Raw genomic sequence first — 110934 nt, forward strand, 5'->3', positions numbered from 1 at the left:
TAATAGTTAATTAATATTAATAATTAATTTTGTAATATAATTTATACATTTATTAATTAAATACTTTTATTTTATTTTTTTATATATAAACACATATTAATTATAAATATATTCATAATCATACATTATTTTATAAAAAATAAAAAACAGTTATTTATAAAATTAAATATAAAATTAAAATTATATATAAATGTATTGTATAAGTATGAATATATCAATATGTAAAAATAAAATATACATAATGAAATGTATAAAAAATATTTTTATTTATTTATTTTAATTTATTTAAATTTGTAATAAATTCCCTCTCTCTCTCTCTCTCTCTCTCTCTCTCTCTCTTTCTCTCTTTCTCTCTCTCTCTCTATATATATATATATATACAAGTGTGTGTGTGTGTGTGTGTACATTATATTCATTATAAATATATTCATGATCATTACATAAACATTAAAAATCAATTATTTATCGAATTAAATATAAAATGAAAATTAAATATAGGTCACATACATTACATTTTTATATATATATATATATATATATATATATATATATATATATATATATATAAAATTAATTGATAACCAGTACATTTCTACAGCCATATATAAACATGTATACATTTATAACTTTACATAATTTTTGCTGAAGCATTTTTGCTAGAAATTCATAGAGAAGAGGAGTTGTGAAATTATATGTCATTTGGATTTGAGCTTGGTCATTGAGTTGCTCACAGATGCTGCAACCCCAGCACCGTGACGCTTTCTCATGCTTTATTGCCTACCTAGCATCTGTGACTGTTATAATTATAGTTGTACATTCAATCATCACTCCATATGCCTCTGCTATAATGTAACCAAAGCAGTCAAACTCCAAATAAACTATAATCAAATGCATGATGGTGTATTGCAAAACAGACATTTTATTCTGTTCACTCCCTCCTGTCAACAGGACACGCAGTGCTTACGAGTTACTGTGACAAGCCATAAAAAGTCTTCCAGTGTTTTGTTTTCCCTAACCAAGGCCTTCTGTTCTTAACACAATCAATCAAACCCAATTGGATATCATTCATCGTTGAGTTACGAGTCATTATGTTCCACTCAGATTCATTCATTAGCCGCAGTTTTCACTTTTGGACACTTTCCCCTCGGTTCTGTTATTGTTGCCCCTTTGGAGGCGAGGGAGATAGTATTTATCATTAAACGCCAAGCGAACGATTTCAGAAAAAATAGGAGGAGGAAAAGAAAAGGTTGAGGGGGCCCTTCTCAAGTTTTCATTTTTCCAGAATGTGTGTGTTTTTGTTGTCTTAAGTTTTCCTTGGTGGCGGTGAACAAAGTGTTCCTCTGTGGAGCGGGCGCTGGGGCTCGCAGACACTCTGTCTGTACTGGGAGTTCCTGTTCCCAAGTCCAAAACCCACAGACCCACAGCAAAGAGGACAAGGTCAGCTTTTGCTCTCCAACATAAGAGGCGCATTACTGCAGACGAGTTGCAGCCCTTGGCAGGCGCAGATAAGTGCGTGTGTGTTTTGATGGTGGATGGTTAAATGGTGCTTTTAACTATCCAAATACTCACGTTGCACTTGTAAGTGCCTGCAATAGACAGTTTCAATCAACCCGTTTGCACATGTGAATGTAATTTCCACCTGTCTTGTGTGTTTCCACCAGATTTTGCAAAGAAGTGCTATGCTATTATTTTTGGACATAACCATATCATGTTATTCTTTGAAGTAACTCATAGTACCGTGTAGATATAATGATAGATATAATGGTAGAATGAAAGCTATAACAAAAGATATAATGATAGAATAAAAGATATAACAATAGGATGATAAAACAAAAGACATAACAATAGAATAAACCATATAGAATAGCTATATATAAAATAAAAGATGCTGATAGAACGAAAGATATAACAATAGATATAGTAGAATGAAAGATATATGTATATATATATATATATATATAAAACGGTAGAATAAAAGATATAATGATAGATCAAAATATAACGGAAGATGTAGTGAAAAAATGAAAGATATAAAAATAGAACAAAAGATATAATGATTTATATAACGAAAGAGCGAAAGATATACCGATAGAATAAACAATATAACTACTGGATGATAAAACGAAAGATATGCCGATAGATATAATAAAAGCTATACCGATAGATATAACAATTGAACAAAAAATATGGTATAACAATAGATATAGCGATAGAATGGAAGATATACCGATAGATATAACAATTAATTGAAAAATACGGTATAACGATAGATATAGTGATAGAACAAAAGATATATTGATAGATATAACAATTGAACCAAAGATGTGGTATAATGATAGATATAGCGTTAGAACGAAAGATATATCGATAGATATAACAATTGAACGAAAAATACGGTATAATGATAGATATAGCGATAGAATGAAAGATATACCAATAGATATAACAATTGAACAAAAAATATTGTACAACGATAGATATAGCAATAGAACGAAAGATATACCGATAGATATAACAATTGAATGAAAAATACGGTATAACGATTGATAAAGCGTTAGAACGAAAGATATAGTGATAGAACAACAGATATACCGATAGATATAACAATTGAACAAAAAATATTGTATAACGATAGATATAGTGATAGAATGAAAGATATACTGATAGATATAACAATTGAACAAAAAATATTGTATAACGATAGATATAGTGATAGAACTAACAATATAGATATAACAATTGAACAAAAAATATTGTATAACGATAGATATAGTGATAGAATGAAAGATATACTGATAGATATAACAATTGAACAAAAAATATTTTATAACGATAGATATAGTGATAGAATGAAAGATATACTGATAGATATAACAATTGAACAAAAAATATTGTATAACGATAGATATAGTGATAGAATGAAAGATATACTGATAGATATAACAATTGAACAAAAAATATTGTATAACGATAGATATAGTGATAGAACTAACAATATAGATATAACAATTGAACAAAAAATATTGTATAACGATAGATATAGTGATAGAATGAAAGATATACCGATAGATATAACAATTGAACAAAAAATATTGTATAACGATAGATATAGTGATAGAACGAAAGATATACCGATAGATATAACAATTGAACAAATATTGTATAACGATAGATATAGTGATAGAATGAAAGATATACTGATAGATATAACAATTGAACAAAAAATATTGTATAACGATAGATATAGTGATAGAACTAACAATATAGATATAACAATTGAACAAAAAATATTGTATAACGATAGATATAGTGATAGAATGAAAGATATACCGATAGATATAACAATTGAACAAAAAATATTGTATAACGATAGATATAGTGATAGAACGAAAGATATACCGATAGATATAACAATTGAACAAAAAATATTGTATAACGATAGATATAGTGATAGAATGAAAGATATACTGATAGATATAACAATTGAACAAAAAATATTGTATAACGATAGATATAGTGATAGAACTAACAATATAGATATAACAATTGAACAAAAAATATTGTATAACGATAGATATAGTGATAGAATGAAAGATATACCGATAGATATAACAATTGAACAAAAAATATTGTATAACGATAGATATAGTGATAGAATGAAAGATATACCGATAGATATAACAATTGAACAAAAAATATTGTATAACGATAGATATAGTGATAGAACGAAAGATATACCGATAGATATAACAATTGAACAAAAAATATTGTATAACGATAGATATAGTGATAGAATGAAAGATATACCGATAGATATAACAATTGAACAAAAAATATTGTATAACGATAGATATAGTGATAGAATGAAAGATATACCGATAGATATAACAATTGAACAAAAAATATTGTATAACGATAGATATAGTGATAGAATGAAAGATATACCGATAGATATAACAATTGAACAAAAAATATTGTATAACGATAGATATAGTGATAGAATGAAAGATATACCGATAGATATAACAATTGAACAAAAAATATTGTATAACGATAGATATAGTGATAGAACGAAAGATATACTGATAGATATAACAATTGAACAAAAAATATTGTATAACGATAGATATAGCAATAGAACGAAAGATATACTGATAGATATAACAATTGAACGAAAAATACGGTATAACGATTGATAAAGCGTTAGAACGAAAGATATACCGATAGATATAACAATTGAACGAAAAATACGGTATAACGATTGATAAAGCGTTAGAACGAAAGATATACCGATAGATATAACAATTGAACGAAAAATACGGTATAACGATTGATAAAGCGTTAGAACGAAAGATATACCGATAGATATAACAATTGAACAAAAAATATTGTATAACGATAGATATATCGATAAAACAAAAGATATAACAATTAGAATAACAGTTGAATGCAAAATATAACAATAGATTTAACAATACAATGAAAGTTATCAACAAAAATATATAGATAGATATAATGACAGAAAGAAAGATATACTGATGGATATAATAACTGAACAAAAAATATAACAATAGGAATGAAAGTATAATGATGGAATGAAAGTTATCACAAAAAATATATCAATAAAATGTAAGATATAACGATAAAATGAAAGATATAATTAAAGGGTATAAAGACAGAACAATAGATATAACGATAGAACAAAATATATAATGATACAATAAAAGACAGATAGATATCATTTCTTTGTACTACAATTCAGTAAATTCCTCTTCCTGTCTTTCCAATTCAATTTCCTGTGGGCCATTTCAATTCCAACTCACATTTGTAAATTTAAAGAGAGACGACTTTTTAGTTCTGAGCTTTATATGTATTATGAACGTGCCCATCAAACAGTATTATTGTATACATCAAAATATTAGCATCTAAAACCCTCATTGACCTGTGGAAGAGAAATATGTCTACATATAGTTTGACTTTTACATTTTCTGAAGAAAAGAGGTTTAATATTTAAGGTAAGTGTTTGTTCAAATGATGATCGCCTTGCTAAGCTCATCTTCTGTCCATCCATGCCTGTGTTCTTTTTTCTCCACACACATTCCTAGGGTTCGGTCAGGATTACCAGGTCTGGATTCCAGCCATGGTCAGACATCATAAAAGAGGTTGAAGAGCATCAGAGTAAGAGATTAAGAGGAAGACACGGAGGGCCTGTTATCAGATGAGAGCGTCACAGGTCCATGCCAAGGCTCTTTGATGTTCAGCGTCCTTGTAAGACACCGTAACTCTCCATTCATCCGTCTGCTGTGATGTGCTACAGCCCCGCTGAGGTTTCATGATGCTCAGCTCAACTGCAGAATGTTTAAACAGTAAGAATTTGGGGTTTTATTGCATTTTGCTCTAGAGCCAAAACAAGCCAATTTATCTCTTCATTGATGTCTCGATTTACGTCATCTGGCTGATGTAGATCCCTCTAACAAACCCCTCCTTAGATTGGGATGTAATGGAGATAAGAAACGTATTGATGTATTAGAAATTCATACACAAGCTGATCTACTTCCACACCAGAGGAGCGAAACATCACAACTGATGGAATTTTTCTCCTAGACACCAAAGAGTTTAAATGGAGACATTTGCCAAAGTCTTCTGTTCTCAGATATTCCTTTAAGTGTAATCTGACATTAGTCACCTCTGGAAAAAACTCTTAGATTGGCCAGAATCAGAGATCTCTATGTGAACTATCATATTTCTCATCAAATTCTTCAAAAACTAGACTGAGTGGTTACTAGGTTTTTATTTATTTATTTATTTATTTTTTAATCTTTGCTAGAGTTTTGGTTGATGATGGTTGGTGTTGGTGGCTGCTAGGGTGTTCTGAGTGGGCTGATGTGGTTAAATTGGTTAAAAGTGGTTAAAAGTACATTTTTTGATTCACTTTAAATTGTGACTGACTTTAAAATCTTGAATATTTAGCTACATTCTTGTAGAAGATGAACAATGATTTGAAAAACATGTTTTGGACATCACACCCAATTTTGAATGTGCATGCTCTGAATAAAACTGCACAAAAGCTGTCACTGAGGTGGAACCTTGGAAAAGTTACACTTTTGTACCTTATTTTCCCCTAAAGAGTGAATTTTAGTACGTTAAAAGTACATACTAATATCTAAAGTGTACATATTACTGCCTAATGTCTACATACTAGTGCCTAAAGTATATAAACTAGGGCCTAAAGTATGCATACTAGTGCCTAAAGTTTACATATAGAATCTAAAATGTACATATTAGTGTCTAACGTGTATATTAGTTCCTAAAGTGTACATATTAGTACCTAAAGTGTACATACTAGTGCCTAAAGTAAACATAGTAGTGTCTAAAGTGGCCATAGTGCCTAAAGTCTACATATTATTGCCTAAATTGTACATATTGGTGCCTGAAGTGTATATTAGTACCTGAAGTGTACGTAGTAGTGCCCAAAGTGTATGTAGTAATAGTAAACGTAGTAGAGCCTCCAGTGTACATAGTAGTGGCTAAAATGTACATATTATTGCCTAGAGTGAACGTAGTAGGGCCTGAAGTGTACATACTAGTGCCTAAAGTGTTACATACTAGCATCTAATGTACATACTAGTGCCTATAGTATCTTAAGTGTACATACTAGTGTCTAAAGTGTACGTAGTAGTGCCTAAAGTGAACATACTAGTGCCCGAAGTGTACGTAGTAATAGTGAACGTAGTAGAGCCTAGCAGTGCCTAAAGTCTACATACTAGAGCTTAAAGTGAACGTAGTAGCACTTAAACGGTATACATTAGTGCCTAAAGTGTTACATACTAGCACCTAAAGTACATACTAGTGCCTAAATGTACATTTAGTTCCTGAAGTGTACATATTAGTGTCTAAAGTGTACAAACAAGTCCCTGAAGTAAACATACTAGTGCCTACAGTGTACGTAGTAGTATCTAAGGTGTACATTCTAGTGCCTAAAGTGTACATGGTAGTGCAGAAAGTATACGTATCGGTACCTTTTGAAAAGGTACTACCCCAGTGACAACTTTTGTACCTTTTTTCTGTGGTGTGCTCTGCATCTTAACATCACTCTGAAGTGTCCATTGTGGTCTGTCTGTAGTGTTGGCAGCGAGCTGCACTAAACCTCTCCAGTTCGCCAGACCTCTGAACTGACCCAGAGCAGATAACTCACCCGTATATCAGCAGCAGGCAGAGACTAGTGGAGTGCAGGTTGACGTTATCTCACCGTGAGTGTGTCTGGCCTCTTATCCGCCTCAACGGCCGAGATCTCACATCCCAGAGATGTTTTCAGGCAACAAATTCAATAATATACTGTTCAAGCGCCCATCGTCGGCTATGTAATCACACACGACCCTATTGATTTCACAGTTTAGTTAATTTAATTTAACTAATTGCACAAAGAACTAGTGCGAGTGAATCAGGCGTAGTGCAAAGAGTGTTTTCTTATTAAGGAAATATCATCCAAAGCGGATGCTTGCCAAGTGATGCGAGATCAGAAATGACCCCCGCAGGCATGAAGAGAGGGAGGGAAAAAAGTGAGTCAAATGGAAAAAACAGAGCTGGAGAAGAATGAAATGCTTGGCTCATTCATTCTGACTGTTCAAAAGTCCCCGAAGTGCACTATAATGTTACCATTATCATCACCTTCCACCAGATATCATTCCTTTCTCGGGGCTGTTGAAACACTCCCAAAACTTGTGCAGTGACTCACGATGCAGTTTCCATTTTACACACGACGGCGCCTGGACGCTGATGAGCAACACTTGCACAGATGGAAAATTTGCACCCTTTTTTTTTTTTTTTGCTTGTAAAATTATATGTAAAAGTATGATTTCATTTTTTACTGAAAGTAAAGAGAACGTGAAGCACTGTAATACTGAGAAAAATTGGCTGTGATGACATTTTGGAAAAACCCCATCTTAAACTTTTTTGCATTTATGTTTTGCATATTTTAAAATCTGTATAGACTGCATTTATTCATTTATTTATTTATAATTTTAACAAAGGTTTTCATATTTTTTTTATTTTAATAATACATAATTGTTAAAACTAAAAAAAAAACATTGCAATTAAAATAGTTTTAATATTATTACTAGTAATTTTACATTATTAATATTTGCAAAATTGTTGAATTACATTTTAATAATATTAAAATTAAAATGAGACTATATAGTATATTATATTATGTTATTTAACAAAGTAAATTTTTTTTATTAATTATTCAATTATTGATATTTTTGAACAATATTTTATTTATTATATTTATTAAAATGAAAAAAACATTGAAATGACAAAGTTTTAATATTATTATTAGTAATGTTACATTATTAATATTTGCATAAATTGAAGTTAGACTATATATATATATATATATATATATATAAAACTAAACAAATATTTATAAACAATTATTAAACAAAATTTAAAATAAAATAAAAACATTTAAATTAGAAATAGACATTAAAATATTATTATTTTAATTTTTTTATGTATGTTATATATATATATATATATATATATATATATATATATATATATATATATATATATATATATGTGTGTGTGTGTGTGTGTGTGTGTGTGTGTGTGTGTGTGTGTGTGTGTAAAATTATTTTTGTATAAAATATATAAAATTATAATATAATATTCAATTACATAAAATATATAAAATGTTTGTATTTTTGTATATATTTTTGTGTATATTTTTCATAATTCTTAATTAACAAATAAAATTTTTATTAGTTATTTTATTAAACATTTTAAATAAAAATATTTTAATCATTATTAATAAATTATTGAAATTAAATTAGCTTAATAATGCTTTTAAAAATATATAGAATCACATTTCAATAATTATTAAAATTAAAGTTAAATATTTATATTAATAATAATTCCTAATTGTTAACATTCGTAAAATGAATTATTGTGTACTATATGCCAGTTAAAAGCTTATGTTTAATTACAGGGAAATAAAAAAAAAAAAACATTTTATATCGTCTTCTAAAACCATGTTTTTGTATCATTGTTTTATGTGTTAATAAAATACTGACATGTGATTATTGCATCAGCAAATGATGTACTTAGTCAACTTACAGTCCCATAAAACTTTGTAGGAATTCTTTCACGGTGTTCCCTAGAGAGACCAATAAATCCCAAGCTAAAGATGGACTCTCCAGGCTTTTCCCTTTTGATTGTTGACTTAGACAATGCTCAATGCTCTTGAGCTGGTGCGGGTGGTGTTTCCTCAAGGCACACATTCAGGAGTTGGTCGCGGGGGAGCTGAGCGTCTGCGCCACATCCTCCTGAGTCAGAGATCTTACAGCTGGACCCGACAGGCCCTTGTTACTCAGCAGACACAACGGTACAAACACACAACAACACCAAACATTACATCACACACAAACATATGAACTGGGGCGCATCTGAACTGCGTATTTTTAGCTTTTCTACCCATTAGAAGGACTATGGCTACAGTTACTAATCCAGTCAGCAATATTAGTCATGGTTTACTCAAGTAATCCACCATTAAGTCAACATTAGAGTTGATTAGCATTAATTAGTAGGTTTTAAAACTTCAACTTTGCATCACAGGAATAAATTACATTTTAAAACATGTTCAAATAGAAAACTATGGAAGCTCCGCCACTGAATAACAAATAAAAAAAGGTAATTGCGACCTTTTTTTTGTCAGAATTGCATTATATAAACTTGCAATTCTGATTTTTTTCTCAGTACTGTGATATAAACACACAATTGCGAGTTATAAAGTCAGAATTGCGGGATATAAACTCACAATTCTGACTTTTTTTTTCTCGCAATTGCAACTTTGTATCTTGCAATTCTGACCTTTTTTTAGCAGTTGCGAGTTATGAAAAGGTAATTCTGACTTCATTTCTCAGAATTGCGAGTTTATATCATGCAATTGTGACTTTCTCAGAATTGCAAATTCTGACCTTTTTTCTCAGAATTAAAAAATTTAATTAAGAAAATTGCGACTTTCTCAGAATAAAAAAAAGACTGTTCACAGAATTGTGAGTTTATATCTCAAAATTCTGACTTTTATCTCACAATTGCGACTTTGTATCTAAAAATTCAGACTTTTTTCTCACAATTGCGAGTTTGTATCTCAAAATTTTGACTTTTTTCCCCTCAGAATTGTGAGATATAAACTCGCAATTGTGGGTTTTGCAAAGGTAATTCTGACTGTATTTCTCAGAGTTGCGAGTTTGTATCTTACAATTCTGACTTTATTACTCGCAATTGTGAGTTTTTATCACACAACTGTGACTTTTTTTCAGAATTGTGAGTTTGTCATGCAATTCTGACTTTATAACTTACAATTATGAGTTTATATCACAATTCTAACTTCATTTTTTCAGAATTGTGAGTTTATATCATGCAATTCTGTCTTTATAACTCACAATTGTGAGTTTATATCACACAATTGTGACTATTTCTCAGAATTGAGTTTATATTACGCAATTCTGACTTTATAACTCATAATTGCGAGTTTATATCACACAATTATGACTTTATTTCTCAGAGTTGCGAGTTTATATCTTGCAATTCTGACTTTATTACTCGCAATTGAGTTTTTATCACACAGTTGTGACTATTTCTCAGAATTGAGTTTATATTACGCAATTCTGACTGTATAACTCATAATTGCGAGTTTATATCACACAATTATGACTTTATTTCTCAGAATTGCGAGTTTACATCACACAATTGTGACTTTATTTCTCACAATTGCAGGTTTATATCACAATTCTGACTTCATTTTTTCAGAATTGTGAGTTTATATCATGCAATTCTGACTTTATAACTCACAATTTTGAGTTTATCACACAATTGCGACTTTATTTCCCAGAATTGTGATTTTGTATCTTGCAATTCTGACTTGATAGCTCACAATTGCGAGTTTATATCATGCAATTGCGACTATTTCTCAGATTTGCGAGTTTATGTCACACAATTCTGACTTCATTTCTCAGAATTGTGAGTTTATATCATGCAATTCTGACTTTATAACTAGCAATTGCAAGTTTATATCATGCAATTGTGACTGTTTCTCAGAATTGCGAGTTTATATCTTGCAATTCTGACTTTATAACTCACAGTTGCAACTTTATTTCTCAGAACTGTGAGTTTATATCTTGCAATTCTGACTTTATAACTCGCAAATGTAGGTTTACATCACACAATTCTGACTTAATTTCTCAGAATTGCAAGTTTATATTATGCAATTCTGACTTTATAACTCGCAATTTTGAGTTTATCACACAATTGCGACTTTATTTCCCAGAATTGTGATTTTGTATCTTGCAATTCTGACTTGATAGCTCACAATTGCGAGTTTATATCATGCAATTGCGACTATTTCTCAGATTTGCGAGTTTATATCACACAATTGTGACTTTATAACTCAGAATTGCGAGTTTATATCAAAATTCTGATTTAATTTCTCAGAGTTGTGAGTTTATATCTTTCAATTCTGACATTATAACTCGCAATTGCGAGTTTATATCACAATTCTGACTTCATTTCTCAGAATTGTGAGTTTATATCATGCAATTCTGACTTTATAACTAGCAATTGCAAGTTTATATCATGCAATTGTGACTATTTCTCAGAATTGCGAGTTTATATCTTGCAATTCTGACTTTATAACTCGCAGTTGCAACTTTATTTTTTAGAACTGTGAGTTTATATCTTGCAATTCTGACTTTATAACTCGCAGTTGCAACTTTATTTTTTAGAACTGTGAGTTTATATCTTGCAATTCTGACTTTATAACTCGCAATTTTGAGTTTATCACACAATTGCGACTTTATTTCCCAGAATTGTGATTTTGTATCTTGCAATTCTGACTTGATAGCTCACAATTGCGAGTTTATATCATGCAATTGCGACTATTTCTCAGATTTGCGAGTTTATATCACACAATTGTGACTTTATTTCCCAGAATTGTGAGTTTGTATCTTGCAATTCTGACTTTATAACTCAGAATTTTGAGTTTATATCAAAATTCTGATTTAATTTCTCAGAGTTGTGAGTTTATATCTTTCAATTCTGACATTATAACTCGCAATTGCGAGTTTATATCACAATTCTGACTTCATTTCTCAGAATTGTGAGTTTATATCATGCAATTCTGACTTTATAACTAGCAATTGCAAGTTTATATCATGCAATTGTGACTATTTCTCAGAATTGCGAGTTTATATCTTGCAATTCTGACTTTATAACTCGCAGTTGCAACTTTATTTTTTAGAACTGTGAGTTTATATCTTGCAATTCTGACTTTATAACTCGCAAATGCAGGTTTACAAAACACAATTCTGACTTCATTTCTCAGAATTGCTAGTTTATATTATGCAATTCTGACTTTATAACTCACAGTTGTGAGTTTGTGATAAGATAAGTCACAATAACCTTTTTTAAATTTTTTATTTAGTGGTGGAAACAGGCTTCCATAGAAAACAGCTGTTTTAAATTAAAATAATATTTTAACTATTTTAACTTTGCTGTATTTTAAATCAAATAAATGCTGTGCAATGCCCTTATTTACGTTTTTGTAGATTTTATATTAGAGTGATTTCATTTCGGGCGAAGCTACTGATCCAAACATACCTAACAAAACATCTTATTTCTCTGTGCTATACTTGCTGTTAGACGGAGACCAAATTTTCATGGAAAAGATAGCTTTATCACTTATCACTGTATCACATCCAGTCTGGTTTTGACATTGTGTAAGATCATAAAAACAGTCTATGTCTGAAGATGTGACCTTCTTACCCTCGGTATATATTGATGCACGTCTGATCTACTGCATTGATTCAGAGTGACATTCACTTCTGAAAGTAAAATGACAAAAGCCGGCATCGACCTGGTCAAGCAATCAAAGCGACAGGTTCATATTTTGTCTCTCACTGAGCTTTGGTTGACAAGGCCATATGTGGATTTTACATTTATATGTGGATTTCACATTTTACCGGCATCGCGTTGGAAATCAGAATGCATGAATGCATTTTAAGAGCTTATATAAATGGTCCTCGGAAAGGGCACATCTGATATCCAGCCGTGTTTATTTGAGCCTCATGTGCTGGTGGGTTGGTGCTGTTCGGGCATGTTTTTTGACTACAATACCATCATGCGGTGGATATTTTCTAAGGCTTGTTTGTTCCAGATTCTTTTGTCTCCATGGATAAAGCCTGTGCAGCTAAATGCAGGTACTGGCTTGATTGTGAAATGTAAATCGATCACTTCCCATTTCTGTTTTGTTTTGGGATAGGCCTTGATATCGGGATAGATTTGGCAACAGACACCATTCATTCTGAAGGGGATTTTAAGCATTACTTGAGCCTATTTGATCCGCAGTTGACGGGTCCAATCAGTTTGCTTGGTTTTGAATCTGCTGAGTGTTGACGCCGTTTTAGGATTTGATTCAAACTGTGGGTGTGGCTAATGGTTTTTGCACCAACTATTAATATTGAGTGCTGCATTAAATTTTTGGTCATTTTCAAAAATTAATTTGACATCCTGTTATAGTTAAAAATTTGTATAGTATTTTTTACAAAGCTTTGCAAAAAAAAAATCATGTTAATGTTTAAAATATCTCAATATTTCCATGCCTTATAGTCACATGCAGCAGATTAGAGATGACTGATAATCTACATTTTGTGACAATAAATCAATATTTCACCATATATGCGTATACTGTACGTATGTGATATGATATAAAGTTGAACATATCCAACTTCATGTAAAGAGCTGTGCAATAATATAGCTACATTGTACAACAAAATAAAAGTTGACATGTATATGTTGCTTACTATATAGTATATATTGCTATTATGTAAATGTACTGTGTGTATTTGGAAAAAGTTGGATATTGTGTATCAAGCTTGCATGTTTTACACGCAAAAAAGAAAAGAAATTTAATGTGTATAGACTTGTTTAGTTTGGTGTCTGCAATGGAGAGGCCTGATCATGTGAACACATTAAAAGTAACATGAGTTATGTAATCAAATTACTTTTTCAAGTAACTAGTAATGTAACGCATTAATATTACATTTCCAACTAAATGTCTGAGTTATTTTTTCAAGTATAATGCATTACAAGTAACGTGAGTTATGCTTTTTCATGTAACTAGAAACTTACTTTTTCAAATAAGTAATGCAAAATACTTAGAAGGCAATACAAGTAACGTGAGTTATGTAATCAGATTACTTTTCAAGTAACTAGGAAATAATGTTACTATTAAATTTACAACTAAATGTCTGAGTTTTTTTTTTCAAATAAGTAATGCAAGTTACTTGTAACGCAAGTTATGCAAACAGATTACTTTTTCAAGTAACTAGTAAAGCATTACTATTAATTTTACAACTAAATATCTGAGTTAATTTTCGATTTAATGCTTATAACGCATTACAAGTAAGGTGAGTTATGCCATCAGATTACTTTTCAAGTAACTAGTAAAGTAACACATTACTATTTACCAAATAAATGTGGTCTGAGTTACTTTTTCAAATAAGTAATGCAAAATACTTAGAAGGCAATACAAGTAACGTGAGTTATGTAATCAGATTACTTTTCAAGTAACTAGGAAATAATGTTACTATTAAATTTACAACTAAATGTCTGAGTTTTTTTTTCAAATAAGTAATGCAAGTTACTTGTAACGCAAGTTATGCAAACAGATTACTTTTTCAAGTAACTAGTAAAGCATTACTATTAATTTTACAACTAAATATCTGAGTTAATTTTCGATTTAATGCTTATAACGCATTACAAGTAAGGTGAGTTATGCCATCAGATTACTTTTCAAGTAACTAGTAAAGTAACACATTACTATTTACCAAATAAATGTGGTCTGAGTTACTTTTTCAGATAAGTAAAGATACTTGTAACACATTACAAGTAACATGAGTTATGTAATGATTACTTTTTCAAGTAACTAGTAAAGTAACATATTACTATAAAATGTACAACTAAAGTTATTTTTCAAATAAGTAACGCAAGTTACTTGTAACACATTACAAGTAACTTAAGTTATGTAATCAAATTACTTTTCTAAGTAACTAGTAAAGTAACGGATTACTATTAAATGTACAACTAAATATCTGAGTTACTTTTTAAAATAAGTGACGCAAGATACTTGTAATGCATTACAAGTAATGTGAGTTATGTAATCAGATTACTTTTCCAAGTAACTAGTAATGCATTACTATTAAATTTACAACTACATATCAAAATTACTTTTTCAAATAAGTAACGCAATTTTCTTTGTTTTACAAGTGTTTTATAGTTTGTTTTTTCAACTAGTAAAATAGTACATTACTATTAAATTTACAACTAAATATCTGAGTTACTTTTGTAATGCATTACAAATTATTTTTAAGTTACTAGTAAAGTAACACCGTACTATTAAATTTACAACTAAATATCTAAGTTACTTTTTTAAATAATAACAAGTAACTTGAATTATGTAATCGGATTACTTTCTCAAGTAACTAATAAAGTACCGCATTACTAATAAATTTATAACTAAATGTCTGTTACTTTTTCAAGTAAGTGTAATGCATTACAAGTAACATGAGTTATGTAAAGTAACATATTACTATAAAATGTAAAACTAAAGTTACTTTTTCAAATAAGTTACTTTTTCAAATAAGTAACGCATTACAAGTAACTTGAATTACTTTTACTTTTCAAGTTAGTTTTTCAAATTAATATTGTAACACAGTTACAATATTGTAATCAGATTACCTTTTCAAGTAACTAGTAATGCATTAGTAATGCAAGATACTTGTAATGCATTACAAGTAACATGATTTATGTAATCAGATTACTATTTATAACATTACTATTAAATTTTACAACTACATATCAAAGTTACTTTTTCAAATAAGTAGCGCAACTTACTTTGTTTTACTGTTTATTCACTGACACATCACCTGTCCTGGTGTTGATGTAGAATCGAATTGGGAGTGAAGTTTATGCTTTTATGGAGACAGGGTCCTGGAGGTATGTCAACGGAGGCTAGTCAGTCTACCACTAGTGATGTTGAGAGAATCGTTCTCCAATATTATTTGTAAGCAATAAAAACATAATGGAAAAGAAAGCATCATAACAATCATCAACTTGCTAGAAGGTAGGAAATTAAAGTAATTCATCCTGGAGGACCAACTTCATTAGTAAGCTAAAAATAAATCTCTTTTCATTAGACTTAATAACAGCAATCAGCCACTTGCTTGGTGTATGAAAATCAATCATTTCCCAACAAACTGATTAGCCAGAACTGCAAACTGAAAAATGTAGTGTACTATAAGGCGTTTATGTTTGCTCAGTTTTAAATTAAATCCCTTATGAAGTAATACATTAGAAATAAACATCAGCATCAGCATACTTTCAAATCCAAGATTGGTGTATTGATTCGCAAAACATTTTAGCAAAAAATCCACAGATAATGTTCACAAAGGGCATATTCCTCACTTAAAACATAATCGAATCATAATTTCTTTAAAGATTTGTACTTTGGATGTCCTGAAGTTATGAAACTCTCACATGGATAATCAATATCTTGTAGGTCATCAAAGCAAATGACATCAACAGAGGCAAATATTCAGGAGCTGGCATATGATTTTGTTGATATCAACTTGTAATTGATTTAGAGGCATTTGAGCGTCCTGTTCTCATCACATGATAGATCAGACATCTTAGGTTAGCAGAAAGATTGTAATGATATTTGCCTGAGAAGCAAGCGCAAACATGTCTAGCATTTCAGATTCTTTCCTTCCCCTTTTTCCTGATGTGCAAATGTATGATTTGACACAAGTATTGCTTTTGGCTAGTAATGTAGATTTAATCTCATTACTCTTCATTATTTTTATTTTTATTTTTTTGGACCAATCACTGTTCTAACATACAATACAGATTAGTTACTTTCATGCATTTCTGTGATATGCAGATTTAGCATGCATGTTGATATAAAAAAACAAGAATTGCAAGTGTCCTTCACTTCTGGAAAATCCAGCTAATTGGTAAAGTATCTGTGTTTTGGAACATAGTTTGGTTTAGGCTAGTTATTAGGTGGACAGAAATGCCTACTTTGTTCCAAATACCAACCTCGACCACCTTAAGCTGGTATTACCAGCTGGTTGGAATCCAACTACCATCTTAAAGGGACAGTTTACACAAAAATAAAAGTTAGGTCATTACTCACCCTCATGTTGTTCCAAAACGTGTATGGCCTTATTTTTTTTTTATTTTTTTTGTGGAACAAATGTTTCAGTATTTTTTTATTTAATTTAATTTCTCATTTAATTTGTATTTATTTATTTCGTCTAGACAGTGAAAGCCAATAGTAACCAAAATTGTTTGGTTACCAATATTCCTTAAAATATCTTCTGTTGTGTTCCACAGAAGATCTAAGTATGTATATTTTCAGTAAATAGTGACCTATATTTCAGTAAATAACGAATTAAATTTAACTTGCAATATAGTGCATAAGTATGGACTACGTTTATAGTACTTTTGCATCCTTTTGAAGCTTTTGAATTTTTTGTGCTTTTTTATTCCTTTGAAGACAGAAAGTTCATTTTTTGATATTGTAAACCTCCCTTCAGTCTACTAATAGAAAAACATTCCTGACTTTCTGTTCAGGTCAGGCTCATTCTATCACACACTAACCAGAGCAAACAGGCCTTCAACCAGCTTTCTAATTGAATCTGTTTCGTTTACAGGAACTGCTGCGTTAGTGTGAAGTCAGCAGGTTGCAGAGAGAGAGAGAGAGAGACTAACAAAGATAATGTACTTCCTTTGTAACCTTGTCAGATCTGTCCTCGAGCCATGGTGGTGGTAGTCTTGTGAGGGAGAGGCCTGATGTGATGTGGGGCATCAAAAGTTCAGTGAGCATGTGACAAAAGAACAGAGAGTTATAATGATTTTGAATTACGTGTTCTTGCAAATTGCATTAGAAGCACAGATTCAGTCACAAGTTTTCCTGATGACTTAAAGAAATTGGACAAGAACGGTTTACTGATGACCTCAAAGCTGATAGATCAGCTTTGTTATGATAATATTCTGCCCCAAAAGTCATATTTATTTGAACTTCCAGAAAACCGCAAGATACGTGAACACCTGTATGGCATCATAGGGGGTCCTGAGGGCCACCCGACTGTAAGGTGTGTCATGTTGAACACCTGGAATAGTGCTGCCATGAGTCAGATCATGGAAAGATAAAACCACACAGCATGAAAGAGACAAGTGTTTTCCCAAAACCTTTCCATAGGGTGAGTGGTCACACCAGGCCTCTACTTGTACATTTCTACTTGTCATTTTTCCTTATTTGTACACTTAAAGAAATGTATAGTATCTTTGTCATTTTTACCTTTTAAATATATATTTATTTGATAAATGATTAAATCTCTTTCTTTGTAATGTCATTAAATAGCACATTTTCACACATTTTAATATATTAGTGCTGTCAAATCGATTAATCGCGATTAATCGCATGCAAAATAAATGTTTGTGTATTCGTATTTACGTATATTACATATATTTTGTTAAATATATACATGTATGTGTATGTCTTTATATATACTTACATTTGGATACATATTTGGATGGGATTAATTGTGATTAATCGATTTGACAGCACTTAAATATACACGTATTATATTTATTGAAAATATTTGCATATATATATATATATATATATATATATATATATATATATATATATATACACATACATTTGTAAATGTAAATTATTAAATCTGCTTTCTGTAATGTCATCAAGTTTAAACAAATACACTCACATAACTGTATATAATTAAGAAAAATTGATGTGTGTGTGTCTATATATATATATATACATACATATATACACACATTTATATGTGATTTATATTATATATAAATATAAACATATTACATATATTTCTTAAATATATACATGTATGTGTGTATATACTTTATATATATTATTTTTATATATAATAAAAATGCATTTATTTATTTATTTTACAAAATTTCATGATTAATTGAATGTATTAATTGCAGGTTCTTTCAAATTGTTTTAAAAATTATTTATATATATATATATATATATATATATATATATATATATATATATATATATATATATATATATATTGTGTGGGTCAAAATGATTTTTCATTTATGCCAAAAATCATTAGGGTTTTAAGCAAAGATTATGTTGCATGAAGATATTTTAAATGTCCTACCTTAAGAATATATCAAAACTTAATTTTTGATATGTAATATGCATTGCTAAGAACTTCATTTGGACAACTTTAAAGGCAATTTTCTCAATATTTTGATTTGTTTGCACTCTCAGATTCCAGATTTTAAAATTTTTGTATCTCAGCCAAATATTGTCTTATCCTAACAAATACATCAATGGAAAGCTTATTTATTTAGCTTTCAGATGATGTATAAATCTCAATTTGAAAAGAAGGACACTTATGACTGGTTTTGTGGTACAGGGTCACATATAAGAAAAAAAATGTAATAATAGTTGTCATTCACTATAAGATCAGATCTAGAGTTAGGAGCCATTTACTTCAGTTCAAAATTAGATTCAGTAGTTGAATGTTTGAAAGCCCGCTGGTTTGCGCAAGTCCTGTGAGTTCCCACTGTGTACTGTGAGGTTGCTGAGTAATAATCCAGTAAAGGACTTTCACATGTGTGAGAGCCAGTCTGGCTGTGCCATAGTGGCCCCTTCAGAGACCCGGAGTCTTCAAAGAAATTGGCAGCAAAGTGAGATCAACATAGGGAGGAGGTGCAACATTTGGGATTTGTTTGGGAGCCGAACAGGTTCGCAAGGACAGGTTCATGTGGCCACAAAACCGCTGACTTTAAAATGAGGACATTAGATTGAGATGCACAACAAAGCCTGCGTCGTTCCCACATCTTCTGACCACTTCATTTCCATGACTAACTTTGAACCCTGGATATAAATAGCATCTCCACCATCGTGACTTTTAAATTAATGATAGTAGTTCATACAACTTGCTCTTTCCGTTTTCCGGCACAGTAAACTGCAAACACATTTGCAGCATGAAATACTTAAACTGCACTTTGATGAACTCCCACAATGCAAGCTAACTGTGGGAATGAGTCAAACCATATTAAAACCAGCTCTTTCCATCATGCATAACCATGTTTAACTGTAATTTTTAAACTCAAACTGCTAATTCAGAAAAAACATCAGCATGCTTTAGCAAAAGCGCAGTACTTCTCATGACAATTCTAGAAGAAACGTTCCTGTAAATGTGCCATTAAGGCCCTTCTCATTTGCATTCCATTACAATCACTATGTAAATGTAAACATTGTTATTCAATTCAAGTGTTGTTTTGGACCCCATTCACTTTAATTTCATTTCTCTAGCATCCACAGATACAGAAAGCCAAACATCTCTGGAATGACATGAGGGTAAGTAAATGCCATTTCATTTTCATTTTTGCACAAACTATCCCAAAAGCATGGATGGAACAGATACGGATGGTCACTGAGTTATTCAAAAAGTGTAAATTTTATTTTTTGTACAAAATCATACCATTCATTTACACTTTGCAATACAAAGTACAATCATATCAGTGTCATATACATTCAAACAAACAATTACATGGCAAAATCTCTGAAGTTCCTGATGAACAAAAGGCACCTGGCAAAGTATTGCATGTCTGAGTGCTGGTTATCCACTGTTGCATTATGACAGCACAACAGTTTAAATACTTTTAATTCAAGAAAACATGTGCACTTGTTCCCTGTTTAAAAACATGGCGTTAATTATTCCTTTGGTCTCAAGCTCATTAGCGTCTGAAATGTCTGACCGATTACCTCTTGGAAAAGCAGAAATAAACAAAAAAGTGACTGTTACCCATTAAACATTCAGTCACAGGCATTAAATTATTGCTTACTAGAGAGGCTACACAGTTAAAACCTCCCAAATAGTACGTATCCGTAAACAAATGTACAGTACACATCAACACGACCCAGAACAGGGCAAATACTGTTGAAATGAAAGGCACATGATGGGCACGGGAAGTCAATGAATTAAGACCACCAGGGATCCAGTAAACTCTTTTGTTTGGTGCCGTTTCCTTTCTGAGGGTGTCGAAGGTTCTCCAGGAACCATAGATTGAAGTGGAAAGGCTGTTTGGGGTCAGCTTTACTTGTTAGCGTGTAGCGTCTTGGTTGGAATCTGATCTCTGAATGACTCCACAAACACTTTATTCATTCAGACCCCAGGGCGGTGCATTTTTAAATCGCTTTTAGGATGCATTTCGCGCTTCGTATCCAGTTCATCACGAGTATACAGACAGGAAGAGCAGATCCGAGATCAGAGTTCATGATCGGAGGCACTTAGTGAATGTGTGTGTGTTTGTGTGACTGTCTCAGTGTGCAATGCAACAGCCAGATTCCTCATGTTTGTGCAGCAGTGACATGCGAGAGAAGGTTTTGGAGCAGTTCTTGCATTGGTATTTCTTCACATCTGAATGAGTTTGCAGGTGAGCCCGGAGGTTGGACCGGTCTGCGAATGCACGACTGCAGTGGGGGCATGAGAAGGGCTTCTCACCTAATGAACACAAGAGGCATGTCAGTTTATATGCTACAATACTGGTGCATCATGCATTGCTAAATCTGCACTTTTTTCCCACATGCACATGATCTTCTCACCTGTATGCGTCCTAATGTGTCCCTGCAGCAACCAAGGTCTGGAGAAAGCTTTCCCGCACATTTTACAAACGCACGGCAGCGTGTGTGTCCTTATGTGCATCTTTAGGGCCCCTAGGCTCACGTATTCCTTCTCGCAGTACTTGCAGCTGAATGATTTCCTGGTCTGTGCGTCGCAGTGCAGCTGCTTGTGTTTCATGAGTCCCGAATACGTGCTGTAGGACTTGTTGCACAAACTGCACTGAAACTTCTCAGCGTCTGACAGCTTGGTCGACTGTATCCGCTCATCTTCATCGCTTCTGGGGCTCTCCGAACCACTGTGGTCTTTATTAGAGGACGTGTCGGAGAGGGACGAAGGGTATCCGGAGATGGGGGACAGGTCGCTGGGCAGGGGGGACAGGGGTAGGTTGCTGGTAGTCCACACTGTTATAGGGCTGTACGACACCGGGCTTAACACTTCAGGCTGAGGTATAACAGGCACCGGGAGGGTTTTTAAGACATATGGAGAAATAAACACTGCAATGAAAGGGGAAATGCAATCGGGTTACAACTTGACATGGTGTATCTTTAAATCTGAAACTATTGTAAATGCACTTTCCTTATTTTATAGTCATGCATGCAGCTTTCATGGCCATATTTACTGAGAAAATGGAATATTTGTACCCATTTAAGTAAATTTACATGTAGTCACATTCAAACTATACTTTTACAACACTGATATCAGGTCATCTTTCGCCAAAAAACATCCTAAAGCATGTGCAAAAGGGTGTTTTTGCAGTGATGCCATAGAATAACCATTTTTGGCTCCCCAAAGAACCTTTCTGTGAACAGTTCCTAATAGAACCATTTTAAGAACCTTTTAAAAATCTAAAGAAACTTCTTTGGCTATAAAGAACCTTTTCTGCATTTGAAAGGTTCCATAGATCTTCATGGTTCTCCATAGAACCATTGATACCAATAAATATACACTTAAATATTTTTAAGTGTACTTTGGAAACAATCCTTAAAGTGATCAAATAAGAGTCAAATAACACGAAATGAAACATCTATTTTGTCAGTTTTAAGTTTCCATTAGAATCATTTTGTCCACATTTAGTTTTAATGCACAAAACATCACGAAGAAATAGCAATGGATCACTTCAATGAGAGTAACTTTTTAATATGTTGCAACACAATAAAAAAAGTTTACCTAACTTCTCTGTTACGAGTTAGAATCATCAAGTTTATTACCTGTTGGACTCTCCAGTTCACTATAATTCGGTTTCTTGGCTGCATTGAAATGCTTCTTTACTAGGAATGAACGAGGCATCCTGGAATACGTATAAAGTTGACTGGCAGATATAATGGTCCTCTCTTCTCTTCTATAAAGTCAAAATCACCGTAATCCTTACTGCTCGGTCCGGCAGGGCTTCATCTTCCAGCGCAGAGCTGCTCTAACACTCCAGCACCTCAGTGCAAAAAACAAGTAAATACTTCCAATCAGGTGCAAAGGGAGGGGCCGAGAGTTCTATGCATGCATATTCATGAGCTCCGGACCAATCAAAATAGAGGCGTGGCTTTGGGGGCGGAGCCAGGAGCTGCGAAGGAAAGGAAGACAGGTGTTCACGCTAGGGTTGCGTATGGAGGTGAAATAATGTTCAGACTTGTCACAAATGGTCAAAGCACACAGATTGTTGGAATGCCATTATACCTGAATGTTTAAAGCAGGGTAGCCCATTGAGAAAATGGGAATGTAGAGTTTGTTAACTCTTGGTTCTGATTGGGTTGTGAATATTAAACAAAAACAACAATATTATAGTCTTTTAGGCTGGTTTGGTGGCGTTTGAGTTTAGGCTACTAGATGTTCCTCTGAAGTGTTTTCACTTTTGAATTTTGAAACCTCTCACTAGCAATGTTTAAATATATGTTGGCTTATGTCAGTTTTTTTTATCTAGCAGTTTTAAAATGTGTTTTGAAAATGCTAACTTAATTTAAACTGGTGGTGCATTTACAGTTAAAGTTTTAGATTTACTGAAATCCAACATGAACGTTCAAGACAGAGCTCGTCTAGTTTAATCCCAGTTCACTAGCGCCCTCATGTGTTCACAGCATGATTAATAAGATCTGACTTGTGAAGGTTAATAAGGTCTTGGGTAATTATTATTATTTTTTCTATGTACAAAAAAAGAAAATGGCTTGATGAGTTAATTAAGGCTAAAACAGAATATGTTAAATACATAGGCTACATAAAAATGTAATTTATTTATGTATTTAAAAAATTATATATGCCATGATGGACCATAAAATCAACAAACCAGTTGATTAGAGCATTTGAAAGTCCTACAAAAATGCTGTTTTTATTTTTTCAATATTTAGAGTTTAGCTATCTTTATCAAAGTTAATGCAATTGTGTTTTATATTTTATAAGTATGGCTTGAGTGTCCAATTACTTGGAGTCACTATATTCATTGAGTTGTAAAGTCACTACATTTGTATGCTGATAGAACCCATTAGCACATCTTTACATTTAGCCTAGTACATTTGAGAAGCGATTCATAATTGGAGACCTGCTTAGATGGGTATTTCAGTGAAAACAGGACAAAGAGTGTTTTTAAAGTTAATGATGATAGGTTGGGTAGCGCCATATTAAATGTTTGACGGGAATAAAACCGAGGCTGTGAGGGATAAAAATACAGAGCGCTCAATATTGTAGTAGGCTACGTTGTTTAATAACGAAACTTTCTTTCGAAAATCTCTTTCATTGGACGAAAAAAAAATCATTAAACAGTTTTTAAAGTTGAGTTACGTGATCTAGGACCTACGTGACATCCCTCACAGCGTCGTTTTCATCCGCGTAAAATTCAAAATGGCGTCTAATAATTAGTCTAAGTCTAAGGCTGTATCCGAAATCGCCTCCTATACCCTATTCACTATTCCCTACATTAGTCCACTCGTACAGTTCACTTGAAGGAGTGAATGAAAACGAGTGAGTGAATTCGGACACTAAGTGCACCGGAAGGACTGCCACTTTTGCATAGTATTGCTATACTGTTTAACAATCATTTAAAACGGACAGTTCGAGTAGTAAGATTAAAGGATTTATCTTGAACTATGTCAAGGAGTTTATGTATAAACCTTGGTTAAACAATTTAATAATCAATTTACAACAAATTTGTACCTGTGTTGTACGCTGCATTACGCAGTGGACGAGCGCGTTGTAAAATGAACAGATGGATGATTCAGCTGCGGGCGCCATCGTCTGGAGAGACGCGGGAATTCAGTCGGCGCGCGACTCTCACAGTGCATTATGGGTTATCTCTAGCTATTGAGCGTACATCGGTTGTACACTCGTTTTTGCGGTGCATTGTGGGATTGAATGAGTGCACTCGAGAACGTCCACTATGGTTTCGAACACCACTTAAAATGGCTGTCCCCTCAAATAGTGCCCTATTTGAGGGTATAGGGGGCGATTTCGGATACAGCCTAAGTCTAAGTTGAATAAATACGCTTTCCATTGATGGATGGATGGATGTTTATTAGAATAGGATAACATTTGGCCCGAGATACAATAATTTGAAAACCCGGAATCTGAGGGTGCAAAATAAATCAAAAATATTGAGAAAATCGCCTTTAAAGTTGTCCAAGTTCTTAGCAATGCAGATTACTAATCAAAAAATAAGTTTTGACATATTTACAGTAGGAAATTTACCAAATATCTTAATGAAACATGATTTTTTACTTAATATCCGAATGGTTTTTGGCATAAAATTATTTGGCATATTATTATTTTTGGCTATTGCTACAAATATACCTGTTCTACTTGGTTTTGTGGTTCAATATAGACCAAAGAGACCAATATTTGGCACAGAGTAATTGAAAATGGTATACAGAGTCATATTTGTATTAATTTTCCGTTCAAGAAGCATCAATAAGAAAGTGAATAATAGGTAAAATCAATAACCATCTAATGAAGATAAAAGATAACATCACATCATTGCAGTGAATACAAAGGAAGCACCTCTCAATAGGGCCTCTTGTCTTGAGTAATTAAAACAGGCACACGCTAAGCAGATTTTCTACCTCTTCTGGGGGAGTTTTTAATTGTGAGTCAGATTTCTTATCTGCCAAAACTAATTACAGAAATGGAGGTAGTATCCTTTGTTCATAGCGCCGTAAAAGCAAGGGCATTCACTTCTCTGTTCTCAATGACACGAATACATTTGTCTGTGTTTCTGAATCTGTTTTCATTGCAGTAAAACATTAATACAGTACAAATACAGTATTGCATTTTAATTATTTATAAACAGTAGGATATAATCAGTCTTGACAACTGTTTGTACATATATTGTTGACTCCAATCACACAGGGCCTGATAAATGTATGCATGAACAGAGACCGGATTGTGTTTGCTGAGAGAGGGGAAATAAATGTGTGCACAGCACAATCGGGCTCCTTCACAACCTCTGGTTCAGGAGATCATAGTAACGGCCTTTCTAGATAAAGTGCAATGGGAATAGATATCCAGCTGTATGTCTGATGACTCAGTGTATGTTTTATATTAATGTTAATCTGCTGCAGAGACTGTAGAAGCAAGTCACTGTGGCAGACGCTTTTATCTAAAGCGACTTACAGTAGTTATTACAGAGACAGTCCCTCCGGAGAAACCTGAGGTTAAGTGCCTTGCTCAAAGGCACAGCGGTGATCGCTCATGGATAACCTATTGTGGGAGTCAAAATTGTAACCTTTTCACTATCAGCCCAGATCTTTAACCACTACACCCTGCATACTGAAAATCAATAGAGAATCTAGCAGTTAAAGAAAGAAAGAGGGTGCCATTACTTTTGAAACAAAGTTCATATTTATCTCTTATTTTTATATCAGTGCTAGACAAAAATGTAGACAAATAAGAAAATCTGAGTATATACGACCACATACTAAATTAGTAGGATATGCAAATGCCAAATTCTTTGACAAGTCTTTTCTGTAGCATAACTATAGCGTCCCTGCCTAAACCCATTGTTAACACTGATATACCCGGTCATGTATAATGTTGTGTAGAAAACATCATGTTATGTAAAGCTTTGTGGGGAATGTTCTCGTACAGCTCGTGGGTTCCTCTGCTTCCTTCACCAAATAATACCGCATTGAGAATCACGCACATGATGGAGCCTTAAAGTGCCACTCTCTCGTACGTTTGTGCACCGCGTCTTTTCCCCCTCAGCTTTGGTTTTCAGTTATAAATATGCTGCTAATGCATTCAGAGTAAAACTGACGGATGTTAGGCGTCGGTGAACAACGAAGGAATGAAAGGGGAGAGGAAAGAGACACGTAAAAAGCGCTTGTGATTAGCATAGGCACGTTCGGTTCACTTAGTGAGTCGGTTCGTTCGGGTGATTCGTTTCTAGTGAACCGGTTCAAAACACGAAACCACAAATTCGAGTGAGTCATCGCTCAGTAATATATCTTATGTTTAATTTATAGAAAGATACAAGCTGAGTTACTGTTTATAGCCGTTTTGTGATTAGGTTAGCAAATATCATTTTATTTTTTGTATGTCAATCACCTCAGTTCGATTTTAAACATTTGCTTACTGCATTATAAACTACAGGAGCCTATATAATGTACACTATTGCTACATTCTACATAGTATACTGTATAGTGAAGCAATATTAATACAATTGTAGTAGCCTACACTACCAGTCAAAGGTTTTTAACAGTAAGATTTTTAATGTTTTAAAAAATCACCAAGCCTGCATTTATTTGATCCAAAATACAGCAAAAGCGGTAATATTTTGAAATATTTTTTACAATTTAAAACAACTGCTTTTTATTTTAATATATTTTGTATGCTGATTTTCTGTTCAAAGAAGCATTTATTATTATATTATTATTATTATTATCAATATTTAAAACAGTTGAGTAAATTTTTTAAAAGATTTCTTGATAAATAGAAAGATCCAGAGATCTGCATTTATCTGAAATAAAAAGCTTTTGTAACATTATGCACTATAGCATTCAAAAGCTTGGAGTCAATATAATTTATTTATTTTATTTATTATTTTATTTATTTATTTATTTATTTTAAATGATAGAAATTAATACTTTTATTTAACAAAGATGCTTTGAATTGATCAAAAGTGATAATAAAGATATTTATAATGTTTAAAGAAACCTAAAAAATTCCACTCAGCTGTTTTCAACATCAGAATATTGGAATTATTTCTGAAGGATCATGTGACTGCAGTATTGATGCTAAAAATTCAGCTTTGAAATCACAGGAATAAATAAATTTTAAAATATATTAAAATAGAAAGCAGTTATTTTAAATATTAAAAATATTTCAGAATTGTACTGTTTTTGCTGTACTTCAGGATCAAATAAATGCAGGCTTGGTGAGATCTTGAGAAGAGACTTCTTTAAAAAAACAACAATTAACATCTTTTGAATGGTAGTGTATGCTTTTCCGAACCTAGCCATTGTCTGTTTAGAAAAATATACTACCGCTCATATGAAGTATGCAGTATGCTTTCCTATATCACACTTTTGAACTAACTTTATAGATCTGCCAGAAGGTGCATGAATGATAAAAAGTGACCCAGTTTACATGCATACATCATATAAGGCACTGCAGAGTACTGTTTCCCATAGTGCACTCAATTTGTCTATTGATTTTTAGTGTGACAAATGAACTGTAAAAAAATATCAGTGGTTTTGCTCTCATTGTTTCACCAGACAACTAAAAATTTAGATATTCTTACACAAAATTAGATTAGAAATGCAGAAAAACATTTTATTTTCACTGAAAATAGGACCTCACATAAATAAAACATGCCACATAATTAGGTCAAGTGGATAGCATACTATTCGAAAAAAAGTAAAAACAGAAGACAGTGTGGCGTTCCATTTCGAACACAGCCGCGCTTGGCGAATCGGTTCGATCGAATCATTTGAAAGAATCAATTCAGCGAACGGTTCGTTCGCGAATCGGACACCGCTACTTGTGGTTTCCAGCCGGTCATTATTATTGCTCAGGATGCCTAGCGACAGCAGAAGATATGTAGATGGAAAGCTGCATGGCTCGGATTGCGGAGGATGCTGGAGAACAAGACGACAGATGCGCCTCGCCTGTTGTGGGAATATAAACTAGGAGCAAGTTTAAAGGACTCGCTTTGGAGGATTTTGCCAAGCGGTTGCGGATGGAGACTGTGCATTAGTGGTCGTTATGATCCGGAGGCTGATCACTCGTTTTCACATAGACAGTGATGACAAATGCAAGAGGGATGGAAGAATTGTGAACTTGAATGAGTGGAAGCAATTGGAAATCACCACCTGTTAGTTGAATATCAGGTAAGCTTTTATAACTAGCACTACTTGGATTGCCATCTGATGCAAAACAATAGATGCACAATATTTGATTTGACCTGTTTGAGTGTTTCTAAGCAAATTAGTCACCATTCAAACACTGAGGTAAAACTGAGGGAGTGCAATCAGAAATCTCACTGAACACCCATCTGAATGATCTAAAAATGACGCTTTGTTGGCTAAACTTGAGAACACAAATGAGTGTATGAAGCCTTTGATGCTGCATTAGAGATGCTGGAGCACAGAACAGCCTGCTTATGCACGTTTTGCTGTGTCAGATCTTCCATTCACATCAGGTGCAATAAAGCACATACCTCCTTGTACCCATCCTCATCAAATTGTTCTTGGGCTGGCAGCCCTTCAAAGATGAGTCTTTAGGGACGCCCATCATTTTTAATTAAGGGTTTGCATGCCCTCAAGCACCCAATTTGTCCTCAGTTTAATGTGATTGAATAATTCAACTAAATAAACATGTAAATATGGTGTAGCTTGTTAATATCTGGCATGCAAACATCTCCCAAAGAGATTTTTTTTTGGAAAACAATATGTCCAAAGCAGTGTAGACATAAAACTGACTTGACTTAGCACCACAAGTGTCCAAGTGTCAGACGGTCAGCTGTCATCCTTTTCGTGGCGACCCATCTGTGATTGTGTTGCATGTGTTTACATTCATTTCCATTATATTAATTACATATTTCTCTCGCTCTACTAAGCAAGTAACTAGAAGGAAGAGTCTCCTGCATACTTAAACATGAACAGGCCAGCATTATCATAATGTTTTGCCAGCGTGATCTACGACAGATTGCTCATTACGCACATACACCCTATAGTGCCTCATTAACACGAAACACTGTTTAAATATAGTGATAATGGTCCGCCGTGTCGAGGGAGGAGTGACTGTGCTATGTGCGTTGTTGACTCAACCTGAATGTGACCTGCAGACAGCTGGTGAATGTCTTGTGGCTTTCCCTTGCCTAAAATATGTCTTTCTTAAGGCCGTCCTCTGTTTAATGGTTTGATATAGTGCAAACAATAGGAAAATTCTCAGGTGACCAGCCGAAGCAAAAAAATATATCCAGACAGGTAATTAGGGAGTTGAGTTTTTGTCTTGAGCTAAGAAAGCAGGAAACAAAAATAGATTTTTGCACAGAATAAGAGATATTTTATGCTTTTATGAACATTTGTAGACACAGATGATTAAGAATATATTCTAATAAGAGACCTTTAAACCCTTAGTGAATATTTAATGTTTTATATGTGACCATGAACCACAAAACCAGTCATAAGCAGCATTGGTATGTTCGTAGCAATAGCCAACAATACATTGTATGGGTCAAAATGATAGATTTTTCTTTCAAGCAGAAATCATTAGGATATTAAGTAAAGATAATTTGTACATTTCCTACCGTAAATATATCGAAACGTAATTTTTAATTGGTAATATGCATTGCTAAGAACTTAATTTTGGACAACTTTAAAAGTGATTTTCTCAATATCTTGATTTTTTTGCACCCCCAGATTCCAGATTTTCAAATAGTTGTGTCTTAGCCAAATATTGTCCGGTCCTAACAAACCATACATCAATGGAAAGCCTATTAACCAATTTAAAAAAAGCCCCCCTATGACTGGTTTTGTGATTCTGGATCACAAATATCTGTAACAGCCTTCTTTCCATTTTTAAAATTTAATCAAAATTGGTTCTTTGAGGAACCAAGAATGGTTCTTCTAAGGCATTCACTATGGAAACCTTTTTTAAAAGCTTTCTTTTTTAAGGAAGATGACAATTTTCACAAATTTTACCCAGCCTCAGGCTGTCCAAGATGTATATGAGTCTGTTTCCTCAAAAGATTTGAAGAAATTTAGCATTACATCACTTGCTCACTAATGGATCCTTTGCAGTGAATGGGTGCCGTCAGAATGAGAGCCCAAACAGCTGATAAAAACATTACGATAATCCACAAGTAATCCACACCACTCCAGTTTATCAATTAACATCTTGTGAAGCAAAAAGCTTTGTGTTTGTAAGAAACAAATCTACCATTAAGGCATTTTAACTTTAAATCATTGCTTCTGACCAAATTACCAATTTGTTTAAAACTGTATTGGATTGTTGTTGCTTGTAAAGTGTGCTTGATCTGTGCATAACCCCTTTTGAATTTTTTTTAAGGAAGATGACAATTTTCTGAAATTTTACTCAACCTCAGGCTGTCCAAGATGTAGATGAGTTTGTTTTCTCATAAGATTTGAAGCATTATAGCATTACATCACTTGCTCACTAATGAATCCTTTGCAGTGAATGGGTGCCGTCAGAATGAGAGTCCAAACAGCTATTAAAAACAGCACAGTAATCCACAAGTAATCCACTCAACTCCAGTCCATCAGTTAATATCTTGTGAAGCAAAAAGCTGTGTGTTATTAGAAACAAATCTATCATTAAAGCATTTTAACTTTAAATCATTGCTTCTGACCAAATTACCAATTTGTTTAAAACTGTTTTGGATTGTTTTTGCTTGTAAAGTGTGCTTGATCTGTGCAAAGCCCCTTTTGAATCCTTTCTTTTTTAAGGAAGATGAAACTTTTCAGAAATTTTACTCAGCCCCAGGCTGTCTAAGATGTAGATGAGTTTGTTTCCTCAAAAATTTGAAGAAATATAGCATTACATCACTTGATCACTAATGGATCCTTTGCAGTGAATGGGTGCCGTCAGAATGAGAGCCCAAACAGCTGATTAAAACATCACAATAATCCACAAGTAATCTCCAGTCCATCAATTAACATCTTGAGAAGCGAAAAGCTGTGTGTTTGTAAGAAACAAATCTATAATTAAGGCATTTTAACTTTAAATCATTGCTTCTGACCAAATTACCAATTTGTTTAAAACTGCTTTGGATTGTTTTTGCTTGTGAAGTGTGCTTTATCTGTGCATAACCCTTTTTGAAACTTTTCTTTTTTAAGGACAATGAAAATTTCTGAAATGTTACTCACCCTCAGGCCATCCAAGATGTGGATGAGTTTGTTTTCTCATAAGATTTGGAGAAATGTAGCATTACATCATTTGCTCACTAACTGGTCATTTGCAGTGAATGGGTGCCGTCAGAATGAGAGTCCAAACAGCTATTAAAAACATTACAGTAATCCACAAGTAATCTCCAGTCCATCAGTTAACATCTTGTGAAGCGAAAAGCTGTGTGTTTGTAAGAAACAAATCCATCATTAAGGCATTTTAACTTTAAATCATTGCTTCTGACCAAATTACCAATTTGTTTAAAACTGCTTTGGGCTGTTTTTGCTTGTAAACAGTGTTTGATCTGTGCCTATTTCTCTCCTTAATTAAAACAAGACAACATTTTCACTGGAGAAAGTGATATTATGGATAGCTGTTCTCATGAAAAAGCAAATTTTTAGTTTTGGGTTAACTATTTGCTCATTCTCTTTTCTGCATGCACATAGCTGTTTCAGGCCCACTAGTGAACGACCCCAAGACCCTCATTGCATTGTAAGTGTCAGGATGTTACCAGTCAAATCTTTGCTCATGCCTGCAGTGCACGGTTTATCGTTTTGTCTCACTTGCAATCGCAGCAATGGCAGCATTCAAGGTTACCCAGCATCCCCTAAATAGTAACAGACAAGTGCTCTTTTGATCCATTAGGCAGCGGAAGCATCCAGCAGACATTTCTCGTAAAATGTGATGGGACAGATGGCGAGGCTTTTGTAACAGCAGCGATTTCTATGGAATAAGCTTAAAAGAACGCAGAAACAATGAAAATGATGGGGTGCGCATAAGAGCGATATGATGATAATGGTGCGCTTTGATGCTGGCACTCTTCGGGGCTAAATTATAAATAGTGTGTGTGCTCTAATGCAACACTGCTATTAAAAAAATTCAATGCATGAAATATAATGTCAAAAATGTATTGCATGTACATTATTTTGAATATGTACAACATGGTTGAAAGTGCATTGAAAATAACATAGGTTACTGATAGCTCAACATTTCTGCAGTGACTTGGAACGCAACTGTGCAGCTCATAAAAAGCCTTCTTAAAAGAGTGGAAGCTGTTATATCAGCAAAACAGGACCATTTTATTATTAATGTAAATGGGCAATGTTCAATAAGACCATATGAGGGTGAAGTTTGGATGCACACACACTTTTGGCCATGTGGTGTAGGGAAGAGTGGAGCAAAAAGTGTATGTTTTACCCCATTAATCAGACAAACTGTTCGTAATTCTTTCTCACATAACCATATTTTTTAGAAAAGAAAAATGCAGTTCTGACTTTTTAGCTCACAATTCTGACTTTTTTTCTTGCATTCTGAGAAAAAAAAGTCAGAATTGCTGGATGTAAACTCAAAATTGTGAGAAAAAAGGTTAGAAATGTGAGATAAAGTTGCAATTACCTTTTTAAAATGTTTTATTCAGTGGCTGAAATGGGCTTCCATAAAAGTGTGTATATTTTTAATTATTTATGAAATATAGTAGTGTAAAATAGTGAGAAAATATATAATTTTAATTTATTATATTTATAACTTTCATATTTTTTTTATATTTTTTTAGAAAAAAATCTGCAGTTCTGACTTTTTAGTTTACAATTTGACTTTTTTTCTCGCATTCTGAGAAAAAAAAAAGTCAGAATTGCTGGATGTAAACTTCAAAAAAAGAAAAAAAGTGTAAAATAATGAGATTTTTTTTAATTGATTTAATTTATATATATAATCAAATAAAAGTTTCTAGCTGGGTTCAGAAATGCATTAAAACAGGCCCATCAGAATTGTTCTTTTTATTATTATTTAAAATATATTTTAATTTGTTAAACTAATTTTACTTTGTTTTTAATATTTGTAAGTGTCTTTATTCATACATATATATTATATTATATATATATATATATTGCATGACAGTACATTTGCCACATAGCAGGTAAAATGCATTTTATTTCAAAATTTTTTTATTTCTGTATATATATATTTACATATTTTTATAAACAATTTTGACCAATATTAATACAAAAACTAATGCAAAATATTAACAATTGTTTCATTACATTGATATATTCTGTATTAAACAATTAGTTTACGAACATGTGAATAATGTGCATTAAAATAAGATGTTAACAATTTACAATATTAATCTTATTAATAAACTAACAATAATCAGTATATTTGTTACAGTATTTTTATATTTATTAAAATTAGTTAATCAAATACAAATGCTCATTGTTAGTCCATCTTAGTTCAGGTCCGTTAATTAATATTAACAGGTACAAACAAACTAAGATTAATATATGGTTTAGAAATATTAATATAGAATTTGCATTGGATTACACTTATTGTAAATAATTAATAATGTAAAAAAAAATCCAATGAAAATGTCAATTTTCAAATACTTTTTTAAACATTAATATTACAAAATAATATTATAATAATATATATGTGACCCTGGACCACAAAACCAGTCATAAAAGTAAATTATTTGAAATTGAGATAAAATTACTAATAAATAAGCTTTCTATTGATGTATTTTTGTTAGAACAGAATAATATTTGAAAATCTGCAATCTGAGGGTGCAAAAAAATCAAAATATTGAGAAAATCACCTTTAAAGTTGTCCAAATAAAATTCTTAGCAATGCATATTGCTAATGAAAAATTAAAATTTGTTATATTTACAGTAGAAAATGTACAAAATATGTGACCCTGGACCACAAAACCAGTCATAAGGTTAAATTAGACAAAACTGAGATTTATACATCATATGACAGCTCAATAAATAAGCTTTCTATTGATATATGGTTTGTTAGGATAGGACAATATTTGGCTGAGATACATCTATTTGAAATCAGAAATCTGAGGATGCAAAAAAATCAAAAAGACTGAGAAAATCACCTTTAAAGTTGTCCAAATTAGGTTCTTAACAATGCATATTACAAATCAAAAATTACATTTTGATATGTTTACAGTAGGAATTTTACAAAAAATCTTCATGGAACATGAACTTTACTTAATTTCTTAATGATTTTTGGCATAAAAGAAAAATCAAAAATTTTGACCCATGCAATGTATTTTTGGCTATTGCTACAAATTTACCCCAGCGACTTAAGACTGGTTTTGTGGTCCAGGGTCACATATATTCATGGAACTTTACTTAATATCCTAATAAATCGAGAATTTTGACCCATACAATGTATTGTTGGCTATTGCTACAAATATTTGATTCTGATTTTGTGGTCCAGGGTCACATATAATAAAATCTGTAATATGTTTTTATGCTTTAATATTCTGTAATATGCTTTTTTAAACATTTATGTATACATATATAATTCATAGTGTAAAAATAAGAGAGAAAACAGCAGATTTTGTTTTTACTGAAATATTCATCAAACTCTACATTTGTCTACACTGTCACTGAGCCATGAAGTGTGTAAGCATGTGTGTTTCTTTATTTGGATGGAAACTGTCGTGAACCATATGGTTGTTTCAAAAAGTGTAGTGTGTTTGCATGCATGCAAGGATGGTCAAAGTCGAAAGTGAACAATAGCTTCAAGCAGTCATGCTCATTCATTCTTGTCAAGCGTGCACAATAATAAGCTCAGCCTTTTGTTACAAGATGATCCTTGTGTCTTGTCTTATACTTCATGTTTTGCAGGTTCGGCTGCTTGGTTTTCTAGAACAGACCCCATTTTGTCACGCTGTGTGGTTGTTAAGCTGATTCCTGACCCTTAAATTTTATTGACTTGAAAATGGGTGTTTCCACAAACACAGTACCGCCCTCTGGAATGCCTCAAAATGATGCAGCACCTTTAGAGACGTGATTGGTTTGGGAATGAGGAGCCGTTCGCTGTTTCCATCGTCATTAAGCTCAGCGGTGTCCGTGTGGGGTTTCAGTGCATTGGCATTGAGAGGCCAGGTGGTGAGCATATAAAGTAATGGCTCATGAATAATAAACTCTCTTTGCTTTCTCATTCACACTTGCATTGATGCTAAGATCAAAGTCTCTGAGCAGCTGAGGGTTAAGTACAGCATTCAAGGGCAGCACGGCAGTTTTTAGCAACGAGCGTCATTGAGTTTATTTAGCCTCTGTACACTGAACCTTAGATGTGAACTACTTATTTCTATCTCTGTGTTTGAACCTGTCACATTCACAATGACTCCCATTTGTAGCCTATAGTATTTATATATAAGTGTATTTAAAGTATATTTACAATTTATTGTTCCTTGAGAATCACAATTAAGATCAGAAGATGGCCTGACCAGTGATTTACAAAACCTGAAGCAAAAACAAACAAACAAAAAGGAATATAACTTTTAATTTCTTGAATATAACTTTTAATATAACTAGGAATATAAATTAGGTATTCATTTTTATTGAATCACTTATTGACTCACTGATAAAGACTCACTGATTCATTGACTCTTTTCTTGTTTTGTTCTATTACAAAACATTTACAGAATTAGAAAACTATTACAAGATTTATGTTAACTGTTACCACGAAAGCTTTTATTTTGGATGCAATTAATTGCGATTAATCATTTCCCAGCACTAAAAAAAAAGTTAAACTAAATGAAAATTAGAAATGTTGCATTGGCAACTATATGTAATAAGTTTAAACTGAAGTACTAAAATTAGTATCTAGGGAAAAATAAATAAATAAATAAATAAAACTGAACCAAGGCTAATAAATGAACCCTAAATAAACCTAAACATCAGTATTGTTAAATAATAAAACTAAAATTTAAATTAAAACTTTATTAAAAACTAGAATAGTATAAACTAGAATAGTATAAATAATACTAAAATAACACTGGTTAAGTAAATTAATCATTGGTTAAGTGAATGAATCACGAGTCACTCATAAAGACTTGACTCTGTATGAATCGACATCAGTGAAATAATAAAAATATTGAGAAAATCGGCTTTAAAGTTGTCCAAATGAAGATCTTAGCAATGCATATTACTAATCACAAATTAAGTTTGGTTATATTCACAGTAGGAAATTTACTAAATATATTCATGGAACATGATCTTTATTTAATACTTAACCCTAATTCGAAAAATCGATAATTTTGACCCATACAATGTATTGATGACTATTGCTACAAATACAAAACCTGAAGCAAAAACAAACAAACAAAAAGGAATATAACTTTTAATATAACTAGGAATATAAATTAGGTATTCATTTTTTATTGAGTCACTTGCTGAACGATTCATTGACTCACTGATAAAGACTCACTGATTCATTGACTCACTGTGTCGCTTGTTTTGTTCTTAAATTAATCAGGTGTTTGGAACATGTTATTATGATTGTTATTGTTAAGTAAAACTGAAATTAAAACTATTACAACATTTATGTTAACTGAAATCAAGCTAAAATAAAATAAAATATTAGATAAAAAAAGAAACTAGTGCTGGGCAACGATTAATCGTGATTAATCGCATCCAAAATAATGTTTTTGTGTACATAATATATGTGTGTGTACTGTATAATAAATAAACACAGTATACACACATATATTATCTATACAAAAGCTTTTATTTTGGCTGAGATTAATTGCGATTAATTGTTGCCCAGTGCTAAAAAAAAAAGAGTAAAATTTAGAATTTAGAAATTAGAAATGTTGCATTGGCAACTATTTAATAAGTTTAAACGGAAGCACTAAAATTACTATCTAGAAATAAATAAGTACAAAATAAAATAACACTGGTTAAGTAAATTAATCATTGGTTAAGTGAATGAATCAACTCACTCATAAAGACTCGTTAAAGGAAATAAAATAAAATAAGCTAAAATAAAATTAAATATAAGAAAAAAATATATAAAAATATAAAAAAATATAATAATTTATATATAAAAAATAAATAAAACTGAACCAAGGCTAATAAATGAAACCTAAATAAACCTAAACATTAAAAATTTTAAATAATTAAAACATCAATAGCATTAAATTAAAATGAAAACTGTGTATCCAAAATAAAAATTATGATATTATAAATAATACTAAAATAGCAGTGGTTAAGTAATTAATTGTTGGTCAAGTGAATGAATCACGAGTCACTCATAAATACTTGACTCACTTGTTTCGTTTCTGTATGAATCGACATCTGTGAAATTAATTCTGTTTACTGACTCATTAAAGACCCGTTTTGAACGAGTCGCTTGAATGAATGATAAATGACTCCCTCATAAGGATAGTCAGACAAAAGCACATAACAACATTATTAAACATTAAACTAAAATCAAATGAATCATTGGTTAAGTGAATGAATCATTGACTCCCTCATGACTTGCTTTGTTTCTGTGTGAATCATCATCGGTTGAATGAATTCGGTTCATTGACTCGCTCGTAAAGTTGCAGAATGAATCAATGTTTTGAACGAGTCGCTTGAATCAAAGACTATGCTTGAATGAATGATAAATGACTCACTCATAAGGACAGTCAGACAAAAGCACATAACAACATTATTAAACATTAAACTAAAATCAAATGAATCACTGGTTAAGTGAATGAATCATTGACTCCCTCATGACTTGCTTTGTTTCTGTGTGAATCATCATCGGTTGAATGAATTCGGTTCATTGACTCGCTCGTAAAGTTGCAGAATGAATCAATGTTTTGAACGAGTCGCTTGAATCAAAGACTATGCTTGAATGAATGATAAATGACTCACTCATAAGGACAGTCAGAAAAAAGCACATAACCAAATTATTAAACATTAAACTAGAATTAAAATTAAAACTGTATTCAAAAGAAAAATTATAATAGCATAAAACACAAATAAAGCATAAACCTAAACATTAATATTTTTAAGTAATTAAAACGTCAAAATCATTTATCTAAAATTAAAATGACAAAATAAAAATAAAAACTATAACAGTATAAATAATAATAAAATAACATTGGTTAAGTAAATTAATTATTGGTTAAGTGAATGAATCATCGAGTCACTCATGAAGACTTGACTGACTTGTTTCGTTTCTGTATGAATCATTGACAATTCTTGGACTCGCTCAAAGACTATAGAATACCTTAAAGGGACTTTGACTCGCTCGTATGCGTTTTGTTGCTGAATGAATCAGTGTTATGAACGAGTCGCTTGAATGAATCATTTAAATGATTCACTAATAAGGACAGTCACTTGTTGATACCTAGTGGCGCATATATGTAATATAAAGTAAGAGTCACTGAAAACTGTGCACAACATGAAACGAACACAGACCACCGGAATGACAAACAGCGGAAAGTCACGGTTCTGCTGGACTGTCGTATCAGTTAAACTGTTTTCAAACGTTTATAATGATTGTTTTATCATTGATAAAGTCGGTAAGTATTCATTACAAGACGGCCAGGGTTGTTTACATTGGTAGATTCGTCTGGCTTCCGGTCTCATCTTGGTACAGCTTTTTTTTTAGCTGTACAAACAGCTTGTTTTGCTGCATGATATTGCAAATTGGTGTGTCTTTCCATATTTTTTTAAATGTATTATCTTAACTATGAACACACTGGTTTGTAGTGCAAACAGTTTTACAGTTTACTGCGTTATATCCCTATGGCGAGTCCGAGTCGGGTCGAGTCCGAGTCCAGCTAAACACTACTGTTGGTCGGTATCTTAACCTTGTTTTAACCTTTACAACTAGAATAAGGCATGCCAATTTAAATGTAACAAAAGCAAACCTATTGCATATTGCCATTGTGATTTTTGATTTCACACCATCTCATAATTAGTGTCCTGCTCAGCAAACTTAAAGTCATGTAACAGAATTTATAGCGTATGTATTGTGACATATTTCAGAGTCAAACAGCTTTTAGAATGTGAAAAATTATAGGACAGGACTTGACTTTATTTGTTGTTATATAGTAAATGTATAAATTCAATGGGGTGGGTAGGAACTTGGAAGCTTAGTAAATGAGACCTGAGGAGCAGAAAATGCACCTCTTATCTCTGATTGTGGCTGTGTTTATGATGAATGGTAAGACCTTAGAGTAGATGGCATTTTAAAAAAAAAATTTCTTGGATGAAAATGAGGCTGTGAGGGTTATTGACAGTTTTTAAGTAGCAGTCTATGGAAGCCATGGAACAAAAGAGTAAAATTTAAGTTATTATTTCAAAATTCTGATTTTATTTTCCCAATTCCGAGATTATATCTCACAATTCTAATAAGAAAAGACATTCTCCCTTTTCCCCTCAGCTCAAAATCATGAGTTTATATCCCACACTTCTGGCATTTTTCCCCTCAGAACTGACAAAACTCGCTACTGTTGAGTTAAATTGTTTCATAAAGTCCGAAATACAACATATAAATGACCTATAAAAATTATGAATTGTGAGATAAAATAGTTAAATGTAATATGACCGTCTGCTACTGTTGCCTCTATGTCGATTGCTGTTGCATTAAGACCGGATGCACAGATCATATATTTTGAAATCTGTATTTCTCCCCACTGTTCAAATTCACTCAAGACAAAACTGACTGCATTTGCATGAATACTCTCCAAGACGGTGCATTTTGACATCACTTTTTTGTGTAGCAATAACATGCAAAAGAAAATGTAATTCAGCATTCGCACGCTGACTGAGAGGCGTTTTTGGTGAGTACACTTTGTGTGTTAGTATGCAAAGAAACCAGCAGGCTTTCAAGTACTGGCAAGACTTTTAAACACTTGCCAATACTGAATGTCACTTTCGTAATAATGCATCGAGTCAGTAAAATTTCCGTCAACTGTCCGTGGACTCTGCAATAATTCCCGAGTCCCGAGTCGCTAAAAATTGTACTCGAGACCGGACTCGAGTCCGAGTACAAGTCTGAGTACCCCAACTCTAGCAGCTAATGAAAAAAAGCGGAAGTCTTGCCCACAGGCTTACTTTCGCATTGAAGAATAAGGTGGATAAGACTTCAGATTCTCAATTCTTTGTCAGTTGTTGCATCTGCAATAAAATTAGGTCCGTCCATATAAATATTCGTCTTGATTGTCATCAGAAGCATGAGTTATCCGCCTCAGCGGCGCTCATCATGTTTACTAATGCGTGCCAGTTAGTCTCATGTCAACACAGCTAATTTATTCTGTTTTTAATGGGCTGGTCTCGCTGACAATTGAGCAGAGAGACTGCTAACTCATAAACAAACCAAACTTTGTCTTGGTCTCGAATAAACGAAACGGCTCGGTCTGACAGCGGCAGTAATTACCCATCTTTGTTGGTGTAATGAGTCTCATGTGTCCATTAGGTTTCTTCTGGCACCTCCTCGGTACTTTCAAGCACTGCCTCGCCAAAAGTCATCCGTCACGGAGAGAGAGGTCAGGGCTTGAGTCTATAAATCTGCCATTTGCTAATTTACCGAGCCTCATTCGCATTGTTGCCTCTATGTCGATGTGGTATGGTGAGGTGATGCAGGCCAGCGGGTCTCGCCGGTGTATTAACTAATGAGGGCTGAACAGACACCCGCCCAGCGGGCAGGATAAGGTTGCTTTTGGCAATGAGATGTCAGAGCAGGATAATGTGTAAAGATGAATCTAGGATGAAACTTTAATCAAGCGTAACGTCATGTCCAGGCTTTTGCAGTGACCTTTGCATTGCTCGCCCTAAGCCTGTTCAACAGAGCAACAGTGTTGAGAAAGCTGAGAAACACTTGATCAGGCCTAACAGATCTGAGTCAGTGTGACATTTCTATCTGGTCATTACTTCAAGCTTTGAAGTTGAAGATGAGGTCCTCAAATATGTGTTTTGTAAATCTTACAGTGAAATCTTGTTACATTGTAATCATAGACCAAAACGTTACTTAATTATTGTAGTTCTTTCATAAATTTTGAAAGTTATTGAATTCTCAATTAACATAGTTGAGTAGTGAATATTATAATTATTATTATAAATTGAAAAAAAATGTTAAAAGCATTTGTAATATATTGTATTATTCTATTATTTATTAATTTAACTTTATTTTAATTGCTGGTACACTACCAGTCAAAGTTTTTCAACTGTCAGATTTTTAATGCTTTTTAATGAAGTCACTTCTGCTCACCAAGCCTGCATTTATTTGATTCAAAGTACAGCAAAAGTACTACAATTTAGAAATATTTTTACTATTTTAAAAACAGAGATCTATTTGAATATATTTTAAAATGTAATTTATTCCTGTGATCAAAGCTACATTTTTAGCATCATTACTCCAGCATTCAGTTTCACATGATAAAAAAAAAAAAAATCATTGCTAATATTCTGATTTGCTGTTCAAGAAACATTTATTATTATTATTATTATCAATATTTTAAACAGTTGAGTAAATTTTCATTGATGAATAGAAAGATCCAAAGATCAGCATTTATCTGAATTAAAACGCTTTTGTAACATAACACACTATACCATTTAAAAACTTGGAGATTTTTAATATAAATTAATACTTTTATTTAGCATTTAGCAGCTGTTCTTCTGAAGAAAGCTGAAAAAATTCTACTTAACTGTTTTCAACATAATACTAAAATAAATGTTTTTTAAGCAGCAAATCAGAATATTAGAAGGATTTCTGAAGGATCATGTGACTGCAGTATTGATGCTAAAAATGCAACTTTGAAATCACAGGAATAAATTACACTTTACACTGAGTCAAATATAAATCAGATATTTTAACAGTAAAAATATTTCAGAATTTTACTGTTGTTGCTGTACTTTGAATCAAATAAATGCAGGCTTGGTGAGTACAAGAGACTTCTTAATACATATTAAAAATCTTTAAAGAAAAAAATCTTTTGACTGGTAGTGTATGTTGTTGGGGTCTTTTACACAAGACAAAAATGGAAATGCATAAAAATGCATGAAATTTGCATATAAAAATATATTTGAAAAAAAAACCTATATATATATATGAAAAAAGAAATGAGAAAATCATTGAAACAATAAGAGTAAAATGAATGTAGATATTGTAGCTCAAATTATTTTGTCTTTGTATAAGTAATTGGTAAAAAATGATCATACTGTATTATTAAATTATAAATGTTTTATTATATTAGACATTTAAAAAAATATGTTGCAGTATATTTTATTATTGTGATCTTTGACTTAAATTGACTTAAACTTAATTTGAGCACAGTTTGAGTCATTGTTGGGCAAGCATGAAAATGCATGAAATTTCCTTATAAAAGTCTCTGTTTTCTCTCCAAATAATCTAGAACAATTAGAGATTTTAAGCAGATCAAATATGTATTTTCCTGGTAATGTTATATACCATGCAACTGACTGATTACCATCTATTTACACAATAGTTCAAAGAATAGCATGGATCCCATCCAAAAAACATAGCAGTATTTCTTTGATTGAATGCTTTTGTAAGGATGCTTTTGTTTAGAAGCGCAGGGTATAAAACAATGCATTACTTCTGTTGCTGTGAGACGGTGCAACTTAAAACAGACTCTCCTTATAGTACATATAAGCATCTAACAGTATAATTTAGCCAATATAAGCTCATTTTATGCATAATATCGAATAGAAAACAACCGTGTTATTTGAGCACACACTATGGTTGAAAATCACTTTGTAGCGTGACACAGCAGTGTGGTTTTGCCTCGTTTCCAGGCAGTGGAAATGCCCAGTGCCCAGAGCAGTGTGAGTGTTTGCTCTCTCCGTGTCTTGGCTGTGAAATACACAGATAAAATGTGGTTTTCTGGCTTACATCTCATGGGAGCATGTTCGCTCACCTGCTTGAGAGAAACCCAGTGAAAAAACATCGACCTTGATAGGGACTTAGCATCACAGACAGCAGCGTGGCGAGCCAACCATTTGACTTCGTGTTTCGGAGTGTATGCAGGTGTTCATGGGAAGATTACATTAATTCCTGAAGGAAACATCAACTGCATACGGTTAGTTTCAGCAGCAAGGTTAATATCACATGCAGTGTGTTTTTATGCAGTTACATTTATCAAATACCAGCACTTGATGCTTACAATTTTATCAAGGAGCATGTGTGTTGAAATACAGTTGAGGTCAAGAATATGCTAAATGTTAATTATTTTACCAAAATAAGAGGGATCATACAAAATGCATGCTATTTTTTTTATTTAGTACTGACCTGAATAATATATTTCACATAAAAGACGTTTAGATATAGTCCACAAGAGAAAATAATAGTTGAATTTATAAAAATTACCCTGATCAAAAGTTTACATATATTGATTCTTAATACTGTGTTGTTACCTGAGTGATCCACAGCTGTGTTTTTTTGTTTTGTTTTTGTTTAGTGATAGTTGTTCATGAGTCCCTTGTTTGTCCTGAACAGTTAAATTGCCTGCTGTTCTTCAGAAAAATCCTTCAGGTTTTTTTTTTTATAATTTTTGTGTATTTTAACCCTTTCCAACAATGACTGTATGATTTTAAGATCCATTTTTTCACTCTAAAGAAAACTGAGGGACTCATATTTAACTATTACAGAAGGTTCAAACGCTTCAGAAGGAAACCCGATGCAGTGAGAGCCAGGGGGTGAAAACTTTTTGAATTTGAAGATCAGGGTGAATTTAACTTATTTAGTCTTCTGGGAAACATGTAACTACCTTATGTAGTTTCTGAAGGACAGTATTATATGTTCAAAAGTTTTCATCCACGGCTCTTAATGAATGGTTTTTCCTTCTGAAGTATCAGTGAACGTTTAAACCTTCTGTAATAGTTGCATATTCCCTCAGTTGTCCTCAGTGTTAAAAGATGGATCTTAAAATTACATAGTCCTTGTTGGCAAGGGTTTAAAAACACAAATATAATGAAAAAAAGATATTTAAGACTTATGACCTGAAATTGATATTTTTCAAATGGAAAGAACCATTCAGACCAAGAATGATAACTGTAAAGATAATTCTAACAATAATTATATTAGTGAACACCAATGCACAGTATCAAAATTGTTTTTTTGTTGTCTGCCGCTTTAAATGTTTGAGCTCTTTAAAGTCAGGTGTAATCTGATTGACATTTTTGAGAATGTCTGTTGCACCTTTGTGTTCAGCAGCAGAAAGAAGCTCAACATGTGGGTGAATAAATAATGACAACATTTTCATTATTGGGTGAAATTTCCTTTCCTTCTTTTTTTAATATCACTTTAAAGGAATAGTTCATACAAAAATGTAAATTATATATTTTTTCAATCACCCCCAAATCTGTTTTTTTTATTTGTGTAACATAAAATAAGATATTTTTGAGAATGCTGTTAACCAAACAGTTGACGGTACCAATTGACTTCCATAGTATGGAAAAATATTATAAAATTCAATGGCTACCATCAACTATTTGGTTTCCAACATTCTTCAGATTGTCTTCCTTTGTGTTCAACAGTGGAAAGAAACTCATACAGGTTTGGAACAACACGTGGGTGAGTAAAAGATGACAAACTTTTCATTTTCAAATTAAAATTTAAATTATATCTTCATTTATTACCTCCAAATCTGTTTGAGTTTTTTTTGTTTGTTTGTTTCTGTAACATAAAAGAAGATATTTTTGAGAATGTTTCTAACCAAACAGTTGATAGTTTTCATTGACTTCCACAGTATGGAAAAATTATATGAAAGTCAGTGGCTACCATCAACTATTTGGTTACCAACATTCTCCAAAATATCTTCCACTGTGTTCAACAGCAAAAGAAAAAAAAAACTCATTAAAATGATGCCAAAATTTTCATTTTTAGGTGAACAATATCACTTTAAAGGGATGGTCCACCCAAAAATTGTAATCATATCTTCATTTACTCACTTACTGTTTACATTTTTTTGTTTGTTTGTTTGTTTGTGTAACATAAAAGAAGATATTTTTGAGAATGCTGATAACCAAACAGTTGACGGTACCCATTGACTTCCGTAGTATGGAAAAAATATTATAGAATCTTCAGAAATTCTTCAGAATATCTTCCTTTGTGTTCAACAGCAGAAAGAAACTCATTCAGGTTTGGAACAATATGTGAGTAAATGATGACAGAATTGTACTTTTTGGGGGAACTACACCTTTAAGGACTCGCACATATGCTCCACAATGCATTTTACAGTGCAAATCTATTTATAGTCGCAAATGTGAGTGAAACGCTCGCGCTGTTGAGCTCTGAATACAGTTCCATGGTTATTGCCTGAGCGTTTCTCTCTAATTTAGCCTGGATCTTAGTTGCTCGGTAAAAAAATTGAAAGGCTTTGAGCTGCTGCTGCACCAGGGCCTTGCGGAAATGAATAGCTTTTGTGGCGGCCCAGACGGTCTGGCCATTATGATGGTGATAAGTACATGAGTTCCCAGTCCACTGTGACCGATGCAGACCTCAATAAACCGTTTTACAGCAATAGCCAAGTTATAGTTACAATTGGAACATTTTATCAAAGAAACGGTTAAAAATGTCAGCCAGAGAAAAACGCAGAAGGTTAGTCGTCCTAATGGATAAAGACATGCTGAGATGTTCTGTTGCTCACATTTGGAGTTCATGAAAATGTCCAAGTCATTGTAATGACACACACACGTATATAAAGTAAAATTGTCTGAGTCAGCCGTGCGTAATGCAGTTTTAATGATGACGAATAATGGTTTTATTTTAGACGTTTCAGAGGGGAAATCGTGGGGTTGTGAAATTAAATGTGTGAAGTAGAGCTCAGCATGTAGAAACGTACACATGGGTGAATTACCCTCAGGATGGGAGATCACATTGCATTATGTTCTGTGGAAATAAACCTCCGCAAACTCCAAAACTGAGTTAATGCACTAGGCAATTTACAAAACATACGGCTTGTTACTTTTTTTGGAGCTACTAAACCGAATGCTTTCAGATGTAATGGTTTAATGCTTGGGCTATTCCTGCAGATAATGCTCTTAAACTAGCAGACTCTCTCGGAGCTGAATAGTTTGGAAGCAATCATGCGCTAACGTTATGAATCTAAAGGCTAGTTGTGTTGTTGGAAAGCCTGGCGTTTTAATTCGACCGTATTGACTGTGTGCTTTGTGTCTTCTGAATCTCTCTCAGGGAACGTGGAAGAAAAAGACGAGGTTCACAATGGAAGAGATGTAAATTGCTTTAGATTGTTTTGCTCTCAACGTTGGCCACTAAATGCAATTACCAGAATTCAATATTTCCCGAAGAAAAGATAAAACCTTTACAATTGGGGGATTGATGCATTCTCTAGACAGCAGCAATGCATTACTAACCAAGTATTTTTGGATTTGTTAGTTTTCACATGAAGAGGCCAAATATATATAATAGAGCAGCTGTTTAAAACGGCTTTAAACGTTGAAAATTATCAATGTTACTGTTTATTTATCTTTTTTTTACAAAAATAATATTTTTTACAAATTCTGTTTCTGTTTTAGTTCAATTAAATTTAAATATTAATCCAAAAGCATATTTGGTTAACTTATATCATGAAACTTACACAATTTAACAGGAATTTATTAAAAGTTTATTTTTACCAAGTTCCGTTTTTTCCGTAGTTTTCTGGATTCCATTTTCTCTACAATCAGTAATATATTTCTGTTACAGTTTAACCGAACTTATTTTGATGGGTTGCTGTGACAACCTTTGTGTTTCTGTTTGACTCTGTTAGACTCTGTTTTTATGGTTAACTTACAGTAATTAATCAAAAAGCACTATTTAATTAATATTGTTACGTCCCTCATTATTACTATCATTGCATTTAGTAATATATTTCTGTCACAATTAAATCAAACTTTGAGTTTCTGTTTGTGTATGATTTGAAGAAACTGTGAAATGCGCTTGAGGTGACTCTCAGACAATTCTAGAGATAGTTTATGTGTTAATGTACTCATATTTCTAGGCGACAGAGGCTGAAAACACAACGAGCGTCAGGGGCTTTACTATGTGCTGTAAAAAAAAAAAACATACTAGCTGGATGAATGTGTGCCAAAATATTTGATTTAATGCAAAGGATTTGAAAAGAACAAAAATAGGCATTTCTCTCTCTTTAAGTGAAACAGTTCACCTAAAAAATGAAACTTTCACCATAATTTATTCTTTTGAAACCGTTTCAATAGCTTTCTTTCACGTAGCACAAAAGGAGTTATTCACAGGAGAATTTTGGAGTTGCTCTTTACTATACAATGAAGGTGAATAGTTACCACAGCTATCAAGCAATGGTTATTCTATCAATAATTCTATCACAAAGGGAAATTTTCATATGGCTTTAAACCACTTATAATATACCATAACATTCATTTAAACTTCTTATTTAATGTTTCACAACAGAAAGAAATGACTCGAAGGAGAGTATAACATTAGTTGCATTTACTTGCATTTCCCACCATTTGAAACCAGACCAACAACTACATCTGAAAAACAGCTTGATGTTAAAATATCCATATAAGTCTGCATTTTTTTTAAATATTACAAAATTGTTGCAAAATATTGTATTGTGGATTCATGTTGAGATATTATCGTATTGTGAGATTTTAATATTGTTACATCCCTCATTATTAGTATCATTACATAAAGTAATATATTTCTGTCACAATTTCTTCAAGTTAAACCATACTTTTATTATGACAGGTTGCTGTGAAGACCTTTGAGTTTCTGTTTGAATATGATATGATGATAGTTTTTGTCACAAGAACTGGTAAAATTCTCATGAAGTGACTCTCACAGCAGTTCTAGAGATTGTTTATGTGTTCATGTACTCTTATATTGAGGCAACAGAGGCTGAAAACACAGCAAGTACTGTCGTAAATGAAACCACATGTTTTTATGATTGGATTCCATGATTTCATCTATGTTTTCCACATTGTGAAATGATTTCATGATTTATTTGTATGTTAATGTTAGTTTCTTTGTAGTATTTGTATTATATAAGTATAAAGCAGTATTATTATAATGTCAATCAGCATTAAAATAACAATATTGTGTTGAGACTGATATGAATATATTGTTTAGATTTATATTAATAATTTAAATCTTACTGTTATCAATCCATGCTAACTGGATCAATGTGTGCCAAAAAAATAAGGCTAAAAAGAACAAAAAATCGTGAAATAGTTCACCTAAAAAATGAAACTTCCACCATAATTTATTCTTTTGAAACCGTTTCAGTAGCTTTCTTCCATGTAGCACAAAAGGAGTTATTCACAGGAGAATTTTTGAGTTGCTCTTTACTATACAATGAAGGTGAAGAGTTACCACAGCTATTAAGCAATGGTTATTCTATCCGTATTTTCAGTGAATAACTTACATTTCACAAAGGGAAATATGGCTTTAAACCACTTATAATATACCATAACATTCCGCTAAACATCTTATTTAATGTTTCACAACAGAAAGAAATGACTCGAAGGAGAGCAAATGTTAATATTATTATCCTAACCTTGCAAGATTATAATGTTAGGTGCATTTATTTGCATTTCCCACCATTTGAAACCAGACCAAAGCAACTAAGTAAAAAAAAAAAAGCTGAAAAACAGCTTGACGGATGACTTTGAATAAAACAGAATGTCTGGGTCTTGATTTTTTTTCTACAGTTTTTACCATCTTAAAAGTGCAACGTTCATGGTGGGACATTTAAAAAATGACACTCTGCAGCAGCAGGAGATGAAATTAAAGAAACGACTTTTTAGAAAAGCTTTTACCGCGCAAACGGTGAAGGCTCAGCACGCTGCCTGCATGCTAATTCAAGTTTGGAGGCCAAAAAGAGCAGAAATATATTAAAGAATAAATCTAGATCAACCTTGCTAATCAAATCGTTGTACCTTAGTAATTCCTCGTTTTACTCCAGCAGCTGTAGGACTCTGGCTGGGCCTAAGGGCCAAAACCGTGTACTGGAATCAAGAAAGGAAGAAAAGAAAAACATCAGCCCTTAACCAGCATCTGCAAAGACTCCCCTGCCTCCTTCCCCATGGCTTGACCTCCATGCTGTGCTGTGCTGAAGATCTTTCCCTGGAGGTAAGCTGAAAATACCCAGGCCTCTAGCTAGAGCTTGACAAATGGACTCATTTGCTGAGTAGGTGATCTTAAAGGAATAGTTCACCAAAAAAAGAACGTTCTGTCATCGTTTACTCACCCTTGTATCAGTCCAAACGGGCACGACTTTCGTTCTTCCAAGTTTTGAGTGCTCTTTATGGGATTTTTATGGCACTTTTTCGTCTTTATTGAAGCTTGACAGCCACTATAACCGTTCCTTGGATGGAAAAGAGCAGCGTCAGCATCTTCTTTGGTGTTTCACAGACAAACTAGATTTTGAATTTTGAAGGAACTGTTCCTTTAAGAACATCTTAGCTGTCATGTTATTAGGCTCTAATAACAAAAGTTTATTTTTTTCCACGTCTTTATTTGTCTTTTTTTAAAATGTCACAATAAATATTGCATCATGGAATTTATATTATTAAATTTATTAAAAAGATATTATTGTATTGTATTGTATTATATTGTATTGGAGTTTTTGATATCATTACATCCCTAATTATTAGTATCATTACATTTAGTAATATATTTCTGTCACAATTTCTTCAAGTTAAACCAAAATTTTATTTTGCTGTGAAGACCTTTGAGTTTCTGTTTGTGTATAATTTGATGATTGTTTTTATCACAAGAAAATGTAAAATGTGCTTAAAGTGACTCTCAGACCAATGCAACTATGTTAAAAAACAGCTGAAAAACCGCTTAGCATACACTTTAAAATATACAAAATTTTCTTTTTTCCAAGCCTTCATTTGTCTTTTTTTTAAAATATAAAAATAATTATTACATTGTGGACTTCACATTGAGATATTATTGTATCGTGAGTTTTTGATATCATTACATCCCTAATTATTACTATCATTACATTTAGTAATATAGTAATATATTTATTATACTAAATTTAATATATTAAATTTAGTAATATAATTTCTGTCACAATTTCTTCAAGTTAAACCAAACTTTTATTTTGACGTTATTATCCTAACCTTGCAAGATTATAATGTTAGTTGCATTTATTTCCCACCATTTGAAACCAGGCCATCGCAACTGCGTAAAAAAAAAACTGCTGAAAAACAGCTTGATGTACATTTTTTAAAATATACAAAATTTTTCTTTTTTCAAAGTCTTTATTTGTCTTTTTTTAATCTCACAATAAATATTGCATTGTGGACTTCATTTTGAGATATTTTTGTATCGTGAGTTTTTGATATCATTACATCCCTAATTATTACTATCTTTAGTAATTTATTTCTGTCACAATTTCTTCAAGTTAAACCAAACTTTTATTTTGACGGGTTGCTGTGAAGACCTTTGAATTTCTGTTTTTGTATGATTTGATGATTTATGTGAGATAAGTTCACCTAAAAAATAAAAATAGTTCCAATAGCTTTCTTCCATGTAGCACAAAACGAGTTCACAGGAGAATTTTTTGTTGCTCTTTACTATACAATGAAGGTCAATAGTTACCACAGCTATCAAGCAATGGTTATTCTATCAATATTTTTAATGAATAACTTATATTTCACAAAGTGAGGGTTTCATATGGTTTTAAACCACTTATAATATACCATAACATTCTGTTAAACATCTTTTTTAATGTTTCACAACAGGAAGAAATGACTCAAAGGAGAGTAAATGTTATTATCCTAACCTTGCAAGATTATAATCTTAGTTGCATTTATTTGCATTTCCCACCATTTGAAACCAGACCATCGCAACTATGTTAAAAAAAACATAGTTTTTTTGTCTCTTTTAAAAATATCACAATAAATATTGCATCATGGACTTTATTTTGAGATATTATTGTATCATGAGTTTTTGATATCGTTACATCCCTAATTATTACTATCATTACATTTAGTAATATATCTCTGTCACAATTTCTTCAAGTTGAAACAAACATTTATTTTGACGGGTTGCTGTGAAGACCTATGAATTTCTGTTTTTGTATGATTAGATGATTTTAATATTTTCAATTAATAACTTACATTTCACAAAGAAAAAGGTTTCATATGGTTTTAAACCATTTATAATGTACCATAACATTCTGTTAAACATCTTATTTAATGTTTCACAACAGGAAGAAATGACTCGAAGAGGAGTAAATGTTAATATTATTATCCTAACTTTGAAAGATCATAACGTTAGTTGCATTTATTTTTATTTATCCTTTATTTTACCAGGTGATGTCCCATTGAGATAGTCAAATCTCTTTTACAAGGATTTATACACTATATTCACTATAACTGTTCGTTGGGTGGAAAAGAGCAGTGGAAAAGAGCATCTCCTTTGGTGTTTCACAGACAAACTAGAATGATTTTCAAATTTTGAAGAACATCTAAGCCAAATTAAATTTGCTGTCATGTTATTAGGCTCTATTTCTTGTACTGCTGCTGAGAGGAACGCTGTTGTACATTGCAATGCAGAAAACGTCAGGAGTTGTTAGCGACATCTCCCAGAAGGCTCGAGAAATTGTTGCGAGACGCCCCACCGATGAGGTGCCTGTATTAAAATAATGTTGCGGATAAAAAAAAAAAATGCCATACTGCACTGGCCTGTTAACATGCAAATCACATCTCATTTTCACAGAACGGCAAAGCGAGTGAGTCAGTGTGAAACTGTATGAGCTGAATGCCAGGCATGATACTGAGAGAAAGCAAAGCATAGAAACAACAGATAGTAAATTATGTAGTCACGGTGAAGAACACGCAACTACATTTCTATTTTTGGTGGCGAGCCACGGCAAATGCGATTTAATGAGCTCTGAATGTATACCAATGACCTTGGTATTGATTTTTAGCTGTGTTGCGCATGGTGTTGTGTTTATTAAAGCAGTTCTATAGCAATGATACATGGTAATAGTTTATAAAATACAAAAAGTAAGTAGTTAGGGTTGTAGAAAAAAATATTGAATTATATTTGCATTATATTTGACATTATTTTCATCACAGTTAGGCATAGGTTCCCATTCTTGTTATTGTAATGTGAGAAAATGTGTTTTATTTTAATTTAAATTTGGTTAGAGTAATACAAATGTATTAAAAACAATAAGAATTACAAAATAAAGTAATTTAAGTCTGATATGACAATTTATATGCTTCATAATGTCACATTGCAAAATATCCAAATTTTTGTGACATTGTCGACTTCATTAGGGTACTAAAAGTTTTTTATTTGTCTCATTTTTAAAGCGAGCTTTTTGTATCTAATTTAATGTTAGTTTTTTTATCATTGTTTGTGATGTTTTTTATTAGTTTTTATCGCTGAAAAGTGCTTTAGTGATGGCCTTAGGCCTCTATAAAAGCTAATTAAAGTAATTAAAATGTATAATTAAAAAAATAATACAACTTCTACATTCTAATAAACTATTCTTAACAAAGTTAATGATTGAAAATGAATTAAATCATCCACTTTATTAACCTAATGAGATTCACCATTATAAGAATTACAAAATAAATTCATTTAAAAGACTGATATGAGAATTTATGTGGTTCATAATGTCACATTGCAAAATATCCTAATTTTTTGTGGCATTGTTGACTTCATTAGGGTGCTAAAAGTTTTTTATTTGTGTCATTTTTAAAGTGAGCTTTTTGTATCTAATTGTATGTTCGTTTTTTATCAGTTTGTGATTTTTTTATTTGTTTTTATTGCTGAAAAGTGCTTTAGTGATAAAGCTATAAAAGCTAATTAAAGTAATTAAAATGTATAATTAAGAAAAGAATACAAATTCTACATTATAATAAACTATGCTTAACGAAGTAAATGATTAAAAATGAATGAAATCATCCACTTTAATAACCTAATGAGAATCACCATTAAAAAAAATTGTAAGAATTACAAAATAAATGAAATTAAAATGTATTTATGCATTTAGGGTTAAATGTGCTTCATAATGTTAAAAGTAAAATATCCTACATTTTTTTATGGTGAAAAATTACTTAAACATGTTTTGTGACATTGTAATGACTTCATTAGGGTGCTGAAAGTTTTTTATTTGTGTCATTTTTAAAGCAAGCTTTTTGTATCTAGTTTTATATTAGTTTTTTTTATCATTGTTTATGTTTTTTATTAGTTTCTGTTGCTAAAAAGTGCTTTAGTGATGACATTAGGTCATTATAAAAGCTAATTAAATTAATTTAAATGTATAATTAAAAACAAATACAAAGTCTGCATTCTAATAAACTATTCTTAACAAAGTAAATGATTAAAAATGAATGAAATCATCCACTTTAATAAACTAATGAGAATTGACATTAAAAAATATAAATATTTAGGGTTAAAGTTAATGTATGTATATATATATATATATATATATATATATATATATATATATATATATATATATACTGTACACACTGCATTCCAATAAACCATTCTTAACAAAGTAAATGATTACAAATGATTTAAATCATCCACTTTAATAATATAATGAGATTCACCATGAAAAATAATAAGAATTACAAAAAAAAATCTAAGTAAATATATTTATGCATTATGGTAATGTGAATTTAGGGAGAAATGTGCTTTATAACATTGCAAAACAAAATATCCAAAACATATTTGATTGAAAAATCACATTTTTTTGCGACAGTTATGGCTTTATTAGTGCGTTAAAAGTTTCATATTTGTGTAGAAACTAATTTTTAAAACTGTCTCCACCAGCATAATGTTTTATCTTATACAATGTATTTTGTTATTGTTTATGACATGTTATGTTGGTTTATTAGATTCTTTAGCCAAAAAGTACCTCAGAGACTTCCTTTGGCCACTATGAATGCAGATTAAGGCTTCACTGAATTAATAAAAATGTAACAGAATGTTTTTTTTTATATTTTAATAATTTCTACATTCCAGTAAATCATTCAGTTTAAGTAGAAATGTGCTTTATAATGTCACAAAACAAAATATCTTACATTTTTTTAATGTGAAAAATGACTTAAACATGTTTTGTGACATCGTTAAGGCTTTATTAGTGAGCTAAAAGTTTCATATTTGTGTAAAAACTAATTTTAAAACAAATTTTCTCTGCTAGCATAATGTTTTATCTTATACTATGTCTTTTTGTCATTGTTTGTGACATGTTATGGTGGTTTGTTAGATTCTATAGCAAAAAAGTGCCTTAGTGACTGCCTTAAAAAAATTTTTTTTTAAATTCCATTAAACTATTCTTAACAAATTGAATGAATAAAAAAATAAGAATTACTATTAAAAAATGTCTGCCAATTTAGGTCACAAAGCAAAATATCCTACCATTTTTTTGAGGCGAAAAATGACTTAAACATGTTTTGTGACATTGTTAGGCTTTAAAAGTTTCACATTTGTGTTTAAACTAATTTCCTCCGCTAGCATAATGTTTTATCTTATACTGTGTCTTTCGTCATTGTTTGTGACACGTTATGTTAGTTTATTAGATTCTATAGCCAAAAAGTGCTTTAGTCACTGCCTTAGGCCTCTATGAGAGCTTCATCGAATCAATAAAAACACAATGAATATTTTTAAAATGTTCTACATTATAATAAACTATTGAGCGGCCTTCTGCATTTATTCCTTGCTGGATCTCTGATAGATGACAATGAGAGTGATTCCATTAGCCACACGTTAAACTTATTGGCTTTTCTCGGCCCGTATGAAGGAAGCTGCAGATGGCACGCTAGTGGAAAGACCTGTAGACCTCATAGAGATGTTTATTAGGGAACACTCGTTCTTGCCACGCCGATGAATTATTCATAAAGCCGCTGTCTGAAGGCCTTGTGTATTCTGCCAGGACTTTCTTAGCTGGAATCGATCCGTGGTGGAAATTCTGAGCGATCTGCGACGTCTCCTCTGGCTCAGAGGTTTTAAAGGGCCATGTAGCTCATTTTGACAGATGGCACTCAAGAGGTACTCACTGTTGCTGCTTTGGAGACACATATCCTCTCCGTTATGAGCCTCAGATTGCTATTTCCTCTTAAGTGCACTCCATGTGAGGACAAGGTTCATCACTGAGGCGGCTTTTTGTCAATTTTTGATATATAATAGGGGATTTGGAATCCAAGGGCTCGCCAATATATCTCGCTTATGAAGGTATCTTATGGCACATGCCACTTGTGGTGAAATGCTCCAACATTTTAGCATTCAAGCACACTTAGAGCAAAAACATGCTGATTAAAGTGGGGAAAAATAGTCGGGTTGTCCTTGCGTTTGGAAAACATTGTGAAAACCATGGGAGCTTGTTTCTGCCCTGAGATAAAAATAGAGGTAATTGCAACATTTTATCTCAGAATTCTGACTTTTTCGCTTGCATTTGTTTGATATAAAAATGCAATTCTGAGATTTGTAAGATATAAACTCAAAATTGCACGATACAAACTCAAAATTCTGAAAAAAAAGAGAATTGTAAGATGAAAAGTCACAGTTACCCTTTTTCAAGGAATTGCAAGATATAAACTCAGAATTCTAAGAAAATAAGAATTGTGAGATATAAAATCAGAAGTGCGATTGGAGCTCGTTTCTGCCCTGAGATAAAAATAGAGATAATAGCAACATTTTATCTCACAATTCTGACTTTTTTACTTGCATTTGTGTGATGCAATTCTGAGAAAACAGGTCAGAATTGTGAATTTTTTTATTATGTGGCGGAAACAAAAAAATGCAAATGCAAAATATAAATTCAGAAGAAAAGAAGTCCGATTTCTGAGATATAAACTAAGAATTCTGAGGGAAAAAATAAGAATTGTGAAAAGTGTGAGGAAAAAAAAATCTTAAAAAATTGAATATGAGATATTAACTCATCAACATTGGTATAATCTCAGAATTGTGTGATATAAACTTGCAATTTTTATTAAAAATGTCAGAATTGTGAGATGTACATTTGTAATTGGGAGGTAAAAAACCCTGAGAAAATGAGAATTATGGTATATATTAATTCTGAGAAGAAAAGACGGAATTGCAAGATATAAACTTGCAAATGTGAGAATAAAGGTCATAATTGTGAGATAAAACATTTTTTATTATTATGTGACAGAAACAAAAAAATGCAAATTTGAAATATAAGCTTAGAGTTCTGGGAAAATATTTTTTTTTTTTAATATATTTTTTATTCCGTAGTGGAACAAAAAAAAGCATTTGTGATTCTGAGAAGAAAAGTCAGAATGGCAAAGTATAAACTTTATACTATTGTGAGAACAAAAGTCATAACTGAGATAAAAAGCAGTAACCTTTTTTATATTGTTATTTGGAGAAAACAAAAAAATGCAATTGCAAGATTAAAACTGCAAGATAAAACCTTGCAGTTCTGATAAGAAAAGTTGGAATTGCGAGATGTACACATCCACAAAATCAAGAATTGTAAGATAAAAAGTTAATTATCTTTTTTTATTTTTTTATTATGTGGTAGAAAAAACTGAATAATTGCAAGATGTATTCTCAGAATTTTGAGAATAAAATGTCAGAATTGTTTATTTTTTACTCTGTGGTGGAACAAAAAATGCATTTGTGATTCTGAGAAGAGTCACAATTGCAAGGTATAAACTTGATATTGCAAGAATAAAAGTCATAACTGTGAGAAAATAAGCAGTTTTTATGTTGTTATTTTGTGAAAACAAACACAATTTTTTGAGATAACTTGCAGTTCTGTTGGAAAAGTTGGAATTGCAAGATATAAACTATAAACTAGATATAAAGTCATAATTGTGAGATAAAAAGTTGCAAATACCTTTTTAATTTTTAATTAAGTGGCGGAAATAAAGAAATGCAATTACGAGATATAAACTTAGAATTCTGACAAAATAAGTCAGAATTGCAAGGTATAAACTCAGAATTGCAGGATATAAAGAATAAAAGTCCTAACTGTGAGATAAAAAGCAGACACCTTTTTTATGTTGTTGTTTGGTGAAAACAAAAAAATGCAATTCCAAGATTTAAACTGCAAGATAAAAACTTGCAGTTCTGATGAGAAAAGTTGGAATTGCGAGATGTAATTATCCAGAAACATCCACAAAGTCCAGAATTGTGAGATTAAAAGTTAATTACCTTTTTTATTTTTTATTATGTGGCAGAAAAAAACTGAATAAATGAAAGATGCATTATCAGAATTCTGAGAAGAAAAAGTCAAAATTGTGAAAAAAAAGTCTTAATTACATTTAAATTTTTTCATCCCGTGGCAGAAACAAACACAACAGAATTGTGAGAAGTAAACTCAGATTGAAGCTCAGAATTGTGACATAAAACGGGATAAAAGCGTAATTTGTAACATGCATAATTGTAAAAAATATCAATTTGTAATCACAAGGGAAAAAAGTCAGAATTGTGAGATGAAAAGTCACAATTATCTTTATTAATTTTTACTCCGTGGTGAAACAAAAAAATGCATTTGTGATTCTAAGAAGAAAAGTCAGAATGACAAGGTATAAACTTGCTATTGTGAGAATAAAATTCATAACTGTGAAATAAAAAGCAGTTTTTATGTTGTTATTTTGTGAAAACAAAAAAATGCAATTGCAAGATTTAAACTCTAAAATACATTTTTGAGATAAAAACTTGCAGTTCTGTTGGAAAAGTTGGAATTGCAAGATATAAACTTGCAACTGCAGGAATAAAGTCATAATTGTGAGATAAAAAGTTGCAATTAAATACCTTTTTAATTTTTTATTAGGTGGCGGAAACAAACAAACACAATTACGAGATATAAACTCAGAATTTAGAGAAAGCAAGTCAGAATGGCAAGGTATAAACTCAGAATTGCAGGATATAAAGAATAGTCCTAACTGAGATAAAAAGCAGACACCTTTTTTATGTTGTTATTTGGTGAAAACAAAAAATGCAATTGCAAGATTTAAAATGCAAGATAAAAACTTGCAATTTGATAACGAAAGTTGGAATTGTGAGATGTAAACATCCAGAAACATCCACAAAATCCAGAATTGTAAGAAACTTAATTACCTTTTATATCTTTTATTATGTGGCAGAAAAAAAAATGAAGAAATGAAAGATGTATTCTTAGAATTCTGAGAAGAAAAAGTCAGAATTGTGAAATAAAAAGTCTTAAATACATTGGCAGAAACAAGCTTCCACAGAAAACTGCCAGACAGAGCTGTAATCCCTGCATATTTGCTCCGCTGAGTGGTTTCAGACTGTGCAAATTATGCGATTGTTCTGATTAAATGTGCTCCGCCGGTTGTGATTTTAATTTGAGCTACTCCGGGAGATGAAACGGCAGAAGTGATTCCTCTGTGAGACAATCTTCAGGACGGATTTAATCCTAGCACTCACTAGTACTTCCAGTACACAAGCCACATTTTAATGCTAAACGACAGGAGCGCTGTGGTCAGCCACTGCTGTGTGATTCCTTTTGCAATATGAATTATTAAGACGTTTATAAAGCAGCACTGGAATAATGCCTCCAGTGATTTATTCATCCTGTGCAAATAAGTATCATTGTGTACCAGAAAATCTTGCTGGGCGAATATCACAAACAGCATGCCTGAGTCATGTTTCATATTTCCTAAAATGAATTAAAATATATATATTTTTATAATCTGTTTTTGGACGATTCGTCCATCTGTGTCCATTAGTGTCATATTTACATTTAGTCACTGAGCAGACGCCACCAGATTATTATTATGATTCAATAATTTTGAATTTGACATTCATCTTACATCTTCACAACAAAGATATTATTATCACTTGTTGGTTAAATAACATTAGCACCAGCCCTGACCACAGGGTTTATTTGAATGCCGTATTCTCATTGCACAATGAAGCATTCAAGCAAACCCTGTACAGCAAACCAGAAATTGCGGTACATGTTCAGAGACCGTCCCAAATAGGCTGATATATTGTTTGACAATATCTCTCACTGAATTATTTAGTAGGCCTCCGAGCTACTTGAAATGCCACATTTGCATTCGTATTCAGAAGTGGTTATTGCTTTCCGGTTGGTTAATCTGCTCTGCCATCCACATGTTAGCAAAAGAGTGACAAAATAAAACACTTTTAGGAGTTTTCGAAGAAGCTTTTTACTCCGAATATCAAAGTGCATCCTCCTCTTCAGCTCTACACGTCCAGATGCTGCCGTTATTTGTCAAAACAAATATGCTGTGAAGAGTTTTGATTAAATTTCTGCACATCTAAGTGCGCTTTCATGCAAGGCAAAGTTGTGTGTTTCTCCCGCACTAAGTAGAGATTAATTTCGAACGCATTTTCATTTATCTATAATGAATTTTCCTTTGCTTTGCAACATATGCAGTGTTATTGCAAACAGCATTTATCATTGGAGGTCAATATGGTTTCGTTTTTCTAATGCAACATGTCCTAATTACACGATTGGTTGTGTTTTTTATGCTCTCCAAGGGTTGTTTCTCTGACCTTAGCACATGGATTTCAAGACTTCAAATGAAGAGGTAAGCATCACTTTATATCCCGCTGTTGAAACACTAAAGTAAAGTAGATAAAGTAGGGTTCCAATACTACTTGTAACAGATCTATTTTAGCATGTTTGTTGAACAAAAACTCTATCCAAATAAATGCTGAAGTCGTGGAGCGAGGCAGGAGCACATCGATCAAATAAATGGATTTGTTGACTTTCCACTGGGGAACAAAGATGTTAGGTCAAAAACGATTGCTTTAATTCCCCTGTCTGCAGACTAGGATAGAGTTATTTAAACAGCCAACAGATTTACAGTTTCATTCTCCAGAATGCTTTTAATTTTCAAGGACTTAATGTAAGGATTCGAATCTGTCATAGAAAATGAAAGCCATGTACCATCTAGCTATAACAAAATGAATTAAACTCTGTGAAGATATGGATTAATTATTGACTGAATAATCAATATTTGGGTATTTTAAGTGTCCTTTGCCGTCATTATGCACAATCTTTATGCTGTTTTATGTTTTGATGTACATATCTATTAGACGGCTCTTGATTTTGATTGGTCAACAGCACCTTCCAGTGGTCAGATATTTGCTCACCCTTATAATTGTTAGTATTAGTAACAGTTTAATGGGTGGGGGATGGGCGATATGGCAAAAATATCTTATCACCATTTTTTTTTTCCGAAATGTCACGATTCACTTTTTTTTTCACGGCGAGACACTGCAGGTGAATAGGGTAAAAAAATTTACTTGTAGTTATCATCTTACTTACCCAGTTGATTGATTACTTTGATAATTGCAAACATTTTTTGCATTACAAGTTTTCTAAAATGTTAGGTTTAAATATGCAAATGAGCCATTATTTAATGAAATATGCACTAATTTGCATAAATTTCTAGTACAAAAATCTAAACACTGGATGAAATCAGTTTCAAAATTCTTGATTCATTTTTTTGACATGTTAGAGTCAAATGTTTTTACAGAGGGGATTTTGGGGATTCAGAAAAAAACATTTTTTTTAACCATTTTTGGGGGGGGAATAAAATGTTGTATGAAATCAAGGAAATCATATATGAACAAATCCCTTTGTAAAAACCTTCAGAATATAGACAGGAATAAAAATGTAAAGTTTGGTGTATGTAAGTGCTACTGAAGTGGAGATATTTATGGCTCAGCGTAGAAGAAAAAAACTCATTTTGAGAAAACGGCCTTTAAAAATATGCATTGTAATTGAAATCTATTGACGCAAATAGATAAATTGCTATGAAAGAAACACTTAAAAGTGTTTTTTGGATGTTTTCTTTCCACTAGTCTAAAAAACACTTTATGAAAAACCAAAAACTTGATAGGTGCATGAAAAAACAACGTTTTTGCCTGCAGTGTCTCCCCTTAAAACCAAAACCTTACAAGGTTACAAAATAGACAAAAAGAATGGCAAATATTTAGGCCAAAGTGGGTGAAGATAACAAATCTTTGTCATTATTTTATCCTTGTTATTAAAAAATAAGAGCAAAGATAGTGTACATGTTACAAATACACATAAACCCACAAACAGTGCTTTAATTTCCAGGTACAGTAGATGTGTTTATCAGTAGCATTCAAGAAATTGAATTAACAAATGTAAAAATAAAATACTATATACACTATATTCATAAAGTTCGTCAGTCAAGAGCAGTGAGTGATTTTTCTTTCTGTTTTAACGTAAAACATGTTGAACATAACTTATTTTGAATAATGTGGGTAACCAAACAGTTGCTGGTTCCCAGTTACTTCCATAGTATTTTATTATTTTTTTTTTCCCACTTTCAAAGTGGGGACCAGCTATTGTTATCTATATTCTTCAAAATGTGTGTCAGCACAAGAAAAAAAATTAATAGAGATTTGGGACAACATGTGAGTGACAACATTTTTGGGTGAACTGTCTATTTAATGTCAATCGGCAGCATGTTTCAATAGCATCTGTCGCTTTAAGAGCCGCTTTAATGCCGTTTGTGTGTACTAGTATAACTTTTAAAGGAACAGTTCACACAAAAATGAAAATCTGCTGAAAATGTATTCACCCTCAGGCCATCCAAGATGTACAGTAGATGAGTTTGTTTCTTCATTAGATTTGGAGAAACGTAGCATTACATCACTTGCTCAGCAATGGATGCTCTGCAGTGAATGGGTGCCGTCAGAATGAGAGTATAAACAGCTGATAAAAACATCACAATAATCCACAAGTAATCCACACAACTCCAGTCCATCAGTTGACATCTTGTGAAGTCAAAAGCTGTGTGTTTGTAAAAAACAAACCCAGTCATTAAGATATTTTACCGTTGAACCAGTGCTTTTTGCCAATAATCCATAATCCATAATCCATAATCCATAATAATGCTTCCTCCAGTGAAAAAGTCCATCCTCTTTTGTCCTCTCACATCAAAATCCACCCACTTATTTGATTAGAACAGTTTTTGCTTGTAAACAGTGCTTGATCAGTGCATATTTCTCTCCTGATTCACTGGAGAAAGCAATATTATGGATAGAGGAGTTGTATTTTAGCTGGAAGCAACAGTTTGATGTTAAAAATGTCATAATGATGGATTTGTTTATTACAACATGAATCTTTTTGCTTCATAAACCCTGAGGGTGAGTACATTTTCAGCACATTTTCATTTTTTGGTGAACTATTTCTGATTTTGAGAGAGGACCCGGTTTATCTCAACACTGCAAACTCACAGTTTTGTTTCTAGAAACGCAGCTGGCGACATCTTGCATCTCAGTTATGGATTACAGTGAAAATGACCTCAGACGACTTGATTATTAAAGGGGACATCGGATGCAAAATTTACTATTATATGGTGTTTGCATATACAGTCGAAGTCAAAAGTTTACATACACCTTGATGAATCTGCAAAATGTTAATTATTTTACCAAAATAAGAGGAATCATACTAAATGAATTTGAACAAAATTAGTTGAATTTATTAAAATGGCCGCATTCAAAAGTTTACATACACTTGATACTTAATACTCTGTTGTTACCTGAATGATCCACAGCTGTGTTTTTTGTTTAGTGATAATTCATGTCTTCCTTTGTTTTTTTCTGAACAGTTAAACTGCCTGCTGTTTTTAGAAAAATCCGTCAGGTCCCACAAATTCTTTGGTTTTTCAGCACTTTTGTGTATTTGAATCCTTTCCAACAATGACTGTATGATTTTGAGATCCATCTTTTCACACTGAGGACAACTGAGGTACTCATATGCAACTATTGCAGAAGGTTCAAACATTGCTGATGCTTTAGAAGAAAAAAAACGATGCATTAAGAGCTGGGGGTGAAAAATTTTGAACAGTATGAGGATGTGTTTTCACGTTTTGCCTAAATATAATATTTTTTTCATTTAGTACTGCCCTTCAGAAGCTACAGAAAGTACTTACTGTACAAGTTCCTCAGAAAACAAAATAAGTTAAATTTACCCTGATCTTCAAATTCAAAAGTTTTCTCTTAATGCATGATTTTTCCTTCTGAAGCATCAGAGAGTGTTTGAACCTTCTGTAATAGTTGCATATGAGTCCCTCAGTTGTACTCAGTTTGAAAAGATGGATCTCAAAATGATACAGTCATTATTGGAAAGGGTTAAAAAACTAAAAAAATGCTGGAAAACCAAAGAATTTGTGGGACCTGAAGGAGTTTTCTAAAACAAGGCATGCAGTTTAACTGTTCAGGACAAACAAGGGACTCATGAACAACTATCACTAAACCAAAAAAACACAGCTGTGGATCACTCAGGTAACAACACAGTATTTATAGCATACTAACTTGTAGAAAATGATCACCCGATGTCCCCTTCAATAATACTGTAAATATTACTGCAGCATTCGTTTGATTGTTTTGTACAATGTGAAGGCTTTAAAATCATATAAAGGCAAGATTACAAAACAATAGAAACTCAAATCAATATTAACTCTGTGCATTTATTTATTTAGTAGTCTTGATCACCCTGTCAGGATTTATTTTGTAATAACGATCATCTGACTGTACTTTATATCCCATATATGAGCGTCTATCGCCTACTGAGGAATATTGATCGCCTGCTAATCTGGATGTTCTTCCCAATTTGTTAAAATTCAAGACATTCGATGGGTCCTGCATTATATTAATGCAGTTTGGGACAGGATACAAGGCTACTACGAATGCAGAGAGCACAAATTTAATAGGTTTCGGGCTCAGAAACCGGGACACAGAAGAGCGCTTATGTGTGGAAGATTAATGAGTGCTCAGAGGAAGATAAGTCTTGTGTATATAGACAGAAGTATTTCTGTTTATTTACAAACACGGCTGTGCTTTTTAAACATGCCGTGGTCAGAAAAAATTGCTTTTTTTCATAAAAACTGTTATTATGTTATTAAAGAATCTGGTAGGGTTTTTCAGAGAATCAATATGAGAATCAATTGTGTGAATTAATGCAATCTTCCTAGACTAAGTACAGGAATTTCACTTCTGGAATGGCCATAGTCTTATGTCTGAGCATGTTTTGACTGAAAATCTCAAGGGTACACTAAAAATGGCTGACACTTGATTCCCATGGCAACAGAATCAAGCATGTGTCCTAGCAACTGAAGTTATGGAATAAATTTCATCCTGGTACAAAGTATTTGACTGACTTTGCAAGAAAGCGCAATGATGCAGATACCAGACTCGACAAAAAATGCAGGTCTCTTCCTGTTTTACGAGCAACTGCTTACCAACCAATTTGGTCATCATAGAAACCAGTCTTACAACACAACTGGGCCCTGAGAAGTTTATTTTATTTATATATATATATATAATTTTTTTTTACAGTGCTGACTGGCAGGAAGGCCAAAATATACAGAGAGTCAGTTTTATGCAACATTTCAAAGTAGAAAGCTTTAATGAAATAATAATGAAAGCAGCATGATGCTGGCAAAAAAAAAAAAATTCAGTGTGAAATTATTAAATATGTATTGACAACAATTCTTGAATAAACTGTCTAGGGATGCAGTCTCTTTTCACTGTAAGTTTCACTGTAAGTTTCTTCTGAATTTATGAGGATTATAGACCATTTTATGAAGGCTAAAATAGCTCTAATAGACCAACTAGCAAACAAACAAAATATTTATTAATAATTGTATATATTAATTAATAATTGTAATTATTCAAATTTTATCAAGATGTTATTACACTGCTCTTTGGAATGCTTGATTCTGATTGGTCAGTTGAGACATTTGCAGGTTCGTTCTTTTCAAATAATCACCGCTCCAAAGTAATAACGCATAGCCGGTACTACTTGTATGTTTAAAATCCCTCCGTGCCAACAAAGATTACCGTTTGGCGCCATCTTGTGACAAACACTGGAAAACCACAATTAACAATCGAAAATTTCGACATTAATCTATTTAAATTGTCTTACTAACGTACATAGTTTGAATGTTAGTCACGTGGTACTATATCGCTCCGCGGAAGGATAAAAATGTTAATTTAAAACAAATATGCCAATAAAAGATGTCAAATTCATATTCATGTCCAGTTTTTTTTTTCCTTATGTGGCAAGTAGCCGTGTAATAAGCGGGATAATGTACAGGCAGCCTGTAGTTATCACGAAATAAGGCCCTTCAGTGTGATCACACTGTCGGGGCTTATTTCTGCGATAACTACCGGCTGCCTGTACATTATCCCTTACTTAAAAGGAACCCAGGTGTTAAAAGAGAAGTTCACTTCCAGAACAAAAATTTACAGATAATTTACTTACCCCCTTGTCATCCAAGATGCTCATGTCTTTCTTTCTTCAGTCGTAAAGAAATTTTGTTTTTTGAGGAAAACATTTCTGGAATGTTCCATATAGTGGACTTCTATGGTGTCCGCGGGTTTGAACTTACAAAATGCAGTTTAATGCAGCTTTAAAGGGCTCTAAATGATCCCAGCCGAGGAAGAAGGGTAAAGTTGGACAAGAAAATGAGATGGGAGTTTGTTGACGTACCCTAACTGTCTTGTACCGGAATGCACAGAGTTCACGCAGAGCTAGACAAGACGAGCATTTGAGGTTAAAAGGTATATAAATTGTCAACCTTCTTCCCTTCTTCCTCGGCTGGGATCGTTTAGAGCCCTTTGAAGTTGCATTTAAACTGCATTTTGGAAGTTCAAACTTACCTTTGAAGTCCACTATATGGAGAGAAATCCTGAAATGTTTGCCTCAAAAAACACAATTTGTTATCGACTGAAGAAAGAAAGACATGAACATCTTGGATGACAAGATAAATTATTAATTTTATTAATATGAGCAAGTTTGAACTGTGAAGCAGGATGTATGAAGAAAACTAAAAAAAATCAAGCTACATAGATATCACTTTTTCAATTACGCAGAAAGTGTGAAAATATTTTTTTCACTTGCATTTAAGATACATAAAATACTAGCTATGAAAGGAGACCAGTGTTTAGCATCATTTAGATGGTATATTTTTATTCATATTTTCAATCAGTTTTTATTTTTATATTTTTTAGTTTTAATTTTAGTTTTAGTTAAAGTGTTAGTAATTTTTTTTTTAATTTAGTGTTTTTTAAAATAATTATTTGTCTGAATTTTTTTTTACGTTTTTATTATTTATTTTAAATTATTATTATTTAGGATACATAAAATACTAGCTATGAAAGGAGACAGTGCTATTTAAGTATCATTTAGATATTATATTTTTGTTAATATATTCAATCAGTTTTTATTTTTATATTGTTAGTTTAATTTTAGTTAAAGTTTTGGCAATTTTGTTATATATTTTTGTAATTGTAGTATTTTTTTTTTAATATTTTTTGTCTGTAAAGGTTTTTTAAGTTTAAAAAAAGTTTAAGTTTAATGTTTTAGGATTTAGGATAAATAAAATACCAACTATGAAAGGAGATGAGTGTTTTTTAGTATAATTTAGATATTATATTTTTATTCATATTTTCAATCAGTTTTTATTTTTATATTTTTGGTTTTCATTTAAATTTCAGTTAAAGGTTTAACAATTGTGTTGTATTTTTTTTAATAATTTTTAGTTTGAATAGTTTTCATTTTTATACTTTAGTTGTAGTTATTTTAGTACATCAAGTTAAACTAAATTAAAATGGAAAGGATTTTATATTTTATTATCAATTATATTTTATTATGATTTCAAGTAATAAAAATGTTTTTTTTTTATGGTTTTAATTTTAAAACAATGAGACATAGGTCATTTAATTATGCCAAAGTTGCTGAAAATATTAAACATAATTGTGAAAATATTCATAACTTTTAAAAGAGGATTGAATTCTCTTCTATTGCATTTAGAGTATATGCTCTGTTAAACATTAAACACTAAATCAGACACTAAACCAATGACCGTGCGAAAAGTGTTTTAAAAGTGATTATTATCTTCAAGTCCACAGGGCCGAAAGCAGAAAGCAGAAATACTTGAAGAAACTCCCATTAATGAAGTGTTATTTAAAAACTGTTTAAAGCGCTGCCATTTAAGTTCGCCCTATCTACTGTACTTTAAATGATTACTGTAGGGCAAGAACGTTTCATTGCTCAAAATTACATCTTGCGAGGCAGTTAAAGTGCTCGCAGTGCCTTATAGCTACATGACTCGTATGTAATTTTTCTCAAACATTTATCTACAGAAGTAAAGGCCCCGTGGTAAATACTGAATAAATATGGAGCCGATAAGCCGCATTTAAGCCTCTGACAGGCAGTCTGTCAAGTTGCAATGTATTCAAGAGCATCTGGACTTCATTATCCATTTGTTGGAGACATTTTGACACATATTCAAAAAGCTTCATCAGTCATTATGACATTGTGGTGGTGTGAAGATGTTTAATCCACCATCAGATAGCTGATGAAGCCACTTGGATGAGAGGAGAGGCAAAACATCTTCCACAAATGAATAACCAACTCCAGATGGCCTCGCAATCATTTTTCTCCCTGATATTCTGCAGTGTCTTTTGAGTTTTCAGTCGCAGCTCTGCCAGGCAAACGTGACTCGCAAACACAAGCCCTCGCTATTTATCGTGCGATCAGTTTCACGGCTAATTAACTTGATGCTGTCAAGTGAGAATTACAGATGTTTGTGTGACTTTGGCTGTTTCAGACAAAGACTGGGATTTATTTGCTTCAAGATGGTAGCGAGGAGCCTTTCAATATCCGCTTGCACCTGGCCAAAGATATTCTCACCATTCAAGAGCAAGACGTCATCTGTGTGTCTGGAGAACCGTTCTACTCGAGTGTGAGTTCAGCAGTTCTTATTAGAAAACAGATTGAGCCAGTCCTGGAAAATACAAAGCTGTGACGTGAAACAGCTGTTCAACACGTCCTGTTGTTGTTTACATGTCAGGGACTGCATCTTATATATTGGAAGAAAATGTTTAGTCAGGAACCTTCAACATGTTCTTAATGTTATCTTTTATTCAGGTCAAAAAAAGCATTTTAAAATGGCTAAATCCCTTGACTACTACATAAGTGAGTTTTTAAGAATATGTGACCCTTAAGTAGCACAGGTATATTTGTAGCAATAGCCAAAAATACATTCTATGGGTTAAAACTATCGACTTTTATGCCAAAAATCATTAGGATATTAAGTAAAGATCATCTTCTATGAAGATTTTGTGCATTTCCTACTGTAAATATATCAGAACTTTATCAAAATCACTTTAAAGGGGATTTTCTCAATATTTTGATTTTTTTGCACCCTCAGATTCCAGATTTTCAAATAGTTGTATCTCAGCCAAATATTGTTCTATCCTAACAAACTAGACATCAGTGGAAAGCTTATTCATTTAAAAAAAAATTAAAATTCAAAAAAATTAAATTTAAAAAATTGACCCTTGTGACTGGTTTTGTGGTCCAAGGTCACATATGAAGACATAAATAGACTCAATTTTCATTAAAATGTTATCTTATTAAGTACAATTCATATCAACATGAAAGCAAAATTTACCCTATTAACATTTTTTAGTCTTATTGTGCAAGATGCATTCTTGCTTATTATTAGAAGTAATAAATAATAATTATTATAATTATTCATTTTAGATTTCAAAGAATATATACACTACCAGTCAAAAGTTTTTGAACAGATTTTAAACTTTTTTGAAGAAGTCTCTTCTGCTCAACAAGCCTGCATTTATTTGATCCAAAGTACAGCAAAAGCAGTAAAAAATTTAAATATGTTGTTTACTATTTAAAATAACTGTTTTCTACATTAATATATTTAAAAATGTAATTTATTCCTGTGATTTCAAAGCTAAAATGTAAGCATCATTACTCCAGATGATCCTTCAGAAATTGTTCAAGGAACATTTTTTTTATTATTATTAATATTTAAAACAGTTAAGTACAGTTTTTTAGGATACTGATGAATAGAAAGATCCAAAGATCTTATAAAGATTATATATATATATATATATATATATATATATATATATATATATATATATATATAGTGAAAAATTGATCAAAAGTAATGATAAAGGCATTTATGATGTTACAAAAGATTTCTATTTCAGATAAATGCTGTTTTTATGAACTTTCTATTCATCAAAGAAACCTTAAAAAATTCTACTTAGCTGTTTTCAACATAATATTAATAATAATAAAAATAAATGTTTTTTGAGCAGCAAATCAGAATATTAGAATGGTTTCTGAAGGATTATGTGAGTGGTGTAATGATGATGAAAATTCAGCTTTGAAATCACAGGAATAAATTAGATTTTGAAATGTATTCAAATAGAAAACAGTTTTTTAAATAGTAAAAATATTTCACATTTTTACTGTTTTCACTGTACTTTGGATCAAATAAATGCAGGCTTGGTGAGCACAAGAGACTTCTTTTTTAAAAACAATTAGAAAAAAAACTTAACTGGTAGTGTATTTTGGCAAATCTGAGCACAATTTGTGATGTTGGCTTGTTTTTGAATGGTTTCTGAAGGAATCATGTGATTGGTGTAATGATCCTAAAAATTCAGCATTGAAATCACAGGAGTAAATTAGATTTAAAAATATATTCAAATAGAAAACAGTTATTTTAAATAGTAAAAATATTTCAAAATGTTACTTACTGTTCAATAACGTTTGACTTGTAGTGTGTTTGTATATATGACCCTGGACAACAAAACCAGTCATAAGGGTAATTTTTTTAAAATTGAGATTTATACATCAGCTGAAAGCTGAATAAATATTGATGTATGGTTTGTTAGGATAGGACAATATTTGGCTGAGAAACAACTATTTGAAAATCTGAAATCTGAAGGGTGCATAAAACCTTAAATATTTAGAAAAGCGTCTTTAAAGTTGTCCAAATGAAGTTCTTAGCAATGCATATTACTAAAAAATTTTTTTTATATATATTTACAGTAGAAAATGTACAAAATATCTTCATGGAACATGATCTTTACTTAATATCCTAATGATTTTTGTCATAAAAGAAAAGTTTTGACTATTGCTACAAATATACCCGTGCAACTTAAAAGGTTTTGGGCTTCCAGGGTCACATATAGATAGATAGATAGATAGATAGATAGATAGATAGATAGATAGATAGATAGATAGATAGATAGATAGATAGATAGATAGATAGATAGATGCTAACAGTTTCACAGCCTTAATAACATGCTAATTACAGCTGTGAGTTTTATCGGAGTTCATTTCATTGAAATATTTGTGTGCCGCTGAGGATATAAATCCATAGCCCGAGGCGTTACCTCAAAATATCTTGCCGCAAGAAAAGAACAACTCTGAGTCATTATTCAGCTCTGGAATGTGTCATCACACATGTAGGAATGTGCTTTGAATGATTTCATACTTAATCCAGTTAACCTGTGCCCCTTTGTTTCAACGTCATTGTCTGAAACAGAATGAAACTGCCAAGTGCGTGTTTCACAGGCATTTGCGGCAGAATATTTTGACCATTGTGTTGCATCTATCATTGTCATTACAGCAGACAGCCGCTTTAACGCCGGTTTGAACAGACAGATCATGTTGTATTCACTGCCCTTTAATTAAGTTACCGGCATTGTTGGCATGGTGCCGTCTTTTCCCTTGGGAAATCTACATGAAAAGCAGGCAATTAAAATTAATTAAGGACCTTCTCAGTTTCATGAACCAAACTGAACTGAAACGTAAACTACCTGTCTTTCTCAACTCAAAGACACGGCGTGGCATGAAAGTGACGTGTTTCCTTTGATTCCTTACAGGAAAGAACAGTGACGATCCGTCGGCAGACAATCGGAGGATTTGGTTTGAGCATCAAGGTGATCGCGCAGTTTCTCGCAGCTTTCACTCAACTCTCACAATTTTTTTCGCAAGACTTTGAAAGTCTTTGTGTTATCATTTTTTCATAGGGTGGTGCCGAACACAAGATCCCTGTTGTTATATCTAAAATATCAAAAGAACAGAAGGGTAGGCTGTTTATTTACTCTCTCTCCTCTCCCACTCAAAATAACAAGTTGTTTATTGGTTTACACTTTTAACGTTTTTTTTTTCGTTCGCAGCTGAACTTTCCGGACTTTTGTTTATCGGAGATGGAATTCTCCAGGTATGCACGAATACATAAACGGGGTTATAAGATTAAGATAATTTCTCTGTTAGGGACCCTTTAAAACTCCCACAGTGTCTTAATGTGATTCACTCAGCAGATGTTTAGGGAGCGTCTGGTTTTTGATGGGAATTTGAGTTGTCATTTTGGAGCAATGTTATTCTAATTATACATTCAATCTGAATTATGTATGTATTTTTATGAACATGAAGGGCTTGTTTTAGATATGGGAATTCTTTGTAATATCCATAGTATTTTCATAACAATTAGCAAAATCTACTTTTTTATCCTTAATAATATTGTGGAAGCCTCTGGTGGATGTACTTGCTATGAGCAATTATAAATGATTCAAATATTTATAAATTATATTACTGATCAAAAGTATTTATTTATTCAGCAAGGATGCATTAAATTGGTCAAAAGTGGCAGTAAAAACATTTTCAATGTTACTAAAGAACTTTCTATTCATGAAAATATGTGTTAATAATTCATTTTAAACAACTGTTTTTATGATTGGTAATTAGAAATGTTTCTTAAACAGCAAATCAGCATATTAGAATGATTTCTAAATGATCATGTGACACTGAAGACTGGAGTAATGATGCTGAAAATTCAGCTTTTGATTACAGAAATGAATTACATTTTAAAATATGTTAACATAGAAAGCAGTTATTTTAAATTGTAATAATATTTAATAATATTACTGCTTTTATTGCATTTTTGATCAAATAAATGCAGCCTTGGTGAGACTTTTGTAACGTTAGTTTATGTAATATGACAGCGTTTTAGTGCCACATAAAAAAAATTAAAGATTACAAGATTAAAGTTGTAATATTCTAAATTACGAGAAATAACAAAATATTTTGAGAATAAAGTCGAAATTACCAGAATAAAGTGGAAATGTTCTGAGAATAAAGTCAGAATGATGAGAATTAAGTCTAAATATTTTGAGATTAAAGTCGAAGTGTTTTGAGAATAAAGTTGAAATTATGAGAATAAAGTCTAAATATTTCAGTTGAAATTACAAGAATAAATTTGAAATATTTCGAGAATAAAGTCGAAATGTTTTGACAAAATTAAAAATATAAAAATAAAGTAAAAATTATAAAAATAAAGTCAAAATGTTTTGAGACATTCTTGAAACATTTTGACTTTATTATCGAAATTTCAGCTTTATTCTTGAAACATTTTAACTTTATTCTTGAAACATTTAGACTTAATTCTTGAAACATTTCTAATTTATTCTCGAAACATTCCAACCTTATTTTCAAAATTCCAACTTTATTCTCAAAACATTCCGACTTTATTCTCAAAATTCCAACTTTTTTCTTGAAACATTTCGACTTTATTCTCGAAACATTCTGACTTTATTTTCAAAATTCCAACTTTATTCTCAAAACATTCCGACTTTATTCTCAAAATTCCAACTTTATTCTTGAAACATTCTGACTTTATTCTCAAAATTCCAAATTTTTTCTTGAAACATTTCGACTTTATTCTCGAAACATTCCGACTTTATTTTCAAAATTCCAACTTTATTCTCGAAACATTCTGACTTTATTCTCAAAATTCCAACTTTTTTCTTGAAACATTTCGACTTTATTCTCGAAACATTCCGACTTTATTCTCAAAATTCCAACTTTTTTCTCGAAACATTCCGACTTTATTCTCAAAATTCCAACTTTTTTCTCGAAACATTCCGACTTTATTCTCAAAATTCCAACTTTTTTCTCGAAACATTCCAACTTTATTCTCAAAATTCTGATTTTATTCTCGAAACATTTAGACTTTATTCTCAAAACATTCTGACTTTATTCTCAAAATTCCGACTTTATTCTTGAAACATTCTGACTTTTTTCCTCTAAACATTTTGACTTTTTTGAGTACTCAAACGCTGTCGTAATATCAGTATCTATTCAGAACTTCCACTTACTACTCTTTTACCAATGTTTTTCTCCTTTACTAATGATCTCATTAGATAAACGGCATTAACGTGAGGAGTTACCGTCATGAAGAAGTGGTAAGTTTTATTTTTTTGGCTAATAATTCAGTTCAATCAATGCTGTTTTTATAAAGCAATGAATGGTATTGTATTCTTTATCCCTGTGTTCAGTCTTTTAACAGATGCGTGTCAGTGATTTTGACTCACCCTTTAAAAGCCTGATTAATTATAACCAAATGAATAACACCTTCATTTTAATAAGCATGTGTTCGGGTCTCAGGTGCAGGTTCTGCGAAACGCAGGTGAGGAAGTGACTCTAACCGTGTCTTTCCTGAAGAGGACGCCTGCATTTCTGAAACTGCCGCTGTGTGAGGACTGCTCATGTATGTCTGTGTTTGGACTCGCTACATTTACCGGTTAATACAGAACCTATACAGTGTTTTTTAAAGTGAAATTTACAATGAAGTAGCATTGTTTTTTACCCGTTTTTTATTTTTATTTTTTTTAGGTATACCAAGTGACCAGAGCAGTGGAACATCGTCTCCATTGTGTGACAGCGGCCTGCATCTAAACTACCATCCCAACAACACAGTAAATGTCTATAAAATATCTATCTATCTATCTATCTATCTATCTATCTATCTACAGTTGAGGTCAAGAATCTACAAAATGTTAATTATTTTAACAAACTAAGTGGGATCATACAAAATGTGTGTTATTTTTTATTTAGTACTGACCTGAATAAGATATGTCACATAAAAGATGTTTACATATAGTCCACAAGAGAAAATGATTAAGTTATAAAAATTACCCCAAACTGACCCCCAAGTTTATATACACTTTTTATGATTTTTATTTTTATATTTCAGTTTTCATTTTAATTTTAGTTAAAATTGTAGTAGTTTTGTTATATACTTTTGTCACTTTTTAGGTTTTATTTTCATATTTTTATTTTGCTGTTTTAATAATATTAGTATTAATGATAATATTATTTCAATTTAGTTTAAATTTTGATTAATATTTTTTTGTGCTTTTATCATTTTTATTAGTCGATGTTTTTAAATATTTTATTATAACAATGTACAGATGATTTGTTTTTATCTGTGCTATTTTAGTATTATTTATATACTTCCATAGTATTTATTAATATTTTTAATTAAAAATATTTTCAGTTTTTATTTTAATTTAGTTCAAATGTTAGTAATTTTGTGCAAAATAACAAACAAACCTTATTTTATAATTTATACTTTTTATATTTCAATTTCACTTTAAATTAATAAGTAATTTTAGTAATTAGTAATTTGATGTACTTTCATCATTTTTATTCGTTTTTGGCTTTTAAATATTTATTTACCTTTGATTTATATATATTTTGCTGTTTTAATAAAATTAGTACCTAATAATATTATTATTTTAATTTAGTTGAAATTTTAGTAATTTTGTTTTGTGCTTTGATCATTTTTATTAGTTGTTTTTTAGTATTTCTAATTATTATTATTTTTTGTAGTAGTTTTAGCACTTTAAAAACGTATTTAAAAACTTTAAAGCAACAAATTAAACTTACTTAATAATGTTTATTTTATCTTTTTTTCCAGTTTTCATTTAAATTTCAGTTTAAATTTTTGTAATTTTATTATGTACTTTAAAATAAGTATCTATATTTCTCTGTTTTAGTAATATTATCATTTTTATTTTATTTCAGTTTTCATTTTAATTTTAGTTTAAAGGTTCAAATACACAAAAATGCTGAAAAACCAAAGAATTTGTGAGACCTGAAGGATTTTTCTGAAGAACAACGACAGTTTAACTGTTCAGGACAAACAAGGGACTCATGAACAACCATCACCAAACAAAAAAAAAACACAGCTGTGGATCATTCAGGTAACAACACAGTATTAAGAATCAAGCGTATGTAAACTTTTGAACAGGGTAATTTTTATAAATTCAACCAATATTTTCTCTTGTGGACTTTATGTAAATCTCTTTTATGTGAAATATCTTATTCAGGACAGTACTAAATAAAAAACAACATGCATTTTGTATGATCCCTCTTATCCCTGAACTGTAGCTGTCATCTTTATCTGTAATCTCTGTGTTTGTGGCAGGACACATTGTCTTGCTCGTCTTGGCCGATGTCTCCGGGGTTGTGTTGGGAGAAGAGATGGGTGGATCTTCGACTCATCCCTCTCTTGCATGCACGTCTGTCCCAGTACGTCCCAGGTACTGACATTTGCAGGTGAGCTGAGCAGGAACCGCACAAGAAATGCCTCTGTTTCGTTTGCCTGTACTCGATAGTACTTCCAGCGCTTAATGTGATGTATTTTGCTCTTGCTTTCATCTGGTAATTCTGTTTGTATTCTAGTCACACAGGATTTTCCTTGATTAGTGTTTTAGGGGTTATATTAATTCACAGCCATTCCCAAATGAACCACATTAGACCTTTAATACCGAATGCAAACTTTGATGAGGTTAAGCTATTTGAAATGAGACCTTTTTGCAGATCAAGTGGAACGTAATTGAAAACTCCTAAATTGGATTGAATTAAATCAATCTGTTTTTTAAATTGCTTTGAATTGAGAAAGGAGAATTAGACATTAGTTAGGTACTTTTTGCATTTTGTGGAATGTCTCTCAAGTGTATGTATTTCTAATTTCTCCAGGCAAAATGCCTTTCAAGTCATCGCTGTGGATGGGGTGTGCAGCGGGGTAATTCAGTGCCCCAGTACTGACGAATGCACCGACTGGCTGCAAGCAATAGCTTCTAACATTTCTGCTCTCACCAAGCACAACGTGAGTACAAATGCCGTTTCAGCATGCTAAAAATGTCGCAATTTACAAACGGTGATTGCTTAGATTGTAAATACTGTTCCCCTTCAGTCGAATCACTTCGACGTTACATTGGGATCACATTGGGTTACCTTCGTAACCTAGACGTTTCTTGAACAGCAAATCAGCATATTAGAATGATTTCTGAGGAATAATGTGAAGAGTAATGATGCTGAAAATTCAGCTTTGATCACAGGAATAAATTATATTTTTAAATATATTCAGATACAAAACAGCCATTTTAAATTGTAATTATATTTTACAATATTTTAGTAGTTTTTACTGTTTTTTTTTTCATTAAATATATATAGCCTGAGAAATAAACTTGCAATTCTGAGAAATAAAGTTGGAATTGTGAGATATAAACACAGTTGTGACTTTATAACATGCATTTGCAGGTTATTAAGTCAGAAATGTAAGATATAAACTCTAAGACGACAACATTTTTTGTTCCCATCAAAATGGCACTTTATAACTCGCAATTGCGAGTTTGTCTCACAATTCAAAGAAAAAAGGTCAGAATTGCGAGAAAAAAGTCAGAATTGTAAGATATAAACTCGCATTTGTGAGAAAAAAATCTGAATTGTGAGACATAAACTCGCATTTTCAAGAAAAGTCAGAATTGCGAGTTTATATCTCAATTCAATTCTGACTTAATTTCTCAGAATTAAAGTTTATATCTCACAATTCTGACTTTATAACTCACAATTGCGATTTTATATTTCACAATTCTGAGAAAAAAGTCAGAATTGTGAGTTATTATCATGCAATTCTGGGAAAAAAAAGTCAAAATTTTAAGATAAAAAGTTGCAATAACATTTTTCTATTTTTTATTCAGTGGCGGAAATATGCTTCCATAGAAGCAAATCTCAGTTTCAGTGTGATTTCAGATTTTTGGACCCCTCTATACATTTGTTAGTCACATTATAATACATAAAGGTTAAATTACATAACGTCTAGGTTACGAAGGTAACCCTCGTTCCCTGAAGGAGGGAACGGAGACGTTACATTGGGATCCCAATGTAACGTCGAAGTGATTCGACTGAAGGGGAACATATTATTCATATTGAAAACAGTTGTGTTATTTAATGTTTGTGGAAGCAGCAATACATTTTTTTCCAGAATTCCTTGATGAATAGAATGATAATTGATTTATTTAATGCATACTTGCTGATTAAGAAAAAAAAAAATCTTTCAATAAAATTAAATATATATATATATATATTATAATAGATATATTATTGACCCCAAACCTTTGAACTGTAGTGTATATATATATATATATATATTTATATATATATTTATATTTTTTTAATTATAGAACATATAAATATTATCAGCATTTATTAAATGCATTTAGAAGTCAGTATGATTTTATTATGTTTTTGAAAGAATCTTTTATGGTCACCAAGGCTGCATATATTTCATAAAAAAATTACAGTAAAAAACAGAAATATTGTGAAATATTATTTACAATTTAAAATGGCTGTTTTGTATTTGAATATATTTAAAAATATAATTTATTGTTGTGATGCAAAGAATACTTTTCAGAATCATTACTCCAGTCTTCAGAGTCACATGATCCTTAAAACATCATTCTAATATGCTGATTTGCTGCTCAAGAAACATTTCTGATTATTATAAATGTAAATAAAACAAAAAATGAGTATTCCTTTATTGAATAGAATCCATTTAATGCATCCTTGCTAAATATAAGTTTTTGTTGTATATATAATATAACTTTTGAACAATAGTGTGTGTGTGTGTGTGTGTGTGTGTGCATGTGTATTTGTATATAAATTTATATCATATACAGAGACACTATTGGTTTTATTTAGCTTTTTTAATAATACAAAAAAAATCAAATATCATCAGCATTTACTAAATTACCGGTTAAGTTAAAAATCTATTTGAAAAATGAACATAAATTTGTTTCCTTTTGATTTTGTGTCTTTTAGCACAATATAATAATTTTTATATACGTTTTTTTTTAACAACGCTGGAGTCTGATTTAATGGCTAGCGCTCATTCTCTGACACATTCAGTCATGATGCTCCTACAGTGATTCAGCATGAATCGTGACATTTCTTCCTTCTGTTCCCTTCATTTCCATTCCGCCTTCCACTATTGCTTCTCCACAAGTTAAAAAAACACCTAAAACGCAAGGTACTGCAGTTTGTTTGGACCGGATGATCTTTGTGCAACTGTGTCAGTGCAACCTTGGCTGATTTATAGTGCTTCATTGTCTCTGGAGAGAGTGTACCGAACCAATTTGAGCAAACAGACAACGATAAACTACATTTACCCTCAATGATGGAGGTAATTCGAAAAGACAGTGAACTATTCGTCATAAATTTTCATTTTCGCCAGGCAGGTCATGTGTTGTAATCCCCTCAATGCAGTAGATTAAGGCATTAAAATGGCATTTCCCACACAATGAAGGATTTCACTCTTAATTACCGAATGAGCGCAGCGTGTGCCTCGTGGCCCAGATCACTCGCTTTTAAGCACCCCCCTACAAAAATCATCCATCCTCCATCTTGCGTTCATTTATTTTGAGTGTGTTTAGCGTTTGCCGAAAAATCCTCTCAAAGAAGATGATAAGTTTGCTCCTCACAACAATGTAGTGTAGCATTGCTTTGGATTATCCTGCTGAGGGACCATCTGGATGAGCTTTCAGTCCATTTCCTGTGAGGAAAATAGACCTTATTCCACATTCAAATGGGACGATTAGAGTCATTTGTGAGGCGGCGGAGACTGGCCGGGGTTACGTGGGTAATGAAGCTAGTGAGAATGTTAATCTCGAATAAAGCTTTCTCAGCAGGAGCGATTCTCCTGGGCTCAGGACGAACAGTAGTACCTCTGTTGGTCTGAAACACACAAGATGTATGCCGTTCTTTTATCTGCTATTTGAATAATTGGCCTGAGACACTGTAAAGGTCATTCGGTGATCACCAGAACGCTTTATTTTATATCTGTGAAGCAGATTGCTGTACTTCGCTGGCCTTCTGTTAGGATTTATGATTGAGATGCCTAGAAAATCGGATGTCGATTGAACAGGATTCATGAAACCTGTTTATTAAAGGAGCCACGTCTTAATATTTATACTTATAATTACTTAAGATGTTTTTCATTTGTAAGTCACTTTGAATAAAAGCATCTGCTGAATGAATGTAACATGTAAAAGTAGAAAAAAATGCTATGAAATCAAGGCATTTCCACAGATTTCATACTTCAAAATGCATGGGTCTGCTTTGTAGTGTACATATTATATTGAAATGTATTTTAAATATATGTTAACATAAACATAAATATGAACTATATTTAAAGGTATGTAAATATTAACTATAATATATGGAAATATTTATTTAGAAAATATTATTTATATTTAATTCATATTTCAATATATATATTTAAAAAATATAATGGACACATATTCTTTGAATATACTATTCTAAACAAGTGTAAAATAAATTTAATACTAAATAATATAAAAATAATATATAGAAATAATTAAAGCTATTTATTTATAAAAATATATATTTTTAGATTTTATAATTTAATATATATATTTTTTAATATATATATTTTTATTTAAAATATATTTTTATTTTATAAATATATATTTTATAAATATATATTTTTTAATTTAATATATACATTTTGCATTATTTATTTATTTAAATAAATATAAACCACAAATCATCTTTATATATTTAAAATGTACATGATTATAAACATAAATGCAAAATATATTTAAAGGTAAATGAATATTATATATATGTAGAATTATTTAAATCGTATTCATGAAAATATATTTTTTCATATTTTATAATTAAATATATATATTTAAAATATTTACATTTTTCATTATGTATTTATTTATTTTTATAAATCTTAAGTATAATACATGGAAATATTTAAGTACATTTATTTATTTAGAAAAAAAAAAAAAAAAAAAATATATATATATATATGTATATGTATATATATATATATATATATATATATATATATATATATATATATATATATATATAAATATGCCAAAAAATATAATGGACACATCATTTTAAAATATATTTTAAATATATATTATTCTAAACATATGTAAAATAAATGTATTAGTATATAAATATAAAAAAAGAATATAAAGAAATAATTAAAGCTGTTCATAAAAAATATATATTTTTAGATTTTATCATTTAATATATATTTTTTTAAATATATACATTTAGCATTATTTTTTAATTTATTTTTTATTTAATTATAATCCACAAATCATCTTTAAATATTTTAAATGTCCATGGTTATAAACTTAAAGGATAACTATTCAAAAACGGCTCGTTTGTCGTAATTATGCTTTTAGATATATGTTTGTCTCGTTTACAGTAAAAAAAAAACAGCCCAGGTTGCATTTTGGCAATAGTTATCCTTTAAATGCAAAATATATTTAAAGGTAAATTAATATTAAATATACGTAGAATTATTTAAATCTATTTATTTAAAAGTACATGTTTTATATTTAATATTAATATTTTATCATGCAATATATATTTGTAAAATATATGCATATTTAAAAATAAATGTAAAAATATATGACATAATATATTGACATAGTAGACAATAATAGAAATTTAAACTATTTATTACTTTTAATATTTTATAATTTTATATATGTTATGCTTAACATATTTACTTAATATATATTATTACTAAAAAGATTGTAAAATATATTTAAAAGTATATAAATATTAAATTTAATATATTGAAATGTTTAAATATATTTTTAAGTACATTTAAGTTTTTTATTTATTTTTAATAATTCAATATATATTTGTAAAATACATCCATATTTAAAAATTAACTATATAATCTAATTATATTGCACATTTTATCTTTAAATATATTTTAAATTTATGTTATTACAGCCATATGAAATATATTTAAACTAGTGTGTGTGTGTATATATTAAATGTTATATAAATAAATAATATACACATTATTTTATATATTTCAGTATATATTTTAGAATATGTAAATATTATTAAACATTTCATGTGTAAAATATTATGTAAAATATTAAAATGTAAAATATTATGATTAACTTGTTGAAATGTTGCCTTGGCAGCTAAATAAACCTAATTAAAAATTAAATAAAATAAGTTAAAATGACTAAATGACAAAATAAATAAATAACTAAATTACACAAATAAATGCTAAAATTGCTGAAATAAAAATGCATTAAATCTGAACATAAATATGAACAACATATATGTAACAAAATTACAAAAACTACAATTAATATGAAAACTGAAAATATAAAAATAAAGCTAATTTGAAATGTTATGTAAACATTTTTTTATCTAATCTGGCAATTCTTTTAGTGCACACATCACCTTTAAAAATATTTTTAGATATTTATAATATATATTTTAAGGACATTAAAGGTCCCATATTGTCAAAATCGAAATTTCCTAGACTGAGGTCTAGGGGCTATGTAACTACCATATGAGTTTCAAAACAGTCAATTCACAGTAAACTGCACACAGCCTGCCTAAAGTAGCTGTTCATTTTCACGAGCCACTGTGACTTCCGCAAAGATGTGACGTCCGATCTACTCAGTCACCGCCTTCAGTCACCACCCCGAGCACCAACCACTGTCCCACCCTCCTTTTGTGAAACCCCCAGAGAAAATCGTGTCCATTCCGTTGCTAAGCAACAACAACACGGAAACAAGTCGAGAAAACCCTGTTCAGTCCATAGATGCCAAAACCACATCATTGCACAGGCTTCCGAACAATGTTAATATAAGAGACCAGTGGCACGTCAACTTCAGCCTCTTTCACACAGCCATTCCGGAAAATACACGGATAATGTGTCCCATGATTTGTTCCAGAATTGTTTAATTTGGTTCATTCACAGTTGTTTTCTGGAATCTGTGCATGCTTTACACACAACCCGTAAAAACATGTGACATTTGGATGTGAGGTGTAATGCGACGCGTGCATTTCACTAAACTGAAACTAACCTGATGAAGGATCTGTGCTACAGCGCTGATAGTGAGGAGCTCCCTGATCGCTGCTTCATTCCACTTTGCAAATATTTTTTCGTCGTGAAGAGTCGCAGGGTAACGTGCATCATCACTACAACACTGCCTTTATGGTTCTGGCCTTTGTTCACACAGCGCTCGTTCCCGTAATTTTCCAGAATCAGCGCGCATTGTGAAAGGGGCTTTACTAAAGCAACAGTTACGTAGCTTACTGCATTCGGTGTTTGAAAAAGTACGAAACATTAATGATCATTCTGAAATATCCTGTTGAGTATCAGCAGGCTAGGCTCTCTCTATGGCTCCGGGCTAGGCTACAGCATACATGACCGTAGTTACTTGTGGTTGGCCTGGCTGTGCGCCACTCAGAAAACAGCAGGCCAATCAGAAGAGAGGCTCAAGAATATTAATTAGATGGGCCAAAATCAACCTGTTTTTGACAGAGCTCCTAAAAAAGGAGCTGTAAAAATATATTGAGATGGATTTTGGGACTTATACCGCAAATATATATTCTTAAGGACATCAACAAGTAAAATAAACCTCCAGAAATGTGTACAATATGGGACCTTTAAATATAAACTATTTCTTTCAATATGTATTTTTATGCACGCACATTTTCAGAAGTCTGATCTGTTAAATCTCTGTTGCAGGTGAAGAAGATCAATCGAAACTTTCCAGTAAACCAGCAGGTAAGAAAAGAGAATCAGACTTGTTACGAAGGTGTGAATTGGACCTTGAAAGAGTGACAGAAAGCCTGCAGAGATCCAGATAAAGCCCTGAAAGAGCGAGCGGCTTGGTCAGCACACTTGAATGAAGCCCCACAATGATGTTTTCTGTCAGAGCCAGTCTTCTTCATGCGGCGTGACGCATGTGCACCGCAGAAAACCAAGAGTCAAGTTCACAGGGCATTGAGATTCTCTGAATCGCCCGACGCCTCGCTCCTCAAAACGATTTGACACATACAGACTGACAGAAACTTGGTCACAGTGTCCGGTTTTAGTCTATGACCTCGCAGAGTTGACATTTGAAATGATCAAGCTTTAAATTATATTTAATTATTGGTGAATAGAGAAATGGGTTTCTTCCTGGAAATTCTGTGCCGACTAATTACTTGGAACGTCTTCTATAACCTGTTTGACACTCTTTTTGTGCTTTTCTGTGGTTTAGATTATATACATGGGCTGGGTGGATGAGAAGGAACAAGATTCTGTTCAGGATCGAATGTACACACCAAAGTTTCTTGCCTTGCGGGGTTCATCTCTCTTCAAATTCTCCGCACCTCCAGTGAGTTCTTCTGCATCATTTACTGCATAAAGAGTCTTTCTGTTTCAGTCGCTGACTTTCATATGATTTTATATTTAGTATACACACGCAATATTTATTCTACTTGGGGCAACTTTTGGCAGTAACAATTATGAAAGCACATCAAACTCCTGTTGAAACTTTTCTTGAGTGCAGTTCATTGCACTGAAAATTTTTAAAGGAATACCTGACCCAAAAATGCATATTTCCTCACTCATTTAAAAGCTGTTTTTAGTGTAAAACACTTAAACGCTTACACAAAACGATTGCATGACTTAGTCATAGCAATAATGTAGCACAGAAATAATGTGGATTACTTATATGGGGCTTTTTGTCCTGTTTGCAGCAAATGTGAGCATTGTTAACTTAAAATTGTTTATAAAATAAAAATATAAAATAAAAGAAGTTTAAATAAAAATTCTTGTTTGAAAATATAACAGCATATCAGTGCTATTATTGTAAACTAAAACTATTAAAAATCATTTTGCGAACTGAAATAAAGCTAAAATGAAAAATATATACTTAGATGAAATTTGAACTTTTAACAAATTAATAAGAAAATGTTGTTGTTTTTTTTGCTTTTATCTTTTAACTGAAATAAAGTATAAATTAATACAATATAAATATTAGATGACATTTTAACTTTTAATACATTTAAAATAGTAACTTTTAAAAAATGAATCAAAAATAGTTTTAAATTTAAACATTTAAACTTTTTAAAAACTTTTTAAAAATTGTTTAAATTATTTTTTGAACATTTAAAAACAATAAAAAAACATTTTGTTAACAGAAATAGTTAAATAATAAAATGTAAATATTAGATGAAATTTTAATAAATTCAAATTTTAACATTTTTATTAAGAAATGAATAAAAATAGTTTTAAACTTTAAAAAAATTAACTTTTAAAAAATACATTGAACAAAAAAAAAACATACTGTAAAATTATTTTAAAATTTATTTATTTATTTATTTATTTATTTTGAAGTTTAAAAAAATTTGCTTTTAAAAAATGAAAATGAAAATTTGAAATGCTGACATGGCAGCTATGCATAAATATAAATAATAAATAAAATATAAATATTAGATTAGAATTAGAACTTTTAAAGAATTTCTTTTTACTTTTAACTTAAAAAAGAAATAAAGCTTAAATGAATAAAACGTAATAAATAAAAAAAAACTTAGTTTTGAACTTAAACATAGTTTTGAACTTAAACATCTTAATTTGTAAAAAATATTTTTTTTAACTTTTAAAAAATTGAACTTAAAACATTTTTTTTACTTTTAAAAAACAATTAAAAATAATTTTGTTAACAGAAATAAAGCTAAAATTAATAAAATATAAATATTAGGTGAAATTTTAACTTTTAGTTAATTAAAAAAGTTGAATTAAAGAAACAAATAAAAAATATAAATTTAAAAAAACTTTAAAAAATTTACTTGTAAAAATGTAAACTTTTAAAAAATATTTTTTTTATTTGAACTTTAAAAAAAATAACTTAAAAAAATTAAATGAAAACTAGAAATACTGACATGGCAACTCAATTAGATAAAAATATTTAATGTGCTAAAACTATTAAAAATAATTTTGTTAACTGAAATAAACTTACATTAAATATAAACATAACTATGAAAAACACCAAAAGCAGTTATAAACACATATAAAAAATTACAATGTAAATAATACTAAAATAACGCTGCAGCGCATACAGAGTTTGGAATGACAATGAGTAAATATAATTTTTTTTAGTGAATTATTTCATTAAAGAACTGCCCATTTTCACCCCCAAGCTGTTGGCGTCCACATTATTTGCTCCAGTTGTCATCGACTTTATGAAATCCATTAATCCGTTCAGCCATCCGCAGGCTAAATCATCTAACCTGATGCTCTAACACCTCCATTTAATAAAACCTAATCTCCGTACACAATCAGCAATTAATTTAAACACCTTTATCATAATTCTAAGAAATGATTTAGAATGGACCATGAATGATAATCTGGAAAGTGTCTCATTAAAGCCAAACCTCTCCTAATATGCAGATTGATAGCATTGATAATAGTGTTTTTTTTTAACTCTCGGTCTCCCCCCATGTTTCACATCAGATGGTATGGTCCTGATGAAATTGCTGTAGTTGGTGCTTGTAGATGTCGCCACTTAATTAATTTATCCTGAAGAGATGGAGACATCAAAGAGCTTCATCCAATCTGCCATTAATCGTAATTTGACGGCGGAGTGGGAGGAAGATCAAAAGTTTGGACGTGAAAACCTATTATGGGATACGCAGATGCAAAATTACTTTGGAGAGAACTCACAACACTCAGCAGTTTGTCCAAAGGCTCTCTCAGGTTATTTCAGCTTGCAATAAACACTTGACATGATGCCTTCCAGGAAGGACTGAGTAGAAACTTGGATTTCAAAGCGCTTTTGGACATGAGAACAGTTCAGGTGCGCAAAGCCAAGTTGTGGCTGATATGGTCCTGCTGAAAAGATATGTTTTGTGTATTTGTTGGTGTTCAGAACCTATTACTTTCATAATCAGACACATTTCTGAGTAACAAAGGACACTCAAGTAGACAAAATGTAGGATGACTTGATTTTTGTAAACGGGAGTTGAGTTGATTATGAAACGTGTCTCTATTTAACACTAGGTTGAAAAATAAGAGGCCTTTCCAAAAAAGAAAGTCATTTCAGATTTCATTTTGATGAACAATTATGGAGACCATCATTTTATTTCATTTTCATCACATTATTATTAATTTAAAAAAACATATTATTTTTGTAATTAGTATAATTGTTTTTTATAATTAATATTAATTAATATTTTTGTAATACTGTTAAAAACTTTTTGGTATAAAAAAAAGGTCAGAAACATATTAAGAAAGTAAAAAGGATTGTTTTATTATTATCGTTGTTGTTGTTGTTGTTGTTGTTGTTGTTGTTGTTATTATTATTAATAATAAATATAATTGTTTTAAAGTAAAATGGTAAATTATTATTATTTTATCATAAATCTATATATAATATATCATAAAAACTTTTTTCTTTGGAGTAACATGAAATAAGGTCAGAAACATATTAAGAAAGTAAAAAGGATTGTTGTTGTTATTATTATTATTATTATTATTATTATTAAATTTAATAGTTTTATTATATCTATTTATTTATCAATTATTAAGTCCATCAAAATTATTATTTATTTAAAAAATATATATAATAAATATAAATATTATTTTTGTAATTATTATAATTATTTTCTAAAATGTATGAATATACATTTTTTGCAATATTATTAAAAAACATTTTTTTCTTTGGAGAAACATGAAATATTATTATTATTATTGATAAATATAATAGTTTTATTTATTATTTATTTATTTATTTATTTATATCTATCCAAATTATATATATAATGTAATATATATTATGTAATATTATTGAAAACATTAAGTAACATTAAGTACATTATTATTATTATTATTATTATTATTTTAACATTTCTTATATTTATTTTTTTTTTGTTATGTTTATTTTTTCTTGGAAAAACGTTTTTTTTAAACATGCTGTGATGAATCATACACAAAAATCTGATCATAAAGTAAAAAGAATAATAATAATTATTATTACATTCATTTATTAAATTCATTGAATGTATTCAAATTGTTTGTTCATTTATAATTATGTGCAATAATTATTTGTTTATTCTTAATATTTATATTATTTTTATAATGTGTATTATGTATTTTATTTTTTTGTTATTATTATTATTATTATTATTATATATTATTATTATTATTTTTATTATTATTGGATTTATATATATTAAATTCATTAAATTTATCCAAATGTTTTATTGTTTAATAAAAATATATTATTTTTTATAATGTTTTTGTTATTATCTTATTAATAATAATATTCATTACCTCTTTATTATGTCTTTTTTTCATACATCAGGATGGTCTTCAGATGATCACCTAATGTCTGTGTCAGTGTGTGTATGTGTGTGTGTGTGTGTGTGTGTGTGTGTGTGTGTGTGTGTGTGTGTGTGTGTATGTGTGTGTGTGTGTGTGTGTGTGTGTGTGTGTGTGCGCGTGTGTGTGTGTGTGTGTTTACTCAAGCAGTGAGTTTTTGACTGGTATTCTGACATTTGGAAACTTTGCTCAGAGCCACTTCAGTCAGAAGAAAACACTCGTGAGTTCTCTCTTCCGTCATGATCCATCTTCACTGGCCTTTGGGTATTAGCGGTTACTGCCGCTGCTCGCCGTGAGTCAGATCTCAGGGGTTTTTCCCCTCTTTCATCAGCGAGCAGGACGTTGTTTACTTCATGTAGCATTTGAATCATCCCTGGAGGGCCGCAGCGAGAGCGACTGACCCAGAGCTAATCTGGCGCTCACTGACTGAGCTCAATAATGCACTGTGTGTCTGTGTGACGACTTCAGCAGACTGACAGCCGTCTAAACTCCTCTAGGTCACCACCTGGGACTGGACCAGAGCCGAGAAGAGCTTCACTGTCTACGAGATCATGTTCAAGATACTGAAGGTAAGAGCTCAAGTGCTTTGGGATTTCACACATTACATGTGACACCTGTGTCAAGACTTACAAATAAATACTGGGATGGTATCAAAATATTTAGTCTGGGATAAATCAGTGTCATCCTACAGGTTTTTGTTCTTGTTCTGTGCTTTTTATTGAGTAATAATTAGTTTAGTTTATATAAATAAGAAGCCACATTTAATTTAAAACCCATTCATTAATAATAATAATAATAATAATACATATAAGTGTTTTATTACATTCTTTTAATGTCATTTTTTCAAATGTATTTTTTGGTAATTGTTATAATTATTTTCCTATTTATTTATTTTTCTTTTAATAATTTATGAATATATATATTTATTTTTTATATTATTACCAAAACAGTTTTTTGAGTAACATACAATAAAGCCAGAAACATATTAAGAAAGTAAAAAGGATCTGCTTTATTACTATTATTATTTAATATAATAATTTTATTAAATTTTTATCTATTTCTTTGAATCTAAACAATTGTTCATGAAAAATCATTTATACTAATCATTTATTTTATTTTATAATTTTTTTTTTATAATTTATTAATATATTTTTATTGGAGTAACATGCAATAACGGCAGAAACATATTAAGAAATTAAAAAGGATCTGCTCTCTTATTATTATTATTATTATTAATAATAATAAATATAATTGTTTTATTACAATTTTTATTATTTCTTTAAATCCAAATTATTCACTAAAATATTAATATTATTTGTAATTGTTAGAATTATTTTATATATATTTTATAATTTATTAATATTTTTTTGTGTAATTAAAAAAGTTTTTTTTTCTTTGGAGTAACATGCAATAAGGCGAGAAACATTAAGAAATTAAAAAGGATCTGCTGTCTTATTATTATTATTATTATTATTAAATATAATTGTTTTATTACATTTTTATTATTTATTTAAATCCAAATTATTATTATTATCCAAATTATTCACTAAAATTATTAATATTATTTTTGTAATTTTTATAATTATTTTGTATAATTTATTAATATATTTTTTGTAATATTATTACAAAAACGTTTTTTTGAAGTAACATGCAATAAGGCCAGAAACATATTAAGAAATTAAAAATTATTATTATTAAATTGTTTTATTACATTTTTTATGTTTATTTTTAATCCAAATTATTACTATCCAAATTATTACTATTATTACTATTCAAATTATTAATTAAAATCATAAATAATATTTTTGTAAGTATTGTAATTATTTTATAATTATTTTGTATAATTTATTAATATATATTTTTAATATTATTATTTTTTTTAAATATTTGAAGTAACATGCAATAAGGCCAGAAACATATTAAGAAATTAAAAAGGATCTGCTCGATTAATAATAATAATAATATTATTATTAAATATAATTGTTTTATTACATTTTTATTCATGTCTTTAAATCCAAATTAGTATTAAAAGCATTAATATTATTTTTGTATTTGTCTTAATTATTTTATAATTAAAAAAAATATTTATTAATATTTTTTTTTGTTATATTATTATTTTTTTAAATTCTTTAGAGTAACACGTAAAAAGGCCAGAAACATATTAATACATTAAAAAGGATCTGAATCCTTTTTAATGAAAAAATGTATTCAGATTATTTGTTTATTTATAATATTAGTATTATTTTTAGATTTTGTTTTTTTTAAAAAGTTGTTTATATATATATATATATATAGAAGAAGCCACATTTAATTTAAAACCCATTTATAATTGCAAAACTGAAGAAAATTGAAAAATAAATATTTAATATTCTTCCCTTTTTCTTACTTACAAATGCATTTTAGTGCATTTTATGTTATATATTAAAAAATATATTTTTTTGACTGACTCAAAGTATGTTTTGAATATTAGTTCAGCTCATTTTTTCCATAAAGGCAGATGGAAAAGGTTTTAATGAAGTCTCTAATGCTCATCAAGGTTGCATTTATTTTATAAAAGTTACAATAAATATTGCGAAATATTATTACCTTTTTACTAATTTCTATTTGAATATATTTTAAAATGTAATTTATTTCTGTGATGCAAAGATGAATTTCCAGCCTTATTACTCCAGTCTTCAGTGTCACATGATCCTTCAGAAATCGAAATGAGAATTGACATGAATCCAATCAAAAATCATTAACTTTACAGGCACAATTTAAATAGTTTAAAAACTATATTTTATATTTGTATATTATATTTTTTAATAAATGGTTATATAGTTAGATAGTCTATTTGAAGTCTTTTTCATGTTTAAAGAAGTTAAAGACATATTTGTCGCATTTTTAAGATTAAGTTTTAACTTTTCTTAACTTAAATTAATTATTTTAGGACAACGAGCTGGTGGACAAGCGGAAGCACTGCTTCAGCGTTCAGACGGACTCAGGCGAGGACATCTTCTTCAGCGTGGAGCTGGAATGTGAGCTGCTTCTGTGGGAGAAAGCCTTTCAGATGGCGACTTTCTTCGAAGTGGAACGAATACAGGTACTGAACCTGCCGGAGTGTGCAAAGATAGCCTAATCTAACTCAAATTTAATTGCTTAGGCAGACTAAATGAAACTTTGAATGTGAGCGAAATGAAATGAGGGAATATCAGCGGCGCTGTTACGTCTCGCTCCTGCAGATTTCTGTCTTCTTGGCACGATAAACAAACCCAGCAGAGCTGAGATCAGATCGAGGCGAATAAAACTGCACCTGCCAGACAATGTTGGCTGCCATCTGAACAACACAAACTCTGAGCGATTGAGGCAGAGCCAAAAACAGATTAAATGTGATTTGTTATTCACTACTTGAAGGAAACACATTGTTCGCAAACACACTACGAAAACACATTTTGTTTGGCGACATTAATGTAATCTAATTCTGGGTTTGACCTGCTGATTGAGTGTTTCTTCAGCGACGGCCACTTTTATGTGCCAGCTGTTGTTTTTGTATCAAAACAGATTTCAACTTTTTTTGTTATATGAAGGTCATATTTAAGCTATTTTTTGTCAGATGGTATTTATGGATTTAAGTTTTATGGTTTTATCCTTGTCCCAGACCCAAACTTTCAAACAAAAATATGACAATCCATAATGGAAATATGAGTACTAACAAGTTGAAAGCTAAAATGAAGCTAAAATGATCATTTTCAGATTGTCAAAAAAAACATCTGACATTTTTTTTTTTTTTAGTGTGTGAAAATAATGCATTTTAGGATACATTAATGCAAGCTGTTAAATTAGTCTTAGCAAAACAAAGGTGTCAGATGTTTTTTTTTTAAGTAAAATTAAATTAAATTAAAGAATTTAATTAAATTAGATTAGAAATCTATTAAATTGTTCAATTAAATCTTTAAATTAAAAGCTTGGTAGTTGTTAAATTAGTCTTAGCAAAACAAAGGTGTCAGATGATTTAAAAAAAAAAAAAAATAAATAAAGTAAAAAAAAAAGTTAAATTAAATTCAGTTGTTCATATATTAAATTAAATTATTAAATTAAATGTAAAAGTTGGTAGTTGTTAAATTATTTTTGGCAAAACAAAGGTGTCAGATGTTTTTTGTTTGTTTTTTCTCAAAAAAATTAAGCTAAATTAAATTAAATTATTAATGTATTGAATTAAATTTTGTTTTAGCAAAAAAAAAAAAAAGGTAAAATAAATGTTCAATTAAATCATTAGATTAAAAACTTGGTAGTTGTTAAATTAAGCTTAGCAAAACAAAAGTGTCAGATGTTTTTCTTCCAGAAAAACAAACAAAAATAGTAAAAAAATTTAATTAAATTAAATTAAAACTTAGTAGTTGTTACATTAGTTTTACTAAAACGCAGGTGTCAATTTTTTTTCCCCCAAAAAAAGTAGAAAACAAAAAGTTAAATTAAATTATTAAATTAAATTAAAAACTTGGTAGTTGTTAAATTAAATTTAGCAAAACAAAGGTGTCAGATTATTTTTTTTAAACAGACAAAAAAATAGTCTTAGCAAAACAAAAGTGGCAGATGTTTTTCTCCAAAAAAAGTTAAACTTTATTTTATTTTATTTAATTTAAAAATTAGTAGCATTTTACATTAAGTTCCTATTAGTTAATGTTACTTAATACATCAACTAAAATGAACTAATAATGAGTAGTTAACAGTTAATAAAAAATATAACTGTTCATCATTAGTTGATGTAAGCTCAGGTCCATTAAATAATGTTAAACGAAACAAACATTAACTAAGATTAATAAATGTTTTAGAATTATTTTTCATTGTTAGTTCATGTTAACTAATATTAACAAATGCAACCTTATTATAAAGTGTAACAAAAACTTATTATTTAATAAGAATAATTTTATCATATTATTGAATTAATTAAATATTATTCTTATTCATGCACAAAAATAATCAATACAAATTAATAAAAACTATAAAGACTTTTATAAAGACAAAATTACTTAAACTTGAACTAAGATTAAAGTGAAAACAGAAAGTCTAATTAAATGTTTTAACAAAAACTATAATAGTATATCAGTGAAACAAAATTATTACTGCTATATACATTATTAGACATTATTAGTAGACAAATGAAACTTTATTATTACTTTATTAGTAGGCAAATTGAACATTATTAGTGTAAAAACTGTCGTTCAATAGAGATTTTGTTCTCGCTGGATCAAAATTGGCAGTAGTTGAAGAAACAACCATAGATGTACAGTACAGTACTGTATATTTTTCTGTTTATTAAAGTTTTTACTCTACATTTGTGCAGTTTTCAGTGGGTTAGTGATATTTTTTAAATATATATAAAATAATAAATAAATATTTTTTAAATGGGGTTTTATACAAAAACTGCTTTTTTTATGTAAAATTCACTTTATAAAAGACCCACATTTCTAACTTTAATTCATGGGGATAACATGGATAATTTCACATGGTTTAGTGTAAGATTTTTGCCCATCTTTTGGAAAATCCAGTTTTAAAAGTTAAAAAAAAAAATAACTTTTACCAGTTGAATTCATATCTACAGTACAAACCAAACATTTGGACACACCTTCTCATTCATTTGGTCTGTACTGTATGTATATTTGAAGTACATTAAGCAATAAGCAAGTACTCACACTACAGCAAATCTGTCTTCCACATTCTAGCAAGACAAAAGCAGGACAATTTCTCGCAACTGTTTCACATTGATGGAAAACAAGGGTGGCACGAATAAAATCGCTGCCAATTTGTCCCGCTAAACCAAACTAATGCGGCAAAACCCTGACCACGCATCGTGCCAAAAAATCGCTTCTGTTTATTTTTCTCCCAAAATAATTATGTACGACACTTATCATCCTAATTAAACATTTAAGAGATGGAGGAGATGTTTGAGTCTGCCAGTTTGTCTGATTAACAGTGCCAAGTGTCTCCCGTTTCAGTGTAAAACATACGCTTGCATTGTGGACAGTCATCTCATGGGACTCACCATCGATTTCAGCATGGGCTTCGTCTGCTTCGACGCCGCCACAAAAGTAAGACGTGCAACCTTCAAACATTTATAGAAACCTCTCTTCTTTATTATTGACACTCCTCATCTATCAACTGAATGTTAGGTAAACATATAGCAATAGTTGTCTGTTTGGTGGCATTGAATGTAAACAATGCCACTGAACTGAACTAAACTTGCATATTTAGCTGATTATTGCTGCTGAAAATGGTCAATTACTGTCACGTTTTGGACTTTACTAATCGGTCAGAGCAGGAAAAACATTTGGGGTACTATAGACTGTCAAAAGTTATGACAAATCAAGGAGAAGAGTGCAAAAAAACGGCGTTTGTGGTTGGCCAAACTGAACCAGGATTTTAAGGGCAAGAATCCTGACAACAATCGTGTTTGTGCTTATCATTTCCATTCAAGTATGTGAAATATTAGGCTAATATCTTAATTAATACTGCTCATACCAGTGTTGTTTTTGACAACCATCTTAGATTTAGTCATAGTCTTAGTCTTTTGGACTAAAATGCTTATTAGTTTTAGTCAAATTTTAGTCACTTCTATATGTGATAGTTTTAGTCCAATTTTAGTCGACGAAAAGTCAAAAAGGTTTTAGTCTAGTTTTAGTCGACGAAAAGTCAAAAAGGTTTTAGTCTAGTTTTAGTCGACGAAAAGTCAAAAAGGTTTTAGTCTAGTTTTAGTCAAAAAAGGGGAAAAAGTAGTCTTTTTACAAATTAATGTAGGTCAGTAAGTATTTTGCTGTTGGGTAGTGTCACTTGTAAGTTCTGAAAATAGCAGATCTATAGTTCAACACAATGTGAGCTTCCGGATCGACTATTTTCACCAATAATTACAATAATGAAGGAATGTTTTAAAACATAAAAGACAAACAAGGATGGAATGCTAAAACGGCTTGCCATACTAGTATAGCAAAGAGTATTTAATGCTAAAACGGCTTGCCATAGCGGCAGATATTTTCCGGTTTTAATTGGCATGCACAATAAGCAGAAATGTTATGCATTTTAAACGTCTGACGGACCACCCACTAACATTATCGTCTATTCTCGTCTCGTCAACGAAAACTCACACACGTCTCGTCATGTTTTAGTCATCAACGAGCCATTTTTATCTCGTCATCGTCTCGTTATCGTCATGAAAAAAAGTGGCGTCAACGAAATGATTTCGTCATCGTCATCGTTGACGAAAACAACACTGGCTCATACGTATCTTTACCACCTTTTAACTTTAGTTTGTCAAAATATTACGTCCTTTTCTGCTTACTTAGTCCTTCTCTATATGATTTAGCAGCTTCCACGTGTTTTTTTTTTTTTTTGTGGTTTAGACAGCATGAATTAGCAGAACAACTATTCAGTAGTACATTAACCATGCAATCCATGCTGTTGTTTACATCTGAGTATCGCCAATATGGCCATGCATCCAGGTAACTGACCAAATCGTGACATAAGTGCAAACCCTCTATATTAGCTGTACCTCTATACTGGCTGTATTTGTATGTTTTTTTTTTTTTTAATAATATACACACGATTACAAATTTATATTGATTCTTAAATCCCAAGGGTCGATTAGTCTAGCCTGTTTTCAGTTAATGAATAAGGGAATGGAAGCCTGTGTCAGATCAAGTAAACCTCAAAAAGCTTTGTGCTTTGTTACTTTTGATATGAAACAGTGTCTCAGATTTCAAATTCTGTCCATTTTATTACAATATTCAAACAAAAAATGCCTTACACTACCAGTCAAAAGTATTTGAACAGTAAGATTTGTAACGTTTTTTAAAGAAGTCTCTTCTGCTCACCAAGCCTGCATTTATCTGATCCAAAGTACAGCAAAAACAGTACAATTCTGAAATATTTGCACTATTTAAAATATATAAAATACTATTTAAAATTGCTTTCTGTTTTAATATATTTTAAAATGTAATTTATTCCAGTGATTTCGAAGCTGAAGTTTCAGCATAATTACTCCAGTCTTTAGTGACACATGATCCTATAGAAATCATTCTAATATGCTGATTTGCTGTTCAAGAAACATTTTTTATCATTATTATTATCAATATTTAAAACAGTTGAGTAACATTTTTTTTCAGGATTCTTTGATGAATCCAAAAGATCCAAAGATCAGCATTAATCTGAATAATTTTAATTCTAAAAAGAAATTCTAAAAATTAATACTTTTGTTTAGCAAGGATGCTTTAAATTCATCAAAAGTGAAGATAAAGACATTTATAATGTTGCAATAATGTTCTACTCAGCTGTTTTCAACATAATAATAATATTAGATGTTTTTTGTGCAGCAAATCTGAATATTAGGATGATTTCTGAAGGATCATGTAACTGGAGTAATGATGCTTTAATATTACAGGAGTAAATAAAAATTTCAAGATATTCAGATTCCGATTTCTATTCTTCCAAAAATTCTGAAAAATGTCACGTTTTTCACAAAAATATAAAGCGCAAATTTAGACATTTTTGAACAGCAAATCAGCATATTGGAATGATTTCTAAAGGATCATGTGACACTTAAGACTGGAGTAATGATGCTGAAAACTCAGCTTTAGATCACAGAAATAAATTACATTTTAAAAACACTTATTTTCAATTGTAATAATATTTCACAATGTAACTGTTTTTACTGTATTTTGTATTGAATAAATACAGTATTGGTGAGCATAAAATCTCTTATCAACCTTTAGTCCAATGAAAAATTCAGTATCAGATGTTTATATATGTTATCTAGTAATATGATATTTTATATTTGGTATTTTATACTATTAAACCAGTCAGATAAGATATGAGAAAATAAATCACAAATATGAAAAGCCTTGATTGTTTTGTGTGTGATGTGCTTGTACTATTTGTCTGAAATATGCAAAATAATTATAAGAAATTCCATTGTCAAAGGAGTGAAAAATGTAGTAAACGACCGCTTGATGGGCATGAAATATCAATGCAAATATTGTTGAAATTTTAAAAGTAATTTTCCAAAATTCTATGGTTAAATTTAGATACTTTTTCATGTTTATAGAGTTAATAATATGCATAATTTAACCCTTTATTATAGGCAGTGCTGTGGCGATATAAATTCTCTCAGCTGAAAGGATCATCAGATGACGGCAAGAGCAAAATCAAGTTCCTGTTCCAGAATCAAGACACAAAACTTATTGAAGCAAAGGTAAGTTTACTCTGTTTGTGTTATCTGTTGTGTGTAACAACTACCAAGTTTAGAATTTTTAATTTTAATTTAATTGAATGATTTACATGAACAATTTAATACGTTAATAATCTTAATTAATTAAACAATAAACATGAACATTTTTTTGGGTGGGGGCATTTGACAATTTTGTTTTGCTAAGACTAATTCAACAACTACAAAGTTTTTAATTCAATTTAATTTGAATTTGAATTTAATTTAATTTAACATTTTTTAAAAATCTGACACCTTTGTTTTGGTAAAACTAATGTATCAACTACCAAATTTTTTTAATTTTTTTTTTTAATTTTTTAAAATGTTTTTCTGGAAAAAATTGACACTTGGTTTGCTAAGACTAATTTAACAACTACCAAGTTTTTAATTTAATTTAATTTAATTTAATTTAATTTAATTTAATTTAATTTAATTTAATTTAATTTAATTTAATTTAATTATTAATTTAATTTAATAATTTCATTTAACATTTAATTTTTATTTATATATATATATATATATATATTTTTTTTTTTATTTTATTTATTTTTTTTATTTTTTTTTTTAAATCTGACACCTTTGTTTTTCTAAGACTAATTTAAAAACTACCAAGTTTTTAATTTAACTTAATGTAACATTTTTTTTTTTACTTAAAAAAAAACAAACATTTAACTTCTGAACATCTGAATTTAACAACTACCAAGTTTTAATTTAATGATTTACCTGAACAATTTAATACATTAATAATCTTAATTAATTAAACATTAAACATTTATTATAACCTTTTTTTATTGTTTTTTTTTCTAAAAAAAAAAAAAAAAAAAAAACATCTGACACCTTTGTTTTGGTAAAACTAATGTATCAACTACCACATTTTTATTTAATTTAATTTAAGAAATTAATGTAACTTTTTTCCCCTTTTTTTGTTTGTTTCTGCTGGAAAATTTTGACACTTTTGTTTTGCTAAGACTAATTTAACAACTACCAAGTTTTTCATTTCAGTTCATTTCATTTAATAATTTCATTTAACTTTATTATTATTTTTTTTTATTTAAAACAAACATTTGACACCTTTGTTTTGCTAAAACTAATTTAACAGCTACCATGTTTTTTAGGTGATTTTTTTTTTTACTGCATTAATATGCATTAATAATCTTAATTAATTAAACATTAGACATTAATTTTAACCTTTTTTTGGGTGGGGGCATCTGACACTTTTGTTTTGGTAAGACTATTTCATCAATTACCAAGTTTTTAATTCAATTTAACTTAAGAATTTAATGTAACTTTTTTTAAATTCTTTTTTCTCACTCTTTAGCATTTTAATACTATGAAAAAGTATAACTCCTCTATGGATCATCAGCACATCATACACTTCATGGCAACCTCAAAACTTTTCAAAAAACATCATAATCTCACCAGCGCAAAAAGAAATAGCTAAAGGAAAGAGATAAAAATAAAGCATGTTTATATGAATTTCCTATTTGATTATATTCCCCCCCGTAGGCTGTAAGTGTAAGCACTTTCATGCGCCAAGTTTGATTTGATTTCTGCTTGAGGCTTCCTCTTATTTTTTCTCCAGGAGCTGGAGTTCTCCAACCTCTTCGCGGTTCTCCACTGCATCCACGCCTTCTTCGCCGCCAAAGTGGCTTGTTTAGATCCCATGTTCGTGAGCAGCCGAAACGCCGCCATGGCCCCCGTGGTGTCGGCCACTTCCACCTTAACCGCCCCGTCACAGATATCCAAACTCAAATACGCGAGCTGACAGACTCCACTGACCTATCTTCTCCTTCCAGACTTTGAAAACGTAGGATGAGAGGAACTTTGACGAGTGGACGTCCACTTCAATTCAAGTATGTAACATTAAAAACCTCGCTATATCCTCCAGAGGGGAAACAGACTCAAACGCAAGCCATTATGCGAGCGGATGAATTTCGAACATTTTAGCATTACGTTTCCAGCTGAAAATGTTTCAGCAGGTCATTAGAAAGATGGACTTCTTCCCTTTGATATTACGATATATCTGTTTGCATTCAACTGATATTAACATTTCTTTGTGTATACTTTTAGGATATTATTTAATCTGGTTATTGATCGGAATGGACCTGTTGTGAAATTGCCATGAAGTGCACCATGTTCTTAAGCCTCTGTTGATGCGTTTTCTCAAATGTGACCCTGAACCACAAAACCAGTCATAAGGGTTTTGAAAAAGCTGAATGAATAAGCTTTCCATTGATGTATGGTTTGTTAGGATAGGACAATATTTGGAAAATCTGGAATATATCTGGAGGTGTGCAAAAAATCCAAATATTGAGAAAATCACCTTTAAAGTTCTTAGCAATGCACATTACTAATCTGAAATTAAGTTTTGATATATTTATGGTAGGAAATTTATAAAATATCTTTATGAAATATGATCTTAAGGGGAGACACTGCAGGCAAAAAAAAAAAAAGTTTTTTCATGCACCTGTCAAGTTTGAGATTTTGGGCTTTTTGGTGTTTCATAGTGTTTTTTTTTTTCAGACTAGTGGAAAGAAAACATCCAAAAGACACTGTTAAGTGTTTCTTTTGTAGCACTTTATCTATTTGTGTCAATAGATTTCAATTACAGTCCATATTTTTAAAGGCCGTTTTGTCTAAATGAGATTTTTCTTCTACACTGAGCCATTAATCTCCACTTCAGTAGCACTCACACACACCAAACTTTACATTTTAATTCCGGTCTATGTCCTGAAGGTTTTTACAGAGGGATTTGTTCATATATAATTTGCTTGATTTGATACATTTTATTCCCCAAAATTTTAAAAATCTATCGTTTTCTGCCTGTCCTAAGTATTTTCTAAATTATGGAGTGACAAAATGAGATACCCAAAATTCCTTCTGTAAAAACATTTGACTCTAATATGCATTATTTAATTAAATATGCCCTAATATGCATACATTTCTAGTACAAAAATCGAAACACTGGATGAAGTCAGTTTCAAAATTGTTTAATTTTTTTGACATATTAGGTGTCATTTCGTCACGACATAATATAGAAAAAACGGAAAGAACAGACAGGAAAGACTATTTTTTTTTACCATTTCTTGGGGAATAAAATGTATAAAATTAAGCAAATTATATATGAACAAATCTCTCTGTAAAACCTTCAGGATATAAACAGGAATAAAAATGTCAAGTTTGGTGTGTGTAAGTGCTACTGAAGTGGAGATTTATGGCTCAGTGTAGAAGAAAAAACTCATTTTGAGAAAACGGCCTTTAAAAATATGTATTGTAATTGAAATCTATTGACACAAATAGATAAAGTGCTATAAAAGAAACACTTAACAGTGTTTTTGGATGTTTTCTTTCCACTAGTCTGAAAAAGCACTTTATGAAAAACCAAAAAGCCCAAAATCTCAAACTTGATAGGTGCATGAAAGTGTCTCCCCTTCACATCCTAATGATTTTTGGCATAAAAGAAAAATTTATCATTTTGACTTAAGGCTGGTTTTGTGGTCCAGGGTCGCAAATAGTTAACCAGAATCAAACCAGCCATCTTAAATATATATTTACACAAAAACAAATCTTTTGAATGTCTGTTAGAGATCCAATATTGGCAATGTGGTCCAGAATGTTTTTAATTCGCATTAATTGAACATCAGTTTTTAAATCTGTAAAAAAAAAAAAAAAGCTCAGTGCTGTAAAATGGCGCCCCGTCTGACTGCCTAGAGAAACACTGGAGAATGTGGGTGTTATTTTCATATTCCTATTTTGATACTTTAGTAAAGGTTGAATCATGTAAGATGAACTGGAATTGTATGAAGTGACTGTATGATGCACATTTGAAATTTCTCAAGGGAACGACGTATTTGGTAATAATGAAGTGATTGACTTTATTTTTTTATTTTCATTGTCTCGCAAATATCTTAGATACATATATTAGTGCATAAACATTGGTCATTTTGCAAAGTCAAAATATGTCATCGTGTTAACCTGATAAAGTCAACATGAAATAAAAACAGACCCTATTTACTTTACAACAAGGTCCTATTAGTTAACTTTAGTAATGCATTACCTAAAATTAATTACAATAAGCAATTTATACATACATATATATATATATATATATAATGTTGAAATTAACATTTAGTAAGCGTATTAAATTTGTATTACTTCTGAACTAATGGAACCTTATTGTAAAATGTTATCATTCAAATTAATTTTCTTTTGCATTATCCATCAACGAACATTATTGCAAAGAAAAAAAAAATTACCTATATTTATAAAGAGTATGTGGGCTATTACACTGCAGTTCATAAGTGTTTTTTGAATAAGTTTCCCATTTGTTATATCATCAAAAATACAGATTTTTTTTTTAAATTGCTCCAATTTTTTTATATACATTAAAATGTAATTTATTCCTGTGATCAAAACTGAATTTTCAGCATCATTACTCCAGTCTTGAGTGTCAAATGATCCTTCAGAAATTGATTTATTATCAATGTTGAAAACAGTTCTGCTGCTTAATAAAGTAATATTTTTTGCAATCTTTGATACATTTTAAAGGATTCTTTGATGAATAAAAAGTAAAAAGAGCAGTGTATCTTTCTTTCTTTTTTTGAAAGAAATTAATACTTTCATTAACTAAGGATTTGTTAAATTGATAAAAGTAATAATAATAATTAATAATTGAATAAATGCTGTTCTTTTTAACGTTTTATTTATAAAAGAATCAGTCACAGTTTCCAAAAAAATATTAAGCAGCAAATATAGATAATAATGATAAATCAGTATATTAGAATGATTTCTGAAGGATCATGTGACACTAAAGACTAATGTAATGATGCTGAAAATCTAGCTTTGTATCACAGGAATAGAATATATATTATATATATTTAAATAGAAAAACTAATAGTTTAAATCGTAATAATATTTCACAATATTGCAGTTTTTTTCTGCCTTTTTGACCAAATAAATGTAGCCTTGATGAGCCTAAGAGATGTAAAAACATTGAAAATCTTACTCATCCTAAACCTTTGAACTGCAGTGTAGTTCAGATCATCAGGTAGTTTAGACCATTTTTTAGGTAACTGCTGTGCTTATATATATATATATATTTTAGTGGTGGGCCGTTATCGGCGTTAACGTGCTGCGTTAACGTGAGACTCATATCGCGCGATAAAAAAAATATCGCCGTTAATCTATTCTCAAAGTTGGGTTGGGAGCTGGGTCTAAACTACGTAAGCTGTGATGACCTTCACCTTGATAGTTTAGCGCGGATGACGTATATCTAGTTGAATTGCAATGTAGGGGGCGAGAACGGATCTTCAACTTCTGTGAAATTACCACATCAAATGAGACGCGCAGACATGGATGCAGTTATGAAGCCGCTTCAGGGCAGGTGCGTGCGTTGCTAGACCCTTTTTACTGGGGCACGTGCCCCAGTGAAAATCTGCTGTGCCCCAGTAAAATCTCAAGTTTGAGTTATAATTTACTTTGATAATCCCGAAATAAAGACATTAAACTATATGCAACAACTGAATTGACGCTTCTAAAAGCAACGCAGTTTATTGGAAGATGCACGCAGATAGGCTATCCATACCCGCGCGCCTGTATATTTTACTGGAACGCGCACGTCGTACAGCCTTTTGCGCAGAAGTACTTGGTTACACAAGTTTGTATAGTTAATTGTGTTGTAAATGCAATTGTCAAGCAGTTTGTAATGCATTTTGGAAACAGGAGATGAGCGCCTGGTCTAATGCGCCACCTGGCTTGAGAAACCCGTTCTCAAAGACTTACTTTTAGTCATTATTTGGGTAGCACACATATTCTGAATGCCTTCAGAAGAATTCAAATTAGCCATTTTAATCTAGATTAATCTAGATTAATTTCAAGATTTAATCTAGATTAATCTAGATTAAAAAAATTAATCTATGCCCACCACTAATATATATATATATATATATATATACACACCTTATATATACCTTATATATTATTATATATATATATATATATATACCTTATATATAAGGTATATATATATATGTGACCCTGGACCACAAAACCAGTCATAAGGTTAAATTTTACAAAACTGAGATATATACATCATATGAAAGCTCAATAAATAAGCTTTCTATTGATGCATAGTTTGTTAGGATAAGACAATATTTGGCCGAGATACGTCTATTTGAAAATCTGGAATCTGAGGGTGCAAAAAAATCAAAATACTGAGAAAATCACCTTTAAAGTTGTCCAAATTAAGTTCTTAACATTGCATATTACTAATCTAAAATTACATTTTGATAGGTTTAGAGTAGGAATTTGACAAAAATTCTTAATGTAACATGATCTTTACTTAATTTCCTAATGATTTTTGACATAAAAGAAAAATCAATAATTTTGACCTATATAATGTATTTTTGGCTATTGCTACAAATATACCCCAGCGACTTAAGACTGGTTTACTATTTTAAATTGAAATAATATTTCACAATATTACAGTTTATTATGTATTTTTGATTTTAAAAATGCAGCTTTGTTGAGCATAAGAAACGTCTTTAAAAATCTTACTGACTCTCAACTTTTGAGCGGCAGTGTAAATGGTTTCATGTTGACTTTAAAATTTCTCCAAACTGTACATATTTAAGGCTGCTGTTATGATGCTGTCATTTAACGCATGCTAGTGTCATGAACTGACATGTAGAAATAATATCTGTTATCTACATTATGGCCAAAGCTTGAAATTCAGCTATTCAACTTAAGACATTTCCTCATGCCTCATTGTACTAAAAAATACATTAGCTCCCTTAACCACCACCTTGATTCAACTTTAAAGTTTTTTTTTTTTTTCCTTATTTTGTAATATTCTCCAAAATATTAACCATTTATTGCCCACCATGCTGCCACCCCAAAGTTAAGACCCTACGGATGGAAGAATAAATGTGGTTTTATTGAGAAGCACTTTTGCGCCATTAAATCAGTCTTATTTTTCTGTCATAACCCCAATGTTGAGCGTTTAGTCTATGCAAAAAGAGAGATTTGTGATTTACCCCAGGCTGGGATATATTTGGATAAAGACGGAAGTGGAAAAGCAGAGGCTGAAAAGCACTTTTATTTTTAGCAAATTATGGTTTGTTTTAATAAGGATGTATAGTTAATAAAGATTTTATAATGTGACCTGAGAGTTTTTATTGTTGTCCGAGATGACATGCGTGGTGATATTGTTTCTCATTTTTAAAGCTAATGCATTTGACTGATGTTTAATGCACACTTTCTACACCCATTACACTATTGTGCAATAGAAAAAGCAACTTGCATAAAATAGTACATTTTAATTAAGCCCTGAGCCTAAAAGGGGCGATTTTTGTGGCTTTTAGTCCATGTCTGTGTGATACCGTACTTCGAAAAAAAAGATCAAATTCATTTTAGCACATGTAAATTTAGAGTCTTCCTCTTTTAGAAAAAAAACGTATTATTATTATTATCATTAGCTTATTTTTTTTAAATTTCTTTGCAAATTGTGGTTTATGTGGCATAACAAAGGCTTTTTAAAATAAATGTTTCCAACCCTAATTTATTAAAACACATCTCATGGAGTCATTTTAGTTTTGGAAGCCCATTTCTGCCACTAAATAAAAAAATAATACATAAAAAAAGAGGTAATTTTTATTTATTTCTCTGAGTTGTGAGATATAAACCTGCACTTCTGAGAAATAAAGTCACAATTGCGAATTATAAAGTCAGAATTTTGAGATATGCACAATTCTGTGAACATAGTCTCTTTTTTCCCCTCAGAACTGGACTTTGTAACACGCAATTGTTTATATCTCACAATTGCGAGAAAAAAAAAGTCAGAATTGAGAGATACAAACTCAAAATTGTGAGAAAAAAAAGTCAGAATTGTGAGATATAAAAAGTCGCAATTACCTTTTTTATTTTTTATTCAGTGACGGAAACAGGCTTCTATATTTTAGAAATAAAAATAAAGTTTAAAAAAATTAATAAAAAAATTAAATTAAAATGAAAAATAAAATAAAAATAAAGTTAAAAATTATAGAATAAAATAAGTTTAAATAAAAATTAAAATAAAAGTAAAAAATTATAAAATACAAATATAGTAAAATTAAAATTAAAATGATAAAAAAAGGAAAAAAATTATAAAATAATTTTTTTTTATAAAAAAATCAAACAAACATACACACATATGTATAAATATAAACACAAACATATATTTACACACATTATATATATATGCGTGTATATAAATGTTTGTGTGTGTGTATGTGTGTGTGTATATATATATATACACACACATTTTTACGTTTTTGTGGCACTGAAACTCATTTGACAACACCACCAACCAGACGTTGGCTATAAATATATTTAATGAAAAGATGGTTGAGAAACAAAGCATCAAATTACAGTCAGTGATACACTTAAAAGACAGGAAGCATCTGTAGGAAATCATGCTGTGGAATCAGATCTCTTGAAACTTTCTGACTATCACAAACTCGACGGACAGGCTGCTCTTACCTTGAGAAACAGTCAATAAGCAATATGAAAAACAATAATAAAAAAAATGTACTACATGATGCTCTCATGAAGAATCTGGATGTGCTGTAGTATCTTCTCTCAATATTTCAAACACTTTGACTGAAAATAGTCATAAATGATATTATTTTACAGGAGGGAAATCTAACCTATTAAAGTTCTTGTTTAATAAAATATTAGACTTAGATGTGTCATCCTGCTGTCTCAACATCAAAACACATGAACTTTTCTCTTTTATGAGTTTTAAGTCATTTATAAGTCAAAGCTGGTGCAATACTGTTCAAAAAAGATGAAAATATTGTTTGTAGACTGTGCTGGTGTAGATCTATTAGAGATACTGTACCTTAACCTGTAAGGCCAAATATGAGAAATCATTTTGGTTTTTAATTTTACATTATAGTTTCCTCTCACCATTATTTTATAAATACTAGAGGATTTAGGCAATGACTTAAGGTGCTTAAAGTAGCTATAAAATCACATTTTTTGTGGCTTTCAGTCCATGTCCTACTGTAATCAAATTCATTTTAGCACATGTAAATTTAGTCTTCCTCTTTTAGAAAAAAAAAACCCTATCTTTTTTTAGCATTTTTTTTTTTTTGCAAATTGTGGATTATAGCTGTAGCATAACAAAGGCTTTTTAAAATGAATGTGTCCAACCCTAATTTATTAAAATAGATTTCATGGAGTCATTTTAGTATGGAAGCCGGTTTCCGTACTGAAAAAAAAAAGAAGAAAAAAAAAAAACATTGCAACTTCTCACCATTCTGACTTTTTTTTAAATAATATTTAATATACTCACACTTCTAAGAAATAAAGTCGCAGTTGTGTTATAAAGTCAGAACAGTGAGATATAAACAATTCTGTGAACATTTCTCCTCAGAACTGGACTTTGTAATTCGCAATTGCGAGAAAAAAAGTCAGAATTGGGAGTTTATATCCCGCAATTCTGACTTTATAACTTGCAATTGTGCGTTTATATCTCACAAGTCTGAGAAAAAAAAAGTCAGAATTGTGAGAAAAAGTCTCAATTACCTTTTTTATTTTTTATTCAGTGGTGGAAATGGGCTTCTATATTTTAGAAATAAAAAAAATAAAGGTAATAAAAAATAAAATAAAAATAAAATAAGGTAAAAAATTATAAAATAAAATGTATAAGTTTAAATAAAATTTAAAATAAAGTAAAATATAATATATATATATATTAAAAAAAAGAAAAAGAATTAAACATTTTTTTTTAAATAACGTAAAATAAAAAATAATTAAACTAAATAAATAAAAAATTAAATGTAAATTAAAATAGTATTCAGATTAATATATATATATATATATATATATATATATATATATATATATATATATAGCACTGCTCTGAAAAAGCTGCACAACAGGTATGTACATATATTTCAGAACACAAAGCCATTTTAATTATACAAAATATCCTGTGGTTTCCTAATGCATCAATGACTGTTTTCAGGCTTTCATGATTGTTTTATCAGTCCCTGAGTGATAAATTGGATCTCAACATCCTATCCTATACAAGGAAGAACTCAAATGAATCTGGAGGACTTTTGTGGAACAAATCAGCAATGCACAACCATCACCAAAGACTAAAAACAGTAATAGTTGCACCACAAAATATTAAGAACCTTTCAACAGAATTATGTACATAAAGTCAGTTATTATTTAGTACTACACGTGACCCTGGACCACAAAACCAGTCTTTTGAAAAACCATCTATTTTTCTTTTAGGCCAAAAATCATTAGGATATTAAGTAAAGATCATGTTCCATGAAGATATTTAGTAAATTTCCTACCGCAAATATATCAAGATTTAATTTTTGAGTAGTCATATGCATTGCTAAGAACTTCATTTGGACAATAATATTTAGATTTTTTTTTTTTTAGATTCCAGATTTTTAAATCTTTGTATCTCGGCTTATTTATTCAGGTTTTAGATGTATAAATTTCAAAAAACTACTTATGACTGGTTTTGTGGTCCAGGGTCAGATATGTTGTGCCACATAGCTTCATCAAGGCAGTACTATAACAACAAAATGCAATTTTTATGATTCGGAAGAATTAAAAAAGATAATTCTTCAAATTTAAAATTCAAAATGATAAGATTTTTCAGATTTTCTGAGGGCTGTGTGAACATACTTCAAGTCTTTTTCTCAATCTTAATCTGTCTCTGTGTATTTTTTAGGAAAATGTGACAAACACGACAACTGTTATTCTATTATATTCCATTTCAGAGTAACAAAATCCTCTACAATCGACTGAAGAACTGAAATTAAGCCACAGACTTCTTATGCTGACAATATATTGCAAACAAGTTGTTACGACAGTGAGAAACCACCGATTACAAACCGACACAAACAGTGACGTCTCTTACATTTTATGATCACAAGCAGAAAAAGTGGAGCGTTAGGTCTTCAGGTCGACTCGAAGACGAAAGGAACAACCAAAAAACAAATTACATCATCTATCAAGTGACGGCTCAACATCAGCACTTACAAATGTGACTAGAAAAAAACAGAAATGCAAAAAAACATCTCTAGATGAACTTCACTAAAACAGTCCAAAGAGATATATATCGAAAGCATTAGCATCATAAACAGCGAAGAATCAATCAGAGAAGGCAAAAATCAATCCCGAGCATTTCGTTCTCCCTACAATTATTAAAAAAGAAAGAAAGAAAGAAAGAAAACGTTCATTACTGGTTTCATCAAACAGCTGGTCTTACAATACAAGCCTGTGAAAAAGAGCTTCCACCACATCTCAATACAAACAAGGAAGCGTTTTAAACCCCCAAGGTCCTCCGAAGTGAAAAATCACATTCGAAATGTGAATATTACAATATTATGAACAAACACAGCAAGCACAATCAAATCCAGAGTCTCTCGCGAACGCAGCGCAACCCTGTTTAAATCTTTTAAATTATGCTACATTATCCAAAAAAACTATGAAATTGAGGGTCAGAAGTAGTCTGAGAAGAAAACCACCACCACCAGCATTGATTAATGCTTTTACGGGATGTGCACGTGTTATTTCTCGCGGTAGTACAGCAGGTAGGCCTTGAGCGACTCGGGCAGCGGCAGACTGAGGATTTTGTCTCTCAGGTGGTTGACCCGTGGCTCCTCGGGCTTGACGGGCTCAATGTCTTTCTCCTGCTCGTCCTCTTTGCTCTCCTCCTCGATGCATTCATCCTCTTCGCTGTCCATGGGTTGAGGAATCAGCTGGTTGCCCACAAACACGTAGGTGTTGATGCGGCGGCGACGGCGGCATCGTCTGCGTTTGCGCTTTTGGGACGACCGCTGAGTGTTGTTGCGAGCCGGGTGCTCCTCATTGGTCAGGTTGCGGAGGGTCCGACGAATGTAGATGCGTGACAGGTCCTGTAGACTCCTCACGGACAGTGGCGCTGATAAATAGACACACACCATAATGCTAGTTAACGAAAGGGTTCACAACTTATAATTTCTGCACAGGAGAGACTTGGTTTTGTTTAAAAACAAAAGGAAATTTATATCGGCTATCGGCCAAAATTATTTGAAAAATATCGGTATATCAGATATCAGCATAGTAGTTCTAACAAATGCATTTTTGCTCTAAATTAAATCAAACTTGTTGTTTTTTTTTTTTTTTTAATACATTTTTGCACCGGAGAGACTTGGTTTTGTTTAAAAACAAAAATAAATAAATATCGGCTATCGGGCAAAATGATTTGAAAAATATCTGTATATCAGATATCAGCATTTTAGTACTAACAAATGCGTTGTTGCTCAAAACTAAATCAAAGTTGTTGTTTTTTTTATAATTTCTGAACAGGAGAGGCTTGGTTTTGTTTAAAAACAAAAGGAAATATATATCAGCTATCGGCCAAAATGATTTGAAAAATATTGGCATATCAGATATCGGCATATTAGCTCTATCAAATGCATTTTTGCTCAAAACTAAATCAAAGTTGTTGTTTTTTTTTTAATTTCTGCACAGGAGAGACTTGGTTTTGTTAAAAAACAAAAGGAAATATATCTCGGCCAAAATGATTAAAAAATATCGGTATATCAGATATCGGCATATTAGCTCTATCAAATGCATTTTTGCTCAAAACTAAATCAAAGTTGTTGTTGTTGTTATAATTTCTGCACAGGAGAGACTTGGTTTTGTTGAAAAACAAAAGGAAATATATATATATATATATATATATATATATATATATATATATATATATATCGGCCAAAATTATTTGAAAAATATTGGCATATCAGATATCGGCATATTAGCTCTATCAAATGCATTTTTGCTCAAAACTAAATCAAAGTTGTTGTTTTTATATTTTCTGCACAGGAGAGACTTGGTTTTGTTAAAAAACAAAAGTAAATATATCTTGGCCAAAATGATTCAAAAAATATCGGTATATCAGATATCGGCATATTAGCTCTATCAAATGCATTTTTGCTCAAAACTAAATCTAAGTTGTTGTTGTTTTTATAATTTCTGCACAGGAGAGACTTGGTTTTGTTGAAAAACAAAAGGAAATATATATATATCGGCTATCGGCCAAAATTATTTGAAAAATATTGGCATATCAGATATCGGCATATTAACTCTAATCAAATGCATTTTTGCTCAAAACTAAATCAAAGTTGTTGTTTTTATAATTTCTGCACAGGAGAGACTTGGTTTTGTTAAAAAACAAAAGTAAATATATCTCGGCCAAAATGATTCAAAAAAATATCGGTATATCAGATATCGGCATATTAGCTCTATCAAATGCATTTTTGCTCAAAACTAAATCAAAGTTGTTTTTTTTTTTATAATTTCTGCACAGGAGAGACTGGGTTTCATTTAAAAACAAAAGGAACTATATATATATATATATATATATCTCGGCTATCGACCAAAATGATTTAAAAAATATCGACATATCAGATATCGGCATATTAGTTCTAACAAATGTATTTTTGCTCAAAACTAAATCAAAGTTGTTGTTTTTTTATTTCTGCACTGGAGAGACTTGGTTTTATTAAAAAACAAAAGGAAATATATCTCGGCCAAAATGATTAAAAAAATATCGGCATATCAGATATCGGCATATTAGTTCTAACAAATATGTTTTTGCTCAAAACTAAATTAAAGTTGTTGTTATTTATAATTTTTGCACAGGAGAGACTTGGATTTGTTAAAAAACAAAAGGAAATGTATATCGGCCATCGGCCAAAATGATTCG

The 110934-nt window shown here is 30.9% G+C and overlaps 3 protein-coding genes across 3 annotated transcripts; 1 reads left to right on the top strand and 2 right to left on the bottom strand.

Moving 5' to 3' along the window:
- Nucleotides 1-20569: 20569 nt before the first annotated feature.
- Nucleotides 20570-23162, bottom strand: LOC141300544 (zinc finger protein SNAI2-like). Its single transcript, XM_073830831.1, has 3 exons — nucleotides 22964-23162; nucleotides 21737-22249; nucleotides 20570-21635 (listed from the first exon to the last, which is right to left on the bottom strand). Exons 1-3 carry the CDS (start codon nucleotides 23040-23042, stop codon nucleotides 21454-21456), a joined length of 774 nt encoding a protein of 257 aa, XP_073686932.1. The 5' UTR covers nucleotides 23043-23162; the 3' UTR covers nucleotides 20570-21453.
- A 26631-nt stretch (nucleotides 23163-49793) lies between these two features.
- LOC141300493 (gamma-1-syntrophin-like) lies at nucleotides 49794-103119 on the top strand. Its single transcript, XM_073830782.1, has 18 exons — nucleotides 49794-49949; nucleotides 60297-60346; nucleotides 68417-68551; nucleotides 71514-71570; nucleotides 71661-71718; nucleotides 71811-71854; nucleotides 73833-73874; nucleotides 74077-74179; nucleotides 74305-74387; nucleotides 75902-76032; nucleotides 76456-76585; nucleotides 83321-83359; nucleotides 83838-83954; nucleotides 88438-88509; nucleotides 90870-91022; nucleotides 93916-94008; nucleotides 97050-97160; nucleotides 98755-103119. Exons 2-18 carry the CDS (start codon nucleotides 60320-60322, stop codon nucleotides 98935-98937), a joined length of 1578 nt encoding a protein of 525 aa, XP_073686883.1. The 5' UTR covers nucleotides 49794-49949; nucleotides 60297-60319; the 3' UTR covers nucleotides 98938-103119.
- Nucleotides 103120-107930: 4811 nt separating this feature from the next.
- Nucleotides 107931-109147, bottom strand: LOC141300288 (protein-L-isoaspartate O-methyltransferase domain-containing protein 1-like). The gene has a single exon (XM_073830607.1). The coding sequence runs from the start codon at nucleotides 109145-109147 to the stop codon at nucleotides 108752-108754; it is 396 nt and encodes a 131-aa protein (XP_073686708.1). The 3' UTR covers nucleotides 107931-108751.
- Nucleotides 109148-110934: the final 1787 nt, after the last annotated feature.

The sequence above is a fragment of the Garra rufa genome, chromosome 24, assembly GCF_049309525.1.
Source record: "Garra rufa chromosome 24, GarRuf1.0, whole genome shotgun sequence".
Lineage (NCBI taxonomy): Eukaryota > Metazoa > Chordata > Actinopteri > Cypriniformes > Cyprinidae > Garra > Garra rufa.

Coding starts and splice junctions, on each gene's coding strand:
- LOC141300544 (XM_073830831.1), bottom strand. CDS start 23,042: ATGCCTCGTTCATTCCTAGTAAAGAAGCATTTCAATGCAGCCAAGAAA. Junction 22,250..22,963: donor TGAACTGGAGAGTCCAACAG/GTAATAAACTTG, acceptor CTTTCATTGCAG/TGTTTATTTCTCCATATGTC. Junction 21,636..21,736: donor ACACATTAGGACGCATACAG/GTGAGAAGATCA, acceptor TGTGTTCATTAG/GTGAGAAGCCCTTCTCATGC.
- LOC141300493 (XM_073830782.1), top strand. CDS start 60,320: ATGGATTTCAAGACTTCAAATGAAGAG. Junction 68,552..71,513: donor GAGAACCGTTCTACTCGAGT/GTGAGTTCAGCA, acceptor GATTCCTTACAG/GAAAGAACAGTGACGATCCG. Junction 94,009..97,049: donor GCTTCGACGCCGCCACAAAA/GTAAGACGTGCA, acceptor CCTTTATTATAG/GCAGTGCTGTGGCGATATAA.
- LOC141300288 (XM_073830607.1), bottom strand. CDS start 109,147: ATGGTGTGTGTCTATTTATCAGCGCCACTGTCCGTGAGGAGTCTACAG.